The sequence below is a fragment of the Photinus pyralis genome, unplaced genomic scaffold (assembly GCF_008802855.1).
Source record: "Photinus pyralis isolate 1611_PpyrPB1 unplaced genomic scaffold, Ppyr1.3 Ppyr1.4_LG6, whole genome shotgun sequence".
Taxonomy (NCBI): domain Eukaryota; kingdom Metazoa; phylum Arthropoda; class Insecta; order Coleoptera; family Lampyridae; genus Photinus; species Photinus pyralis.
In genome coordinates, this window is record NW_022170663.1 from 36539278 (window position 1) to 36683456 (window position 144179).

The 144179-nt window shown below is 37.0% G+C and overlaps 3 protein-coding genes across 7 annotated transcripts in view; 2 read left to right on the plus strand and 1 right to left on the minus strand.

Annotated features, from left to right (window-relative positions):
* Window positions 1-30798, plus strand: part of LOC116174621 (beta-2-syntrophin-like) — a 52089-nt gene extending 21291 nt beyond the window's left edge. The window contains exons 2-5 of the mRNA XM_031492560.1: window positions 26222-26424; window positions 26472-26808; window positions 26858-27036; window positions 29967-30798. Of these exons, the coding sequence (XP_031348420.1) occupies window positions 26222-26424; window positions 26472-26808; window positions 26858-27036; window positions 29967-30059 (812 nt within the window). The 3' untranslated portion in view covers window positions 30060-30798. The remainder of the gene's footprint in view (window positions 1-26221; window positions 26425-26471; window positions 26809-26857; window positions 27037-29966) is intronic.
* A 13316-nt stretch (window positions 30799-44114) lies between these two features.
* Window positions 44115-117282, plus strand: LOC116173152 (zinc transporter ZIP11). Of its 4 annotated transcripts, none has more exons than XM_031490448.1 (8): window positions 44115-44288; window positions 44343-44463; window positions 44512-44746; window positions 44797-44928; window positions 45093-45297; window positions 105697-105795; window positions 114309-114467; window positions 116903-117282. In XM_031490448.1, exons 2-8 carry the CDS (start codon window positions 44356-44358, stop codon window positions 116979-116981), a joined length of 1017 nt encoding a protein of 338 aa, XP_031346308.1. In that variant the 5' UTR covers window positions 44115-44288; window positions 44343-44355; the 3' UTR covers window positions 116982-117282. The 4 variants fall into 4 exon arrangements, with proteins under 4 accessions (XP_031346308.1, XP_031346307.1, XP_031346306.1 ...); XM_031490447.1 differs by having other exon boundaries at window positions 44115-44284; XM_031490446.1 differs by having other exon boundaries at window positions 44115-44463.
* LOC116173151 (excitatory amino acid transporter 3-like) lies at window positions 77783-85409 on the minus strand. 2 transcript variants are annotated; one of them, XM_031490444.1, is made up of 6 exons: window positions 84060-85409; window positions 83966-84008; window positions 78860-78896; window positions 78391-78814; window positions 78013-78342; window positions 77783-77956 (listed from the first exon to the last, which is right to left on the minus strand). In XM_031490444.1, exons 1-6 carry the CDS (start codon window positions 84563-84565, stop codon window positions 77851-77853), a joined length of 1446 nt encoding a protein of 481 aa, XP_031346304.1. In that variant the 5' UTR covers window positions 84566-85409; the 3' UTR covers window positions 77783-77850. The 2 variants fall into 2 exon arrangements, with proteins under 2 accessions (XP_031346304.1, XP_031346305.1); XM_031490445.1 differs by having other exon boundaries at window positions 78391-78808; window positions 84060-85336.
* Window positions 117283-144179: the final 26897 nt, after the last annotated feature.

Sequence of the window (144179 nt, forward strand, 5' to 3'; positions counted from 1 at the left end):
GGGTATAAATAAGGGAAATAAATGTCCACACGCGCCTTGGCCACGATACGACAGCCGGGCCGGGTAGCTGGTTCCCGATACTGTCCTTGGTTGCTATCAGTCACAGTTTCATAAGAGACGAACGTCCCTACGCTTATTCGCTTAGGCCGTTCCCCTGCCCACCACCTAGGGACGCCCTCAGGTCATCTAAATCGACCATCCGCGAAATTTTTTATTAAAGGTTTAATTTATAGTGAAGAGATATAAAAAATTAGTTAGGCCTTTGTACAGGGTGGTTTTGGGGCCGCTAAAGAGTTTTCGTGAAATAGTGTCGAAGTTTATCGATGACAGGCAGCATAAATCGAATGATTGACCTGAATTAACTCGTGCATTCTAAATTTGGAAGTGTGAACGGTGTGTAATCAGTAAAACGTGTATAATTTTTACATGCGTCGACCAATTTGTCTCAGATTTTGCAAACACATGCCTATAGTTTCACACCGGTGTCAAGTTAGCCCCCCCCCCCCACTTTTGGAATTTTCAGAATATTTTTATTGCAATCGTTTGTTGGTCATGTGTTGGTGTTTGTTAGATACAGTTTCACGTTTTTGGTTGATCGTTATTGAATTATTCAAATTTCAAAATTTGAGCGTATAGTTAGCCCCTCACTTTTTGAATTTTCACAATATTTTTATTGCAGTCGTTTCTTGATCGTTGTTGTTAGTGTTTGTTAGTTACAGTTTCACGTTTGTTGGTTGATAATTATTTTATTATTCAAAATTCAAAAATTTTGACGTCTAGTTCCCCCTCCCCCACTTTTGAAATTTTCAGAATATTGTTATTGCAATCGTTTGTTTGTTGGTGTTTATTAGTTACATTTTTACCTTTGTTAGTTGATCGTTATTAAATTATTTAAAATTCAAAAATTTGAGCGTATAGTTAGCCCTCCACTTTTTAAATTCTCAAAGTATGTTTATTGCCATCGTTTGTTGGTCGCTTGTTGATGTTTGTTAGTTACATTTTCACGTTTGTTGATTGATCGTTATTTAATTATTCAAAATTCAACAAATTTGGAGGTGTAGTTATTCCCTCACTTTTTGAAATTTCAAAATATTTTATTACCGTCGTTTCTTGGTCGTTGTTGTTGGTGTTTGTTCGTTACATTTTCACGTTTGTTGGTTGATAATTATTTTATTATTCAAAATTCAAAAATTTTGACGTATAGTTACCCCCCCCCCCCCACTTTTGGAATTTTCAGAATATTGTTATTGCAATCGTTTGTTTGTTGGTGTTTATTAGTTACATTTTTACCTTTGTTAGTTGATCGTTATTAAATTATTTAAAATTCAAAAATTTGGGCGTATAGTTAGCCCTCCACTTTTTGAATTGTCAAAGTATGTTTATTGCCATCGTTTGTTGGTCGCTTGTTGGTGTTTGTTAGTTACATTTTCACGTTTTCTGATTGATCTTTATTTAATTATTCAAAATTGAAAAGTGTGGGGGTATAGTTGTTAGTTACATTTTGACGTTCGTTGGTTGATCCTTATTGAATTATTCAAAATTCGAAAATTTGGGCGTGTAGTTAGCCCCCCACTTTTGGAATTTTCAGAATATTTTTATTGCAATTGTTTGTTGGTCGTTTGTTGGTGTTTATTAGCTACATTTTGACGTTCGTTGGTTGATCCTTATTGAATTATTCAAAATTCTACAATTTGAGCATTTAGTTAGCCCCCCCCCCCAAGTTATAATATTTCATTTTTGTTAGTTGTAATCCTTTGTTGGTCGTTTATTTGTGTTTGTTTAGTACCGTTTGTTGGTTGATAGCATCCTCATAATAAATTTTGTAAGATTTGGTCGTGAAGTTAGCCCCCGACTTTGCTGTGTAGACCGCCTGATCGGCAAGAACCTCTTGTTTTCGTTTGTTTCGTTTTAGTAGGCGGTTAAGCTCATAGAATTAGTGAAACGTGTATTTCGTGTGAAATTCCAAAACTCGTTTACTATTTGTGCCCGTCGTTTCATCGCCAAATGTGCGTTAGATTGTTACTCTCAAGTGCAATGATTAAGATACCAATCTAATCCTCCTACCTTCCCACCAATTAAATAAAACCTAGCGTCGTTACTGGCCGAGATTAAATATTAATTGTTCGGGAAAGCATGTGTACTTGTGTCGAGAATAGAGGAACACAATCAATGATTAAAGTGAATGCAACGAAATGGCATAATAATTAGTGCATAAATAGTTATTTCGTCAAAAGATACGGTTCCGCAAATGACGTGATGTAAGTACCGTCGTGTGCGAATTGTTGGACATATACGACGTAATGAGGGAAACAATTCCATTGCAGCATGGAAATCAAATATGAATGCAGCGCTGCAAAGATGGTGCAGTGGCTGTAAATATGAAATGAAGCGACTTTAAGATGGCGTTCCCATGTTACTGCTCATTCGTGTCGGAGATAAAAGTAACAAACATTGCACGTTCGGTGCTTCGGATTCCTCAATAGCAAACACGTTTTTTACCTTCCTCTTCTGCGTGACAACAATTAGAACAAAACCGTTTTCACCTCATTGTCAAAGGAAAAAAAATGAACCTCGTTTAACGTTTCCCTCATTATTCTTTGGAATAATTGCGGAATCTGAAACGAAAATAATTAAACTTTTTCAAATGAAAGGTTACGTGTAGGATTTCCCCCTTTCTTTTTTGCCGCCATTATTTTGCAGCAGGAAGCTGTACGTTATTTGAAATTCTGTTGTAAGCTTTAGGTAGGGCTAGCTTGTGTTTGGAAAACCCCACTGAGAATTGAAATTAAATGTTCGCCATTTTCAGCTGAAAACATGACATAAACGTTTTGTTAAAAAAACCGCAACTTCCACCAAAAATACTACGCGCTTTAACTATCCTAGCATTTTTGAATTCATTATCATTGGACAATCGGACACGAACGTTCAAAAGAGACTCGTGGCGGAAATCGTAAACAAGACGAAGTAGAATTGGATTGATCGGTAAATTCAATTTTCAAACTTTACGCTCCAAAAAATAGATTAATTTCGTTCAGGCGTTCAAGTTATGTACCATGAAAGCGTGAAAAATTAATTTAAAAACTAAGACGTAAGAATCTAATAGCTGCTCCGAGTTCACGAAAGCGTCCAAGATCTTCGATTATAACTCATTTGCTACCTACTGCGTAAATAAACGACGTAACTGCATTAATAAACCATCCGATAACAAGCAAAGTTTAGGGAGCAGCTTTAATTTTTATTTGGTATGTTGATCCCTCGTCTGTTTAATTCCAATTAAAAATTGTTTATTTGAATAAGCTAAGAACTGATCTCAATTTAAGCTCATCATAGCTGATACTGACGATATAAAATGTGTCATCTGCTAGTAGTTGAAATAGAAATGATATAGTGTAGAACCAAGAAGAATGCGTATTAGCGAGTTGTAACGGGAGCCCGTTTAAATGGTTCAATTGGGGCCAATGTCGTGGAACAACTACCATCAACCGTCATTACAGTCAAAAGATATGCACATGGGAGCAGTCATATTAGGAGAGGGCGCAGGGTAGAATTTAGACCGAAAGAAGAGTTCATTTTACGTGGCGTTTTTCTTTTACCGCATCCAGAACACATTTTTTTAAATGATGGACACCTTGGTGAAAAATAATTACCTTCTCTTGAAAACAAAAACCGATACTCCCCTTCGAAACCCGCTTAAACAAGTTAGCTTGTTTTTGCGTATTGCGATTTTAAACGTTCGAGATCTAGGATAGTTTACAATTACGGAAATACCGCATCCAGAGAATGTGAGGACGCATTGGCAAGGAACAAACCTGTCTAGTGATGGGCCTACGTTATAGTGTGAAACGATGTGCTCGAGGATGTGTATGTCGGTCGGAGGAACCGACATAATTAGCACACAAGAAATGGGGGAAACGTGAAAAACATTTATAATTCGAAATACAAACAATAATTGTCCTCTCATTACCGCGAGAATAGCTCTAGGGACTTCATTGATAAAAGGAAGGAAAACCTTCCAGGAAATGTAATCGCTTACTTTCTTATTATCTGGTACACTCTGTATTTTAATTTGTACATTGAGATTTATTGATACGCATCGACGATCATAAATCTCATCCGGTAGGTATATGTGAAAGGCTGATACATATTTCACGAGTCAGGAGCCGATGTATTTTTGCATCAAAATTGAATTATTTCGGATACGAAATTAATTTCCTATCCAAAACATTTGGCACACGTATCGTAATATATCATCGATAATTACTATTCGATAAGCTGGATTTGAAATATTAAATTTGTAAGACTAATTGCCGTACGATTGTTGGTCAATTCGGGTGAAAAATTGTATAAAAGTTAAACGTGCAAATGCGAGATAATTTCAGTTAACGTTCTTTTACAGGATTTTTTCTGCTTTATTTTCTCGGGCTACTTGAATTGATAAAATTGAAATCGTATAGTTCAACTGGTGTCCGAATGTCGAACTCGATTTCAACTGTAACTAAAATTCCCGCATTGTGCTAGATTTGAAATTTTTGTCCATGAAATGTTTTACTTCTTTTCTACCTATCATAGAATACTTCAACTTACTCTTTAAATATTTCCATTTCTTAACCTACCCTTCCCTTCTCTTGCAAGAATTTTCTGCTGTAAAAATATGATTTGGTACGTAAACTGCAGTAAACCGAAGCAAAAGAGCTATGGTGGAGAACGATTTGCATTTATCATTTCCTCTAGAAACGCTTCGTCGGATGGTTTCGTCTATTTGTTAGAGTACAATTCCCATCACAGGGTTGAAACCTTCAAACGTGTTCTTTCACAACTAAATTGATACGAGTTTTCCGTTACCTACCTAATTAATTATAGAACAATTTGGAGTACTTTTCCGACAACTTGACGGTTAATAAGGAAGGAGATCATTATTACCCAATGTGAAATCTAACTCGATTTTGATTTCTGTTGGCGTTATCCCTTTAAAAATGTTTTATAGCCGATCCAACACAATTTCGTTATGGTACTTGAATTCGAGATCAATGTTATTGTGTATCACAATTATTAGATGCTTAGTTTTGTTTAAATAATCGCCTTGTATTTTGATGTTTACTGTTCAGTGAAATTACGTGTAAAAAATTAGGAAATAATTGCGTTGTGTTATTGTAAAGATTTATCTCAGGTCTTGCGATAAGGAATTCGTTATCGCTGTGTAAAAGCTAATTAACTTCTAGATGTCGAAAGGAAGGACAGATTTGAGTTTATCGAAGACGCGAAATAATTGATACAAATGAGGACGCCGGTGATTTTTTTTTTCGAAGTTTTGATTGGTGGATGTTGACAAAATGATAAAGGTGGATTGAAAAAGTCGAAGAAAGGGAAAGTCGTTAAATAAACGAATTAGACGAAAAACAGAGCTGTTTTGGTGTTTGGCATTCAGCGTTAATGATTTTTTTAAAGACAGTCAGTCTTGGTGTTCGTAAAGTTTTTTATAATAGAAAGTTTTAGATAGTGCTTTAAGAGGTTTTATTATGTCGTTATTAGAGGGAATGTTATAATTCGAGTTAAGTCTGGAGTGAACGAACGGGAGAATGCAATTACCTAGGCACTACTGCTTGCTCATGTTGATAAAACTCCTTTTTACGTTTGATGAGTAACCCGTCGAGTATACTCTCGTTAATACTCTCCTCCATAAGGCGTATGAAAGATACGGCATCCGTTCACCCAGATTCACTGGAATTTGGGTAGCTCATGCACCAAACTTTCCGGGGATACTTAGCTTTGCGATTTAAAGGGCGGTCGATGCTAAATCAATAGTTAATAAAGAAGAGGGGGTACTACCAGTAATTCGAAAAATGTCAAGGAGTCGCCAGTTTTAGGCATTCTATTTACTCGTCGACTTTGTTACTCTTTGAATTTGCTAACAAAATATGGAAGCAACATTGCCCTACATTTTAACTCCCCTCGTTACGTAGCTACTGATGTTCAAAATAACACATTTCACGCGCGAAAAAATGCAGTGGTTATTAAAAATGAATTCGATTTACGATGTAACGTTTTAAACAACGGGGTTGTCGTTGCGTAAGGGAAGCTAAAATTAACATTTGGGGATGCTCGTTATCGACAAGGTATACAGCTGTTACACCGTTCGTGCTTACGTGCGGGGGTTGCTTATTTGATAAGTTGGAGACTTGTTTAACTTAGCTAAACTTGCATATAATTAAATGTATAATCTGAAAACAGTATGTCTTAATCGCACACTATTCGGCATTTGGAACTTTCCTTTGTTTCTACCTTCACTGTATTTAGAATTGGCACCTCCACTTAGAAGTGAACGATACGAATTATAATTCTGAAAGCGCATACTTCTATTACGGTTTCAGAGAAGTAAGAAAAATTGCGCTACCACTGAAAAATTAACAAAGGCTAGTCTTACCTCTAGAATTAATACAAAGGACTTGATTTTGATCGACCGAAAAATGAATATTTCTGAGAGATTATTATAAGTCATAATAATGTATTTATGCTACTACAATTTGACTTTGCGCATGAACATGAATTTATGGGTATTAAAAGTGTTGTTTAAGTGTTTTCTTGTTTTTAAAGTTTTTAGCGCATGTTTGGTTCTCAAAAACGAACTTTTACTAATTGTCGACAATTCGGTCGATTCGATCGATATCTGGTAGAACGTTCGGGTTTTCGTTATTATATTCGTACTATCGTGTTATTCCCGCATCGCTTCATCTGAAAGCTGAGAGCCATTCCTGAAGTTGACTTTGAATTTATGAATCGATCGAAATCTGGGTAATGGAATGTCGTAGAACCTTTGGCGTTGCGGCATTAGATATGTACAATCGAGTTATTTTTGCGTCCCTTAACCTGAAAACTACTGATCTGTCACATCAAAAATACGCTTAAGTCTAGTGACGGTAGGTCAGAGACTTTTTTAACTTGTTTAATACTACAGAGCAATAATTTACACCGCTCTTATGAAACATCACATTTGCCGCAACACAAATGATACTGTAGCTATACTAAACATAACCTTAAAATGTATATTAAAAGCAATCATGTAAATAACATGTATTAGTTTCCAAATTGTTTGAAATTACATAGCAAACATTATTTTGTAACTGAAACGTGATTTACTTTCTTCTACAGATTGAATATTGAGCGAATTACAATACATGTTCGAAGTGGCCACCCCCGTTAAAGAGACACAAATCCATTCTCTTCTTCTAGTTTTTGAAAAATGGATGAAGTTGCTGTTGTGTTATGTTCTGAACAGTCGCTTCCACCTTCCATAGCTGCACGTAATTCTTGCAATTCGCCGTCGTGAAGTTGACCAATAAACCCTTATAACATTGCCCGGTAACCGGTAACGTTCGGGATTAACAGTATTGTCACAGAATATCGGCCCGACATCGCTAACCGCACGCCTACTTTCACAGGATGCAGCAGGGCTTCCTGATAAACATACGGGATTTCAGTACTCTAAGTTCAGTAGTTTTGGAAATGAGAGACCAAGCCTCATCCGAGAAATAACTTGTATCTAACTAGCTGTCGTTTCGCAGAGTTTCATTAGACCAATTGCAATAATTGACACGTTTTTCAAAGTCGGGACGACGACGTTCTTGTAGCACGGTTACTTTGTTCGGGTAGAAATGCTACTTTTTAATCGTTATTTACTGACAGGTTCCGTATGACAATGGGCGACCAGGGGATTGTCCACAAGCAACACTTCCTGTATCGTTAAATCGCTTAACTACACGTTCAGGATATGCTTCTCGAAATTACTACATGCACAGGCGAGTCGACTACGTCCAAACTCCGTCCCCGTCTTTACTTCCATTACGGAAATAGGACCGCAAAATCAGCTTATTTTCTTCCAAAGTAAAAGGCATGTCGCAGTTGCAGAATATTACAATCTAAAACGATAAAACATAAATTTCTGATTTAAAATGTAATTTAGCCACCTTGTTTTACCAAATTGGTAGCCTTGACAAAGAATGTCTTGTAAAACGGAAAGATAATGTGAACAAATGGTTGTGGAAATAAATGGATCAAACAGGAGGTGACAGGAGGATTAGATTTAGAGGTTATGTATTGGTTTAGCATCAGATGCGTTGCGACAAATGGTTACTAAAATCATGTTTCATAAGAGCGGTACAGGCAATGATTAATGATCGCATTGCAATTCTGTTACACACACTTTATTAGCGTTATTTTCCTCAAAGTGAAAAATCTCTATTGACTGCACTTTGACGTCCGTTCGTCCGTCCGTCTGTCCGTCACACGTACTTCTAAACCACTGAACCGATTTTGGCGATATAGGACGCATTTGAAAGGGCTTCGTCCAAGGGTTCCGTACATACCACATTTTTTGGTTTTGCGCATGCGCAGTGTCAACAATTTGGTTTAACGCATATGTAATGCTAACTTTTTTATTTATGAAAGCATTTAATTGAAATTTTCGGCATTTGGCATAAAGACAAATCTAACACCCGTTGCAAAATTTGGTTTTGCGCATGCGCAATGCCAACTTCCTTATCTACTGAAGCATTTGAATGAAATTTAATACATAGGCACTTGGAATACGAGCAAATCTAACACCAATTTTAAAATTTGGTTTTGCGCACGCGCAATGGCAACTTTCTTATTTATGAAAGCAGTTAAACTAAATATCATATGTAGGCACCTTGAATGAAACTAAAACTACCGCTTTCAAAATTACTGTTAACGCATGCTGTATGTTTTATTTATGAAGGTATTCAGTTAAATTTCTAATGTAGACAATGCGCAATGCTATTTACGAAAGCATTTATAAAAAGTTCCATATGTAGACATTTCGAATAAAAGGAAAAGTAATGCCCATTTCAAAATTTGTATGTATTTGTAAACCTACGCTCCACTATTTTTCTTTAAACTGTATAGACTTCGACGATAGACGGCTCATTTGAACGAGAATGGGGTAAGGATCTCGTGTCTATCGATATTTTTTCCTGGTCCTAGCATCAATATTATTAGGACGAAAATACGCTTATTATGTTTGCAGCTACTTGCTCTGTCCGCCTGTCCGTCTATCCTACAGTTTTCAAGATATATAGTTCGTTTTTTTGCATTCGATAGCGTATAGCTCTAGCACTTGAGCCAAGGAAAACCTGCGCGATGTCAACTTTCTTATTTATTAATATATTTTGTGGAAGATGCTTCTAGTAAAAGCAAACATATCGCATATAGTAAAAATTAGATGTGCGCATGCGCAGACTGCGCAATCCCAACTTTCTTATTTATGGAGGTATTTCTTTGAAATTTTAACCAAAGATGCTTAGTAAAAGCAAACGTATCGCATATTGTAAACATCAGATTAATGCGTGTAGGATGCGCAATATCAACTGTCTTATTTATCGAGATATCCTTTTGAAATTTTAATCACAGATTCTTCTGTTAAAGGAAAACATATCTGATATTGCAAACATTAGATGTGCGCATGCGCAGTCAGTGCCAACTTCCTTATTTATGAAGATATTTCTTTGAAATTTTAACCGCATATGCCTCTAGTGAATAAAAACGTACATACATACCTATGGCTATAGCCTTTTGCGAAGTACTGATCAATACATGGAAAATGTACTGAAGTTACTCGCCTTAGGGCAAAAACCTTTTTACTTTTAATTACCGGCACTAACCATTCACAAGTCGAAATAAACTTGTCAAAGTCCATTAAATACTTGTTAGCATAACATACTAAATGGCAAACACTGATTATTGTGGTATAAATATTATAAATAAATTAGGCACAACACACAATATTTATAAAACAATAGGTAATGCCGAGGGAAAATTTTATTTATTAAATTAGACGAGCGCCCTGAGAGCTTAATAATACAGTTCAAAGTGCTTTTGAACTACTTCACGAGAGTTTCGTATTTGGAAGAAATAATTTAAGAAGCCAGAGAAAAGGGACAAGTATATAGCGTGCGCCCGATATGTAACCTGAAAACTTTGGAAACACTTGCAACCTTTTGCTCTCCCAGACGTATAGTAAATTTACTCGGTTGTTTAAACAAGATTCTGATTCTTTCCCTTTTCGTGGCCATTTTAGTTATCTCAAATTGGGATTTAAGTGGATTACGTATTGTACTGTTCGACGAAGTGCCCTTATAGGTGCTGGCCCGTCGGCCTTTCATTTGCGCGGAATCGAACGTTGCATGTTTCGACGTGTTACGAACGTTAAAGAAAATAGCACGTTTCCCCATTTTTTCAATAGCACGATTGTTAATAGCTGTCATAATGAGGAGACGGATAGCATGCCAAACTGTAATTTAATCATTATTACCGAGATTATTACAAAATGAGACTGTTACCCCCGTTTCCGTTTCTCGCTCACGACCTACATGTGAACGTCCATGTTTTATCACCCCCCAGTATGTAAAATATATTTCGTGCTCGCGTCGTCAATTTTTGATTTCGCATTTGCATTACACTTCAAAGGGATAAACCGCTTTGTATCGACGTCTCGACGCAATCGATCCGCAAGTGCATTACCATGTAAAGTACAAGACCAGACCCTGTTGAAACAGCACACATCTTCTCAACTCAACCGATAAAGGATTTTGCGAATAGGTTAACGACCGAACGTATATATCAAAGTAAACCCCCCTCCCCCTTTCCCGATCGATTTAGTGAAAATGAAAGGTTAATTTGTTAGTATCGGCATTATTTCGTCGGACACAGACCAATTTAACGCACGAACAAGTGCGCTTTAATTTTGATGTTTTGCTGAACCTAATTTTCGAACTGTTAGACGACTTTGCATTTCCAACTTTTGTAATTAACTACTGATTATAACTTTTTTAATCATTCATTAACGCCACCCCCAAACGCCAAACAAGAACAGGAATATCGCACGTAATAAACTCGATTCGCTTAATTAAATGATTCCCGAGACAGGGCCACGGGCCTAACAGATTTGGTCGAGCAACAGGGTAGTTTTTGTTAAAGAAAAACGTGATTGAGCAACGTTATCATTCTCATACAGCGAAAGGTAATCGATTGCATGTCGTGTTTCTCTTGAGAGGTCTGAACCGAGTATAAGCCGAATTTTCCCATTCATCTATGCGTAATGGCAGAAATCAAAAGGAAAGGATTAACAAAGCAATTTGACTACAAGGAGGGGCACCCCTTTCATTAGTTGAGCGTCAAAGGTGTGCTTTACGGGAAACGACTTCACAAAGTCACTTTTGTTTGTATTGTATGCGATTATTCAGACACTTTTAAAGTCGAAAAAGTTCTGGAACATATAACGACGCCATTATGGCCAATACGGGCGGAAGCGTAAATTATTCCCTGTATAATACGACGCCAATGGTGTTTACGCATCATACGTCGCAAAAGGCATCGAAAGTGGATAAAAGCTGAAAAAAAAATTTTATGAGCAGTTTAACCGCATCATACAATTGAACTCATGATTTTTCGTTGGAACCTCATCATTAAGTGGGACCGTTGCGCCTTCAAAATGTTTTTCATAATGGCGACGTCACAATAAATTGTTAATGAAGTTGAGACGACTGCGCCCCACAATTTGAAATTATTTAAAGTCGGTTGTTGGTTAGCACAATTTCCTCGCAGAACACCCTGTATATGCCCGCGATAAGACCAATCATCCGCGTGCGCTTGGATTTTGTCGTCATTTTACAAAAGTAAATATTGAAATATAATTTAAATATCTTAAATGGTGGTAATGATACTTATTAAGCCGCGTTATAATAGAAATAATAACTAAACACGAAATGAAATAATTAACTCTTACATAGTTTGTAAATCATTAAATTCTCTTTAAACTGTGTTTTCTTTTGTTAATATCTTTTCGCCGAACGCATTTTTGCAATTTTTACTTTTCTTTGCAGTTTTATTGTCTACATTTCGTACACAATAAATACCAATTATTTCAAATTAGCTGGCTATATTTAATGAGGGTTCATCTACTGGTTGTCACCACTTTTGTTATTAATAAAGTCATGGTTGACAGTCTGTTCTATAGTACGACCCGACCTCAAATGGGTGAAAGACAAAATTTTAATTCCTTTTCTAGATAAATTCAAAAGAGTGTAGTGTACTTAACCGCCAGGTTCTACGCAAACTTCACACTACAAGAACACGGAGAAATTCAAACCGGCAACGTTTAAAAATGGCCACACGAATGACTATTCCCTCCAAAACTAAACAAGATCCCGCTTAAATTTGAAAAATGGCACGTGATCAAACATCGAAGGCAGGGCCCCCTTACGTTAGTTATAGACAACGCTTTGACCTGAAGTTAAATAAAACACTGAAATTTTGAAAAGTTTGTATAATAGTGATCGTAATTATTATGATTGTAAAAGCTCGGAAATTTAAGTCCCAAATAAATTACATTGCAAAAAATGAACTTTGAAAATGGCAGTTCGCCGAATTATAAATAGAAATAGGGTGGGAAAAAAGAACTTACCAATAAAAAAACCAGCCGTCACATTAATACTAATTGTTCTGTAATGATGTGAATGCGTAACATAAAATTATAACACCACACCACAAAAAACTCACTTCAAGAGGATAACATATAGGTTAAAAACAAGTTTTGGGAATAATGGGTCAGGTAAGCAGGTACCAAGATTCTAAGAAAGGGTGAAATACACAGGATGTGACTCATCTTTGGTGCAATAAAATCCTTTTGTTAAAAGCAAGATGGAAAATTATATGGCCTTGTAGGCAAATTTAACTAAAACAAGATATGTGGAAATTATTTAATCGCCACTCATTTATCGCACATAGATTCTAAACTAAAGAACTTTGATTAGCGTAATCCCGCTCCTGCAAGATGGGTAGCTCGCCCCTGGTTACGGGGTTTCGAGCCTACAGTTGGATGTCGAAGACAATCACGGAATTAGGTGTCGTACTTCAATTTTGACTACAGTTTTTTTAACACCCCCGTGACTGCTTCATTCACGGAGAAAATTGTTCGTAACAAACAACAAGTCAGTACATACCTCAAACGAATCGGTTAATTTCCACATATTAAAATAAAATGATCAAAACTTACACCAAAAACGTAAACAATTACAAACAATAGCATAACGGTATCATACATGTGATTCTGCATTACGGTTAAACCAAGTAAATTTCCAAAACGAAGATTGAAACACACAAAAAATATAAAATGCGGCATACAAAACACAAATACGATATAAAGAAATGCAAAAATTACTACCTGCATTAAATAACACAAAATAACAACAAACATTTATAGAGCGACGCGTTCACGACCCCCATTCAAGACAAGATGCCAAACGTAACCCCCGTTCGTGCTTTCTAGGTGGCGCAGGCAGCTTTTCCCCACCTAGAAATGGCATGGTTGCCAACTCTCGAAAATGTATGTATCGTCGTAAGTTGTATATACAGGGTGGAACCTCTCAAGAGTATCCTTACTGACCACATAATTAATTTTATCCTAGCACAGGGCCGTAGCCAGAGGGGGGCAAGAGCGGGCTTCTTGGGACCCGTTTTGCCCGCTCTTGACAATATAGCATGCTCATAAATAATGAAATATTTCCTAAAAAATGTAACAAGAGAAGAGATAGAAAACTTCAACAGTTTTATGTGGCGATTCGCCATATTAATTAAGAAAGTGTTTCAGGTTGAAATAGGGATTTAATAGTATATTTTCCATCATTAAATGAGTTAGGTTTATTGTGTTTCCATGGTTGTGTTCCCAGGTTGTGGGCGCATAAATAATATACATAATATTATATTATTATCATTTTAAGTATCTTTTTACCACATGCAATACGTAGTATGTACATGTATAAGAGAGGTCTTCAAATGACTTGGGCATCAAACAATCGAGTTTGGTCTTTTTTCTAAGAAAATTGGTGAATATACAGGGTGTCCCTAAAAGGTCTGTACAATGCGTTACCAGGGGTTCTTGGTATCAAAATAGGACGATTTAACCCAACTTACCTCTATCCAAAAGTGCCTCGGTAAGGCGCTATCTACCGCCAAAGATTAAAAAAAAAAATCGTTATTTTTATTTTATCGGAAAATGGTTTTGCCGATTAAAATGAAATTCGGGATGTGAATGTCTAATGTAAAAAGGGTCTTTGTGATATCACGTTTTGATTGTAGTTGCTATGTAGGTGGTAAAATACTGACCATCCACATCTGAAGAGGTCTAAAACTTTTTAACTACTATTTTGACGGTTCTGAATTTTTAGACACTGATAGACAGTTTACTTGCAAGCATTTTTTGTCTCTTGATGAATATCGCTATCTGTGATGGTTTACGAAAAAAAAAAAATTTAGGCATGATGAATGGCATGCACCATACATGCGATTGTTCCTAAAAAAAATCAGAAGATGGCTGTGAAACCTTAGAGTGGCGTAACGTTTGTTTGTTGTTTCTTAAACTTGAACAATTTACGTTTTGCTTGAAGACTTAAAATTTCATTGTTAAAATTGTAATATGGCCTTTCAATACAGTAACGCAGAGTTAACTGATATGCTATTAGTGTTTGGATACTGTCGTGGAAATGGTCGCCAATGCGTTAGGGAGTATACTCACAGGTTTCCAAATCGTCATAGCCTACTTCTTGCTTGCACTTATGGTTTTTGAGGAACAATCGCATGTATGGTGCATGCCATTCATCATGCCTAAATTTTTTTATTTTTCGTAAACCATCACAGATAGCGATATTCATCAAGAGACAAAAAATGCTTGCAAGTAAACTGTCTATCAGTGTCTAAAAATTCAGAACTGTCAAAATAGTAGTTAAAAAGTTTTAGACCTCTTCAGATGTGGATGGTCAGTATTTTACCACCTACATAGCAACTACAATCAAAACGGTGATATCACAAAGACCCTTTTTACATTAGACATTCACATCCCGAATTTCATTTTAATCGGCAAAACCATTTTCCGATAAAATAAAAATAACGATTTTTTTTTAAATCTTTGGCGGTAGATAGCGCCTTACCGAGCACTTTTGGATAGAGGTAAGTTGGGTTAAATCGTCCTATTTTGATACCAAGAACCCATGGTAGCGCGTTGTACAGACCTTTTAGGGACACCCTGTATAATATTTAGAATAATATATTGCTTTTAGGCCATAAAGTATAGATACCAAAATTAATTTTTTATAGTATGCACATCTGGAACTCATAAGCTTTCATACATCGAAAATCTGAAACCGATACGATGTCTTCTTCCCGAGAAAATCCGTACATAAATAACGATTTTGATATTTTTTGCTCAAAAAAATGTCACCAAAAATACACAGGGACCAATTCTTGAGCATTGAACAATCGAGTTCTCCAAGAAAATTGATGCATAAGTAACGATTTTGACATCCTTTGGGTAATAATATTTAGGTCACCAAAAAAACACATGTAGCAGTTGAGTTTAAGTCTAACATGCGATTTTTATACTGCGAGCGCACTGCTCGCAATTAAATTCCTACGGCTGGAACTCACGTGTTACAAACCTTATACTTATACAGGCCATCTTATTACCTTCAACACGTTGCGTCTTTTACTTAATACAATCTCAAGATAAGAAATAACTAAATTAAAAAATGGTATTTTATATGTACAAATTTCCTACAATGTAAGGAGTAAAAAATAATCAATTAATTAACCTCCGTTATACACTTATTTATTTATTGTCCCTCTTGTTCTAGGCCCTCAACAGGCTTACGCCCAATTACAGAGTGACCCGCATAATGCTTTTTAGAGGTGCCCCTGCAGAAGGTCTTAAGTTGTTCTATACTATTCCGGTATTTACCTTACGAATTAAGAAAACTGCAGGAAAATCTAATTCGGAGTAGCCGGCAGAATGCTCGAAACTGATCTAAGGAAAATCCCATCTCTGCCACAGATGAAAAAATTCACCTCAAACCAGGTTTCGAACACCCGACCTCTGGATTTATACCCCAACGCTCTACCACTGAGCTATAATGCCGGTATTACATTGTAACGGCTTGATTACATTACAAGTCTTCATTTGCACAAAATAAAATTGAACCTCTACGGCACTGACAAAAATGTTAATGACATTAATTTTAATTTACCCACGGCTAAAAACAAATAAAACAAGATTGAAAAGTTATTTGGGTTGCATTAAAAGGAAAACCCGCCAGCTTCCAAAGTTTAGAAAAAGCTTATTATACTTGGAAACAGCACTAGATATAAATCCAAATCCCATTTGAACGTGTAATCTGTGCAGAACAAGGAAACAACTTTATTAAAAGTGTCTTAATAAAATGGAAAGCAAATTTAGTCCGCGCGGCATAATCAAACTCCTCCGTTGGGATAAAACTAAATAATTTATTTACAAATGAGATTTTGGATTTTGCGAGAACATACCAAAACAGTTAATGAAATGAGTTGAAAGTTACAAATGCTGTTTACTTATTCAAAATTGTTTCCTTTTCGGAATCACGCGGCGGATTTGCAACTACGAGGACGTGGATGGATAGAAAAACATTTTAAATGGACCAACAATTTTCGATGCGACGAGAGATAGTACTAATTCGCGTTAAATGGGCAAATATGTACACACATTCAAATATTTTAGGCAAATAGATCCTTCTTGAAATTTGCGCCTCTTAATTATATGGATGAGGATTTATTGATATTTGCATTTAGATGAGTCGTGGCTTCTCATTGGAAATTTAATCCAATGTAAATAGAGCTATGTTTGTTTGTATAAATATGGAATGTCGGATTGGAACGCTAATTTCTGATATCGATCGACCATGAAAATTAATGTGCACGTATTTCCCTTTTAAACAAAATTCGCGCGTTTATTTACCTCTGTGACATCTCGTTGTAACAATAGTTTAAGCTATATCAAATTAATTAGGGCATCCATTGCAAAAATATACGTATACACGTATGAATATGAATTTTCGTGCTAAATAATTTTTCCCCATTTATTGCTGAGCTTAAAAAACGTTGTGCTCTATACAAAGAAAAGAAATTGTCAAAATCAGATGGATATGCTACTGTACTCAAGGAGCAAAAACTAGATGAACACGCGGCTGTACACATGGAACTGTTTTTATTTTTGGTGCATCCGTATATATTTGTTATTTATGTACTTTAATTAATTATTAATTAATATTACTTTAATCATTAACAACGTTCTTTGGACGAGAAGAGATCATTGGTGGAATACAAGGCAATAAGCGGTACGAATATGGTAACTAAATGAAACGATCTCTAAATTTTCAATAACTATGGTACCCCAGTAGAATGGGAAAGACGTTCTGAATGGAAGCCAATGAAAGTTAAGCTGACAACGACCTAGTGCAAGGAGATCAATTGGTAAGATCCACTTGTAAATGCGAACTACAGGACTAGAAGGTCTATTCCGAAAACAGGATGTGTGATGGCGAGCATTACAAGTGGCAAATGGGAAGTTTTCCGGTTTTTTGTTATAAATTAATTAATGAAAATTTAGGTTAAAATGAACCGAAATGCGAAAATATTCATTAAAATACCTCCCACAAATGAAAAAGTACAGAACTTTAAAGTTGCGCTTGGAAAAAATAATTTCGCCCCGCCGGTGTGACGTCACTTGACCTATTCGTACGGTTGGTTACTGGTGCGCCGCATCGGTACCATCGTAACGGCGACATTCGCTTAGGTCAAATGACGTCACAGGCAGTACATACTTCTACTGTATTGCGCACTGAATACGTAAACTTAAGTAATATATTTCTCAGCCATTTACTAACTGATTTTAAAATTTGTTTACTAGTTTGTTGGTCTTGATCTATATTTTAANAGCAATCATCAACCTTAAATTAATCTTTCCCCACAGACACTACCTTACACAAACATTAAAAGCAAATCTTTGTAATTCCTTAGTGCTGAGTCACTTCAACTACTGTTCCCAAGTTTATGGCCCCGTTATCACACAAAATATTTCGGCCAAAATACAACGTATTCAGAACTGTTGCATTAGATTAATATTTGGAATAAAGAAGTTCCAGCACGTGTCACATAAATTAAAAGACTTATCTTGGCTCAATATGGCAAACAGAAGACTCTTAAATGCGGCATGCTTGTATCACAAAATAATGCTAGACAAATCCCCGCCATACTTGTATAATAAAATAACGTTCAGATCTGACGTTCATAATCTTAATATTCGATTTAGAGGGAGAATAACGCCACCGATACATCGTACAAGTTTGTTTAGACGATCCTTTACGTAGGTATGACTTTTATAAAATTTATTCCTCTATTTCGGAACCACTGAAATCACTACCACTGTGTACCTTCAAGAAAAGAATGCGCCAGAATCTGCTAGACAGTCAGTTTAAATAATTAAAACGTACAAACATTACCACGTCTGGGTTCACCCAGAATATGTAGGTACACTTTCCACTATAACCACCTGTTATATAACTAATTAATCTTTACATCGCTGCACCGACATCCTTCATCCAATTATCATCTGACACCATAATTTAAGTTAATTGGCAAAATGTTTACAAGTTCAGTTTTGCACGATGAACAATCTTTCACTTATTATTTCCAGGGAATTGGTGGTAGATCAGAACTTGCATTTATTTGCAACGACTGAACCAATATCCCCTGTGATTTTCACCATACAGCTTAGGTATATGCATTTGTCTCCTTATTACACTCTCAGTCTTTGTTTCTAAGTTGTTATGACGTGAAAATAAATGCATTATTATTATTATTATTATTAATTGCTTGCTATGCTTTTGTTATTAGAGGGATGTTGAAAGATCATCCACACTAACGATTAATTATTTATTTTTTATTTCCAAAACACGTGCATTGGAAATCTATGTGATATGATTTTTAATGTCTCGTATCTGTCTTTCTTTCATCATTCATCTAAATTACATTTCGAATAAAACTTTCAATGCGATTTGATTTCTTAGTTTTCAATATTTGACAATCAAAAGTTAACTGATGGACACTATCTTTCATGAACACCCGAAACTTCTTGTAGCGTGAGTTGAAAAGAAAAGCTTCCAAGCTGGTAAACTAAAATAATCCTTGTCTTATCCTTTCAACTGCAAGGTACGATGGAGAAATCAATGAAAAATTCCGAACGAAAGCTTTTAATTCCTTGTCAGATAAATGAAAGCAATAGGCGGAATTACAGATAAAGCAAAAGGATGTGTTGTTAACAGAGATATCGTCAGTTGTTGCATTTTCTTGCGCTTCCGTGACGTTATAGGAATTAATCCATGACTTCGACGTGATGAAGGGTCGCGTGCTCCCCAGACGAAAGGCAATTCATTACAATTTCCACACACTGGACTAAGAAAAAATCTCGCAATATTTTGATTATCCCTCCTGCAGATTAATCTGATGGGATTAACGCGTGTAAAAAGTAATTAAAAACGTGTCTATATCGAAATGAAAATCTTTTGTTATAATTTCGTCTTGATTTGAAGCTGTGATACGTAAAGGGTAGCATGCCGCTAAGAATAAAGGAGGGCGGTTATGGTTTGGTGTCAGCATCAAAGGCATAATCTTTATTAGATTCTCGCTTCTTTAAAGACGGAAGCGGATGAACGGCGAATGGATGTTTTGTTTCGTTTTTTATTTCTCGTTAAAATGTTGTGCACATTTACTATTCGAACAACGCTAATACAAAGATAACACACATACAAAGCAAGAAAGTTGCGTTTTGGGGGGTTATTTATTTACGCGTTGCTTTGAGATCCACATATCCTAGGGAGTATGGAGCACATCCATTATTTTTGTTGTATTCGATTCCTTTGGTCTCCATTATGTTACTTTGCTTTCTGTTTCTAAAATTTTAAACCCTAGTATTGATCTGATCCTGCCTTTTAACCTACTTTGAAATATGTTCTTTCATCTATAATAACTGTCCTGCGGATAGGTATTCGGATTTTGGATTTAAGCTGTGGGGGAGAAAGGGGGAGGGGAGGGGCTTCACGAACCTAGGTCTCATATTTGGTGGCCCATTGTTTTATGATTGAAGTGTCGAGATCTCCTACACTCAAGTGAAACTTGCCGATGTGGAGCTGCCCTAATAATTGCCATGTCTGAATTGTGCGACAGACGGGCACTCACCCTCTCCACTAACCAGCGGGCTGTACTGTGATTAATTGATACCACGAAGAGCCCCCATACTTAAAATTAAAATTTTTAACATATATTACAAATCAAATTTTTCCAAGCAGCTTTTGTAATATTAGCAAAATAATTGTTAATTCTACATCAAAATCAAGTACTAAGGTTGTGCAAAAGTAATTTAAGTGGCCACCTTTTTATACTGAACTTAAACGCTTCCTTCACCAAATAATACGAAGGGTTAGTATTCCCTGTCTAGCAATTCACAATGTTAAAAATAAGTGAATCCAGCTGGAGGATTCTCATTATCTAACAATAAATTCAATGGAAAACTTTACTATTTAAATTTCTCAAAGCGATTAATATAAATAAACGAACCTTTATCTTTACTAACTTAACTGATGAAAAGATATTTAAAATTCAACACCCATAAAGGAAACAGTTTATTACTATTTTAAACATAAACGACCTTATTTACACAGCAAACTATTAGTAGTGCCCGCAATTTTTTCCGCAACTGATACACACTCTTGGTTATTGTAGTTATTGTATAAATATTGTTGTGTAAACTTCCTAAGCCTGAAAGATACCCACACAACTTACCCTTACTAGCTCAATCCCACACAAACTCTTAAAAACACAAATCTCAGGGCCCGTAAAATGAGTCCGACCACCCCTTTTCTTCGTCCGGACAAGGGGTAGCAACCTCGCCCGGTCGGTGGCTAAAACCTCCCTTAAATTCCAATATGAAACTTTACCCCCAGATTTAATAAACTTGAAACAAAGTAAGAGACGCCGACAATAACCTCTCTTTGACTCTAATAAACAAAACCTGGATTGCAATGACTGGTTTAATTTCAGACAAAAAATTGCGTAAATTTCTGTTTTACAAATTGTTACAATTTTAAACAGATAAATGACACACACAAAAAAAAAACAAATTACTCAAACATTACAAAAAAAAACAAGACAAAACAAACCACTAACTACTACTTACTTTTAAAATTAGTCCGAATAACGTACTCCGATAAAAAGTGGTATCCGTACACAATCACGCAAACCAAACACTCAAACACCGACGTCTTCTCTCTTCGGGTACCCACAATTATTTTCAAAACTTCCGTGTTTCCGCAAAATAAAAAAAAAAAAAACAGGACAGCGACAAACTTCTTAAACTTTTCAAAAATTCTTCTTAAACGGCAGACAAAAATTCTAACTAAACCTGGATCCACTACGCAAGAAACTTCCACAAAATTCAAAAAATCACGTAACCGAAGAAGCGCCGGTTGGCTTTGTAACGACTAAAAAGCCCCGCTCTCTTCAAAAATTTTCTATTTAAGCCAAAAGCCCTTCTCCTTTCTTCAACATCCCGTCCGCCAATCACGCGAAGCGTCGATTTTTCAACTTCTTGCTAAACGGCACGTACGTCCGGCAATTCTGCGAAGACAACCTTATCTCTACTTCGCGCTATACCTCGTTAACGGCAAATAAAATTTAAAAAGAAATTTACATCGAAAAAAATTCTAGGATTAAAATAAAAACAGAACACTTCTAAGAAATTGAACCAAAACTATAACATGAAATTTACGCAATCCTGTGTCTCAAATTATTAATAACCCCCCCGGTTAATTACTTGAACTAAACAAAATTGTCACATCCAGACGCTCTATAATTTCTTTCAAGTTACAACTAAAACAAAATAACACAAAATATATAAAGCACCCTGTGATAAATCGCAGGTGGTCAACCTAACTGCGCTGGTAGCTTGAAGCGAATTCGAATAACCGATAATAGATCCACCATGTGATAAACTACAGGTGGTTGACTTCACTTCGCTCCTGACGGAAAACGGATTTCGCACAAAATGAAAATCAACCCACGGTTATTCACGGGTGATATTTCGCCTAGCTGACTGCTTCGCGCTAATCTTAATCCCTCTCGAAAATTAAAGCACTCTACGTAAATTTACAGGTGCTTAATCCAACTTCGCCAACGGTTCAAAGCGCATTGCTGACTTCTTAGAACAACCAACTTCTCACCACTTTTCTTTTTTGAGTGACACCCATTCCGGGATAAAAACTTTTTCCTCCAGTAAAAGTAATTTTTCTTTCCAATTAAAACACTAATTCAATTTTATTTAAAGGTCACACGATTTTAATTCTTTGTGGGTTAAAACATCCCCAGTTCGTATTTAACAAAATAGTTTCTAAGCCGTAAATTATCCTTTGTAAATGAAGGTCACTAAACACGTTAATTCGCGCTTTAAAAATTTCGAGTTTGTCTTTTAAATGTACTTAAGGCCGCTTGACATGGAGCAATACTACGCGCAAGAACTTGCAGAAAGAAATTGCAAGGTCAAATCCTTGCATGCAATAAGCATTGCATGGTATTTGACATGGTGCAATTCTATTTCAATTGCCACATGTCTGCCAACAGAAGAAACATATGGATTTGTCAACAAAAGTTGTTAACCTCAAATGAAAATTAAATTTTGATTGCTTGAAGAAACATGAAAATTACAAGAATAAATAAGATTAGTAAAAACAAGTAATGAGTGCGTCTCTCAGCATCACAGTTGCCGCCGCTGTATTTTACTAGGTTGGTGCCACAAACACAACTAGATTTACCCCTAGAATTGCACGATTCATGCAAGAAAAATAGCACCGGTCCTATAAAAATTGCATGCAAGTCTCTTGCAGCAATTGATCAGCTGGCTTTGAACTGCGCATGCCTTTCGCAATTTTTCTTGCAACTTGCATGCAATTGCAATTTTTATTGCTCCATGTCAAGCGGGCTTTAGATTTCGCTACTGTAGGTGGGCGCAAGTTTTTTCGCAATTAATACACAGTTTGATTATTGTAGTTCTCCCACTAATATATACAGCGTGCTGCGATAAATTACAGGTGATTGACTTCTCTTCGCTCGTGGAGAAACGCGGATATCGAACAAAATAAAAACCATTCCACGGTGATTCAAGAGTGATCAACTTAACCTCGATGACTCGCGCTAATCTTTCTAGTAGTTCGACGCGAATTCTTTCGCTACTCGACGCGAATTTTCTCGCTACTCAACGCGAATTTTTAATTCTTTGTGGGTTAAAAATTCCCCAGTTTCTATTTAACATAATAGTTTCTATCCTTTGCAAATGAAATTTTATGCGTTTCTTTTTTACATGCACTTAGAATTTCTTACTGTAGGTGTCCGCAATTTTTTCCGCACCTAATACACACTCTTGATTAGTGTAGTTTTCCCGCCAATATATAAAGCACCCTGCGATAAGTTACGGTGATTGACTTTACTTTGCTCGTGGCGCAACGCAAAAATAAAAACACCCCGCGGTAATTTACAGGTGCGTGGCCCAAGTTCGCTCACAGTTCAACGCACATTGCTGTTCACTTGAAACAATGGAGTTCTGTAAATGCCAGTCTGATTCGGCCGTTCGAAATATGTATTTTTTTATTTCAAATGATGACCTATTCGCCAACAAAACATCACAAGGTATCAGGGGTAGATCGGTGGGCTACGTAGTCGGAGGTCGGGTGTTCGAACCTGGGCTGAGGTAAAAATTTTTCACCTGTGACAGAGATGGGAATTTCGTTAGATCAGTTTCGAGCATTCTACCGCCTACTTCGAATTAGGTCTTCCTGCAGTTTTTCTAATTCGCAAAGGTAATTACCGGAGTAGTATAGAACAACTTAAGGCCTTCTGCAGGGGCACCTCTAAAAGCATTATGCCCAGAACAAGAGAGACACTTTCCTAACTAGTGGTAGGCCGAGACGGTAAAACTAAATTGACCAAAACACGTCTTAACGAATCCGCTACAAAATCCGATCCGAAACCAACGGAACACAGTCACTTTTTATTGATGGTGGAGTCAAAACTGGCTAATAGAATACTGATCTGCCACACAAAAATGCCCTTGGATCTTACTCGAGCACTTTGATAGTTTTTGAAAACTTATAGCACTAGTAACAACATTCTACAAATTTACAAAAATAAAACTTTTCTGTGCATTATTTTACCTTCTTCACACTTTATTATTTTTTAGCGCATTTTTCAAGAATTAAACAAAATGTGGTGGGAGGGGGGGGGCTTAAAAATTAATTTTATCTCTCATTGTATTCTAATTAAAGGTCTCAACAAAAGGAACCGTTTTCTACCAACTACTGCCCTCTTATCAAATTAAGGAGTGGAGGGAGAAGGGGGTGGAACTACTTTTATCCTTCATGGTACTCTAATGAAAGGTCTCAACGAAAGGAATCAATTTTTACCACCCATAGCCCTGCTCCTCGACCTCTTATCGTGATCGGGTATATTTCCTTATACCTCAAGAACGGATTGTCGAAAGAGGGTACTTACAAAGGGAGATTGTGACGTCTGCAAGAAATGTATCCATTGGTGATGTCAAAACAAAGGCTATTTCTGTTAAAAAAATTCGCTTTATCTGCACAAGAGATGTGCACGATTTATACTTCTTTATTTTAGATACGCACCACGAAACTCAGCGTACATGATTCTAATTGGTCCAGTGATATTCGATTATTTTGAGCGGTTACCATTTCAGGTGGTAAACTACGAAAAATAAGCGTTTCAATTTATTGATCGTATAAATGCTCCCGTGAAGGGTACGTTATAAAACGGAGTAAGTAATTTAAATTTTAAAAGCAGAGTTAGTGAATTCCTAAAACGATCAAGTGCATATCTTTCGTTGTGAATGCAGAAGAGAGAAGCGCCATCCTTTACATTTCAGTTTCCAGTCGAGAAACTTGCGTGTATACGTCGTGTACTTCGTATTGTGCCGCCTCCTTCTACATTTTATTTGCAGATGTCTGAAATGGCATAGCTTAAAATTGAGTTAACAGTTTGAAATTGAAGTATCGCACTTAGCTCATGCTCCTCTTCAGCATTTTAGGGTAATGAAATTGCTGTTTGTACTTGTCATCATTATGGCGCGTTTCTGTTTTGTCACTTTTTAATTATCCTGCAAATTGCTTTTCTATCAAACAATCCAGCTCAACACTGCTGTTTTTCGCGCCGCTTTATTGACGCAAACGAAAACTAATTAAAAAAAATTAATACTCATTGCAAATTTAAATGAGCTTGGAATGGGGTGTTGATTACTTTGTATGTTTAAAAAGGTAATTGAGTTTGCTCAGAATATTTGATTTTTGGAGCTTGAAATTAACGTTTTCTCAAAAGGATAATAATTCAGAATGTCTATTAAGTAAAGAAAATAAAAACCAAGTAAGGTAAAGACTGTGCAAAAAATGGGGAAATGGAAATTGTAATTGTAAGGAAACATCTGAAATAATCAAAATCAGAGATCGACACATACAGGACACCATCACACGGATAACAGTGATAACACTTCCACATGAATACATAAATAAGTACTTAATAAAACAATATAAATTGCATAACCACTAACAGTATAACAAAAAAAAAACATAATTCGGTAACGGTAAGCATAAAACAAAGCTTGGAGCACGCCATGCTTCAACAAACACCTGCGCAGGACTGCTGAAGTCGTCGGGATTGTTGTATAGGGCGTTGCGTATTTTTCCCACAGCGCCATTGTCTCTTATATAAGTATCATCTTTCTTCTGTCTTCTCTATCTTCCTCCCATTTGTTTCTTATTACTGTCTCTTTTCCTCTGCCCTTTTTCTTCGACCTGCTGTTTTCTGAATTTTACTTTCCGTTTGTTTTCCGCTTTTCTTTTCACTTCCGCGTTTGTTTCGACATTATTTTGTCGAAGTTTAGATGCCCTTGATTAATTAAGCTCATATAATCTACGATACCGGAAGTTTCAAAGAAAACCCAATATTGATCCAAAGCCGACCTGTACCATAATAAAAACCGTTTCATTTATCAGAATTAATTCTTAATTCGCTTAGATTTCCAACGTGGGATTACACCTTTTATGCTGTCATTAAAATATAATAAAAAGGGATGCTTTCTGCGCGATAGAAAGAAAGTTGTCGGCTATATAACAACACTTAATCCATTTTTCATTAGACATTTAATCAGACATTTTAAACGTAGTTACGATGCCTGTATTTAATTCACGAAATTTCCTTCAATTAAAAGTTTCTATTGTTTTTTTGTTTTCAGAGGGACGGACGCTGGAGCTTCATTCGCCGGACGCAGTGCACAGTTGTGTATTGAGAGCCACAGATCCCGCAGAAGCCGCCGCATGGTTCAATACTTTACATTCGGCTTTAGCCGCACTGACCACAGCGGCCCTGCACGAAGCCGCCCGTGCTATTCCAGATTTGAGGCACATAGGATGGTTGCTGAGGCGTCCAAAATTTGAGGTGAGTTATCTGTTCAAATCCACAACCGCTCAATATTTTCATTTTAGAACAACTTGTCGAGCTCCGACAGTTCGGAAGAGTTGGACAGGTGGAATTCCGTCTTCGCCGCTGTCACCGATAGCGAATTTAGGCTGTACGAGAGCGCTCCCTGGTCCGGTGAGGCGTGGCGGACGCCCGCCGAAGCTTATGCGCTTATCGCGACGAGGCTGGTCGGTTCCGGGAGGAGAGCCGAGCTCCCCGAGTTTAGCATAAGATGCGCGACGGCGGAAGGCGTCATCACGCATCGACTAAGGGCAGAAACACATCGAGATCTTGCGGCGTGGGCGAAATCTTTAGTTAATGGTGGTCATGCAAGTGCGGTCACGCAAAGGGAGCTAGTGTGTCGTAAGTACCGGCATCTTTTTGTTGATAACCTCTTTAAGGAAACTCGTAGGATGCGCTTGGAAAGGTAGACCTGCTCAACTCGTTATACATTATGAAAATGGGTTTACATTATTAGAGGCTGGAACAGGATGTAGGACACTTTGGCGGTATGGTTTCGATAGACTAAAGAATTCATCGGACGACGGTCATCGTGCGTTATATTTAGATTTCGGGGATGAAAATAATATAGTAAGTATGATAATAGTTCGTTAATTTGGAGGGGTAGGTATGAGGAATGAAAGTTCAGTCTCCAAAGATCCCGATCGGGACGGGCTTGAAAAGTTTTCTACTATGCGATCAAAAATGAGTTGCTATGAGTTGCTAGTCACCTTTGGAATTTTTGTTCACACAAAAGCGACTCGACAGCAACTCATTTTTGATCGCCCGTTATTACCTACCCTAAAATGCTATTCAAAACTTAAAGGTAGCGCATATGTCGCTGGTAAACGTATAGTAAGATGTGGCCTACTATAGATATGGTCATTCGCGACCGATGAAAGTGCATTTTCCCCGCACAAAGTCAGTAATAACTCGGAAAGGTATCCACACATTCTTTTGTCGTTGTGGTCTCGGGGCTCTGGTACACCGTATAAGAAAGAAACCGCAACGAAAAAGCTTAAACTGGCGGGCTAGTAATGGTACACACGGGCATACAGGCGGACACAGTGCAGGCAATAGCGTTCGCTAAAAAGACTAGAATGCTCTGGAAAGCGCATATAAAACTGTGGAAAGTACCTACAATGCTTCATAAAAGAAAGAAAGCTCGGAAACAAAATGTAATATTCCCTTGAAAAACCCTGGTAGAACAAGTGATTATCCGTTATGAAGCACCAAAAAGTGCAAGCGCACACTAGGTACTACTTGAGGTTGCTATTGAAGGAAGCTTACGCCCTGCGATACGTGAGCACAGAAAGCTCTAGAACCGAAAAGTAAAACCTCTGAAGGGAGTGTGCAAATCCCAGGGAAAGAGAGCTCTAGCAACTCTGCTACAAAAGGCCAGAATTCTCCAGAAGTAAAAAAAAAACGCTTTGGGAGGGAGCTTTGTGAAGACTGAAAGACTTCCGAGAGAGGAATATATGAATATAAATAACATTTATTTATTAAGAAAACGGTTTCCGTATCTTCTGTTACCTTTGTCGACCAGAAATGCTTTCTACAGGTGGTCGTTTACTAAAGATACCAAATCTTTCCTTTGAAAAGTGGCCGCTAAGTGTTTTTCGGTTAAAATATAACTCTTGCGCAAACTGCCAAAGGTTCGAAACCTGCGGAACTGTTTTATAAGTTCGTAGCAATAGGAGAACTACGAAAGCAATCTATACTCTTTGTACAGAGCAAAGTGAGAACATAATGGTCTGGATTCGGATAGAGTGTAGAAATCTTTTCAACTGCGCCTTCAATGTTCTTGAAAAGGGGTTTGCTAACCATACACGATAAAAAATGCTTACAAACCTAAAGTGCAATGGAAAGCTTTCGTTACTCTAAAAAGCACGTGATTCCGAAGAAAAGCTACCAGGGCCTAGAGAGCACTGAAAATGGTCATCAAGTTTTGGAGAAGGTGATATACTTCCGCCTGTGAAAGTTTCGTAGATTTAGTTTCCGCTTGTTTTACGTTTGTTTTTTTATTCTTTTCCCGTTTGCATTTTGTTTTCTGGTTTTTTTGGTTTATTTTTATAAGTCTCCTTACAAGCACACAACCCGAAAGGTGAATGTTAATTATTTATAGTCTTTCTACAACCTCATGATGATATCTGGAAACGACCTAGAATGCGGTGAGGAGGTACACCAGCTCTAAGAGAGCAGTATAATGTCCTGAAAGTCACCGTAAAGCTTCTAGAGGAGGCTAGTGAAACTATGTAAAAGTCCTAAAATGCTCTGAGAAAGATCGGGACAACTCTGGAATCGGCTTAAAATAGTTTGGAAATGATCTAAAGAGACCTAGGCATGTTCCAGAGCATTTGGTTTTAGGCGGGGTCTAGGCTCTAGGGGGCTGTAGGTGGGTCAAGATCACCTTTGAAAATGGCGTGTCTATGCCTTCTCGGTTTCCATGAACGTCATAGACACACATTTTCAAAGATTTCTAGCAGTTGGGCGTCGGGCTTTAGAAGGCTCTTGGAAGCCTGCGAAACCACTCAAAAGCACCGGAACGCATTTTGTTGGGTTTTTTACTACTATAGGTGATCCTACAATGCAAGTGGCATAGAATTCTAAAAATTGACTAAGTAACTCTAGGAGGAGAATAGAGTCCTTTCTGAAACGAGTGCCTCAAAGAGTTTGTGGACACTTAGAACGTCCTGGAGAATTTTCGATTGTTAAAGAAAACCCTATAATAGTGCTCTCCAAAACTCGGAATACCCTTTCAACAGTTCTATGATCCTTTTCACCGCTGGTCCCGGTATTTCCAGAACACCGTGGTTCTTTTCAAAGTGTAGCAGTTCATTCCAGATTGTTAGGCTTTTTCTAGGGTCTTCTGGCGGGTTTTAGGGCGTCGATGGTTTGTTCTAAAATTGGATACATCCTCGTAACGCTGAAAGGCTAGAAAGCTATCGAGAGTACCTGGAAACTGCATAAAGGCCATACGCAGCTTTAAAAAGACACTAGATGACGTGTAGTAGGTTTAGAACGTTCGGTAGCGCAATCTTTCGGGTCGTGTACTTGTGGAGATATTTTAAAAACAGAAAGCAAATACAAGAAAACAAACGTAAAGCAAAACAAAGGAAAAATAAAACAAAGGAAGAAAGGCGAAAACAAAAGAAGAAAAGAGAGAAGAGAAAACTGAAAATCAATATACAGTAACCCACGAACCTGCAACAGCCTGAAGTATATCGCCTTTTCCAAAGCCTTTTGGTCCTTTTTTGAGGTTTCTAGCGCTGGAAAGGGTACCTATAACGCCGTAAAAACGCCATGCACAGCTTTAAAAAGACCAGGATAATGTGTAGACGGTTCGGAACGCTCTGGAGCGCAACCTTTTGAGTTGTGTAGGCAGATTTAGAAAACAGACAGCAGCTCCTCGTTACAATAGAACACCTTGGAAACGGTGCCAGCTTCGACTCAAAAAATGATTTACTTTGCGCGGCAATTACACGGTGGTTAGCATATGAACAGCACTTTTTTTGTTGCAGGAACTGGACCTCGAAGGTAACCCAAAACCAATTGTCTTCATATTACACAATTTTTTATCGGCGAAAATTCATCGATTGGGATTATACGCATAGTAAACGAAACCGCGCATTCGACAGTTTACCTACATACGTACATATTTAGTTTCTTTACCAAACGAAACTATTCTGTCAATTAACTTTTCTTATATCATTTTTTATATTTATAATACTAATAATATGTGAATAATTTCGTAATTTTCTACTATGTAGCTTTTTACTTCAGAAATATTGTCTATATTTTAAATAGTAGTACGAACAAGACGGTCTACACGAAAATTTGTGCCTTTTAATGGAAATCTTCCATTGTGTATATGAAAAAGAAAACTAAACATTCCATACGCTCTCGTAATTTATCTACTGTTTGGCAAATCGAGTCAGTCGAATCGACTGCGTTATATTTTATGTATTATTATTTGGGATCTGATTATATTTTTCTAGAAGAACATGTTGGCGTTGGCTTGTATGTCTCGAATCATTTTTCAGTTCACCATTTCTTATTTTTGCGAGAAACTGGTCAGACTACCGATCTCTTTTAAACGTAATGAAGAAGTTGGAACATGCAAGAACAAACAAGAAAAATTGATCAGATTCTCAAAATTGCCTATATTTTACTTTGACAGTATTGTGTCTAACGTACGTAATCAAAATTAATCTACAGGTAGTCCATTCTTTATTACATTTTAGCTGTCCAATAAATAAAGATGTATATAATAGGTTATCTAGCTGTAGCTTTTCATTGTTGTAGTACAAAAATTGTAATGTATATTATCAAAGGTTAGTGATATTAAAGGAACTGTACAAATGAACAACACCCTACCTATATAGCACAACCAGTCAACCACATACTATGGGCATACTTAAAACCCTCGGCCATGGACAATTGAACGTCCTGTGAACGTCCAGCTAAAATACAGTAAATGTTCTATGGAGGTTTGTGTTTGAATCTGCCTGGGCGAATAATCCTGGAAAAGATCTTCCGGAATCGAATATGGCCGGGTATGTGGTGGGTTTGCGTTAAAGCAAAGCTAGTCACTTCACTGTCACAGTTTACCTGTCCAGTGGTACAAAGTGCAACAATCCTAAACCGTAGGCAATTTGACAAAGCCGGTTAGGCATACTTGCCGGGTATGCCTAGTGAAGAAGGTCCTCACTGCTAGCCGGTACGTCCACTGGTGGAATAAGATCAGATTAAAAAAGGTAGTGCGCATTGTGGGTTGTCACTACCAGCGCTCATCAGCTTATAGCATAAAGTCCACATTAAAGCGCTATAAACTAGCCGTGATGAAAGCACAGTTTAGCGCATGGCAACAAATTCCATGATGTCGTCGTACAGGCTGAAATAGACTATAATGTGATTGTAAAATTTAAAAAAAAAAGGGAAAAAGCAAGTGAATACATTTCCTCGAAGGCTTTCTTCCTCGTGATCAATGAAGACCCTAGAGCTACTCTCGTATAATGAGAGGGAAACTGTTGTTTGTATTTCGAATTTGAAATGTTTTAACGTTTCAATTAAATTTCACTCTCTCCATCCATTGGATTTGTCGTTGAAAATTGCTAAAATTTACCTAAAAGTCAAAGAAACACCTTAAAATGGTGAACAATTTAAGACCACGATTACTAAAATCGGTGCCATAAATGGCGCGCAATTGCAATTTTAATGTTTTCCCGTCACTTAATTTTCTTAATTGCTCTTATAACCTCCAGTTAATTTGCGAATTGTATTCTAAATACGGTACTTCTAATTTACTTAAAGCAAAAAATCTGTACGCAGCATTTACGTCAAGAAGATTAAAGCAGCTAAAATCGCTACAAATAGAACTTTTATTAACAATGCAAATCAACTAATTAATGCAATATTGTTAATAATAAATTCGAATAGAAATTTGAAGGTCTAGTCACATTGTACCACCTGCCAACCAGTTTCATATTTTACCAATATTCCTTTCTGCAAATGACTTAGGCAGTTGCAGGCCTATCTCAAAACTGCCAGTAAAATTATTGAAGAAATTGGTTTTATCGTGCATAGTACTTTTATTTTTATTTTATTTTTATTTATTTATTTAACCAGAAACCATACAGAATAAAAATTCCAATTACATGGCACTGGGGCTCTGAACTAATATTAGGACTTAAGATCTAATTTTATTTATTATTGAATTTAGGGGATCGTGAAAAAAGTCGATATCATTAACTGAGGATAACTTATTTAAAGCGATCAAGATCTTAATAAGTGGGGAAGTTGTGTTGTTAACTACAAAAATAGTATTATTTTGCCTTAGCTTAACAAATGGTACCTTAAGCTTAATTTTTTGAAGTAATTCGGAAGAGTATAACAAGTTGTGTAAAATTTTGAAGACAAAAATTGTGGAGGCAATGTACCGTCGGGTTTCTAACCTCGTTATATCTAAGCCGAAAGTACTATTTAAGTAATTAAGCTGGGTACCGTAAGAGATCAAATGTGGATAATTTTGGGTTGACCTAAAAAACATTACTCGGACGAACTTTTTCTGCACTTTTTCGATCATGTCTGAGTATTTGAGAGTTTGAGGAGACCAGATACATGCAGCATACTCAAGCTTGGATCTAATAAATGCATTATATAAGGTTAGCATTGTCTGTATATTCGTGAAATTGAGTGTATTTCTGATAACGAAACCAAGAAGTTTGTAACACTCATTTGTTAGGTATTCAATGTGTAAGTTGAAGTTAAGGTTGGTATTAAAAAACACGCCCAGGTCCTTAACGGAGGTGACTCGTAGTAAGACCTTTCCATTCATCTTATAGTCAAAAAGTAAGGGATTTTTCGATCTAGTAAAAGTAAGGACTTTACACTTATTGATATTTAGTTTTAGTTTATTTTTGATACACCACTTAATTACTGAGTTAATGTTCTCTTGAATATTTAAACAGTCACTTGGGGGTTTTTTTTTTTGAGTTGGATCCATCGTTCCTCGAAATGGGGGTTGAAATATATTGTATTATCAAAACTCTCTAAACCTTCCCCATATAGTTTTATTCGTTGAAGTTTTTTAAAAGTAAAAGCGACTATAGTTTCGGCGTACTGCCATCATCAGGCGACTAGAAGTGTATCACAATATAGCAAATTTGAAAACATTAAGAGCTAGTACTTACTGTGAAAGTTAACAGGAAAACGGTAAATTACAAACGTTGAAGACGAATAAGACGAACATGTTTTTTAATTATTAACTGGCCGAAGCCAAGTGAAAAAACCTGAAGGGTGGTTAAAACGGAAAGGTTGTCCTAAGTTTCAAAACGAATTATTATCAAGCCTTGTTAAGACAACCAACCGGAGGGTTGAATTATTACATTAAAAGTTGAAAGTTGGATTTAACCTAAAAATGGACAAAGTTTTAGATTTAAAAAATAAATTATCTAAAGGGTACTTACACATTTCAAAAGAACGGGGGGGAGGGGGAAATAAACTTATAAAAGTATTGAAACTATTGAGATGACTACATATTTAAATTATTTAAGTTAAGTTTAAATTCGACATCATGCAGACGGCAACTTAACTTAAATAATTTAAATATGTAGTCATCTCAATAGTTTCAATACTTTTATAAGTTTATTTCCCCCTCCCCCCCGTTCTTTTGAAATGTGTAAGTACCCTTTAGATAATTTATTTTTTAAATCTAAAACTTTGTCCATTTTTAGGTTAAATCCAACTTTCAACTTTTAATGTAATAATTCAACCCTCCGGTTGGTTGTCTTAACAAGGCTTGATAATAATTCGTTTTGAAACTTAGGACAACCTTTCCGTTTTAACCACCCTTCAGGTTTTTTCACTTGGCTTCGGCCAGTTAATAATTAAAAAACAACATGTTCGTCTTATTCGTCTTCAACGTTTGTAATTTACCGTTTTCCTGTTAACTTTCACAGTAAGTACTAGCTCTTAATGTTTTCAAATTTGCTATATTGTGATACACTTCTAGTCGCCTGATGATGGCAGTACGCCGAAACTATAGTCGCTTTTACTTTTAAAAAACTTCAACGAATAAAACTATATGGGGAAGGTTTAGAGAGTTTTGATAATACAATATAGTCACTTGGGGATTGGACTTTATTAAAAAGTTTTAGGTCGTCCGCAAATAGTAGTGCTTTCGAGTTTTTTATCACTCGCGGTAAATCATTTATGTATAAGAGAAACAGAAAAGGACCAAGAAGTGTTCCCTGGGGAACGCCTGATGAGGGATAAAATTCGGCTGAATTCACACCATTGAATTTCACTCTTGTTTTACGGAGAGATAAATATGATTTCAAGAATTTGACGGTCGGATTACTTACGCAATTTAAAACAAGTTTACGGAGCAAGACTTGATGGGATACTGTGTCAAATGCCTTCGCAAAATCTGTATAAACACAGTCCACCTGGGCTCTCTCATCCAAGGCTCCTGCTGAGAAATGCGTAAACTGCATTAAATTGGTAATCGTTGATTTGTTCCGCGTGAAACCGTGCTGTTGATCTGCAATTATACTGCTGAGATGGGAATAAAGTTTAGTATAGATCACTCTTTCGAAAATTTTCGCTATTGCTGGTATAATTGCAATTGGGCGATAATTCTCAACTAATTTTCGGCTTCCACTTTTGTGAATTGGTGTTATTCTGGTGCATTTCCAAGCTTCAGGGAATGTACATGTTTGCAAAGCTAAATTAAATAGATGTTGTAAGGGGGTTACCAATAAAGATGCACATCCTTTCACGATGTAGGGTGGGATTCCATCTTCGCCTATAGCCGACCTCGGTTTCAATTTTTTAATTGCTTCCAGTATCTCGGATTCATGTAACTGAGTCAAGTGCAATTTGGATAGCACCAGGTCCGATTCCACGTCATCTTCCGGGTCATCGTTCCTCTCCATAGTGTAGACTGACTCGAAGAAGGATGCAAAGGCGTCCGCAATGCTTCTGGCGTCCGTTAACGAGGTGTCTTTGTACTCAAAAACTCCAGGTAGTTGACTACTCTTCCTCAACGACTTGATGTAGTTCCAGAATTTATTGGAATTCTTCCGCAGATCCATTTCAATTTGATTAATGTACCTCTTATGAGCAATGTGGATCATCCTTTTGAGTTCTTTTCTGGCTTCAATGAAGTCTTCCGATTGGCCCTGTAACCGAAACTTATTTTTCTGTTTGATTTTCTTAATAATGTCTATATTAAACCAGCTAGGATACTTATTGGCACTCCTAATTGTAACATTGGGGACACATTCATCGAAAATGTTCATTACCGTTTGATTAAAGCTAGTTACTGCATCATCTATCGATTTGAAATTCTTCAGGATAAGAGACTCCTTCCAATTAATATCGCGAAAAAGGACGTACATTTTAAGAAAATCTGCTTTTTTGAAATTGAAGTTGGTTAATTTGGTAATTCGCTTAGCTGGTCTATGGACTTTGTAGACTATTTCTAGTGCTGGATGAAGTGGATTAATTTTATCCAGTGAGTCGACAGCAGATTTAATTTCCGCGTTTAAGTTCAAGGGTTCTATTATTGCAGTTTTTAACCGTATTAATGAGTTTTAAGTTGTACATCGAAGCTATATTTTTAATTACTTTGCATTTAGCACTCGCGTTCTCGAAATTATACGTGGCGTCAACAATTTGTGGTAGGTTAAAATCGCCTGCTATTAAAACTTCCGATGAATGCAACATGTTTTCAATTGTTTCTAAACTTTTGGTAAAACTCACGTACTTATCAATACCAGATTTCGGTTGAAAGTAGACAACACCAAGAATGTATGAAGTATTATTAATTTTAAGTTTGACCCATATTTCATTTAGATCACTTTGAAATTCCAATTTTTCAGCATTCAAATCGGTCTTGACTGCGATTAAAACTCCGCCTCCAACTTTATTAAAAGTCTCAACGAAATAAACTGTTTAATACCAACTACTGCCATTTTCTCTTTCCCTTATCAAAATTGAGGAGGGGGGAAAACACTGGCTTTAGTACTTTAATGAAAGGTCTCAACGCCTGAGGGGTGGCATCCTACCAAGCGCGTCCCCAGGTGGCGGATAAGGAAACCGCCTCGGAGCACCGGGCGCCAATCCGCGTCTGGACATTTATTTCTCCTATACTCGTGGAACTCATATGGACTAAGACAAAATCAAAAAAACACAACAAAATGTTCCCGGAGCACCTGGTACGGGAGAGCCTAAAAGACTAAAAAACGCAAAAGTGATACCGGTCTTAGCAGCACCCTCAAGAGAATTAGCTCGAAAAAGGCAAAAACTGGGACCGTAAAGGATACCAGAACCTTCAGCGAAGCAGCTATAGCCTTCAGAATGACTTCTGTCCATGAAGACCTGGAGGGAACGCTGTCGAACGTGAACAGCGCGAATCAAAACCTGGATCCTTGACAGAGTCGACGCTTTATCCATTGGGGCGGTTTCGCCCAAATTCCCGGAGTGTCGCCACCGAGGGGGAGCACTGTTGATCACGTGCGCAGACCAGGTATCGGTGGACTGGTTGAGGTCGGAGGTCCGTAGGGCTAAACTTCGACCAAAATCCAAGATGCTAGAGTTACAACCAGCAATTGGCGTGTAATAGGCAAGAAGGAGGACTCCGAGGGACACACTTTGATTGTCACTTCCTGGGACAAGATGGGGGCCACTTGCAACCATCGGTCCTAGATAAGCACGGTTTTATTATTTCCCGAATGGTAAACTAGTACAAATTAATCTACATCACAGTAAGGCGGCATCTGCCACCCTGGTACAAGAACCTTGAAACCACAAAGAGATAATACAAGGGTGAAAGGAGCGCGGCTCATTACTGAATCAACCGAAATCAGGCCCAGGTCGTGCATCTTAGCTAGGAATGGCGTTAAGTTACTACCACTATGGAAATTCTGTTGCAGAGACCAAATTTCAGAAGGTTCAAAGATCCTGTAAGGAAGTGGTTCTAGGGGCGTTTTTGTAGAGGGGGCGTTTGGTACAGTACCAGTCTAGAATAGATTAAAACTGCTACGGAAAGCAAGGGAGTACATTCTACCATGTGCAGCTGGATACATGCTCGCGCCTTGCAAGATGTGGTTAATTTCTCCCCTAGGAAAATAAACAAAATTCCATCACGCAGGAGTTGTGCGCGTATACAAGATCTTTCCGACGACACTAATTTGAAATCAATGGGACCGAATCTGGTTACTATAACAACTCATCGTCTTTCCATAAGCGTTCTTCTACCGGCTTGCATTTGCTGCCAGCCTACCAGCCGACCGGCCGGCAAAAGTGAGATTAAAAGATTCTTAAGATTGAAAGATTTTTACAAATAAATTTTACAAATGCGCTAAAAATCGATAGTAGAACTATTGGGCAATTTTGTCTAATTTAGAGTATTTTTTTTGTCTAAAGAGCTTTCTTGAAGCAATTTCCAATGTCACCATAAAAGTATGTTTACTCCATGTGATGTGAATGACAGCATATTTTAGACCGTAGTTTATCGAAAAGTAATGAAAACCTTCATTAATAAAAGGGGGGTACTAGTTTGTACATTTTTAATTTGTTGTTAATCGGTCGGTATGTCTATATCATAACTTGCTCATTGCTTTTCTGTTGGCTTAAAAATGCAAATTACATACTGGAAACAATTAATTGCTAGAATTTCCAAATTTCTAATTGCATATGAAATAATTTATAAACTCATTAATCTTAACATTACGTAAGTGTCAAAGCAAGGCCTTTATTCACATTAACATTTTGCATTTTGTCTTTGTTCTTAAAATTTTACGATAAATTTTCCGAACCTGGTTAAAATGTCATCGAGTAAATTATGCATAATTGTACAATCCACTGACTGTCTACTTTCATTTGCACCTATTGTCATTTCATGGTAATACCAATCTCCCGCAATGACCTCAAAAGCTTACCGCGAATCTGTATAAATGAAGATGTTTTCCATTTGTACTACCCATAACGGGAGGTTTTTATAGCGTATCTTTCTTAATTCGTTCTCTATTACTCGGTTAACAATCAATTTATTCATCAGTATACCATATTAATTTGTATAAGTACAAAAACACCATACGAACCACAAAATACTAAGGAGCTGTAGAAACTAAAAACGAAACAAAAGCTACAGGGACAGCGAGTGCATTCGTTACATAAAATGCAAAGGCCACAAAAGCAGCAGGCGCTGTAGAAGTCATAATATAGAAACCATTTTCGTACTCAACGAAAAAAAATTTGCTGTGCCCAACACAGATACCATCGGCATGCTACGCATGCGCGATTAAGTGCAAAAGCTTGTCAGCTCTTCCTTTATGTCCAAAATGTGCACCAAATTTGGTCCCAATCGATCAGCCGTTTAGTCGGAAATAAGAGTACCGACAGACCGATCGACAGATCATGAAGAATTTTGATTCGGATTCCTGGTGCTTCAAAACGTGTATTTCCGTCACAAAAAGTGGGGGGTTGTTTAATGCAATATGTGTGGGTGGTAAAAAGAAGAATGCAGTATCACTGAAGAAATGAAATGCTACGTGACCTCAGGGGTTGGGGGCGGTTATTATTTTTTGCATTCATTAGCATATATGCACCGCGGGCCTGATTATGAATATGTTTGAATAAGTAAATTAGTAACTGGAAAAGCTTTGCATTATCTCATGATCATTAACGGTCCTAATCTGTAAATATTTATAATTGTCAATTAAGTAAAAGTAATACTGGCACAAAAACTATAAATTGGAGGTAGTCGATGTTAGTACAACACATGTGCTCATAGATCTTCTGCAGGTAAGGTAAACTATTTCTTACTTTCTATTTCTATCTCTTATTAATAGTAGGTATAATGATTAATGACTATATTAAAAATGTCATAATTATTAGAAATATGTCTTTGTTAACCATTCGGTGTTGCTCGGATCAATCGGGATGAAGTACCTACCATATTTTGTATTACTTATTGCGATTTTGACATTAACATTCAATAGTTGCCTACTAAAGGGTGTCCCATTAAGAGCGCCGTACTTAATCTCACATAAATGTGGCTGTATTTATTTCACCGTACAACTCGTACTAATAAAATGGCGGTAAATTTAAATCCGGTGCTCTTGTTCGGACACCCGTTACTGAAAAGCATTTTTACAGACTTTCCAGAGTATCCCAAGTGGTCAGTTGGAAATTGCAATTTAAAAAGAGGACGGGGGCACCGCGAGTTCTGGTCATTGAAATTGTTGTGCCCCGAAGTGATACTCGTGATATTGTTTTGCGTTTTTGATCTATTACCATTACTTTTGAAATGAACGCGCTACCGGGTCACGGGTGATCTAAAATCGTTGATGATAAAAACCACGATCGCCAATATCCAAAGCAAAAACAAACAAAAACATTAAGCGCGTAATTCAAACTGTCCTCAGCTATTCTGGATCACATGGTATAGTTTTATTGATGTATCCGTTAGATAACATCCCAAATTAGAAGCCAGGACGTTTTGAAGACCCCATTGACTCCTAAGCGACAAAACCCTATGACCAAATTTATCTACGATTCCCCAACTCAACTAAGCGCGGAGATTCATCTAAAAAACCTATTTTCGTATATTTAACCACCTCAACTGCGCAGATTGATTAGGTAAACATTGAAAAACGCTAATTAGTACAGATGTCTATTGTTAGAGAACAATGAACTTCATGGACAAGGTGTTTTTTCTTGTATTATCGGGAGACGCGCAAATAATAATGATCATAAAATTAAAATAATGACGGTAAAATTTAATATACAACGAATGCTCATCTAAACCTTACATGCCGACCTTTACGTTTGTAAAGGATGTCTGGAATTAATGACACTTTATTATATAATTAACTAGCACACCCGGCGAACTTCGTACGATGTTTGGAAAATTACGCTTCCTTAGATGGTACATACGCTTGGTGTTTATGGCTGCGCCGCCTCACCTCGCACCCGGTGAACTGCATATCGCCTATCGTACACTCGCCGAAACATTCGCAACATGCGTCCAACCATTTCCCACAGTTTCATCGCAATTGGATAAACGGTTTAAACACGCATGTAAGCGAACCAATCTCCAAATATGTGATATTTTTTATGGGACCTCGTAGTTTTGTATTTGGTGTCATTTAGTTTAGGTATGCGTGGTGTGTTTGTGATCAGTTTAGATAGTGGGTTAGAAAAGGGAGCGTCAGGAGCCGCCGCCCGGTCAAGTCAGTTTCCTTACCCAATTGTGGTGAAAGAAAAGCCGTTTCTCATCACCAATACAGAAAATTAGTCGATGCCACGTGCGGCTTTAGCGGCACATTGTCGAGGGTGGTTTGTTTTTCATAGTTGCTACGTGTACGCGCATGATTCATTGCGGAAAATCACACGTTGCCACCTGTACAGGCAAACAATTGTCGAACTTTGGAAGAAACGTGCACTGCCTAATTACATGTTTGTCTATGATTCTTTGAAGTGGTAATTGGATCTCAGTCATTGTCATTAGTATTTAGAAATTTATGTAAATGTTATTATTATTGTATAAATCCTACCTTAATATAATGAGCCCTTTTGAGATAGATTAGAATATACAAAGTTAATTAAGGCTCTGTAACACATCTGTGTGACAGAGCCTTAACAGTTACAAAGACACTCATATCTATCTTTATGAGGAATGCCTTCTGTTTAATTTTAGTAGCTAGGACCATAACATGTTTAGATTAATGTCATAAGTTATTTGCGGGTATAGGTCATGCTCATGAAGCAATTGTCACAATTTGCAACGCACGTTATAAGCAAATTCTTTTTGCGAAACTATATACACAAGTGTATGTAATATTCTGACTAAGCAAGTTACATTTATGACCATAAACAATGGGGGCATCCCGGCTTCATTTTTTATTTCTGATCTACAAAGTACATTAAAAATAAAAAGACCCGTGTGTCCTCAATTTGCGAGTAAAGTAAACCCAAAATAAATTATTGGAAAGCTGTGTTTTTAGTCTGAATTTGAAAGCCTTCAGTCTAAATACGTCACAAGCCTACAACCAATCACGTAGAAGTGAGCCGGCAACCTTGTACGAGGGTGTGACGTTTGTCGGATTTGACGTTTCAAGAGGCATGTTTAACCACAGCCGTCTATAATTATAATAATATTTATAATATAATATATATTTATATATATAAAATAAAAAAATATAGATGGTTGTGATTTAACTGCATACCTACCTATAACGCGAAAGTGAACAAGTGACAAGTGCCTGTTAGACAGATTACGCAAGTTAGAAATGACATACTCCTGCAATATTGCCAATTCGTTATGTCATCTGAATGATTCTAGGAGCTGATTGGTGGGGCTTCTACGTCACATGTTCATTATTTCATTACATAGGTACAGACATGCAGACCTTTACACAAAAACATTGTGGTGCATATACAACCCCTCTGCAGAGTTGTACTACTAATTCACGTAGGTTGTTAAGTCGTAGATGGGACGTGTAAAATGTAAAGGATGTCTCGAATTAATGACACTTTATAGCGATTGCTCAGATTGTCAGAACTCATATGCAGATAAAGCGCATTTTTTAAACCGAAATAGCTTAGTAAATAATTGGGTTATAAAGGTAGTAGCATACTGTATTTATTGATTTTTACCTTCTTGGTAGAAGATTAATGGGTAGGGAGCTGTTTACACATAAACATTTAAAGGTTGCCTGATACTGATACACATTTTAAAGCTACCTTTACCTTTTTCCGACATTTTGTTTTCAGACATTCGCTTTGATTTCACTAATACATTGTATCGTCCAGACGATTCATTTTTCATTTGTGAGTATACAGGTATGAACGCTTTACTTTTAGAAACAGCATCTCGGGGAATAATTCACGCCACCCTCACTCAGCATACTGCACACAATTCCAGGGCTCTAGGGCAGTTTCCCTAAAATAGTTGAAAACCGCAAAAGTGGGTTCGAACTGGCGGACAGACGGACGGACAAAACGCAACCAATAGCATATTTTTTATTTCTTAAAAAATGCGCTAAACAATTTTGGACTAGACCATACCGATACTAATCGTTACTTCATATTAATTTGTGCGGTTATAGTTAACCAAGCTAGATCTGACTTCTTAAAAAAACGAGTTAAGTCAGTTAAGTAAGAAAAACAATTATTTTAATGTATCATAGAACAAACCGTAGCAGCGTTTAGAAAAAGTGAGTAGGTAGGTATTACAAATTGGTGTTACTAATAAAATTGTGACATTAAATTAATCAATATTAAATGTGATGACTGATGAGTATGATGAATAGCATAGAAAGTTCCATTATTTTAATGCGTAATATTCACTCAGTGTGTAAATTTCATGTACACTCCCTGCATGAGTCCCTTCAGTTCATATATCGTAGATGTAGATATCATACTGTTTGTTTTGATAGTGTTAAAGTTAAAAGCATGAGTGTTATCTCAAAACTCCACAATATCTGTGGTTCGTCTGATTTCATAAATTGCTCTGGCAAATTTGGGACCGAGGTCACTTATGTGGGTCGACCACAAAAATAGTGTCATCTAAGAAAATTCCTAGAAACCTTGTAGTGGTTACAACTTTAATAACAAAATTGTTATTAAATTAAATCAAAATCAGAAGCTTTTTTTATAAAAATTTAGAACCAGTTTATGCTGTAGGTACCTACGTTGAACACATCAACTGAATACATAGGTAGGTACATTTAGTTGCGTTAGAAATCAAATTGTTTTTAGATATCATCTGCAAATAGTGTGAACTGTATAGCAGGAAACGTTGATATATGAATGAGGAAAAGCACTGTGATACAGTTCGTGTCCCATTTTCCCGCAGCAATATTCCAGTCTATCACAGACATAGGACTAGAACCAGGAATAGTTGCTTTGCTACTCCCCTAATATCATAAGCGATTAATTTGTCTAACATCATACCTACCATGATCTACACGGTCGACTGCCTTGGTAAGGTAACAGAAAATGCCCATAGCAATTTTTGGTAGCCATATTGCATCCATCATATTCTCAAGAGAGTAAATTGTTGCGAAGGAGAAAACCCACTAAACGTATTTCCATAGCCGTGACTTTGAAAATGACCATACATTTCCCTTCCACGGTGCTTGGGGTAATTGGGCGCAATCATTACTTAAAAAAGGAAAATTTGTCATTTGGCCCCCTCTGTACCAATTCTTAATTTGTTTGGCGAATAGTATTACGAATGGATGAGGTTCGCTATTATGTGCACACACAAAAGTCTCACACTGATTGAGAGTAGGTAGACTCCTAAACCTTATGTTGTTCGCCATTACCATTTCAATCTTTTTAGGTTTCGATGTTTCCGACTTAATCTTACCAGGCTATATACCTACCTACTGTTTTGTTTTATCCTCGGTTTTATCACTTAATTTCGGTGTTAGTGGGTTTGCATGTATTGTTTGAACTGAGATTATCAAAAAGATAACAATTAACAAGAATGAATTAATATTATCACAGATGTAGTTATCATCGGAATTTCGAAATCGAACTTGAAGGTAAAAGAAGATTGAGAATAATACCTATTACACAAGCGTGCCATAACAAAGATAAAAATTGCACCAAAGTTCCCTACTTAAAGCGACAGCTGATAAAGTAAATATATAAAAAATCATCACAATATAAGCACTTTTTCTATAAAACTAATCCATTAGTGTCTGTGGAACACGAGTTACAGATTTAAGCAGTCACTAAACCATCCATAATTAATTAACTACTTATACAATACTACTATTTTTTAACATAAATTACGCGCATATATTTTTTGTTGTAAATTCGAAGAACACCATTGCGGTTCACCATAAGTCCTTTGGAGTTTCCTTGACAACAAACTTGTTACAATTTCTTCAAAGAGTCTACAAGAAAAAGCATTTTTAAACCGTCAATTTAAATGCAAACGTGAATGGTCATGATCTCCACTTCGATGCATAAACTATGTCATTTTTTCCCACACAAGGTTTAGTAACCAGTAAATAAATAATTATGTAAACATTTAAAGGTCATTGTTAAAACTGTTTTCCTTGTCCATATTTGCACACGTTAATTAAGTAGGTAACACTTGAATGGCATTATCTACTGATAATGAAATGGCTTTCTTAAAGGGAATCTAATCCGCGAATTTGCGTCTTTCACGTGTGCCCTGCCTTTTTCAGTTTTCGCCTTTGCCTTGCAGCAAACTTCTTTCACTTCCTGATTTTTTCGAGCAACATTGAAGAGCGTTCGGCAACACTGGTAGGGCTGCATTCGCCCACCAATCAGATTTGAGAATTTCGTGGTGGGTACGTGTTCGTATATCTCGAAATGTAAATTAAAAATTTATTTATTTTAACAAGACTCCGATCGACAATGCTACCAGAATATGGACCGGTAATGCAAGCCCTTTTGGGCACGCTGTTTACGTGGGTTTTGACGGCGTTGGGGGCAGCTTTAGTCATATTTATCAGAGGCTCGCATGTAAGTAAATATAACCTAAAAATTTGTTTGAATCGTTTGCAATTTCAGAGGAAATGTTTGGATATAAGTCTGGGATTCGCTGCCGGGGTCATGACCGCAGCTTCTTTCTGGTCGCTTTTGGCACCGGCCATCGAAATGGCCGAGCAGTCGCAAACGTACGGCGATAAAGGGCAGTTTGCATTTGTGCCAGTAGGCTGTGGATTCCTTTTGGGTGCATTGTTCGTATATGGAGCGGATGTTTTAATAACACTGTTAGGTGTACATTCGCCTAACATGATGCTTGGTAATGCAGCGACCCCTTTTAATTTCCAGGGAATGATTATTTCTTTCCAGCTTTACATTCGAAAGCAACGCGTAAAGAAAAACAAGAAAATAATTCAGGTAAATCGCCTGTATATGCAATTGAAACAACTGCAATAGACGGTTTTCACGAGCATGGAAATAACTTGCAATTTCGTGGACGAGGTACATAACTAATAAAACTAAAAAGTCTTCAGTATATACCTCACAGCTTTTTTCATGTGGTCTTTGGTGTTGCTTTGCTAACTTGTTTATATTACGATGCACTTATTAACCTGCTTCTGTAAACTGTATAGGGGCCATTGAGTAGTGTTGCTTTTTTTTTATAGTACGAGGACGTACCAGCGATGAAATTGTTCACTCTCATACCTTCGAGGACGTGTCGAATATTGAAGAGATCCAGCACGGCCAGTGGAGACGGATGATGCTGCTTGTTATCGCCATCACTGCGCATAATGTCCCCGAAGGGCTGGCAGTAGGTGTAGGATTCGGTGCTATCGGTAGTACAGCTTCTGCCACGTTTGAAAGTGCAAGGTAAGTGATAGCAGTTAGGGAGAATTTCATGATACATTTAGTAAAAAGTTATATTTATTGATTTTACAATCATCGATTTAAAATGTACTTATTTAAATCTGGAATTAGCTGCAAGCAACTACAGCTTCATCTGTAAACTATGAAATTGTAATAGTTAACAGAATGCTGTTATTGGCGTTCATATTTAGCGAAGGTATAAACCTTTTCTGTTACAATATTTGTGGAAATATTCTCGACATTTTCAATAGAGTGCAGAGTATAGTAATTATAAGGGCGGGAACTTTTATACATTCTAAATTTAAATGATAAATCACATAGACCACATTTTATTTGTACAATATTCTTGAATGAAAACCTGTTTACTAACTTTATTGTGTTGTATAATACGAACTCATAATATTTTCACAATAAAAACAAGGAAACATCGATTTCGTAGGTGAAAATGGGTTGAGCTAGAAATTGCATGGTCTTTCAAGTTAATTACGATTTCCCATGTAAACAAAAATTCCAAAGGTGACTCGGCAGCAACTCATTTTTGATCGCGTACTATATTTCTTGAATAACGAAAACATTTGCGTGCGTCTGCATCGACGCATCCGTTGCCACCGAGAATGTTGCAACGCTGCATCCCGTATTTTTTGTGCACTTTAAAAAATGCGTTGATTACTAATGAAAAAAATACAAATTTATAGATAGATACGCATACACAGTTCAAAGGTTATTTTTCTGAACCACTCCTGTAGGAGACCTCGAGGCGTCGTTTGTACCATTACTATTTCTTACCGTATACAGGGTGTCTCACCCCGAATGCTGTGATACCACGCATTTGCGTAATTTCTTTGTTTCGTGAGCATGATTGGTTATTCTGCTGATGTCTTTCTTTAATCTGTTGACGATTATTAAATATGCGAAAAATGAAGAATTTTTAATCGATCATTGGTGTTTTCCTTTGTGTACAATTTCTCTATCTTACTAGTTTACTTGTTAGAAATTTTTGTCTAAAATGGACAGGTTAACGGGTTTGGATTTGACAATATTTGATAAAACAGTTTGTTTACGTGGGGTTTCCGGTAACGAGTTGTGTATACTAGAAGAGGACGATGGGGGACGTTTTGATCTTCCGTTTTTTGTTTACAGCAATAGGTATACCACCGCTTACGGTGTTGGGGTCATTGAAATTATTTAGTCTAATCACCTTTATTAGATGTTTTGAATACAGACTTGGAGATTATGTTGTCGTCGTTGGTGAAGTTAAGAAAGAAGCCAACATCTAAATTGAAGTAAGTGAAAATGTTTTTCTATTTTCGCCTGTTTGTAACTGGTAGTTACAAACCCATGAATGAAAAGCCCGCTCGTACTAATAATTCTGATTTTATTTTCAAGTAATATTTGAAAAATTGTTACTTTCTTGTAAATTTGTCACGCCAATATAAAAGAAATGTTTTAAACAAATTTCTTCATTGGAATTTACCTTTATTTCTATGCTTGAAATTAGAATCGTCCCGCCCCTGATTCAGCCTGATTCTTTGGCATAGTTTATGACTAAAAGTCCATATAAACAAGTCCTTCTAGACGCTTCGATACGGATCTACAGGGTGTTATAATTCATAATTTGTAGTTCTTCTTTTATTTATACCTATGTTACACAGGGTGGTGCTGGTGTCTAGCGCGACGCAGCATAGGGATTTCAATGGTAATTTCTTTATAGTCAATTACTAGCTCCCCGAATTATTTTAGAGCAAAAGTCGAAATACGTTTTTTTAGAGAAATAACTACTTCATCTGTTCATACTATTACTAAAAATATTTTTTTATTTTAATTTAAAACGCATTTCACAAATAATTTCAATAACAATATTCAAAGTAAATAAAAAATCTCTTCTAGCTTGAAAGAATTGTTGAAAGTGAATTGCAATACTAATTTTCTGTTTTAGGAATAGTGTTGAACGACTGTCGTAGGTTTTAAGTTTAATTAACGCTCCTATAGCTTCAATAAATGATAATTTAATTTTCATGCGTGTGCGATGTATTCAACGGAAGAAAAAGTTTTAATGTTTTAAGAAGTTATTTTGGTTGCATAAAGATAGGCGCCCTTTAGGAGATATTTTGTCTTTTAAAAGTAGACATAGGGAAAAGCAATACATGTAAATCCCTATGTCTGCTTCTTAATAAATATCACTGTATATGTGTAGTTTATATGAACTTTGTCATAAAATAATCCAAAGAATTAACCCCTTCCGTATGAATTTTGGTTGAGACTGCAGTGTATATATCTCAGCTGTTTCTAAACATAGAGACTTGCGGTTTTCGTGACCGTGAGCCACCGTTTCTGCGATTTGACCCAAAGTTGGTATTTTTTAAATGCAACTGCCTGTACATCTTAATGTCAATTGTTTTGCATTCTTTTTCCTGATTACATTGACGTATTACAACATTCACAACCTATATTTCTTTTATACCTTGTATACTTATAAGTATGTAAAAAAAATGTGTGGTAGACGGGATCAAAACAAGCACTTTTTCCAAATAACCGTGTTTCTCAAAAAACTCAAAAAAGTGGTGAAATTATGATTATATTATATCATATTTTTCAAAATTTTGAAATGACATGTTTCTGCCGTCAGCTATTTTTTTATTGATTGGTATTACCTGCGTTAATTACCGTGGATACAATAAACAAAACCAATTTTCCATGAATCCTTGACCTACTATGTAAAAACAATAAAAAATAAGGGTTTCATGGCTAAAATAAAAAAATATAAGTTGTAATACATCATAATATAATCAAGAATGCAACACAATTGGCGTTAAGATATACAGGGTGTTTTTTTTACTACGCCCCTGGATTAATCCTAAAACTAAGTTTTTTTAAATGGAAACTGGGTCTTATTAATTACATACATAATTTGGGTAGATAATTTTGTAAAAGAGTTTTTTACTGTAAAAATGCTATCAAATACCTTATGCATACTTATGTGCTACACCGTGTACACATTTTTTCCGACTGCATTCTTTGACGCTATAAGTAAATCTAAGAAGACCATTTGCCAGAGATAAGGACACCGCGAAAATTTCGTTGGTACTCCGCCTGTTCAGTCCGATTCTAATTTACGAAACATCTTATTAACCTTTAACGTATAAATAATGAATTTAGAAGCTATATGTCATTTTTACTAAATTAAGTAGGTATGCTGAAAATAGCCAAATTTCAAGGATTTTTAACATTTTTGTTAGGATGCTTTAGAAAGTAGTGTTGAGTACCTACTGTCCTTAAATTACGCGGTGAGAAGTGAATTAATGCGGCCAGATTTACCACGGAAGTCGAAAAGGGTTCAGGTTAGATGAAAGTTTCCATGTTCCTATTTTCGACACGTTTATAGGGTATCTCCGTAATTGTAGGTGCTATCAAAAAAGCCAAATTGGAAAATATTCCTTCGGTTAAGAGCTATGGGGGAAAATCAAAAAATTGTCAATTTCAGAATGGCACTGTACTTTAGTTATAAAAGAGGTACAGAAAAATGTTCTTTATCAGTGTTATATAATCTGCCGTTTTCAAAATAAGTATACGTGGTGTCAGATTATCGAACATCTTTTTATGAAACACTCTGTATATTTTAATATAAACAGATATTACAATTTCTTTTCAAAAATATAACAATCATTGTTGATTTAAAAAGATTTTAAAAAAATTAAAACACAATCTAGAAATGTTTGTATTTTTTTAACCATTTGAACCTTTTTTTAATTTTTTTGAATCACTTGAATTTAATATCCTATATTTTTAAATTAAAATATATAGGGTGTTCCATTTTAAAAAATGAGGTTAGGTCCGATATCATTTTTACCTGCCCCGTATACTTATTATGAAAACGGCGGATCATTCAACAATCTTTATAAAGAAACTTTTCTAATAAACATTTTTCTGTATCTCTTTTGCCTAAGAAAATAAGGGTCACACAATTTTTTATTTTCCCCCGTAGGTATCTCTTAAGCGAGCGAAAACTTTCAAATTTTGGTGTTTCATTTTAAATTTGACCCAAAATGAGCACATAACATTACTAATACACTATCACAATTACTGAGATTGACAGCTCAAAAACGAATTTCATTGCATGGGTTTTTTTGTATTGGTAGAAAAGATTGCCGTCATAGGGATAGGTGTTGGCTAGGAGCAGGGCCGCCGATAAGGGGGGTCAGCCGGGGCATTTGCCCCGGGGCCCGGTCATATTCTGGGGGCTCGGGCAAAAGAGATTTTGAAACCTGATTTTTAATTGTATTTTTTAACAGAAATCTGCATATGCATATCTCTATATAAGAGAGTAGAATTTAAAAAAAATGCACAGCAGAAGATTTAAAAAACCATACCATTGAGCAAAATTTCCTAATTACGGCGCAGTGACAGAAGGCTCGCTAGGTAAAAAACCGTTTGAGATCGACTATGGGTCAAGATCGTTAGATCAATCTCGGTAGCGGTACATTAGCTCTTGAAGCTCAACTTGCTAGAGAAATTCATTTTGAGCGAGTGATATTCACTTTTGCTAATAAGAAAGTCCGCAGAGTTAAATTGTAATTTGGTTATTCAAATTCTAATAATTCATAATAAATTATGAAAATTACTGTCTGTATCAAATTATTCAAATGTTCTCGTTTCAAATCTAAGTAGTCAAGATTGAAAATGTCTAGTTTAAGATAAGGGTGCTGGACAACAAAAATTTCAAATATAGAGGTCCGGTCAAAAAATATTCCCGGGGCCCGTCGAGGCTAACGGCGACCCTGGCTAGGAGTCTATATAATAATTATTATAGCACCAAAATTCATTCGAAGTGAGACTCGTGCGAGTACATGGATCAGTAAAATTGACAACACCGGGTTAAATGAACTACCCCTACCCCATATTTTATTGCGGATTTGGAAAGTACTCGAAATGTTGTTTACTTTTCTATGTAACAAGCGATTTCGCTGATTATAACCTTCTTCCTCGATATTTGACCGTTTTTTAACGTTTATTCGACAAATTGGCATTTCGACTTCTTTTTTCTCTGAAATTTTCTTTTAGGATATGTGTTTTTTTGTATCGAGTAAAAGTTTGTCGGTTTTTTTAGTAACTTTTAATCGGTTTCGAATTTTTTAAACGGAAGTTTAATGTGCATTGAAAGATTTATTACTAAATAAATGTCAGTTTTAATCATTCGAAAACAATTTTATATATCTATATTGGCAAAGTTTCCTAAAACGGCTGCAGAGGTACACGGAAAACGATTGGTTGGTACATTCAATGCTGTAAAAGGTAAATTATTAATCCATCAGAGATTTGTTTGAAATCTTTCCGGTGCTCTCGTGAAGTTGGCCATGATTTTAGTGAACCGGATTTTCCGAAAAACGGCAGGGGTACCGGGTAGGTACATTAAAAACGAATTTTGGTATAATGAGATACGTTGAGTTCAGAATGAGGCATTTTTTTCCGGCCAATTTCACAGGGATGAGGAGATGAGTATTTATACTACACCTTCGGTGGACGGTGGTCGGTGGTAGTTCTATAGTCTTTCCTCAACCATAGTTGTTACCATTGAATTTATATAAATTCAATGGTTGTTACCGTTGTTAGGTTCCAAAAAATATATCGTCCATTCACTCGAACTTTTCTTGTTAGTGACTTGATAAATAACCATTTGACAAGCTTTTTCTATATTCTCACAGGAATTTGCATGTTTTGTGGTTAATTATTATTTGTGAAAAAGGAAATTTTTATTTTTTTTACATTAAAATTCGGGTGGTCTCCGTCCACACTTCACAGGTACTTGGTCGACGCGACGTTTCGCAAATGTTATAAAAGTTAGCGACATTCATTTTGCTTAAAGTGGAACCACAAAATTTTCCTTTTTCACCAAGTAACAAATTCCCATTCATTATTTATGCATGCAGTATGGAGAATAAATCACATTCTTTTCTATTCAATGATTATGAGTGCACACGTATAAAGTAGAGATCTGTCTAAAAATAATTAGGTTCGAAAACTAACTGTTCAGCGCTCGAGATTTCGTACCCTTTATTGAATTTACAAAGCAAAACTGTATCAAAGATAGTTCGTGTGAAATACGCAAGATGTCGCGCCAGTAGACATTATGAATTACGAGCGTGTAGGTATCTTGGTAGGAGGTCTCATGTTGTGAATGAATGAACCGACCCGACGGGGGCTCGACAAGGGGGCCAGGAATCCGAGTCTACGCCCGAGGCGCCGACATTCCTCGCCGCAAGACGTCTGACCTCACACCGCCCTCCTGGCCTCGCAGTGTGCGTTATAGAGCTATACATGACGGACCAACTTTTACCTCCATGGATATATTTCACATTTCAAACTCTTCTTCGCCAGCTGGAGTTTATTGTTTCTTACTACTTCACGTCCTCATTAGTTTTTGTTCCATTTCCGGTTTTGATTTTTTTGTGTGTCGAACTTATACTGTTACACAACTGCGAATTTTCTTTCTCACACGATTATCGTTACCATTAATAAAATTATATAATATATTTAAAACATCGCGCAGGACAGATTGTTTTTTTTTGTTTTATTTTTTTGGATTGTATACAAATTAGGACCTTTTCTCACGGTTCAATAAACCCATTTTTGAATTAGGTTAACACGTATTTGCATATAGGTGAATTCTCGCGACCGAAACGTCGATTGCATTTATTACGTAAAGCTACTTCCGTAGTTTCCGGACTTAGGAAATGCATGGCACTGCAGCTTCCCATTGCGTAAAAGTGAAAATTTGTTGGTTCCTGTAATATGTAGAGATTCCATATGTAATTATTTTTAAAATGCTGAAGTCTCGCTGTAAATTGGCGGAAATTTTGCGAGAACTGCAGGGAATTCGAACCATCAAATGAGGAATTTGGAAGAAGTGCTCTTTGAGTCTAAAATTACAGCAGTTTCTAACTCACTTGCCAAATGAAACAAACTTTTCAGCATTTGATCAACGCAAGCATGTTTTTCAGGAGCTGCATTACGAAGTTCTAGGGGAATTTTTCGAAAGGACAAAAATTCCCCTTTTGTCTGTCCGTCTGCTCCTGGTCTAACTCAAGAACGAAAAGAGACAGCGATGTCAAACCTTTCCCAAACGATTTCAAGTATCACTGCTATTGAAGATGAGCCGGATTAAATGTCGTGTTTCTGAATGCGAGCTGTCATTTCCTCGAATTCCAATTTTTCGCGCATTTTTGTTAGAAAAAAGAGCTTGTAATTTCACTGCTGGTCGTTCGAGTTCCTTTCATAAATCGAGATCTCTGCAAAGCAATACCGAAGCACCTTCGGATTTTCAGTATTAGCTACGTATTATAAACAGGGACCCGGACCGGACCGAAAAAGAACTGAAAACCGGACCGAAACCGGTATTTTTTTCTGGACCGAAAACCGAACCGAAACCTTTATTCCTTCAGAAATGGAAACGTATTGAGAACCGGAACCGATATTACTTTTTTCTGTTCTTTTCCGTTTTTTACGGTTCTTAACAGGTTATTGGAAGTTGAAGGACGCGCCGGCAACCACGTCCTGAAAATTAGTAAAATATTACTCTATGATTGCCATCGGTGGATTATAAATTTTTAATAAGGTGTCGTAATTGCGGTGGCGCAAATTTAGCCACTACTTACAAAAAATAAAAAAGGAGGGGCGAGGTTTTAAAAAAAAAAATTTTCTGTTTTTTAGTAATAAAGCAAGTTAGTGTAAATACATATTTCCCTCTTCCTCCTTTATTCCCCTTGTTATATATTAGCTACACTGACGATACGTCACGTTTTGGTATTCATGACTTTTTCTTCACACCTATTAATTAACAAATCACGTTGTTATAATGAATTTTTTGAATGTCATACTTTCTGAAAAACTAGAACCGAAAACAACCTTTATGGACCGAAAAAAATGCGCAGAACCGAACCGTGTGTCGAAAATGGAACACTGTGCATCAAAAATGCTTAGCATTTTTCTTCATTTTAATTCAAAAGTTAAATGTAAAGTAGGTGTTCTGATTTGAAAAAAAAGTTAATGGTTGTAACTTATTGTTGGGCTACTGCTGTATACATAATTTATCATTGAAAAAAAACCGAATTTAAAAAAATCAATCGGTCCGAACATTTTTCGCTTATTATTGAATGCGTATATGTAATTGAATCAAAGATATTTGCACTGAAATTTTTTTTAATTCACCAATAGATGTGTCTCGTCCAGACGTTCCACTTGCCCTTTATGAGTGCACTTCGTTTTCAAGATATTCATTTCGACTTCACCAATAGATATGTCTCGTCCAGATGATTCATTTTGACTGTGTGAGTACCCAATGGATATATTTCTTCCAGACGTCCTAATTTTGCTTATGAGTACTCTCCTCCGACAATCCGCTCTTGAGATATAAGGAATTATAACCGATCACTATAAGGGGTCGAGGAGAAGGAGTATGATTGGTGGAAATTAATTCCTTTCGTTGAGACCTTTCATTAGAGTACCATAAAACCTCATCGCATAGTTGGTCTTTAACTAGAATACCAAGAAAGATAAAAGCTGTTTTTTTTAAACCCCCCCCCCCCATCCCCCGTCGGCCAGTGCTCTCGAAAGAGTCACGCAGGAAAGTATAATACCATGAGGAGTATAGTTACCCTCCGCCTCTCCTCTCGATTTATTTTCGAATGTAAAAGTTTAGCATGCTCTATTTCAAAAACAGTATCTCAGGAATGGGGGAGGGGGGCGTCTGAGACACATTGAAGGTATATACTATCAGTAATTCCCCTCACTTTGAAATTTCAACATATTGCTAGCACGAAGCTACTCATGTTTGAGAAAAACCTGGAAAACTTCCACAACAGAACAGCACCATATTTCCCCCACTTGGAAGAGTGAGCATCAACCTATGTGAAAAGATAAGAATGGCAAGGTTCCTTTTGGCACATTATGAAGTAAAAAAAATATATTCGTCGCGCTCTTGGATGGGTTATATTTTACTTTGTAATATGAGGTATTCGTTATAATATAATATCAATAACTCATTCTAACAACATTTTTGAAAGCTTCAAACTATTTTATGTGCGCATAATGTTATTAAACGTCACAGGTATTCAATAAACCGACAGTAGTAAACGCCGCAAACGCAATAAATTGCATAACTCGTATACAACATATCTAAAAATACCGTGTCTTTGTATTCATAAATAGCAAATGGAATTCCTTAGATATGATTACTTACTACAGTAATTCTGGGTTAGGTTATTTAAAACATTGCCGCAAATTGAATTACAAATTAGTTTGCAGCTTAATTTCGAGTTACGGTTGATGAATATTTTAATTAAATATTCAAAACTGCACCTTACAAGATTTTACCACTAAATGCTTCTACAGTTTTGAGAATCTGTACGGGAGGCAACAACCGTTTAATTGGATCTCTTTTTTTTTCGATATTCGATCTTTTTTCTATCACGTATCGCGCACTGTATAATTAATCAAAAATTTTGACAGACCCCCCTTTTTCTTATTTCCCACGGAATTACACTTGTGCCCTTTCCGGTGACGGTTATTAGTCCTCGTTAAGCATTCATTTTTTTCGGAATGTTATTAACACAATTTATGTAACGAAATCTTTAATTATTATAATGGGCGAATCCGATTCTAGGGAAAGGTACGGGAGTAACGGTCACTAGAAACATTGATTTTTTGACGTACTGTTACAGAAACTTTTCTTGAAAAAATCTTTTGTCGAACTACAGGGAAGTGTGGGTATATTTAATACTACCTGGTAGTTCTTGAAGGTCAGACCAACGAATGATTTATTCAACCATGTTCATGTTTTTGGAACCGAGTGACATGCGGCGGCGCAGCCGTTGAAATAACAACATTCCTAAAACAATCTTCTCTTCGTTTTTATTAAAATGGACCACCCCGTAAATTCAAATGAAATCATTACTTCAACTTTGAATAAAATCCGGAATAACATTCGGATAAAAAAGAAATTAGAAAAATCTGACATAGAAAAATAAAACTATGTACCTGGATTTCAAATTGACACAAAAAAAGATTTTATTCTAACACACACTGACGCGAGGACGATTACGTATTATTTTTATTTTTAAAATGGCATAGCCAGCGGGACTGCCGGAATTAAAATTAGCGTCACAGCCAACTACGCTCTCTTTCAAAGTAACTCCAGATACCCCGGTTTACTTTCATTCTTCACCTCCTCTCATAAAATTTAACATCGATATTCCCGACGACACTCGAAAATTCCTCCACGCCACCGCCGGAACGCCTGCATCGCTTATATCGCACGTGACAGTGTTTGTCGAAAAACCAGGTACCTAATTCCTGTCCGTTCGTTGTAATTACAGATGTAATACTGACCCTTTGGCGATGTTAAAAAATACTTCCTTTAACTGATAATTTAGTACCTTAAAACAAGGCTTCTCCTCTTCAAATTAATTAGCTTAGGCAACGATACGCATACCGTTCCACATGCTCCTTATCTTACTAATACAAAATAACAAATCAAAATCGATTTCAAAATGATCGAACTTGTGTTTCTTTGGATGGGGCTGTTCTTGAATTTTGGATATTTAAAATTGTTTCTCTTTTTCCCGTTGACCAAAGCAGAAAACAAGTATTTGAGGGTAAATTAACGGGAGAAACTCAAAAAGAACTCAAGATTCCTTCCCCCGACGAGAACCACACCAGCACGATCGTCGCATCGGAAAGAAAAATCGCACTCATCCGTATTGTCACCATTCAGTTGTACATTACTTCATTGGAATGCTCGAAACCGGTTTACGTAACGTGGCAACCCACTTGATATTGCTCTAATGTTTCCCAAAAATTCAAAAAATTCTTGCAATTGTATATTATACACGACTGGTGTTACATATGACTATGTAAAAAATAGGAGTCGTAAAAGGGATCAAACCAAGTAGTCAGGGCTACTTTTGAAAAAATCCAAATGCTTGAACCAATTCGTGTAACAATTGAATTACAAAGTGCTTTTCACCTATTTCGAACCCGCAACAATTTGGAGCTGGAAAGAAACTTTTACTTTGGATGTGAAGGTTTGGGTCTAATTGCACTGTACTAAGTCTGAAAATGTACCGGAAGGGAGATATTTAAGATGGCGTCCAATATGGAGGTTTTTGAATCACCCTGGCGTATTCTCCGTCTATTTAAAATAACAGATTTTTACAGTACAAAGGTCTGGACCCCGTTTTTCGAGTCAAGGAACTGGATGTAAGTGGCCGGAAGTGAAAAACCTTTTAGGCGGAGAATACAGCATGGTGGTCCGAATTCGCCATATTGGACGCCATCTTGAATGTCACCCTTCCGGTTCATTTTCAGACTTGACAGCAGGCAAATTCAGATTCAGCGAGGTCGAAATAGGGGGAAACCACTTGTAATTCAATTGTGTGTTTCTAAAATTCCTACCACGAAAGCGCACACCCCTAGCGAAAAAGTTCTGATTTCGATTAAATTGGTATCTGGGGGTTTTTGAACATGAAAATCACGAATCTGAAATTAGTTTTTGAAATTTCAAAAAAAAAATTCCACTGCAATTCTTGGCCGGACAACAAAAATGCAGAGATTCCACGAAATTTGATGTGCACATACTTGACGAGTTAAAAGAGCAAAATTGTCGAACACTTTTTTAAATCACTTTTCATACCCCAAAACGTATTCAAAGACGTGCGACCAGTCTTCCTAACTCATGGTTGATGAGAAAAAAATTAAAGAAGAAATGCAAATTTGACCACTTTTTTGAGGGGGACTCCCAACCGAAGCTCTTTAGCAGATATAACAAAAATGTACTTATTTAAAAAAGTTGTTTAGAATTAAAAGTTATGGAAGACTTTCAATTTTCATACAAATCAGGTTACTTTGATTTTTTTCATCGGCGTCCAATAGCAATACTTTCGAACTGATGTTTGTAACAAACATCAAAGCAGACTGATTTGTATGAAAATTGAAAGTCTACCATAACTTTTAATTCTAAACAACTTTTTTACATACATTTTTGTTATATTTGCTAAAATATAGTTTACTCTTGATTAGTTTTTAGAATTCGGCCAATAACACCCTGTATATTAATTAAATTGGCTCATTTTTTCAATATCTTAATTTGAGACTAAGCATGAGCCATCCTCAGAACATGAAGATCCAACTCGAAAAAAATTTGTTATACAGTGCCACCATGCTCAGAAAAGCCCCGGAAAATATGCGAACTAATTTTGAAATAATTCAAGCTGGCCAATAGAAAGTCTGCAAAACCACGCGATACATTCCGCGGCATAATGATTAATTATTCCGTTTTGACAGTTGACGCTTCATGTTATTTTAGTTTACACTTTTCCTGTTGTATTTGCTTTATTTTACGTTTTCCGTCTCCAGTTTTATACAAACTCGTCTTTTTTCAAAACGCATATAGCTTGGATCTACGATCTGATAAGGTATGTAATTCCCTTAAAGTGTTTTTAAATTTTGTATCAGAATGTACGGTCTAAATTTCTAGCGCCCTCGGACACGCCTTGTCATGGACTTTCTGAGCGTGGTGCCACTGTATACACTTTATTCAATATGTGGACACACTGTATATGTAACACCGTGTGTTAGTACACAAAAATCAAATTAAAAAATTTCAAATATCAAACTTCGAAATTTTAGGAAATTTCATGAAAAACAAATAATCGCCAAAATTCGATGAAATGAGTTGAAAAGTAGGAAACATTCAGGAAAATTCGTCGAAGTAATTTTTCATGGCAATTACATCACCAAATATACAGTGTGAAAATTTTGTCAGGAACACTGAATATATATTAAAAAACGATTTTTTTTTTAAAGAAGCCAAAATTATAAAATGTTGCTACTAATCTCCGCATTTGAAATTTGTCGTCAGTGGTCAGTCTGCTTGGTCAAGGGGGCAATTGCGCCAAATTTTTAGTTACAGTTCTGTTTAAGGCCAAACAAGAAAATACAAAAAATGTGTTTTGTGTTTTTTTTTCATTAATTTTCTAGCAAACTGTAGATTCCGCATAAAAAAGGAAGAAATTAACACTATCCCACAACTTTTCAGGAGTTTAGCTATAGCTTTTTGCAAACACAACACAATACGGAAGAGTCGAACTTTTCGTTAGATCGACAGCGATTAGGAACAGTGATTCACAGGCACGAATTTCACGTGCCGAGGTTTTCTTTAAAAAAACTGGCTATTGCGTAGGTATCTTTCAAAAATGTAGGGTAGACGTGTTGGTGTCTATGATCACACCGCTTAGCTATTTCTGATGTATTAGTAATAGTAACAGTAGTAATGTATAGTAAATTAGTTGACTTCATTAAATTTGTCCTTTTAAGTCTAGAGGTAGTCCTTGAAGAATAATAAAAATAATTCATTAACGTCTTCAAGAAAGTCGTTCAATTTAAGAATGGACATACGGATATCGTCGCGTTATTGGAACATTTGTCTTTGACCGTTGTAAAACTTATCGTCCTTAAATTTATTAACATTGGCGTATATTTTTTGGTATATCTTTGTCTTCTTCGGTTACAAACACGTTTTAAGAGTATGTCTCTGTCAGGAGCCCCGCAGTCTATCAGGAACTTGGCGACCTTATTCGACCTGAATACCGACCTTGTTTGCGATGCCACGAGAACACGTGCTTATCGAACGACTTTCTAAATATTATTCTGCTATAGGAACCAATTTGCGGCTTCCTTTTTGTCAGATCTAAAAGAACCGATTGGAATTTGTCATTTTCTTTTGACCGTTTTGTTTAAAAGGTGATGCCCTCTTTCCATACGCTTACTTTAAATACATCCGTCTCATTAAATTTATGGGTTACGCTACGATCGCTTTGCTTTATAAGATCGTTATTATGGTAGTTTTGGAGCTTTCTTTCTAATTCGCCCCCTCAATCAAAATGGCAAACGTCTATGAAAGTAATACACGGAGTACCTCAAGGTCGTACATGGGGCTCTCCTGCAAAGTAACGTGTTCCGCCCGTCGCGGTTGTAAAGAAACTTAATATGAACTCATTTTTATTAATTAGTTGATTTTTGTTTAAATTGGGGAGATGCGTTTTAAGATTAGCGGTTACGGCTCCATCTGTCGCGTTTCACTTTCTGAGCAGTCGGTATTTCTAATTAGAACTTCTGCCTTCTCGCTGTGATCACGATTCGATTTATTAATGATTAGTCTGAAACGCCTTGCTATAAAATGTTGTAAACGTGCCATTAAACGCTAGTGTTGTTTAAAACATACCTACAGAAAAATTGTGTACAATAAATTACTTGTCGTAATTTACGAGGGTGTTTCATGCATAAATTTTTCTTTTATAAATTTCTACCATTCACTTTATTCACGCTGTCTTCTATGATTGTTTTACATTGGAATGTTGATGGGCTTCTCGTAGATGCAGGAAGTAAGAGGTTGTACTTGAAACGTTAAGCTGCGGACTCTCGGTTATTGTTCTGTACATTGATTCTGTTTTTATTAAACGATCCTTATTAATTACTATATTTTTCATCTTTTACTACGGTACAACACTCGAGTATTATCGCGGTTCAGTTCCGTCAACGGAAATAACGTTCGAAAAAATTTTCTGAGATTGTTCTCGATTCCTTCAGACATGGTTCCTATTCCGATTAAACAATTTCGTGAATACATCGTTTGTTTCTCCACGGCACATAAACAAATGACCGCAAAAACATCAGATTTATCAACCAAGATTCAAAGACATACTGTCGCCAAATTTCCAATATGATCAACAATATACAGGGTCGCTGATAAGTCTGGAAACGGTCGGGAAAATATGAATAATAATAATAATAATAATAATGTTTATTCCCACAAAAACAACTAATAGGAAAACAAAAATAAAATAAATAAAGAAAATAAGAATAATGTGGGAAAGGACTGCATTCAGTGTAGCAATACCCTGATCTTCCATGCAGCCCTGTCAAGCATAATATAATAGCAACACATATATATCAGTAACACCAATGAACGAACACTCACCACGCATTAAGAAAGAAAAAAAAATAAATAAAAATAAGAAGAAATGCTACAAAATCTATAACCGCAATGTATTTTTACCACGTTATACGAAATCGATTTTTCAAAATAACGAAAAAAGTTTTGAGAGTTCTTCAATGTCTACCACCTAGGCAGTAATAATTATTTTTAATTATATAGGATTGGTCATAAAGGCGTGGCACACCAAAATTGCATTTTTTTAGTGGAACATCCTGTATATTATTCGATATTTCAATTTCAATAATATACAGGGCGTACCTTAATATTTGTGTGCCACGACTTTATGACCAACCCTGTATAATTAAAATGTTTACCGCCTAGTAGTCATTGAAGAACACATTTTTTGATAACTTGTATATTTTCCCTAATAATCAACCGTTTCCAGACTTATCAGCTACCAATTACCACCGAAGCGCATTTTTGAGTTCAACAGTCTCTATTTAATGAGAAAAATACAAATGTAACAATGTTTTTCGTCCTTCGCTATCAACATTTTCAAACTCTTCAGTGCTTCTGAAACCTCCAAGGTTTTCAGAGGCTTCGAAACCTTCAGCAACCTACAAACTGCCTTTTCCTTGGACTGATTTTACGAGCGGTCAACTTCTTCGGTGTATTCAGCGTCTTCAACTTATCTGGACATGTTTCATTTGAATTATGAAGAACAATAGAAAAGACGAAAAGTATGAAAGAGAATGGATGGTGAACACACAACTTGTGCATTTAGGTTTAAATCTTGACGATTAATGTGCGCATGCGCAGACTGCGCAACGTCAATTTTCTTGTTTATGGAGATATTTTTTTAAATTTTAACCAAAAATTCTTCTAGTAAAGACAAGCCTATCGCATATTGTAAAAATCAGATGTCGCATACACACACTGCGTAATCTCATTTTTCTTATTTATGGAGATATTGCTTTGCAATTTTAACCAAAAATGCTTCCAGTAAAGACAAGCATATCGCATATTGTAAAAATCAGATGTGCGCATACGCAAACTGCGCCAATGCGATCTTTCTTATTTATGGAGATATTTTTTGAAACTTTAACCAAAAAATATATGCAATATATTGTAAAACTCAGTTGTGCGCATGCGAAATGTCAACTTTCTTGTTTATGGATATATTTTTTTGAAATTTTAACTAAAGCTTTTTCTAGTAAAGGCAAACATATTGCATATTTTAAACAGCAGGTGCACGCATGCGCGGACTGCACAATGGTAAGTTTTTTATATACGCATATTTATGCCATAAGTATTTTCCTTTATACACATACATAGTTCTTTACATGACCTTTCGGGAAGTACTGATCAATTCATGGGAATTGCGCTAAAGTTACTCTCTATAAGGCGAAAACATTTTTAGCGCATTTTTTAAGAATTAAAAAAAATGTGCTATTGTTTGCGTTTTGTCCGTCCGTCCGGACCCACTTCTGCCGTTTCGAACTACTTCTAGGGGAATGGTCCTTTGCAGTAGGTAGTCTATACTTTGAAGGTGTGCCAGACGGCCATCAAATTTCGCTGTCTAAAAGGCCCCCCCCCCCTCGAATTATTTCCGGACATGCTGTATTTGAATGTAAAACGTGCATAATTTTCACATACGACAACCAATTGGTCTCAGATTTTGCATACGCATGCCTTTAGTGGTGCCAAGTTAAATGGAGGGGGGGGAGCACATGTTCTGCCCTTCAAGGTACCTATTCTAATGAAAGGTCTCATCAAAATAAAAAGGTTTGTACAAACTATAACTTTCCCGTGCGACTCTTTTTCGAGTGAGCGACGGGGCCTGAGGGGGGGAGGGGGGTTAACTGTCATTGTAGTCTAATTAAAGGTGTAAACGAAAGGCACCTTTTTCTACTAACTACTGCCCTTCTTTATGTTCTATTATCAAAGTACGGAGTGGAGGGGTATGGGGGAAGTGGCACTAATTTTATCATTCATGGTACTCTAATGAAAGGTCTCAACGAAAGGAATTAATTTCTACCAACCTTGGCCCTCCTCCTCGGCCTCTTATCGTAATGGGGTATATTCCCTTCTACCTCAAGAACGGATTGTCGAAAGAGGGTACTCACAAAGGGCGATTGAGACGTCTGCAAGAAATATATCCATTGGTGATGTCAAAACAAAAGCTATTTCGGTTAAAAAAAATGCGCTTTATCTGCAAAAGAGTTGTGCACAATTTATACTTGTTTCATTTTTTCTTCGATTTGGACCGATTCTTCAACGTCTTCAGATTTCCTATCTCTCAAACTATTGAAAGTTTTTTATTTCCTTGAATTCTCCCCATTTTGCTGTTTCAAATTCCTGAGATTATTCGATTTCTCCACAGGTTCATCGGATTTCACATAGGTACTTCGGACGTTTACGGCTCTTTAACAGTTCCGGTTTTCTAGATTCAAGACACAACTACTGGTGATGAACCACACCAAAAGCATCACATCGCAAATGCCAAAAATCGTACTGCGCATTTGAAGAACACACACAATTTGTTTTGAGATTTCTTTAATAAAAGGAAACAAACTGATCATAACGAAAATGCGCATGTGCATCAGAAGGCTATTTCTTCATTTGTGGAACGATACCTTTGAAGCCCTAATCAAAAGCAAGAAATATGCATATCCGCTCCCATTGATAAATGCGGTTAGTGATTGGAATTAGCACGAGGCAAGGCCAAGCTGTGTAATGTGCATAGGGTGAGGCGTGGCCGATTCAAATACTAACATTATCTTGGTGGGAATCCATGGTGGTGAAGCTCAAAACGGGGTCAGAAAGTCAGTAGTAGTGTGTTAAATTCCTATTCAACTGTCTACTACCATTATGTAGTGTACTTACCCCCAGGTTCTACGCTAACTTCACACTACAAAAACACAGATGGCTATTCCCTCCAAAAGCTAACCGGTTCCCGCTTAAATTTCAAATCGAAAAGTGGCACGTGATCGAACAACTAAGTCAGGGTTACGTTATGACACAAGGAACGCAAAATAACAGTGAAATTACCAAAAGTTTATTTATTTATTATTGTTATTATGAAGATTCTGAAAGCCCGGAAGTTTAGTCGGTGTACGTTAATGTTGCAAAGTAAAGCCTGTAACGTACTCTCGAAAAAAGCGAAAACCCCTGACATTTGATTAATAAATCCATAAAAGTTAGTTAACAAATTAATTGGCAAAACTATCAAGTTTATGTAATAATTAAAAGAAACAGTAAATACATATTATAATAATTTATTTGTTTATAAATACACATTATAACACAGAGGTTAAGCCCCAGACTCATTAATAATAGAAGAGGACCGCATTTGCATAGCCAACGGAAGGTAAAGTTTAGAGAACAATGGGTTAGATAAGCGGGTAAAAAATTCTGGGGAAGAATGAAGTGCACATGAGGCGACTCATCCTTGGTGCAATAAAATCCTGTATGGAAAGTTTCAAGGCCTTGGTGGTCCTTTCCAACTCGACAACATAATATTTTGAAACTAGTGAATCGCTTCTCATATCGCACAGAGATTATAAGCCAAAGAGTTTTTGTTAACAGGTGACTTTTAACTTGCCCCCTCGTGCTGAGTAACCAAACTTATAGTTGATATATGAGATGAAACTGATTACAAGTTGCATCTGCGAAAGCCAAAAACAGGAAGCCCGCTTTTACAAAAAGAACTTGTTTTTATTTCGGCTAAGACTGTAATTTCTAGCCCTTTTTGTTTTCGTATACGCCGATCACATCTAACTGTAACAGATGGCCGCTTTGCCGTTTCAAAAATTTGGTTTTGAATTTATATCTTGTTCAATGTGGAAAAATTTACACATATACCGCTTCATAGCGAACCTGAACGAGAGTATGTCTGGAAATAAAAAGCGATAACAACATGTACATTTTCGAGATACAACGTTAGTGAAACGGGATTGTAAGGGGGTTTTCGGCATACGAGGTTAGACTCTCAAAGAGTTAGCACGTAGTATTTGTGTTTGAGAATTTTTGCGATTATTTCGCAGCTAATTTTGCTAGCGGTTTATATACCATCTTTAGATGTGCTAAAACTTTCATTTCTGAAAGTTTAGTAAGTAGAGGTTAAAGTGTTGTCAGTTTTGTTTTGAGTCTCTAAACAAGAACGTTGTCCGTATTTTTCTATCGAGTCCTTAAGAAGCGACAATTGAAATCAGATTGGTGACAAAGTGTGAGTTACATGCAAGTTTAATTTTCTGTTAAAACAGAAGTTAGCCTAATTCGTAGCACGACCGTTTATTTTCGAGCGATAAACCTATTCAAACAATTCTGAGCAGTAGGAGAACTTTTGAAAGCAAACCGCGAGAAAATAAAGTGACATTAAAACACAGTGTGATAAACAATAGTTATTTATTATACAAGACGATAAAGGGGTATTTTAACCATTCAGTGAGATGATTAGTTTCCCTTAATCGTCGTGTATAATACAAAACTTTACCGCGAGAAAATAAAGTGACATTAAAACACAGTGTGATAAACAATAGTTATTTATTATACAAGACGATAAAGGGGTATTTTAACCATTCAGTGAGATGATTAGTTTCCCTTAATCGTCGTGTATAATACAAAACTTTATTAAAGCTTCTGACAGTTCTGAATTTAATTTGGAGACATCAAAAATAGCAAACTTAGGTTCTGCCCCGCGATCGTTTCCATAGAAACAGAATTTTTATATGTTCTGAACGTCATTTTATATCGTGCATTTGAAATAAGAATGACAGTTGTCATTAGAATGCACAATCATCTGTTTCACTTTATCTATCCTTACAGTTAAAGAAGGGCTTAGCCTACTCATTCAAACCTGTATAAATGTCAATTTAACATGTCCTATAAAATAAAGGAGTTTTTTCGGATCGCTAACAGTATCAGCTGATTAAAATCAAGTTCCTCAAAGTTGACTGACATCACGCCTTGTGCAATAAGTAAAATTTTGTACACAACAGCATACGGTAGAGAATTTAAAGACCATTAATTGATGCATTTGCCCGCAACAAGACCTAGTTGATAAATTGAGCAAAATTATTATCAACACAGCGGAACACTGACATTTTGTTTCTGTGCGTAATCACGATCTCGAGTATTAGTTTCGAGGTTTGCTTGGATTCGCGATATATACGAACTTCCGACAAATTTTGCATTCATCACGAAGATAACGTTACCGAGGCGGTGCAGAAAATGAAGCGATCTATTTCCATATTTCTAAAGGTAAACGGCATTTTCCAAGGAGAGATAAGATTAATTTGTTACTATTACCCACGCAAATAAGGTATATTTTGTTCGATGTAACTTGAATATTCCTAAAGGAATCGACTCCTGTAAATTATTTGCATGAAACGGCGTTTGCATTGTATTTATTGATGAAAATCGAATCCAAACAAAGGATTTTGATTATTTAGCTTCCTCGATTGGGAATTTTGCATTTAATTTCAGTGATACGATTCCTTTGGTTGGATTAAAATTTTGTTTAGTATTCAGAGGCGTGTATATTTTAAACAGGAGAATGTACCAGGAATTTATTAAGTATAAAAAAATTACAGTTTTGACAAGGGGTATTTTTAGTATTGCTACGTGATCACGAGACAGGCATCATCTTCTCGTATACTCCTTTGAGCTTCTTGTTGTTCTTTCGCAGCTTCTCCATCATATTTTCGAGTTGTCGGAATTCCCCTACGATTCCGGTATTATTGTCTTCTTCACCCTCGCTAGCTTTTTTACCCACTCTGGGTTCATAACTCTCAAAAAATGTCTTCTTGTGAATTATTGCTTTCTTTTTCCACTGGTCTCATCTTAATTCCATGTACAATATGCAAAGATCTACCTTTGGTATCCTCCTAGATTTGAAGAACAAATTTTTAAAATTTATGTTTCAAAAACCCCTTTTGTAAAAAAATCATACGCTGCCACTGGCTTATTTACAATCTATTCCAAACTCTCAAAAAATAAAAGTCGAAATACCTTTCATAAAACATTTTTTTCTCTGCCCCTGGTATTAATAAATTTCAATTCTTACTTCTCGATACTCAAAACTGGCGAAATCCCTGCGTAAGGAAATCGTACGCTGCCACTGTTTGTTTAAATCAATACTAATTTCCCAAACAAAGTTTTCGAAACCGCCCTGATATCACTTACGGCACTGCAACACTGACATGATGGACTTCGTACTAGCCAAGGCCCAAGACTTTTGCGTTTTTTAAAATCCTATACAATGCAATTTATTAGCAGATAGTCGATCTTAAATTGGGACTACCAAAGCATACATTGAGTCAAAAAAATTTCGTTGTGGTGCCCTACACAATTCCATTTCTTACGTACATATTTGTTAAACCTTGTCTACTTTCTTGGGACCCTTCTTACCCTCTATAAATCCTTGCTTGATTATGCTTGAGCTGCCGACCCTTCCGTTATAGCATGTGGTGACTAGTGCGCTAGACCCAACCCTGTCCCCAAGATGCTCCATTATTCATATTTCGAAGTATAATTACTCATCTATCTTCAGCTTTTTATTCGCACTATAATTTTCAGCTTCATTAATGGGTTTACCTTGAATTTGTTAATCCAACCACAGGTATTCGCATTACCTAATAACATTTTGAGGGGGAACTTCTGTATTGGAAGCTGATGATTTTCTCGTTCTTATTATCGTTATAAATAGAGCCTTGTTCATTATTTACGTATGCAAGTGACATTTCTATTGAAACGACCTTGTCAAGTATTATTCGAGATGAAAAATCTGTTCGATATCGTCATCTCACGCCTACAAGTTACCCCGCTGCTAAATTAGTCGACTCGTTGGCAATCACACCGAATTCGAAGTTAGGGACCGCACGGTAGTTCTCTCCTCCATTCATACAAGACGATCCATTGAGTAACAACCGGAAGTTGCACCGTGAACCTGAACTCTACCCCAACCAGATAAGAATAAGACGCCGCCGTTCGTTGATAGCCCGATATTGGCGCGACTGAAACTGGAATGACATTCGTTTCCGCTTCTTGTTATCTACCAGTTTTTTTTCCATCGAAGTAGGTCAACTTGCGTTTTTATTATGCCGCACAAACATCGACCATTGAAATGACATATCCCTTTCATAACCGAATCGAACGCGAGCTACCACCACTGGAATTAGTAGTTGCAAAATACAATGGGCCGCCTTTATATTATTAAACCGGTGTTTTGAGTAATTTGGTTTTGATAATGGCTCGAATTCTGTCTGTGTTCCTCCTTAGAAGCATTGCGGATGTGCAAGTGGGACAAGGAAAGTTATGTAAGACATGTATACCTGCGGCAATGTGCATACCTGAGCCAACATTTTAGAGTTCTCGGAACTGAGTCAGGTCGGAGACGGTCATCAGACTCGCTCTTAGAATATTGCACATTTCTATGTTGCAGCCAAAGAATTTGTAAATTTACATTTTATATTAAGGAGAAGGGGAGGGGGGCGGTGTTGTCCATCATTATGAATATTTTTTTTAACATATTTTACCTTTCACAAATTTTCAACTTTATTATACGTAATTAATTATATTGATAGAATGGAATGTCGAAAGCTTGTGTTTGTGTTTCTATATATACGTGCATAGATGGAGCCGCATTCCTTTTAACGAGGTAGCATTTTTATTTGGACCTAGAAATGCAATGATGCTGGTGTGGTACGCGGCTGCTTTGACGCCTTACTTCCAAGAATTATCCTGCCTGAATCTACATTCAATGCAAGCCTCGTCAGAAGTGACCAAACAACCACCGCATTCCTTCGTAGTTAACTTTTAATAGTTTTTTCATATCGGTTACGGTTTATTTCGTGTTTTATATTTAATCGATTTTTTCACTCTTTATGTAATAAATTTAATTTGAAATAACGTGTAATTGGAGTTAATGCGAAAATTTCCGCGTAGGGGCACATTTTTGCATTCCATTCAGCTTTTGTATACTGAAGAAGGGGTGACGACCACTAAAATCATTTTATACGTATAAGTAGATGAATGGATAGAAGCGACCGTAACATTATTAATTGAGCAGTGACGTAACTACCACCGGGGCCCCGTATATTTGTGCCTCTTGAACCTGATCTAAGTAACTATACTCTTTAGTCCTTTCTTAGAATGTAAAATTACAGCTGTGAAATTCTGCTCCATGGCGCCACTTTCGACAGCCCCCTAGCTCAGCCATTTGGGGGGGGGGGGTAATGGCTAGACAATTTTTTTTTACTTTGCTAAGCTCCATGGATGTTACATCTCAAACGATTATTAATCACGGTCAATTGTTTATTGGTACATAATTGGAAATTGGCTTCTATTATTTTGTGCATCTTTTTCTTAACACAGGACTCAACGCATTTTCCCTCTGCGATCTTTGACGCACTTTACATCAAGCATGCGAAAATTGTCTCACGATCTTTTCGGATCTTTTAAAAAGTTTGAATCCTTTTCGTGTGCACTTTGTTTAAGAAAAGATTCTGCAATTGTTTCCTTTAGAACAGCAATTTTATCGACAACGGCCATACCGGTTCTCATCCCATTACCAAAGTTAAGCAACGTCAGGCGCGGTCAGTACTTAAATGGGCGACAGCTTGGGAACTAGGGTTGGTCGCAAAAACTCATTTTTTTATATTTCGGAGTTGTAATAGCAAGGAAAATATGCCAACTATATAGACAAAACAAGACAAAATGTTAAAATCGGTAAGCATCTAATCTAATGTTTGTTAAAATATGAAAAAATTCAATTTTTGCGATAATTTTTTTAATTTTTGAATTTGAGGTGTTCATGTAATACAAAACAAAACAAAAAATGTGACATTTTCAATATTTTGTAAATCTTAGGCCCTACGCGCGACCGGAAGATATCAACTGATCTAAACCAAATTAAAACAACATGTTATGAAAAATATTGCAAAAATTAATTTTTTTTTCATATTTTGTCAAACTTTAGGGTTTATGTATACAACTTGGAAATTTCAAAAAAATAGTTTTTTCAGCCCATGCTATTGGGAACACCGCGTGCTATTGTCTATGTTTTTTTTTAATTTTTGCTCATGTTTTTCTATTGATTGATTATAGATTTTATTTTAATGTCACATACAGGGTGGTGACTTGCGTAGCGCATCATAGGGATTTCAATGTAAAATTCATAACATGCGATTATTGGCTCCCCAAATTATTTTAGAGCAAAAATGTATTAAGGTTTTTTGTAGAAAATTTTTTTTACGCCAATCAACCGTATTAGTTTTCAATTTTGTTCGTATAAAGACGGAAAATTGGAAAAATAAAACCCACATCTTTTCCAATAATCTGTGATGCCATGGAATTTTCTAAAACAAAAAGATATCAATTAGCAGCAGTTGAAATGGATTTTATGATCGACTTGGTTACTGTCTTGCAGTTAATGGTGACTTATTCGAACATTTATTGTAAATTGTTATATTAGGAAACCGTTTTTAGTAATTTGGTCTTTCTTTATATGTTGAATTCGCTGTTCTAAATAATATAATACTTTTTGATAGAATTTGATTTGTTTTATTGCTGACATTCCATGGCATGACGGATATTGGCGTAGTTTTTGTATTATAAAATTCCATGGCATCACAGCTGGGAGTTTTATTTTTCCAATTTTCCGTCTTTAGTATGCAAAAAATTGAAAACTAATACGGTTGATTGACGTAAAAATTTTTTTTCTACAAAAAACCTTAATACATTTTTGCTAATTTGCTAAATTTGGGGAGCCAATAATCGCATCTTATGAATTTTACATTGAAATCCCTATGATGCGTTACGCAAGTCACCACCCTGGTGTAATTAATAATTGTAATTCCTACTAATTACTCGTAAAATGAATTTAGTTTTGCCGAAAAAAATATTTTAATTTTTTTACCTTTTCTCAGTTTTTGTAATAAAACCTGGCACAATTTTTGTAGGTTGTTTACAGAAAAATAAGGTCTTTCGCATACCTTAATAAAAATTTTGATTGGTTTTTGAAAAAAAATTCGATGCTGTTGCAGCGTTACACATTTATTTTTTGCTCAAAAATCCGGCCCGTTGTAATTAGTTTCCGTAACTAATGAAAATGAAAATTGCCAACGTACGCACGTACATTCAGACAGAAATATAAATTCTTACAATTGTCGGAATTTTTACCTAAATTCAGTATGAAAATTCCTTTGTTCTGGAATTCTGGAATGAACTTTTAAGGTATTTCTTTGTTATACAAAGATCTGGGATTTTGCACAGATAATAAACCTGAAAAGAGGTACCGCCCTGGAGTTCTTATGGATTTGTTCATTTGGATGTTTTAGTATTACAATTCCAGACAGTCACTCCCCCCCCTCTCGCTCTCTTGGCCGTAAAGATTTCTTATATTAAAATTCTATGGTTTTGAAGGATCTATGAGAAACCTAAACATAATTACACAATCTTTTTAAAAATTCATCTAATACAGGGTGTTGCAGACCACCCGTGCCAGCCGTTTTTCTCAGATATTATAATACACGGAGGAAAAATATTAAAAACTAAAAGCTATATGGAGGAACCAACTTTGATATTTTCGATTTCCTGGAAGTTACCGAGGGTCTGGTCAACTTTGTAATTTTAAATGGAAAGGGGTGGTCAAGTGGGGTCTCGTTAGAAAGGTCTTTTTACAAGACAGAACTTTTGCTTGAAAATGTATTATATGAACAATTTGCAAGTTTTACGCGTCTGAGCGGCAGCGTGTTCACCGGTAGAATGAACAAAAGAAATTGCGGTTGGTCAATGCAACAAGTTGACTCCGAAAATTGCTATTTCCGGTAACGTCGGGAAATCAAAAATATCAAAATTGGTTTCTCTGTATAGCTTTTAGTTATTAATATTTTCCTTTCAACTTCCTTCCGTGTACTATATCGGCATGGGTGGTCTGAAACACACTGTATATCAAAAACTTTTGAAGGACCTATGTGAATCTAGGAAGAATTTTTGTAGTATGTGTGGGGAATCTTGTGCACTTCTAAAATCTATGTGAACAATCTGTAGAGTTTCTAAAGGTCTGTGAGGAATCTCTAAACCTAAAGAATAGTTGCAAAAAAAATATTTGAAGAATCTCTAAAAAATGTCTAAAAATCTTCCAAACCATACCTAAACATTTTCGGAATAATTTTGAAGAATCGCCGAAATATCTCTAAACATGTTTATATGCTCTTTAAGGAACACTTCGAGAATATTTTAAAAATATCTAAAATAAAAAGAATATATAGGAAGATTTTACAGTATAAGTTAATTGTTTTATACAAGTCGGTGCTCCTGATTTAGTTGCACCAAATCTGTTAAAAGTTCCTGCAGAGATCCGTTCAGTGAGCCCCCCCCCTCCCCTCTCATTAACCCAAAATGAACCATTTTTTAGTATCTACTATGCCACAATAAATTGTGCTTTTATGCTCACAGTCTGTGCCTTTTTGGTTTCTTAGATATCTGGAAAAATCATAAACTTTGTTATACTCAAACTTACACAATTTTGTGTACAAATTAGCGAAGACCATTTTATTTACCGAACACAAGTGGATTGTTTAAAAAGTTAAAATTTTCCGACATAAAATTGCAGAAAATACGTGTATTTGGGTTAGAAAAGAGGCACTTCAGCCGATCGAAATACTATTATGTAACATGCTCGTTTAGTATGAAGAAGTTTTTTTTGGGGAGATTTTTTAGAGTATTTCCAAAACCAAAGAGGCACAAACGGTGAGCATAAAAGCACAATTATTAAAGTACTATGCAATATCCAACAAAAAAGTTTAAATGGGGAAGGGGGCTATTTGGTTTTTCGAAATATTTCCAATAAGGCACAAACCGTGAGCATAAATGCACGATCGAGGCAGAGTAAATTAGTTCATTTTTGTATTAATGTGGGAGGGGGGGGGGCTAAATGAACGGACCCTTCCTGCAGATATTTCTATCTGCTATCTGAAGTAAGTTACCTAATGTATATTTTATTAAATTTATCGGGTAACATATAAAAGCTTCCGTCAACATCATATTTGTCAATGCGTACACGATAAAGATAATTTTTAATCAACAAGATGTCAAATAAAAGATGTTGATGAGGGAACTTATGTAAAAGGTCAAATTTAGATAAAGCCGAAGGAAACGTTTGAATGGTTTGTAGACAATCCGTATACGAGAAACATTCATTTTAATGCGAGAATAAGTTACGACGTCAAGTAAAAAGAGCTTAGTAATAACTGGCCATTAACAAAGAAGCTGAGTATAAGGGGTGGCGCAGAGCATCGATCAGCGCGAGCCTTTGATAAAATACCTTCAATCTAGTTTATGGCCTCTCACGTTCAAATTATTCACTCCACACTTTCGGAGTCTTTTGTGTCTCGGTTGTTAAAGCGTTGGCGCCTCTAACTGCTTTTCTGTTTCGTTTCTTTAACAGGTAATCGAAGCTAAAGCGACAGCGTTTTGAATAAATTTACGGCTAAAATATGCGCTTATTTAGAACCAACGGCGTTCCATCAACTTTTTGGGAAAAACTTCGTTCCCTATTCTGTTTTCCGCCTAACAAAATTCTTCTAAACGAGGCTGCGCCGTTAACGCCCAACGCTCAAATTTGCGATTTCTCCATTCCGAAAATTCCTCAACCTTCTACCCTCTGCTGAGATCCCGTTATTAAAGAAACCGAATTCCTTCAAACTACTCTTTTTGCAAAACGTACTTCGTAAAAACCGTATAGTTAAAGCTCACTACAACTCGTTTATTTACGCGAAAAATTTCTTTCTAGCAAGTACGTTTTTCATTTAAGTTTCACCCTAAGGAAAAATTACGCGAAGCCCCACCTGAGAATCTTACCTTACCGAACTACGAGGAGAACAGGATCGCGAGCGATCAATACTACGACCGGAACTATCCTTTCGTATGATGCCCTCCTGGTATCTCACTTCCTGTTTCTTGTAGGTAAACGTGTCACTCAAACGGTAACGTGACCGAATATCGAGATTTGATGGGGCGGTTTATAATTTAATTGTCATTTGTAAAAATGTGTAAACCGCGATCCCCGAATTCATTTAATGACTTCCATAAATGGGAGGAAAAGCGCCGTTTTCGGAAAATACGTAGCAGGATCGTAGAAGTTCGACGGGATGTTGAATTTTCCTAACAACAGGTGATGAAGGTTAAAGATTTTCCGCAAAGTGCATGCGCCACATTTTACGAAAAGCGTTTTTCATTCTCAAAACCAAATGAAAGCTGCGTATTTAGTGTGTGATCTCACGTGGACATTTCAGTGGACCACTAAATTTTCATTTAATCTCTGTAAGTTCTGTAAGACAGCATTTTTTGCGAACTTTTACTGAAAAACACCTAATAACATCATACTGTTTCATGTTGGAATTGATTTGGTCAATTTATAGGGATGTTAAATGCAGTTGGTGGGTCATTGCACTTATATGTAAATAAAGTGAAAATGCACCTCAGAAATAACAAAGTTTTTCATCTGATTTGGCTGTTAAATTCCGTATACCGTAAAATTAGATATATTTGAAAATTTACATTCCGAAAAATAATTGAAAACTTCGGGAAAGTCCATTGAGTCTATCTTAAGATTGGGACACCACTGGAGAATTCCATGCAGTTTTTAACTATACGTGATTCGACAAATTTCCATTTGTCTGGGCTGTTTGATTTGTTTTAGGTTTTCTCTTCTCCCGACCTTCTCTCCCTTTCTTCCTCTTGTTCTCCTTTTTCATAATACTGCTGGCCAAAATGCAACAAACGCAAACGAGAAGCTCTTGCTGATCTGGCAGTCTGTACAACATTTTATTCACCCGATTTTGACAATCAATAATCCTGAAGTAATGTCATTGAAGGCTCCACAAAGGCAATTGAAATATCTTGACGGGAACGGTTTCAAAGATCCGCTCCTAAAGTACCATCCCTACTTAACTGCTAATTCATTCACAATTATTGCCTAATTTAGACAAAGCCCCTACCAATTCAAAATTATGATAACAAAGCATCTATTAAGTCAACAGCAAAGAAACTAACGCACTTACACCATTGCTACCTTAGTAGTAGTTGTGTCGAAAAAAAGTTTTCTCCGCAGTCAGCTCGTTCTTTCTTGAAGGGAACACGGAGCCATCTGTCTCTTTCACGCGCAACATTTCCAGTGCCGTTTTTCTCTTTTAATGAAATGCCTAAAAGCGGGAACGATAAAATTCAAAAACTGTCAGATATGTTACATCACAACATAGAGTGGAGTTTAGATCTTGTCAAGACAAGACTTGAACTAAAATTGATAATCGGTATGTTAGCCGGTATAGGCCAGTCAAATTAGGAAAAATAGCGGAAATAATTGAAAGAAAGCTGAAAATTGGTATAGAGGTACATTAGGGCTTGTATTCGAACATACTAAAAGTCGGGACCAAAACTCCAATGTCTCGAGCCGCCATCTTGGAAAAAAGGTGCTCCAAATCGCACTTTTTCGCTGATATCTCGGTAACCGCGCATTCTAGCAAGTAAAGTTTCATATAAAAAAGTCACTATCAGAATCTCAAGTGACAGCAGGGCTGCCTTGCAGTCACTTGGTCACTGTAAAATTACCTCTAGGATGGTTTCCGAATGTCACCACGTACTAGAGCAAGTAGCAAGCAGCAACACCCTTGAGCTCGTATGGGTCAAAGGGCATGCTGGAACGGAAGGTAATGAGAAAGCCGATAAATTAGCCCGACTGGCCTCAAAACAGGCGTTTTATGGTCCAGAGCCGGCTCTTCCACTTACAGTTAAAACTGTAAACAACCTAATAACTCAAGACACCCAAACCCAGCACAGGGCTAGGTGGAACTTGATGTTAGATTGTCGCCATGCGAGAGAAGCCTTCAGAGGACCATCTCGTAGCTTGGCGCGTTTTTGTACAGGGCTATCAAGGAAGAACCTGAGGTTACTCGTGGGCATACTTTCTGGGCACTGTAAACTAAACAAGCACATGCACTGCATGGGTTTGGTGGAATCACCATCTTGTAGAGGATGTTACACAGACGACGAGACGGCATACCACATACTCTGTGAATGTCCCGCTCTAGTCCAACTGAGACGATCCATGTTGGGGGAATCCTGGCCGGACATGGCTACGATTAGAGCCGCCTCCCCTTCCAGCGTCCTAAGGTTCATCTCACGTGTGGGATGGCTTGAGTGATGCTGAGGGGTCGGGCGACCCTAGTCAGGGAGGTAGTACAAAGGGCCCGAATTTGAGGCCTAAGTACGCGTGGACACTGTTCACCCTCCTATCGTAATCCAGAATCCATATAAAAAAGAAAGATAATAAAATTTTGTATAAAAAAGATGGTATTTTCGTTATTTACGTCGATATTCCACATTGAATATAGAGCATAATCTTTTTTTCAGATGTAGGTGCATTACTTTCCGCGCTCGCGTGCTTTAAACATATGTTTAAAAAATTGACTGACATTGTTAAGGCCTGTTGACCACCTAAGAGAAGGAAATAGTATTAATAATATATTTATTTTTCTACTATATAGCTGAATACAAAAGATACCTACATAAGGAAACTAAGAAAAATAAATATTGCCAAAATCCGAAGTCGTTTGAACTACTTGTAATGAATATGGGGCATTTACAAAAAAAATATAAATCAAACTTGACTTCATTTCATTAAAAAAATACTAAAAATAATAAACTAAACTAAACAATTCCATTAAAAATTCGCGAAATAGTACATAGCGCTGTTCCAGTATCCACACCTGAACTTTTTTCGTGAAAGCGGGATAGGTAGATATCTTCTCCATTTCGCGCGGTAGAATGGAATAAAGCCTTGGAGCAATGTACTGAGCACATCGTTTACCGATTGTTTTCTCAGACCTTGGAAAAAGTATATTATGGTCTTCCTGGCGTGTAGGTATAATGAGAGTGCATGTTGGGCAGTAATTTTGGATGTTTTTATGAACTGGAGGATTTTGTTACAGTAAAGTTGGCGTAAATTCATTACATTTGATTCCTTATACAGGGTGGTGCCTAGCGCGACGCAGCATAGGGATTTCAATGGTAATTTCTTTATTGGCAATATAGCTCCCCTATAATTATTTTAGAGCAAAAGTCTAAAGAAGTTTTTTTAGAGAAAAAAATACTGCATCTGTTCATACGATTACTTATATAATAATTTTCCGTTTTTCAAATCGTAGAAATTAACAAAATAAAAAGGTACATTTTTCAATAAATCAGATATGCCTTGGAATTACCTAAAAAAACAGCGATCACGTTTCATTATTTGCCTTTGACGTTTATTAAATATTTTATACTAGTTTATAAATTAGTTAATCATAAAATTGTTTATCATGTATTTAACTGACGAGAAAATCGAAATGTTGAAGTTGTTTTATGCTGGAAATAATGCCCGCCAAGTAACGTGTGTATGTAGTGTTAAGTAACCCAATTGGCCGATTCCAAGCAGTAGGTACAAGATTACAGAATTAAATATAAAAATCGTTGGACGTCAAACAACGATAACTTAGATGCGATGCGCTTGTAGTTTGTTAAAAGATTCCCAAGCATCACTGATTTATAAATATCTAATTTTTTATTATGCCGATTTCTACCATTTTGAAAAACGGAAAATTATAAGTAATCGTATGAACAGATGCAGTATTTTTTTCTCTAAAAAAAACTTATTTAGACTTTTGCTCTAAAATAATTAGGAGAGCTAGTAATTGACTATAAAGAAATTACCATTGAAATCCCTGTGCTGCGTCGTGCTAGGCACCACCCTGTATAAGGCTTTGTAAGGATTCACTAGCATAAAATACCCCCAGCCAACAATTCCATACATTAACAGTGATTGTATTAACGAGAAATACAAAACACGCATCTGTTGAGTGCGTACGATATGTCGTAAGTGTTTAATTTTAGATAAAACTGTCCTTCTTTTCGCTGGTCAACAGGCCCTAAAATGTCAACTATAGATCAATTTTTTAAACATATTCATGTTTAAAGCACGCGAGCGCTGAAAGTAATGCACCTACATCTGAAAAAAGATTATGCTCTATATTCAATGTGGAATATAGACGTAAATAACGAAAATACAAAAAAGTGCATACCATCTTTTTTATACAACATTTTATTATCTTTCTTTTTTTATATGAAACTTTACTTGCTAGAATGCACGGTTACCGAGATATCAGCGAAAAAGTGATTTGGAGCACCTTTTTTCCAAGATGGCGGCTCGAGCCATTGGAGTTTTGGTCCCGAATTTTAGTATGTTCGAATACAAGCCCTAATGTACCGCTATACCAATTTTCAGCTTTCTTTCAATTACTTCCGCTATTCGTGGAAATTTGATCTAATTTGACTGTACTAGTATTTAGAGGTCATGATACATCTTTACAGCTCACCAATTTGTTTGAGGGAAACGGTCAAATTTATAATCGCAGTGAGTACTTTTTCATGTGGCTCACGATGATAGTAGCGGATTAAAAAATCTTTATTTAATGCTCTTTATATTAAATTGCACAAATTGTGTTAAGACTAATTGGATCACAGAAGTAAGTTTAAATATGATTGGAAGTAGATATTAGCTCCCCTTTGCTTAGATGATACACAATTCCTGCTCCAAAAGCATCTCCCATAACATTCAGCACGGTCCTAAACCGGTCCCTAAAATGCAGTGCATGAAGTACATCCAACTTGCATAATATTTTTCTTTATCTCACAATAACCAATCAATGGCGAGAATGAGAGTTACGTCCTCGGCCGGCAATCCTACCGTATCCAGAACCATAACCATCGTCACCAAACCCGCCTGTGGTATACCCGCAGCGCCGATACTGGCGGCGGTAGCAGTAATGCTGATGGCCACCAAATGCCCAATGCTTAAGTCGATGGAGCGAATTTGCGCAATGAAAATAGCGGCAACCGCTTCGTACAAAGCGGTGCCATCCATGTTGATTGTCGCGCCGATTGGCAATGCAAATCTCGCAATCCTACTATCAACGCCATTCTTTTCTACTACACATTGTAGGGTGAGCGGCAAAGTTGCAGAGCTAAAACGTGTGATTATTTCGACACAAATTCGCTAATCACCGATATACCTAGACGAAGTGCCAAAGGCGGTTGCAAGTGCTTGTCCCAAATTTATTAGGTAAGTGAAAGGGTTCTTTCTTACAATTATCACATAAGTAAGTGGTATTATTACAATCCCCTGTATAAGTAGACCCACGATTACCGTAAGAAAGTACATGCCTAATCTACCGATCAGCTCCTCCGGGTTTTCGATTTCCAGCACTTTAGATGCTACGAGAAACAATACTCCTAATGGCGACAAGTAAATAACCCATTTCGTAATGATTAACATTGCCTCGGATAGTGCCTCAAAACACTTTGCGAGAGGCTCGCCTTTCTCCCCCAGTTTGGCCAGTGTGATCCCCATAACGGTCGAGAATACCACCAAACCTAATATGTTTGTTCCATCGGTGTACTCATGTTCGATTTTCCACGAATTTATGTCCTCTGCAACTTATTACGTTATTTTAATTGTTGTTGTCTTCTGTTTCCACTTACGTTTTGGGTCAGTCGGAGGAACAAGAACTGTTCGTGTCTGAAACAGAAGCGGGTTAATTAGATTTAGTTTTGTACTTTAGTTCGACTACATCTTAAAAAATTTGCTGTGGCGAGCACATCGACGATCACCAGTACCACCGCTGTGCAGTTCACTGCCACCCTCACCACCGAAGAGGCTATGGCAAAAGGTAAAATGATTGTTGACACGTTAAAACCTTAACCTATGTCCATGTCAAATACCTCGACAAATACTAACAATCAATTATAAAAAGATACCTAATAGTAGGACGTAGGAAATTTTTGGGATTTTCTCGAGCGCGTCAGACTAAAGTAAGGTGGGTTGACTACGTGTTCAAAAGTGTGCATTTCAATACTCGACGATTTCCACGTGACGTGAGTCTAGCGGTAAACCTAGAAAGTTGAAAATAATTTCCAGCGATTTTTCTTGGCCTCTCTTGTTAACAAAATCTTTTTCCCCAAGCTGTGCAATTAACGATTCCATGGATATGGCCTGTGACCGTTATTAACAGGATACCCTGTACTTGATTAAAAAGCCGTGTAAATAAAATTAAAAAAAGTGCAGATAATTGGCTCTTCCACGTACAATGAGTAAAAACGAATTGAATGTTCGAAATAGTATATTTCTTTCACTTCCGGTTTGACAGGAAGTTGCTCTAAATTTCGAAATTTAAATAACACACCCATTGTATTTATACGTTTTTGCATTTGACCATTTTTACTGTTGATAAATGGTTTTGGGTGTTTATAAGAGGTTGATCGAAAAATTAATTACACCTTATTTTTTAATCTAGTTTGTCATTAATTACTACAAACATCGATTTGTCGAATTTATTCAATAATAACAACGTTTTTAAAACAATTTTGAAATTATCAAGCTTATACCGTTAAATCAATTTTTTTTATATGGGGCTACAGTGGCTCACTCAGGTATTCTGAAGCGCCCTATATACAGGGTGTTCCTAAATATGATGAGAATACAGAAGGGATTAATTCTTTGCCTTATTTTTGACTCAAAGTTCACATAAACATAGGTGCACAAACGCTTCGTTAGCGATCTACAGTGTGTTATACTTCCACGGTACCCAATTACAATTTAACACAATTTTCAATGCCAACTGTCAAAATTAATTTTTATTACAATATATTATCCAACCCATTTTAAAAATCATACTTTTACCTATCTAATTACGGAAAATTGATTTTTATTTTTTTTCTCGATAACTATTACAGATACGAAAACATTTCAAGAGACCAAAATGTCTTTAAACAAATCAGAAATTTAATTTCTTGTTTCACGATCTACCAGTGGCGCATCGAAAAAGTGCAGGGGTAGAAAATGGAACATGAATTTTCTGTTTTGTACAATGTACTGTACAGGGTGGTCCAATTTGGACACTGTCTTATGGAAACACCCTTTATTAAGAGATAGAAAAAAATGAACCTAGGTGTCTGAAGCTCAACTTTAAAGGAAACTGGCGCAAACAGAATTCAGCTATGTCTAATTCTTTTTCGAATTTAGTCGATTTCTTTAATGCCCCATAACTTTCTTATTATTAAAGTTAATTAATTTTCTCTTTCTTAGGGCACTGCATCCATTGCGATACAAAGTTTGTAAGTTTTGATGTATCACTTGCTATATTTATATTAAATATTATTTGCAATATTGATTAAAATATGTTTATTGCAGAGATCTAGGTTTCCATAGTCAATACAAATAGCAGCATTATTTCAACGACAATTTCTTATTTACTTCAATTATTTATTTATATATTATATTACTTATTTTTTTTATTCACATGTTTGTTTGTTTTTTGTGTGTTATTTGAAATTTAAAATATTTGGAACTAATAAACATTTCCAGATAACCGAGAAATTGTCGTTTTAAACTGTCCTGCCATCTTTTGTTCGCTATGGAAACCCAGATGCCTGCAATAAAAATATTTTAATGTATAAAATGCAATAATTTTTTCTCTTAAAGTAAAGGGTGTTTCCATAAGAAAGTGTGCAATTTGGACCACCTATTTTGGTTGAGACTGCAGTGTATCTCAGCTGTTTTTAAAGATAAACGGTTTTCGCGACCCTGTAGCACTTTGTCAAATTTTTAATACCACAAACAGAATCAATAGTTACGTTTGTTTCAGAGATGCATTGATAGTGAAAACGAAAAGTGTGACTTTTGGGATGTTATCGTATCTTACTACCCATGTAAGATAGACAAAAGGTAAAAATTGCGTATTTTTTTTAATTTTAGCCATGAAAACCTTTTTTTACTAATAAGTAAATAAGAATTGATAGAAAAAAAGAGAGAGAGAAAAAATAAAAATGGCTGATGGTAGAAACATGCCATTTGACAATTTTGAAAAATATGATATAATATATAATAATATAAAAAGAAATACCTCAATGTAATCACGAAAAGTAATGCAAAAAAATTGACGCTAAAGTATACAGGGTGTTGCATTTAAAAAATACCAACTTTGGATCAAATCTGAGAAACTGGTGCAAATTTTTTTACTGTGGCACGGCGAAATTCCTCAATGTAATCACGAAAAACAATGCAAAAAAATTGACGCTAAAGTATACAGGGTGTTGCATTAAAAAAATACCAACTTTGGATCAAATCTGGGAAACTGGTCCAAATTTTTTTACTACGGAACTGAGTTATACGTAAAAATCTAAAAAAGTGGTAAAGGGTCGCGAAAACCGCAAGTCTCTATCTTTAAAATCCGCTGAAATACACTACTGAAGTCTCAACCAAAATAAGATAACCTGTATATTTTTGGTCACCTTATATACAAGGAGATATGTTGTTGAAAATCTACCTATATTGCTAAAAACACAAAGTCGGGTTTCGCCGAGTCGGCTGCTGAATCTTCTTAAATATTGTCTTGTATCTTTAAAATGGATGATATTGAATTGTTGATAAATATGCAGTCGGGTAAATCCATTTTTGATATCAGTCACAACAAGCCGAACGGTTTACCGCTTCGTGTGTGTTATAAAGGCGAGACTCTTATCAAATTGGGCTAGGCCGACGACACAACTTTTGCCGAAGAAAAATTAACAGAAACATCTTTTCGAGGCTGCTAGCATCGGCCGCCGGAATAATTTTGCTAGCGGGCAAATGTCGGAAAATATCAAAGGGGTTTCAGGCGGGCAGGGTTTGTCTGAACTACAGTGACTCAATTTAGAACAGTGGCGACAACCGGATATGTCGTGTTTGATTGGTCGTTGGTTCCGGTCGCCATATTGGGGCTAAATTGCTATACTTTGGTATGGGGTTTACACTTTTTGTTGTGTGTTCCGGTGTGTTCTTGCGAAATCCTGTGAATAAAGATGCTGCTTAAGGTAAAATGTTTGTTGTGGACATTCGGTTCTATATATACATAGCTAGGAGTGATTAAAGTCAATCGAAATGAATTTCGAAGAGATGATTATTGATTATGCTGCTCAATGATACTTTTTATCCCAGAAAGAGAAAAACGCGACCAGGGGCAAAAAGTGACAGAACACCCTGAAATAGTGAAATCACAAACATAATTTAATGATTAATAATTGCCTTTATACGTACATTTTGAATATTGCACCATATTTTATACTTATTAGTTATTATACTGTTTTGCATATATCTTTTGAATTTGGGGGCAGTAGTTTCCTCATAGCTTGTTCTGCGAAGTTTTAAGTGATCATTTCTGCGGCGTTAGTTTTGAACAAGAATCTTTAAATCAAACTGACATTTATTATTATACGGTCACAATTTGACATGATAAGGTCTATTGATTCTACGATCAAATAATTTTTTTGCCCCAATATGGCGGATTATGATAAGTTGTCGCCACTGTCCCTATACAGTCACTGTACTCTGCACCAGTGCGGCATGTGTTTTTAGTTATTTTAGAATATTTGTATCGAACGGTACATTGATTACGTGGTATCTTTGTATTTTGTTTGCTTTTATCCGCTATCACTTAATAGTTTACTTTCAGTTTTTTTTAAAGATTTTTGTTTAAACTATGCCGTATCCAAAACCTGCGGTTCCTCATACTTTTTCGTGGTAATAGTTTTTAGGGCCATATACCCCAACGAAAAATTTCCTCGTCGTCAAACAATCTCGGGTGAAGAACAAGAACAAGAAAACCGAGTAGACGTAGCGTAGTCACGCCAATCACGCAGGTAGCCGCCCACTGCAAAACTAGTCGCCTGTGAGGTGTACACAAATTATGCTATTATATTTTCATCTCTATCTAGCCCATGCGAAGAAAAAGGGCAAAGCGAGTGGCTACCTGAGTGATTGATTTGGCTGTTTTTATACTAGACGACGCGACGTCTTGTGTGTTTTTAGCCTATATGAATGAAAAGGAATTTAAGGCAAAATAACTTGTCGAACTTGTTGAGCGCCTTGTAATTGTCATGTGGAGTATGGACTTATCGATAAAATCCTGAGGTATTTTCTCTCGAAAGGCTCGAACCAGATTTTGGGTCATCTTGTATGGTATTTCGACTCCAATTGTTTCGACCAGAATTTTACTTAATAATGTAATGGATCATTCTCGCCATAGACATTCATTCATTAATAATTTTTGGGTATGTATCCTCTTTAGTTAAAAATGTTATAATGCTTCTATGTTCAAATCTTACCTCACTCATTTTTTAACGTTCAAACCACTACCAAAATTGCCAGTATATTGCGTTTCGTTATTGTTTTCCTGGATAAGGAAATTAAATAAACATATCCTCTCATATTAAAACAATAGTACATTTTTTTTAATTCTTAAAAAATGCGCTAAAAAACATGTTTGTTTGATAGCTTTTTGTAAAGATCCTATTAAATCTATTTTTAAAGTTTTTCAAAACAAATGGAACTCTTAGGGACATCCCCCAGATTGTTTGTTTAGTATTTCCCACGTTACGTTACGTAAAAAGTTTGGATTTTTAGTCATTAGTAGTCTATAATACGACCACATTGAGAATTTTTTGAATAACAAGTGTAGGGAGTTTCCTGAACCTAATTATCCAGACGCAGGTTTATTATCTGCTATTGTTTTGCAATAAACACGTGGTCCTAGTCAGGTGTGATTTTCTTACCTGTTCAGTGCAAGCTTGTATTAGATTTGGCGGAAATAAATTTCTGAAATCAAGAGCATTATAGATTCGCATTTCCTTTTGTTGTATACTGCACCTTATTAAATCCAAAAGTGTATCGACCGTAGTTACATTTCTCACATTAGACGCCCCAGTTTGCCCCTCCTGGCTAGATTTGTCTCCCATCTCACCCGGTTTGATGCTGACTACCAATATAATTCCAATGATAACGGCACAAAACGTGGTCGTTATATAATACCCGATGGCTCTCGCCGCAATTTTTCCAGAAAGCGTGATATCTAACCGCGCAATTGCCGATATTAATGAAGACACTATCAGCGGCAAAATCAAAGATTTCAGCATTCTCAGGAAGAGATCTCCAAAAAAGTTTATGTACATAATCTCCCTTTCCGTCCATTTTTCGTCCGAAAACTGTCTCAGTAAAAATCCTAAAAGCCCACCCAAAATCACCCCACAAACTGTTAATATTGTTAATAAATTGGTTTTGATGCAACTTTTTATTTTCGACGACGTCTTGGGGGTGTCCATGGCCGGGACGGGCGCGATTTGTCGCAGTTCTATGCCGGTTTTATCGTCTTCCATCACTAAATAATTGCTTATCTTGAATTACACAGACACAATTCTTTAATTTGTTTAAAGGGTCCCTTATGAAATGCAGTGAACACAACTCGGTGGATTGTATTGAAGTAAATTGATTTCTCTTCTCGGTTGCAATGTAAGCCTCGCAGGGTTTTTACTAGATATGTGTTGTCTTATTATATTGCGAAAATAATTGGGAAATTCTATTCAAGGTAGTCATTTCAGCAGTACCGAATGGCAGGAGAGCGTAAACGTTACTAAAAGTTGTTACTTGCTAATTTTACGTAGCCTAATGCGTTATTAATCAAGTCGTAAATGATCATTTTTTTAATCTTGAAATTATATTGTTGTGTAACATCGGTAAACATAAAGCGGTTTTTACTTTCATAATAATAATTCACAATATATGTATTCTGTGACGCGTATCAGAACAAGTAGAAAATCGCAACGTGGAAAAACCTTTATGTAACCTTCAGGTACAGATGAATACATTACATTCCGATACGTATTAAGTTGTAGATTAGCTTGACTTTTATATGCCCCGATCAAGTGAATTACTTATTTGTGTGTAACTGAAAACGTTCGCCCCTTTACCTGACTGAAATGTTGGAAACTGCCTTTTTCTTAAACGCGCACTAAGCATCTGTTAACTAGGTAAACTGTCAGGATGTCACGGACGTCTCACGTCGTAGGGGAAGCCCTCGAAAGTCTCTAAACGTTAATTCTTTAACAAATAATCATTGTGGTTGTTGTGTACACGTTTCGAAGCTAAATTCCCTTGATAAGGCAGCAATAAAGGCGGAATTATTGCAAAATTTTAGTTATGCTCGTGTTTTAATTAGTCTTGTCGATAAGGTTTATGTTGTGTATCTAATTTACGTAAAAAATGTGTGGTTGGTAAGGTAATTTACTTTAGTTCTTAGGTGTGTCTAAATAGAACTAAGTTGTGATGAGTTCGGCATAAAATATGAATGACTGTGAATATTATCCAACAAGTGCCATATATGGAGTAAATGGGATCAAAGCAACCATTTTTAAAAAGCGAGGGTCGGAAGCGTTTCATTTGCAACCCTTAAAAGTTTGTATCGTTTTATTCATGAACTAGTAAGGGCTTTTAGCATGACATGTCGCTTTGGGGCACCTACGAGATTTCTGAACGAATGAAGTGAAAGGCAAATTTGATAAGGCAAAAACTGAATGGAATTTGGAAGGTGGTTTAATTACGTAACGGAAAATGCAAGTATGCAATAGGAATTGGGATCGTGCGCATAACCTCTAAAGTTGAACGGGTCAAGTTGATTGGAGAATGTGGCGGCGGTGACCACCGCTACCCGATCGTTGATTAGATTGTTTTCTCGAACATCGCCAAGGAATTTCTATGGTTGATTTCAGTACGTACACCTACATGATATTCATGAATCTTTAATAAACTCGAGTAGTTCCTTACTATGTCAAGTATTTGGAGATTGTCCAGTTTTGATAAATTTTTATTTATGTCGCCCACCTTCGTAGAAGTTTCACACGACGAATACACGCGGGAACTAATGGTATTCTTACGCATCATGCGTAATAGTTTGCGATCTTTTTATTGTCAATTACGATAGAAAATGAATTTAGAAAATATTTGTAACCAGTTTGAAGTCCTTGTCAGTCAAATTCCTATCGCACACAGCTACTCATTTATGCAATGGCAAAATCAAATTCAACCATCTTCAGGAATAGTTAGAGATCCTTAAAATTAACATTTTCTCATTTTGGAAATCTTTTATCTTTTGCTTCTTCGCATTTGGATATCATCAATACTTCATACCGATTTTTACAGTTCAAGACTCACTTTTTTTGGAATGATCAAAAATGAGACCAGAAGTGAAAGACGCGATTTATCATATTTGGGATAACATATGGGGCTAAACATTCTGAGATTCTAATATTCGGACATATCAACATTAATTGAAGAAAATGATTTTGAAGATGAACCGCCGACAATGACGCCACTTCCTTCTCCGGTTATCCCTCAACTATTTGATATTGAAAATCAACAAAGTCATGATCTGCAGCCTGGTCCATCAAAAAGACCAAGGAAGTAATAATGTCATGCCATTTAAAACATTAGGAACTTACGTAAAATCATTAATTTTTATGTATAGTTTAATACTGGAGCGCTATAAAATCTTAATGAATGAATAAAATTGAAAAAGTTTGTAATGAAAATTATTCCTTGAAAACCGCTCTATTAAAATGCTCCGATGCCGTTTTTTTTTGTAAAATGACCAGAAAAAAAGTTATAACGACCAATTGAAAATTGTTTACAAAATGTTCATCAATTATTGTCGTTTATAAGTTTGTTACTTTTGGTTCTACGACTAAAAGTTACTGGACCAAAGTTGTAGAGAATTTTATTTTTATTCAAAAATGTCTGAATAAATTTTTTGTGAGACCAATATTTTGTCAGATAAACCATAAAAACCATTTGCACCCCTTTTTTCAAGATGGTGGCCGCGGGACAAGGGGTGCAACCCCACAAACTTGGCTTTAACTTTAGACTAACCTCTCCTTGATATCTAAAAAATAAAATCGCGTCCTCTGACAAACGCACGCTAAACCCAAAAAAATGTAACATTTCAATGGACTACATAATATGTGTACAAAATTTGGTTCCATCCAGTTAGTCGTTTAACCGGAAATGAGAGTACAGACAGACAGACCAATCGACATCACCGAGATTTTGTGTGATTCGGATTCCTGGTGCTTCAAAACGTGTATTTCCGGCAAAAAAGTGAGGGGTCATTTTTTACGCCAATGCTAACTCTCTCACTAACCCGCGGGTGGTAAAAATGGGTTCGGGTATGCTAGAAACGTGATTTCTCATATTTCGGCTGAAATGGCGCCAGATATATTTGAATTGTTCTAACTTTTTCGAGAATGCACTTACATTCAAGTTTCTAAATATGTTGGCGTAGGTTTTTGGTGTCCAGGAACACAGTGGAACGGTAAAAAATGTAACGGGAACTGAAAAACCGCGATTTTTCATATATAGGGTCGCTGATAAGTGATAAGTCACACGGTCGATTATCGCGAAAAATATACAATGTATCAAAACAAGTTGTAAATCAGCATATGCATGATTAAAGCGCATTTTTGGTAATGCAGGTCAGTATTAAAGTTTAAAATTATCGATCTCACGAGTAATTTTGGCTGCGTTAAATAATTAATTTTATTTAATTTCAATTGACGGTACGTCTTCATTTTGTAAAACAAATCACAAAGTAAATAATAAGTTTTTATACTGGTAGCGCTATCTAACGGTAAAATTATAGCACCTCCGAAACCCATATCGAAATTATTTTCTTCAATTATCGATCTCACAAGTAATCTAACTCAAAATAGACTAGTGCCTGCACATCTACACTATAGCAGAAAGCTTTTAGTGAAAATTTGAAGTCTCTAGCTATTGTAGTTGTGGAGATCTAACGCGGACAGCCGGCCTGCCAGCAATGACGAATATAATAGCGTATTTTTTTCAAAAATGCGCTAAAAATGTATATATAAGTTTTGTGGTTCTTCAATGTCTTACTAGGCAGCAGGGACCCAGACCCAAATGAAATATCGGTTCCGGTTCTGTTTATATTTAAGCGAAAATCGACGCGAAAATATTTATAATGGTTCCGGTCCGGTTTCGGTTCTAAAAAGAAATAACGGTTCGATTCTGCGCATTTTTTTGACATTCAAAAAATTCCTTATAACAACGTGATTTTTTAATTAATAGGTGTGAAGAAAATGTCATGAATACCAAAACATGACGTATCGTCAGTGTAGTTAATTTATAACGACAAGGGGAATAAAGGAGGAGAGGGAAATCTGTATTTACACTTAATTTATTACTAAAAAACAGAAAACTTTATTTTTTAAAACCTCGCCTCTCTTTTTTTATTTTTTTTAAGTAGTGGCTAAATTAGCGCCACCGCCACCCGTAATGCCTTCAATTTCGACACCTTATTAAAAATGTATAATCCACCGATGGCAATCATAGAGTAGGTAATATTTTATCAATTTTCAGGACGTGGTTGCCTTCAACTTCCAATAACCTGTTAAGAACCGTAAAAAACCGAAAGGAACCGAAAAAAGTAATATATGGGTTCCGGTTCTCAATATGTTTCCATTTCTGAGGGAATAGCGGTTTCGGTTCGGTTTTCAGTCCAGAAAAAATACCGGTTTCGGTCCGGTTTTCGATTCTTTTAGGTCCGGTCCGGGTCCCTGCTAGGCAGTAATAAGTTTAACCATACAGGGTTTGTCATAAAGGCGTGGCACACCAAAATTGAATTTTTTTAATGGAACACCTTAATAATCATAGGATATTTCAATTCTTCTTTCAATTTCAGGAAAAATTTGTAAAAAAAACATAATGCACCTCAATTCAATCGTTTCCAGTTTATTGAGTTTTGAAAATAAACGCACATTAAAAAAATGCAATTTTGGTGTGCCACGCCTTTATAACCAACCCTGTATAATTAAAATTATTAGTGCCTGGTAGACATTGAAAAACCCTAAAACTAATGTATAAACCTTTTTTCGATACATCGTATATTTTCCCTGATAATTGAGACAATTGAATCTCCAAACTTATCGGCGTTTATTTTGAAAACTCGATAACCCGGAAACAATTGAATTTAGGTACACTACGCTTCTTAGAAATTTTGCTTAACATTAAGCGAAGAATTGAAATATCGAATAATATACAGGGTGTTCCAAAAAAATGCAATTTTGGGGTGCCACACCTTTATGACCAACCCTGTATATTTAACTTTACTGCCTAGTAGACATTGAAGAACCCCAAAACTTGTGCATACAACTTTTCTTCATATCTCTCAAAGAGCGAAGAAATTTTGTTGGAAGAGGAACATCGGCGTTTTTTATAACCGCCATCTTGAATAAGGCAGGATCGGATTCAGCGGGGAAAAGCACTTGTAACTCAATTATTACACGAAATGCTTCTTGTCTGAGCAAGGAGAGGTTTTACTGGAAAGTGGCCCTCCCTGACTAAATGACACCTTTCGTCGTCATCGGTAGCCTTTGGTAACCGTGGTAACCACTACCCAATGCTGGTATTGCTACAACTACATTATGAAGATGAAATGTTTCAACGTGTTGGAGTCGAATTTCAAATTCCGTCGTATTTAGGTTTACTTACGTAGCTCGAGGGAAATTTTTTAAAGTGCATTCGAGAATTCCCAGATTCCTAGTCCTAATCTTTTTTAAAGAATTGCAGTTGAAAGCTTCCCGGATAAAAAATTGAGGGTAGTTTTGGGGGACGCCACGTTAGAGAAGGAAATGTGAAAGGTTTTTCAAAATCAGAAAGCGCATATCCCAAAATCTAAATATATCCGTTATTTTCAAAGCTCTTATGTGATAATTTAACAAGGGAAACGTTTTACACCCTCGATTTAATTGTTACACCCAGTAGGTACTATAAATCCGCCTCACCTTGACTTTACAGTACAGGCTCTTAGGGTCAACAGCGATGCCAAATGTCATCGGAATATGATTTGAAGCAAATGGGGGTATTTTTAATCTATAAAATCGGCATCGCCGCGCCAAAAACTAATATTTAGGGATTGCATTGGCCTATGTAAAGTGCGACGGATCACGGACTATAGTATACAGGGTTTCCCAAAAGTCCCGGTATAGTGCTATAAGTTTAAAACAAGTGAAGAAAATAATCTGAACTATTGCTGGAGTTGTGCGCGTTTACCAGATCTTTCCGACGACATCAATTTGAAAACAATCGGACCAAAACTGTAGAAGAAGATAGGAAAAAACTCAAAAATCACCACGATAGTATAACACGCTCGGGGATGGCACCCAGATGTAGGCGACCCCACGTAATGTAGCCCCGTCCCTTAAGTGATTAATAACACGGCCTCGGTAGGTACATGTACACTCACTCTAAAAGCGTTTTTCTACGGGGGCCCGCATTTGTTGTCAACCAGCCAGTCAGCCAATCGGCCAAAGTGAGATTAAAAGCTACCTTTTTAGCGCATTTTTGCAAAAAATTTTTTTTGTAAAAAGTAGCTTTTAATCTCACTTTGGCTGGCTGGCTGGCTGGCTGGCTGGCAGCAAATGTGGGCGCGTAGAAGAACTCTTGTAGAAAGGCAACGGGTGTACGTGTATCTACAGGGCCGTGAAATTTGTCAACCTTAGGGACATGGCTACATGATGTGGGGTTGGCGACATCTGGGCGTCATCCTCGAGCGTAGTATACTAACGTGAAGGTTTTTCAGTTTTTTCCTATCTTCTACTACAGTTTTGGTCCGATTCTTTTGAAATTGGTGTCGTCGGAAAGATGTTGTAAACGCGCACAACTCCTGCGTGGCGGAATTTTGTTTTTTGTCATAGGGGCGAAATTAACGACCTTTTGCGAGGCGCGCGCGCGTCTTCGAGAAGTAGTCAGGCGCCTTTTACCTTCCGTTGCGAACTCACGCGGTTTAACGTTTCGTGAATCTCGAATCGCTGTCTCTCTTTCTCGTGTCGCCAATAGAAGTGAATTGCGAGTGAACGGGACGTCGGAAGTGGGTACCGTAAAAGAGAATGTGGTAGCCCGCGACACGATCTCACTGATGGTGGAGTCAAATCTTCAAACGCGAATTGCGAGTGAACGGGACGTCGGAAGGGGGTACCGTCAACGGGAATGTGGTAGCCCCCGACACGGAATGTGGTAGCCCCCGACACGATCTTCCTGATGGTGGAGTCAAATCTTCAAACGCGAATTGCGGGTGAACGGGACGTCGGAAGTGGGTACCGTAAAAGGGAATGTGGTAGCCCGCGACACGATCTCACTGATGGTGGAGTCAAATCTTCAATCGCGAATTGCGGGTGAACGGGACGTCGGAAGGGGGTACCGTCAAAGGAAATGTGGTAGCCCCCGACACGATCTTCCTGATGGTGGAGTCAAATCTTCAAACGCGAATTGCGGTGAACGGGACGTCGGAAGGGGGTACCGTCAAAGGAAATGTGGTAGCCCCCGACACGATTTTCCTGATGGTGGAGTCAAATCTTCAAACGCGAATTGCTGGTGAACGGGACGTCGGAAGGAGGTACCGTCAAAGGGAATGTGGTAGCCCCCGACACGATCTTCCTGATGGTGGAGTCAAATCTTCAAACGCGAATTGCGGGTGAACGGGACGTCGGAAGTGGGTACCGTAAAAGGGAATGTGGTAGCCCGCGACACGATCTCACTGATGGTGGAGTCAAATCTTCAAACGCGAATTGCGGGTGAACGGGACGTCGGAAGGGGGTACCGTCAAAGGGAATGTGGTAGCCCCCGACACGATCTTCCTGATGGTGGAGTCAAATCTTCAAACGCGAATTGCGGGTGAACGGGACGTCGGAAGTGGGTACCGTAAAAGGGAATGTGGTAGCCCGCGACACGATCTCACTGATGGTGGAGTCAAATCTTCAATCGCGAATTGCGGGTGAACGGGACGTCGGAAGGGGGTACCGTCAAAGGAAATGTGGTAGCCCCCGACACGATCTTCCTGATGGTGGAGTCAAATCTTCAAACGCGAATTGCGGGTGAACCGAACGTCGGAAGTGGGTACCGTCAAAGGGAATGTGGTAGCCCCCGACACGATCTTCCTGATGGTGGAGTCAAATCTTTAAAAGCGAATTGCGGGTGCACGAGGAAAGTGGGAAGCGGTTAGTGAATGTAGTAGCCTTCGACAAGATCTGTTATTGATGGTTGAATCGAAAGTGGCTAATAGAATACTGATCTGCCACACAAAAATGCGCTGAAGTCCCTTCGATCTCAAACGAGGACTTTGATAATTTTTTTACGAATAAATTTGCAAAAATGCATTAAAAAGTGGGGCGTGCGCATACCCGGTTCATTTTATGCGCTTTCGATATTCTAATACAAGAAGAACCTACTGTTTCAAAAAATCTCCCCACAAATAAAAAAGTTACGCATTTTTGACAATATAAGAAGCACATATTAACAACAATAATCACTACAACGGATTTTTTTTGTGTGACGTTGCAATACATATCGGTGCGGAAAAATAGCATGTCGAATCTTTAATTTTGGTACAATTTGAATAAATCAATTTTACACATTTCAAGTTTTGATTATATAGCATTATTTGTATTAAAAGCTGAAAATGGATTTCACTAGTACACAACATAGACAATAATACAGTCTTATTTACTACCATTTAAAAAAAATCCAAAGAAAGAAATCAAGTGGAGTCAATTCGGCATTCTGTGGGCCCCCTCTGTCTAACACCCATAGTATAATGTGACGAATCCCCATCTTGTTGTAAGTGCAAATTTTCTTCGTCTAGCAGCTTTTTTAGCGTAACCTCACTTTTCCGTCGTTCCGCGCTATATGGGAACGGGTTCCCGATGTGCAATTATCAAAAATTACCTTTGGCATCATATCACATTATCGCTCAAAATCGGTGTAAATCATTATTTGAGCCAACCAAACTCGATGCTCGATGGCCAAAAAATGATACATGGGTATTTTTGACGACTAAAATATTTTTTTCTATTTCGATGTGGAAACAATACCGAAACCGTACTTCATTGGCCCAGTTTGCGTGCGTTTCTAGACAAAAATGATGCTGAAAGAAATAGAAACGTATTATTTTTTTTATTTTGTTGGATTGGTACCCCTCGCTTTTTTGCCGTCAACGGTATCCGTCAAATCAAAACTAAACATAACCTGTAAAGTGTAAATAACGTACGAGGAACTTGACCGATTGTATTAATTCCGATTAATTTCGAATATAACTCCAAAGGGTAGAACTTTTTTTATTTTTACTTAGTGTAGTGCCAGCAATACATTCTTGCTTACTTTTTGAACTCCCTTCTCGGCCAGCCAGTTTTCAAAAATTTTGTACTCCTCGTACTTCACTTTCGATTTTACAGGCAGTAAATTTAACGTCGCTTCATTGGCAATCTCTTGGATCTCTGGTGGGGTACAAGAGACGTGTTTGTCATCCGTATTCATCATAACTGCCGCAAAATGGAATTATGACTAAATAATTAAAAGTTTGAAGTTTGAAAATACAGGAATCAGGTTAGCCAACGTGAAAATAAATGAACTGTGTCTATTACCAACATACACTGAATGATAGTTTAAAATTACCTAACAACGCCTAAAGGCAATATTTATAATTTGTATAATTTATTATTTAAAATAAAGTCGAAATAGAAAAAATAGTATAAAGCACACGTGTCATTTGTCTACTTGTCGCGCTCGGCTTTTGCCGCATTCGCCGCTACACGGCTTATGCGGCAAACTACCTCGTGCGACAATCTTCGTCAAATGACACTTGTACTTTAATATACTATTACTCAAAATCGTTATTTACGCATCCGTTTTCTTGGGAAATGGACAACTCCATCGCTCGATGCCCAAGAAGTGAACGACGAAAATATTTTTTCTCAAGATGTCAAAATCGTTATTTATGCACCAATTTTGTTGATAAAAACACCAAACTCGAGCCAATCAATCGGGGTTACATGACTGTTATTAAAGTGGTGGCGGGTGACTGATGAAACTAAGGTCAACCTACCATTAACTTCACCCTAAATGGACGTGTTTTTGCAATTGTTTATCAAAATTACAGCGGAGGTTCGTTTTCAAAGGAATGCCCTGTACGTAATACGCCCATATGTGTGCTATTACGTCTAGAACAAGCAAAATGAGATGATATCTCCGATCCGATTTTCATTACTGCAAGCATTAATTTGCAAATTAGTATACGAGGTGATCTTGTAGCAAAGATCACAATAAAATAAAGCGTAATAAATTTCGTTCGGTTTAGAAATGAAACTAAGCATGTTCATAAACTCTATCCGACCGAGTAGTTGGCTATATGTGTGTGTGAACTGCCGCTATTATAGAGATATTAATGAACATGGCTTGTTTCGCATTCCAGAGAGTCGATCGGCGTGCAGCTTGATCAATAGTTTACCTCACACAGTCAGCTGGTCGGTCGATAACCTTCATTGATAAAAGTGCATTACCTAAGATATTTCTTCCCGTTTCAAAAATCTGGTATTATTATTTTATTATCCTTTGTTTGGTTAGTACAAAGACCTGACGCCTGATTTGGAATAGTAGAGAATATTTGAAAAAGCTGCTCTCTAATTATACGTGAAATCTGGTCTAATGTTTAGGTGCTCAAAGCTATTATGCGAGTGTTTGAGGTAGTAATAATCACGTGTGTCATGGTCATCGACGAGAGTTGTCCGCAACCTGTAATTATCACCCTAGACAGCAGCCGCCCGATCTTTAAACTTTTAAATCACCTTATAGCGCGTGCTCATTTTTTTCGCCCCAAATCGTTTTAATAATGATGTAATTTTCAATATCCGAACGAACTTTTATAAATATCGCTGTGCTCGATGCATCATTAATAATTTCGACAAAACAAATTGAATTGAGTAAATCAAAACAGTTACCCGTTAGGACAAGCAATTATAAGGAATAATAAATAATTTTACCGACAAAGTAGATAAAACAGATACGTGTATGCGAGCCTTTAGAAGGATATGTTAAAAACACGATTCAATAATAACGTATGTTACGGTTCCCATTCTTCATGGTGAACGGTTCCCTACTGTTTCATTTCCAATTCACCCGTGTCTGACACGGTGCAATATGATGTCTTGCCGCTATTTGTCAGATAGGTAATAATTTCTTAGATGCGGGTGATTAATTACATCAAATAGCAGTATCCAATTATAATGGAAATTCTAATTTGCGTTTGAACAGTTCAATCCGATGCAGTAGTAGTAGTGCACAATTGTCAGCTTCTGGTCACAAACAAAGATTATTATAAGTCAACACATGAATTCAGCAATCACTCCCGAACATTTTCTTTTTCTTTCCGGCGCTCGTAATTTAATTGATCTGGATCCATGTAGCCTTTATATTCTAATAATGAGATAATTGAAGAATTAGGTGGAGACTAAAAATCACGAAGCCTTCCTCATCAACGTATATTCTGTTTGGCTGAAATTAAATTGCATCTTCATGTGCATGCTGAATTAAGACAGGCGAACGGACAGACGAACAATACCGCCTTTTTTTCAAATAAAAAGTGGTTTGAAAAGTAACATGGAGATAGCGGTAGTTTCGCGCAGGTCAAATGACACAAAAATTCCAAATCAGTGATTGCATTACTTGCAATGTTGAGGTTAATTAGGTCACCTCGACAGAAAACAGTTTATTTATAAAAATTCCAAGAAAATGGCAGACTGACTGACTGATCCATTTCTCTCCTCCCCCCTCCAATCCCATACTTATCTCCTACTTTTCAATGTTCTTTTCACCTTTTTTCATTCTATTGTCAGGTTCTTTCTCTCAGCATAATCTTCCTTCCTTCCGCTTCTCTTCACTTCGTCCTTCTTCTGTCCTCGTTTCCGCATCTATTATTTTAATATTTTTCTTTCCCTCCGTTACATACTTCGGTATCCCTCAGTTATCAGCTCCCTGTAACCTTCGTTTCCTGTGGAATTCTCCGCAACTGAACATCTTTGTCCTTTTTTCCTTCTATCGTGTCCCCTATTTCTCTCGACCTCGGCCCCCTCCGTATCCGCTTCTTTCGTAATAGTTTTTCCTTGGTTCCCACCATTTCCATGATTTCTTCTTCATATTCTTTCTGCTTATTATTTTTTGAAGTGAAACTTCTTTAGCCCGGCAGTAGGCCAAGTAGGGTAAGTCGAAGGCTACGAGCGCCAGCGTACACGGTCACGAAAATAGTGAAACCGCTCGGAGGGGAATAATGAGTTGAGGGAACACAGGTTCCCACACTACTCATACATGCACGGTGGAAGTCGGAGCACGGCTGGGGCAACACATGAAACCATGGGAGAGGAACCTTTCTCACAGACAATGCGACGTCTTGTGAGTAAATGTAAATGTGGAGTTACGTCAGATTCGTTTACATTTCAAACTAGGGAAGTTTGACTTCTGATTTGTGTAGTTCCTACGCACAGTTTTTTTCTTTACATATATATTATTCTTTTGTACCTTTTTCCGTTCTCTCCTTTTCCTCTATCCCTCCTTTTCTTACTCTTTCCATATTGTTCCACTCCTCCTCTGTGCTCTCTCCTATTTCATATACTTGCTGCTCTAGTCTTCTATAATCCTCTCTTACTCATAAGTGTGTCTTTAAATATTTCTATTTTGTCCTCCTTTTAATTTTCCTGTTAGTTTTGTTTCCATCGGATGATGCTTTCCTTGTTCCTTCCTTAAAATCTTCTATTGCTTCCAAATTTTTTCCGTTTACTAGTATAAATATTGACATTAATTATGACCCTTTTCCCGCTATCCCACTATCGATATGGCTTTAGATTCCCTTTATTAGATATCTACTAAATTATATCCAAATGCGTCTATATATTTTATAAACTTAAATTTTGTTCTTTTTTTTTATATTATTTCATATTGTGTCCTGTAACTGGTGTAAACTGTTGGACATTAAATCATTAAATCTAAATCTAAATGTAATCAATTACCGACCTCTCTCTCCCTCCCATGTAAGTGTATTTCCGTTTAATACTCTAACCTCTCGTTTCTGTTAATTCCAGTATTTGTTGCATTCTTTATCTCTTGACTTTCTATCTTGTGTTCCTCTTCCCATCTCTACCCAATTTCCTTTATTTCCCTTTATCCCTCCACTATTAGCCCCTCCTGCTCCCTTTCATCTATCATATATTCTACATTATTTTTTTACCTCTCATTCCTTCTCTGATATATATCATCCTTTTCCCCTCCACTTCCACTTGTGTTTCTTGTATGCTTTCTTCCTCTGTTACGTTATGTATCTTTGCGAATTGGTTCTTCCTACTGTATTAAGTAAGTAGGTAACCTATACTTTATTTTCTCATAGTTTTTTTCTTCTATCCTTAATTTCACCAATTTCACCACATCATATCCTCTTACAAACTCCCAGAATTGGTGTCCTATTAATATCAAACTGCGGTTTTCACTGATATTTTCACTTTTTCATCTTATTTAATATCATATAATAATTACATCGTTCTATTTAAAATTTTTAAGAAAACCGGGAAAGTTTATGTTAATGTCAAACCGCGCCCTCTACCACACGGCACGTTTACTAAAAAGACTCTATTTATGTAAAATCTCGAAGAGAACTCTTTCCAATAAGACCAATTATTGAAAATCGGTTAACCTTAGCCAAAGTTACATTCAACTACTTAAAGCGATGTTCTCCTTCCCCCACCCCTACCACAATATGTGCTGCATCAAAATGATGCAAGATTCATAGAAGATTGCGATGTATGTATTTTTATGCTTGTTTGTTGGGTATATTTTAGGAAAAAAATCATTTTTCTACTTGACCATAAATCCCACGCCCTCTAGTGGCAAACCTAGAAACTGGAAAATAATTTCCAGCCTCTTTTGTTAACAAAATATTTTTCTCCAAGCCGCGCAATTAACGGTGACCTTTATTAATAGGACACCCTGTACGTCTTTACTTGCTATCGCCGCCACAGTCCAGAACAACACCTTCATGTTACTCATCGCCCTTTTCATTCCACTTTTCTCCTTTCTTCTGCTGTTCGTATCTGTCTCCTTCCCTTCTTTTCCCCCTCTCCCTGTCTTTTATTTAAAGCGGTTGAGTGACTGCATTGATCAATGATGAATGAAGTAATGGTAGCTTACCTTACGTCATATCTCACTGTAATAATACCAATAATAAGGAAACCTTGTTCCATTTTTTGCGGCGATAGCTAATGCACCATAAGCGTCATTTTACAGTATTAAACGGTACATGTTTATACTGTTGCTCAAAAGAGGGCGCTTTTAAGTATACCTAAATGTGCTACTCATGAACGCATCAGATTAGCAATCTGTTGTTTGTGTACATCTATGGTCTTACATACCATATACAGGGTGACCCATTAATGCGATATCGGACTTTGATGAATGATGATACAAAAAAGTTGAAATACAAAATTATTTACTGGCTTAATGTGCAACTCAAAAATATTTTTTATGTACAGGATGCTCCATAAAAATTTGATAGTTTAAATGGAATATTATATTTAATACAATAATTGATTGTAGCAAAAATTTTCCACGCTCATGTATCCAAAAACTTGACCGTTTTAAAAAAATTTTTATATATTATTATAATACCGTTCTTAAAGTTAAAAGGAAATCATGTTTTAGGATTAACATTGTTTTACGGTCCAAATGGGTTAATTAAGCACCAGTATCAAAGACTATCCGAGGATAGTCTGCCAGTATATCCGAAGCGAAAAAAGCTCAAATGGATCTAAGGCAGAATTTATACACATTGCGCGAACGCGGTAAACGATCTATTTATTTAATTGCTTGCTCTAATTACTCAGATTTTTTGACTAAACATGGACTAGACTTCTTATCCCAAGACCAATTGTTTCAAGTAAAATGGATTTCTTCAAATCACTGTTAAACGTTATATCGGAGAAACCGTAAAAATATCGCTCTAAAACGACGTAGGTTTTTGCTTTTGCCTTTTTGTCGAATGAAACCCGAGAAATCTGTCGTTAAATTGGGTAGAGTGTATATTTCACATTTGGATTTAATGAGCCGCCGTGCTTCGATGACGTAAGTGTTCCTGTCCTCTATATCAAACTTTCGTATTCGAGTGAGATAGGAAGTGTTTGTAGTAGCGTTCCATTTCATTCATAAATATGCGATGAATGATTTTAAAATTACGTTTTTAATAAAACGAAACCGAAAGTAAACAGAAAGAGATTTAAAGGAAATGCGTCTTGGGAGTGATCGTAGGATGTACAAGTGCAACAAGCAACAATTCGTGGGAAGCTGCAGCAGGAGCGACTGCAAAAAAAAATTTCGCTTCCGCCGCAATTGAAGGAATGAATGGGATTGGAGCCACCGCTTTTAATGAAATGCGGCATTTACTTCTGTTTACATATAAATTATGTTTTTAAAACGCCCGAACATACGTCCCACGTGAATTCTTTTGTGAACGTAAGTAGGTTATCGGGATCGCTCGTCCTCCTGCGACATTTCCCATGAAGAAGGCAACCAGAATCCAAGTTCTGCTGCTGCTGCATACTGGGTCGTCGACCGCTTTCATGTCATTCTAACTGTCCGCGAATCCGCAACGCTGTGTTGCTTCTGGGAACCAAACCCCACACCTCGCATGGCACATTCCATACATTCATTTCCTACCTAGTGAATTGGATTTTATTGACATTTTTCTAAATAGGCGACTCATTGTTATAACTTCATATATTAGATTACCATTACGGCGACGAGCTTTTATAACGGTGCAGCGAGAGAGCGACCGAGGTCTAAATTGTTATAAAAATGTATTTGTTATGAATGAAAACGGAATGAATTTGTAGTCAGGGTCGTCGTCAATGAGGAAGGACGACGTTTCCTGTGGAAGTCGTTCTTAACCACTACATCCTAGTGATATTGAACGACATATTTTTTTAGGTTGCCAAAAATATTTTAATTGCTGTTTTCCAATTTGCTTATCGCGCCTCGCGTCAATATTATTATTACATCACGAGCGAAGCGTTTTCATTTCCGGCTTTCTTTACGTACCTTATACTCGTGACTAGTGGCACGAGATGTTCTAATTAAAATTTAAAATAATGGAATACGTCCACATAAACTTCCAGGCTCCCCAAACATTCTTTTTAAATTAACTTAGGCTTAAAAAGAAATTTTTTTAACTAACGGGATTGGTATTCCACTTAGTTGGCGTTGTTGACGGTAAGCTTAAAAATACCAAGCCGAAAGTTTAATAGAAGTTCAAAAATTCAGTTATAATTCCAAACTGAAGCATTCCGACACAGAACCAGAACTTCCTGCAAAATGTAAAGTTTGTTCTAGCATTCACTTAATAATGGTTCTGTATTACCCCAGCCAGTGTCTCTACGACCTTCCTGAAATGCTCCTTATTTTCCTAGATGTAACATACAGAGTGGTCCAAATTCGCCAGTGGGATCTCCATAACGATGAGAGATACAGTGTAGGTTAAATGGGCCTTTTTGTGACTAAAAAAATGCATTTGAATTTTTTTTAATTTTTGAAAATAACAGATGTCATCACCGAAAAACTGAAAATGTCAAATTTCGTTTTCATTTTCCCTAGTTCATTCGGTCGCAAATGGACTATTCCCGTAAATCCAGTTAACGCCTTCTATGGGCACTTTTTTCCGAGAACCCGCATCAGTTATCAGAATTTCCATAACAGGCGAGTTGTAGAAGCTACACTCTACAAACTACTACTTTCGCATTTCTTATAGACGCCATATTGGATTTTTACGGAATGAGATAGAGAACAAAAAAAGAAAAATAATTGTGTTTGACATTTCAGTGTCCGGTGTCGCGTTCGAAACAAAAGTGACACTTTAGTCCCTTAAATAGAAGACAAAATACATTGATTTAGTCCACGGAGTACAAAAACGCAATATTCGTTGTGCTTCAGCGATATGTTAAAATTTACTCAATTCCTGCGTATTTATGGTCACAATTGTGAATTGAGCAGCATAATCATCTTTTCGTAATTTCTATTTACTTTAAACACACCAAACTATTTATATAAAACCGAGTGTCCAGGTTCACAATATATATTTTACCTTAAGCAGCACACAGAATTGCGCAAGAATACAAAGAAAAGTGTATACTCCTATACCAAAGTATAGCATTTTAGCCCCAATATGGCGACCGGAGCCAACTGCCAATTAAAAACGAGATAGTGACTTTATAGAAACAGTGGCGACAATAGAGTGTCTAATTTTCGAGTGCTTGTTGAGATCGGCGATTTGTATCGAGTACCTATGTTTTAATTCTGTATTGTAGTGTACGCAATACATCAAACACATGTTATACGCGTACTGTGTGTTGTCTACTTCTAGTTTGAATTTTCGATTCAACATGACGGCTGGGTTCCTATTGTCGCCGCTGTCTCTATAAAGTGACGGTATACCTACCTAAGTGCATAAGGTTAGCAATCTGTTGTTTGCGCTTCACAACGTTATATTTCGACTAGAAAATAAGGTCAAAACCGTCCATCACAAACCGACAGAGTCGTTTGTATCTATTCCAAACACCATTTTTGAAAGCGGGAGTGAGGGGGCGTGTTATACGTCAAACGATTTGAGCGTGGAATTTGAGTACAGGAGATTGCCTAATGGTCACTACAAAAAAATGTTAGGAAGTAGACAATTCTAATCGGTATTTAAAAAAATGAATCAGTGCTGTATAAATGTTTTTTTGTGAACAAGTATGTACAGGGTAATCCTAATGTACAAGCATACATAATACGTACGTATTCCTCGATTATTCTCAGAGGAAGTCTACAAACGCCGATCTGTGTGGCGCAGTGGCGCAAAAGCTCGAATGCGGGCTGGGACATGGATATGTGTAAATGGGTTTTTAGAGCAGCTTTGGGTGAAACCTCGCCCACTTAAAAATAAAGACAAAAAAATAAAATAAATAAACAATATATAAGGAGGTTTCGTGTCCTGCTTGATGGGTTCCTTCTGCCTCAACTTGGTTATCACGGAGTCTGCGTTGTTTAGGATGGTCAAGCTTCTTCATCTATGGTGGGATCCATGTCAGTGCCCTCAATCTCCTCCAGATCCTCATATCCCTCGTCAAGTTCAAATGGTACGATGTCGTTGCAGCTGATTCCACTAAAGTTTATGCAAATATTGTTACACGTCTACCCTTCCCTGGTGCATGTGCAGGCTCTATTGCAGAATTTTTTACTAACTACAAGAGATGAGATGAAGTATGGATGGTGGTGCCGAGTCTCCATAGCAACGGGAATGAGGCTTGTGGGATCTTGTTTCGAAGCCCATTCGAGGGGATCCAACCACCATTTTGTGATACACTCGTAGTGACTGAAGACCAACAGAGTCCATTGCGGAAATAAAGTAGTAGCGCAGATCATTGATCGACATTTCTACTGTTCTTATTGGCCGAATTTCAAAATTGAGGTACTTAGAAATGAATTCTCTACAATTTGTTCATTTGGATGAGACTACGATGTACGGACGTTTGAAAATCTTTACTTCAACCTTTTCGACAAAGTTGGAAAAATTTGTCGATTATCGATGGTCTGTTTTGATTTCATTTTCTATTTGTGGTGTGATGTCCGTGTCCGGATCTTATAATTAGAGAAAAAAATTAAAAAAGAAGCACTGTCCTAGTCAGCAGTACCTATCATTAGTCTGTAAAAAATCAACTTCCTTCATCCAACCGTAACCTAGTTATATCTGTAGAAAGTTCGTGAAATAGCGACGAAGAATTGCTTTTTACAGAGATATCAAATGTTCGAGATTTTTTTAAATATTTTTTTAAAAGCTATTGTCGACCATTTAGAACTGGTACCGCAGAGCCTTAAGTAACATGACGTAACGCGGCAAACGGTCGATTTAAGCATACTCGCATAGGCCAAAGTGGAACTCCATCGGTTAAAATTTGGATCACTCTCGTTCGGTGGATATCCAGCTACCTCCTCTAGTATGATGTTAAAAATATGCGATATGTTTGCCTTTACTAGAAAATCAGCCATGTGATGTATCACAATTCACAAACGTTAAACTTAACGTGCAGGTTATCTGTCAAAAACGTCATTTTTCCTATATTAAATAAGGTTAAGTTTGACATTTCTGATACATCACAGGGCTGAATATCTCTATAAATCTACATTGCCCAGTTTTCGTAAGCGCACATTCTATTTTTACAATATGCGATATGTTAGAGTCTTGGGGTTAAAATTAAAAAAAAGATATCTCTATAAATAAGAAGTTGAAATTGCGCAGTCTGCGCATGCGCACACCAATCGTCAAGAGTTGAGGTGCCAGAGCTGTAAGCTACCGAATGTAAAAAGAACGAACTAAATATCTTGAAAACTGTAGGAGTAGTTACGGGGTCGAACTGACGGATGGACTGAGAAAGTGGCCATAATAGTACCGTCCAACATGTGCAAATACATCGATGAAACATATTTGATTGTCTGATCTTTGACCTTTTTGATGGGCCTGATAGCTTCAAGACGTCCTATTCTGAGATATCAGAATCGGGGTTTCGGGAATATCCAAAACGGACACCCACCATATTCTTCGTTTACTTAATCTTCGTCTGGCATGCCAATTGTGACCGACTAAAGGTCTGAACCGCCCCATGTCAGAACTGTGACCGTACCGCCGTCTGCCGGTAAAGTATGAACATTGAACGCAGAGATATTCAATGCGGCGGTTCACACATCACATTGCGCCGGCCGTGTTCTGGGGCGGGATCTGTCATGTTTACTTTTTCACGGTAACAGTCCGGTGCGCCCGTATTCGTCTGTTTGAGGTTAGGTGTATTTTTTTCGATTTCTTCAGGAGATGTGCAAAAATTTGTTCCAATGTATTCTCAATCGTTGTGTGTACTTTCGAGACCAGCATTCTGCACAGAAATCTCGTTCACACATTTCAACAAACGGTCGATTTGTCAGGGAAATACTCTGCGCCAGAAGGGTTTGTATCCCTTACGCCTTTACTATCACCACTTTACTCTTATTTAAATTATGAAGGAAAACGGTAATACAAATTTGATGGAATGAGAGGAAAGATGCGCAATTAAAGGTCTAAGAAGATACCCTTGAATAAACCCTGAAAAATTGTTTATTATCCTTCATGGTACTTTCATGAAAGGAATTAATTTCTACTAACCATAGTCCTGATGGTTGGATAGGGTCAAAGGCAGTAACCAATCGCGTTTCTTTACATCGGGTTCAGGAATAAATTCTTATCAATAATAGGTTCGTGCAACGGGCATTTAGTTCATTTGACAAAAAGTTGTTATTTTGGTTTGGTCTTCTCTGATAAGTTTATACTTACACACTATCGCATCAAAGAACAATAAAATCACTAGAAACACTGAAACTGCTGTGGTTCTAGAGGATACAAAACGTAAAACAAAAACACCAATAAACCATAATAATACATTAACAGATAGAAGAACACGAGGAAGAACAACAATAAAGTCACTTGGTTACTACAAACCCCAAAAGAAGGAAAAATATGTACTGCATTTTCTCTCCAACTGACATGTCTTCATTGCAGCAATAATTATGTACCTATTGTTATCATTTCACAACGATTATGATTAAGATTGTTTATTTCCAAATCTTCATCGCGATCTGTCGATTTGCATTACGATTAAAATCGCTCCCATCGATTAATCAATTATTGGTTGTCAAGAGGTGATTAAAGCCAACAATAATTTACATCTTATTGTACGTTTAATTGAGAAAAGGTCGATTTTGATAAAGTTTTACTTTTATCCCTGAGAATAGGAGACGTATCCGTTTCTCATGCATTTCAGTTGAAAATGGACTATCAAAGGTTGCCACATTTTCCTCATTGGCAATCGATAGATGATGAATCCGGTCGTTGTTTGTATATTATTTTGTCTTCACAGTGCTTTCGTTCAGTGGGCGATTTGACTTATTCTCGTGAGAACCGCCTTGAACCGATATCTAAAGCTCGAATCGTACTTACTCAAGGGCTCATTTGGATTATCGTACGGCCAGCCGCGCCGTAAATCTAAAAGTCGGATGAGATTCACATTGTGCTAACCTCTACAAGTCGCCCACACCGCAAAGTAAACATACAAATTAGCAATATCCGGTAATGCAATATCAGATACAATCTCAGTCTCACATACCTACCTAAAGCAATAATTTATATACAAAGCGATAAGGGATAAAACGGATTGTTGAAGGAATACCTCACGTTCATGGGAATAACTGCGATAAGCTATCACTTATCACGGAGTAATGTCCCTTTTAGTTCAGAAAGTACGTCTTATCGTACTGGGAAAATTTTATATTGTGTAACGATTCCCCCGGCGGGGCGGCATTAGAATTCGCGTGAGTGAGTGATCTGAAATAGAAATGATTAGACCGCATAAATCAATTAATGCAGTTATTCCCCCATGTTACTGTCGTGAAGACGTCGGTATAAATCATAATGTAGCAAATGAGATTTAACATGCAATAAGCGACGTTGATGTCATCGCTTTAGAATCCTTATTTATGCCCAAAATCCTCGCTTAAATTTTCTTTTTTTTTCCAGAAACTTGGCGATTGGCATCGGAATTCAGAATTTTCCCGAAGGTTTAGCTGTTAGTCTACCGTTACACGCAGCTGGGTTTTCATTATGGAAGAGCTTGTGGTAAGTAATTTACTGTTATGTTTACATTTCGCCTTATCAAACAAAACATGTAGACCAAACTATACATCATCGGTTTGTGGAAATTGCTACCGAACCCCATCTGTAGAACAAAAACACACGTTCCACTTGCAACTCAAACTACATGAGCACGAAGTTAGCCCCATCACAAAATTTTGCAATAATTGTACTTTTATGGTATCAAAAATTATAAAAAGTTTGATACCAATCTACGTACTTTAAATTTGTAGTCAGTGGCGTACTTGTGAATGTTGAAGGCGGGGGTAATATTTTTTTAATAGCAGCTAGTAATTTTCGTTACATATTCTTAAAGAGTACACTTTTTTGGATATAGCAACATAAAAAACTATTACATATATTACACAATAAAATTGAAGAGAAAAAACTCAAACAAAGGAAAATAGTTGTATTAATCAATTTTATAATTTTACTAGTTTGCGCTAAAAACATCGTTAGTCTTTTGTTTAGTTTTGTCATATTGATTGTATCAAAAATTATAAAAAATTTGCAACAAATCTATAAACTCTGAGCAGCGGCGTGCGTTATACAATCTCTGCGACACTGGCAAACATTTTAATAAAACAATCAATTTTTATGATTCCCACGTCTATCTCTCTAATAAAATTGTTTTTTTTATTCCACTTGCCTTGCGGAAGTTTGGCCTCTTATCTTCTTCTAAGATATGAAATTCCAAATTGAATGCTCTAGTTTAATTGAACTCCAATAAATACGCATATGACTTTAGTTGACTCAATATACAAATATATAAATATAAATATACAAGTAAAGCAAAAGCGATCAAATTCAATTTTTTCCAAATATTGGTTCAGTTCGATTTATAAAGAGAAATACAAGAAAAATACAATGCCTATTTTGTGATCACAGGTCTCGGGTAAATTTGATCCTTATCTAAATATTGTATCTACCACATGATATATTTCTGGTATATTCTCCTGTTCGAAATACACACACCCACACACCTTGAATGCAAATCAAAATTTTTATGCAACCAAAGGAATGGTATTATTGAAATTAAGTGCGAATTTCAATCAATAAATGAAATACAAATCTGTTCGTGCAAATAAATTCCCATGGGTCGATTCCTTCATGAAAAATTAAAATTAGTTCAAACAAAATCAACATGCAAATTCCTAATAACCGACCAAAAAGAATTAAAATAACTTACAGTTATTGACGTTTGACGTTTCTGCTACGAATTGATCTTATACGTCCTTGGAAAAGGTAGCTTTTCTGAGAAAGATAGAAATAAATCGCTCCTGTACGGTACAGCTAAACCTGCTGCTCCGCCCCTGTACGTCTGTCTTCGTGATGAATGCCAATTTTGACAGAAGGAAAATTCGTATTAATGACGAATCCAAACACACCAGTTTCAAAATTCGAGTAATTCGTGGTTATTTATACACAGATATTAAAAAATATACATATTGTTTGTTGCGAGCAAAATGCACAAATTAATTGTCTTTAAAATGTTCACCGTACGCCGCTTAGCACAAAGGTTTATTTCTAGTTACCTAGGTGTAAAACTGTAAAACCGTCACCTCCCAATTGGTAAAAAATAAAAACGATTTTGCAAAATTTCGTTTTTCTGGATACTCCGAAAGTAGTCGGAATTTTTCCAGTTTCAAAACTGCATTTTGTTAATCAAAATACGCAACTTTGCCAAGTTTAAACTACCTACCTACCTATATCTTACAGTTCTCGAGATCCCTCGAATTTGAATCACTATGTATAGAGCGATTTCTATGAAATTGTGCAGACGAACTTGTTGGCGATTATGCTTCAAATGCGAATATCTCACGAACGGAGTGTCGGACGTTGGTATTGACAAAGGGCTTGAGATGCATCCAACCGGTGCAAAACAAGTCATCGTGACCGACCGTTTCACCGATGAGTCATCTCATCACCAATTGAAAGCAGACTATACAGAGGTGGGATGAAGGGAAGGCAGAAGCGGCCATCTGCCTCAGTCGCAGTCTACGGGGAGACGTCAAAATTCGAAACGACCGAATTAAATTTTACAAGAATCGTCGAAGACTACCATAAATACGGCCCATACCTCAACTGTTAACTTGTTTTACGAACATTTCGCAATGTTTCATAAGGACTTGCAAATTCAAATTTATAAAAGCAAACATCCTGATAAATCAGCAGGCAAGTAATACGAAACAATCACAATACATTCTATGTAAATTGCAATAATTACAAAGGAAAAAGTAAAGGACAAAGACATACCACCAAAAGCTATCTACATTCTGCGCCTTGAGCTAAAAACGTCTCTCTCTCTCTCTCTCTCTCTCTCTCTCTCTCTCTCTCTCTCTCTCTCTCTGCACTCCCCGCGAAAATATTTTCAGTGGCGTAACATGCGTTTGTCTCTTTTGATAGAATTTTAACGCATTTTCCCGGGAAATATGACGTATTTGTTAGAAAACATTGTAGAATATTCGGGAGCGTTCACGAATTATGTTTTGTTTTAATACTTCAATTTAATCATACGTCAATTTAACATCAATGCGGTTAGAAACAAGGATAGTATTATCGAAGAATGACGCAAACTAGTAAGAGAGGCAAATAGTCCATAAGACCCCATACTGCATCTGGAGGTGCGAACGCGCTATAGTTAATTGTAAACAAAGAAGTCACGGAAGTAACTAAATTTACGTTACGGTTACAATAAGGTAGATTTTCCTTCTTGTGATGTGCAGGTTATCATTCGAGGATCATTTGACTAATTTGAATATGACACATAATTATTCCCTCTCTCTTCTTATATTTTTATTTCATCTCGAAATATTTGCAATAGACATTTGGAGCTCGGTTTTCAAACGAAAAGTGACCTGTGATTGTAATAATTTTTCTGAATTGTTAAAGGGTCAATTAATTGTAACATTTTCTACATATTTCGAAAATTCCTGAAACATTTCTAAAAGTTCTTATACAGTTCCAATAAGAAAAGAAATTGCAATCAGGATATTGCTCCCAATCGGTACAAAAAAACGCAACTAAAAATCACATTTTAGTTTTAGTTTTTTGTGCGAATTACGAACAGAACGTGGATTGTAATTATTTTGATCATAGTTTAAATTTGTGTTTTTTTTCCATATTGATTTACATTTTCACACTCAATATTTAAAGTTTTGTAGCTCGGCTATCAATTAGTAGCTTACTTATGTCGAGAGTTATATGTTTTTTAGTGCATTTTTTAAGAATTAAAAAAAATTTGCTATTGTTTGCGTTTTGTCCGTCCATCCGTCCGGACCCATTTCTACCGTTTCGAACTACTTCTAGGGGAATGGTCCTAGAGTTTGTTGCAGTAGGAAGCCTATACCTTGAAGGTGTGCCAGACGGCCATCAAATTTCGTTGTTCACTTCCAGATTAAATTGTACTGAGAAAATGTTGCAAAATATGCATGCCATTATTTCCGAAATTTGAAAATTGACGTTCATTGTTTAATTTAAAAAAAATGCGAAAAATTGCAGATTCAGTAGCGTGGAGGATGCCAACTAAATAAATTTTTGAATTATTTGCGTTAAAATTTTTTGTACGTGCTTTTCGCATCGTCCCCGTATATAATTCTATAGCACTTCACATCGTGCCGGTTTTCTAATTCAATAGAATGAATGAATAGGAGCCGATCATTCAGTAATTAATATTGATTACTGGATACATTTTGTATAGGAAGTCGTACAAATTAAAGAAATTATTAAAGGGAAAGCAATAATAATAAATCAAGCTGTCATTTGGTATGCTTTGAACGATTATTCTCTACCTTCCGATAATTATAACAAAATGGTTAACAATTGTCAATGGAATGCAGGTACGAAAATGTATTCTTTTCATGTAGTAAGGTACGGAATTGATTCTCCAGCCACATTCCTATGTGCGATGAACGGTGAAGCTAGTTAATTATGCTCCAAGGCGAATTGCGAAGGAGCCGTAGGAGCATTAATGAGCTGGGAACGACCTTGCAGGGTCGCGAATGCCACGTGTTGTTTCTTAGCTGACGGGATACCATACCAAACTGCCGATCATCTTGCAGGTTATCGCATTTTTAGTGGTTATCGATGGTGATGGTATTTTAACGGTGTTTTTGGATCGGTTTTCAATAGGCACATTCTTTAAATGTTCTTACCTTCGATGTAGGTTTCCCTTTCCTACATTACACATCCGGTGTATGCTTACACACATTAATTATTTACATTTTTACCCATTCTTAAAATAATATCTTGTTACACGTTCGAATCTATTTATAATGTTTTAATCATATTCTGCGATGGTCTGCAACATTCTTAAAATATTTAAATTAAATTAGATAACGTGAACAACCCCTATACATAGTTACTATATACGTTCAAAAAAGAAATAGGTGTAAACCCCCAACGGTTCATTTAAGAACATTCTTTCTCTTTTGCTATTATGATTTCTAAAATAGTTTCAAAATCATTGATTGTTTAATTCTAATTTGTGAACTCCGTTCGCCTGTCTGTCGGAGGGTTTGAGATCTCAGCTTGTAACATGTCGCAATTGGTTGTTGTTTCAATTGCAAATCAATTATTAATTAACTAATATCACGCACCCCAAATTGTCAGGATCATCTAGGCCTGTACCTGGTCTCCATGGATGCCCTCGGCGTGGACCACCGTAAGAAACGCAAGATACACAAGGAACCTCTGTTTTGCATTCAGCTCGTAACTACTCTAATGATGTTACTCAGCAACACTCAATCATGCTAGACTTTGTAGCTGGGCTAACGAGAACAGAGAATCTTCTAACTTCCATGTCGCCATGTGTCACCCGGCTACGTATGCCCCTGTGCACTCCCTACCCTGATGCGTGGAATTATACGACGATCTGTAAGAGTCTCATCACGTCAGCTGGCTAATAATATCCGGGCCCATTTTGCCCCGGAAGCACTTACGCAGAAAACGTAACTCCCGTGAAGGAGACCTTATGACGCCCGGGTCCGCCGGGATCTGGAATACGTAACCCTCATGAGCAATAATGTGCCATGACTTTCGGCTATTCAGACACACTGTATATATAGGTGAAAGATCACGTATCCTCCCATGCATTGAAACCCACCCTCACAGTGAACGAGGGCAAACAGGAACCTTTCGACGTGGTGGTCTCAGACAGCCCAGGCACGGAGGGCTTAAACTGATCGGTCGACTCGCACAAATCCTGGGGTACGGCTACGAAGTGTCCAACGTGGTGGTCAGGACTTCCACCGATGTGCTGGGTCGAACGAATCCTGAGATATCGATCAGAAGACCCTCACCCTCACGCACCCTTAAATTTGCCCACAGCACTTACTTCTCCATACGTTAAGGAGCCTTTTTAACGTCACGTCGGCCGGGCCCCACGTAGCTTCCGCGAGTGAAGGAAGGTTTTAAAGTTTAATTCAATGGCGGACCACGACCTCCAGCTACAGACATGGAACTGCCCTTGTGCGCGACGTACTCCCAGCAAGTTGGGAGATCTTCCGACGTGTTCGGGCCCACTGGTCTATTCCAATTAATGACAAGCAGTAATTAAATGCACATTCAGCGGGCATAGCATTCAACACCCCTAAGTCTAATATAATAATCAACATACCCTAACACTTAAGACAAGAAGGTACCTTCAATAATTAATACTAATAATTCTCGTAATTTCAAACGTAATTCATGTGCATAACATTTCAAAGAAAGGGTACGTCTTTACCCCTTTATGAATAAGAGATGAACCTAATTGCATCCATACAATAAAATTGAAGCAGAGACACTCACCTTAATAATTTAGATTAATCCAAAATAAACGCGTGCACTTAACAAAATACAAAACAATACTGGCCCAAATCTGCCTTTTGGAAATCGTAGTCGACGTACGACTTTTTTTTTTTAAGTTATTTGGAGAGAGTCCAATTTTTTTTTGTGTGTCGTATAACGATATATTCATAATAAAAAATGCTACTCAATACAATATGTACTTTTTTTACGGACCATAGACAAAACAAAGATGATGATTTCTCCGAAACGAAACGTTGTATTGAAATTTTCTCAACGGTGTCTTATAGAGCTCAAAAGTGGCAATGAGAAAGTGTTTTTTATTTTGTTGTATTTGCTTAAATAACATCAGGAAAAAATAAAAACGAATTCGACAAATTTCGGTTTTTCTGGCATATCTTTAAAGTATGATAATAACTTTTATTGCGCATGTTTTCGCTAATTGATCATCGTTGTATCTTCTATGATAATTCTTTAACACGAAAAGAAAATTTGACATGAAAAACTATCCGGGTCGCACAATGGATTCGAATAAACACACTATATATTGATTGACAATGAGAATAATTTATTCCGAAACAAAAAAATTAATCAAAATCCCTGAAAGAAAGAAAACCGAACCGACTTTGTGGTTGAATGGTAGAGCGTTGGACTACAAAACCGGAGGTCGGGTGTTCAAACCTGGGCTGAGGTAGGAACTTTTCCTCTGTGGCTGAGATGAGAATTTCGTTAGATCAGTTTCGAGCATTCTTCCGGCTACTCCGAATTAGGTTTTCCCCATCCGTGAGGTAAATACCGGAGTAGTATAGAACAATTTAAGACCTTCTGCGGGGGCACCTCTAAAAAGCATTATTACTATGCTACTATGTATTATCCACTCTGTAATTGGGCGCAAGCCTGTTGAGGGCCCAGAACAAGAGAGGGATAATAAGTAAAAGCCTTCAAACCTTGTTTTAGTTTGGACATACTACCCGGCACACAGGCCGTCGACAAATAAAATATGAAATCTTAACATTCCCGTTTTATTGTAATCCAAATCTGGTCGAACAAGGTTTGCTTTATAACACAGTGCAATATGACAAATAAAACTGGTTTGAATAATAAGATGAACGGATGCTGTAGAAACTTTTAATAAGGAGAGAGAACCTTAATAAAACTGTACTAGCACTGCTTGATTTTTACTTTACAAAACTTTGGTTAACTTGCAATTCCTCCAACAAAAAAAAACGCGTTTTAGAATTTTCAAATAAATTTCCAATCACAACGGAGAGCGCCAAACGTCCCCACTCTCCAACAAGAAACACACAATTCTACGAAACATCTGCATCTCTTTCTCAGCACCAGAACACGCGCCTCAATTAAATTTGGTCTGATAATAAAATATCGCAAACGACCAAATGTGTCTTACCTCGTAACACCTTATCGAAATTGAATAAATTACAAAAGTAACAAAATTTAAACAAGGATTACGCACGAACAAAATTTCTAAAAGGAAAAATTACACCGAAAAACAAATTCAAATGAAACGAACTAACTCTGTGGTTAAGAGGATTGGAGACCACGTGACTTTTTCATGCATAAATAAACACTCCCCTTACGTCTCGATCGGAAGTGTTTCCACAATTCTCGTTGCAGTGTAATCTTCCATCTACCAGCGTATATTCATCTCTGTCACACAAATAGTGTTCCAGAACTCGTTGCATAATAAGCGCGTCTTAGTAGCATGCGCTTTTTACACTATGGCAACACTTCTGCTTTGAGGGGGAGGGGTCAAAACAAAATACAAATACAATTACTACCGGAGCAGCTAGTACTGGAGAGCCTAAAAAACTCTTCGGGGTAGCGCGGCGAAAACAAAAAAAGATGAGGCAGGAACCAGGGGGATCTACGCAACCTAACCTCCACAAAAGCTTTCTATAATTCCTCGCTTTCCCAAAATTTGATCCTTAGGTGTCCTCTGCTTTCTTGGCTTCTTCTAATTTTCCTGTTTCTTCTACACTTCTCTTATGTTTTTCCATCTACAGTGTTTCGACTTTCTCAGTTTCATGCACTTTCGATTTTGAATTCTTTAGTTTTCCTAACATTTTCGGCTTTTTCCGGTTCCTCAAGCTCATCATTTTCCCAAATGACAAACCTCAAAGTATCTTTTTCTGAATGGTACAAGTTACCTTACAGCATCCCTGGTCTTTGGGTACTTTTTATTGAAATTTATCCAAAACATACCCCTCCGCCCGCTTCTTTATTGTTTCATGTTTCTAACTTCCGTTTGTATAAAAAGTACTATTGAAAGAAAGTGTTGGTAATAGAATAGATGTAATATTTCTCGTGTTTGTTACTTAAGGACCTAGGCGAATCCTTCAATCATTTAATATTACAGAATTATTACAAAGGTAGTTTCTTAAAAGCGACATTACTGATAGCGATTCCAGAACAGAAATGAAACTTTCCGCATAACTTCCCTCAACAATAAGGTTCCGGACTCCCCACAACGCATTACCGCAGAAAATGCAATTAAATTAAAAGCCCATTACATTTTAGTTGTGCATACTTTGTTAAGTATAGTTGCAGTTATCCGTTTAACAATTTCCGGTTTAGAGCAAACAGGTCATCGGCTTTAGTTCAAGCTGTCCCCATGCTAATTATTATCCAAGAAAATTATCTAGTAATAGTCGTCTACTTCTTATTCAAACCGATACCATTTTATTTTGCAGGTACGGCCAATTGAGCGGCATGGTGGAACCGATCTTCGGCGTGATGGGCGCCGTTGCCGTGTCCGTCGCTCGACCCGTGTTACCGTACGCTTTATCTTTCGCGGCGGGTGCCATGATCTACGTGGTCATAGACGATATTATACCGGAAGCTAACACGAGGTAAGTACTACGCTTTTTTGGCTTGCGCTTTTAGCTTAACTGCGTTTTGTAAAAACTACTTTTGCAATGCAATTACCGCTTCCGCGTCATTATAACATTTTTCCTGCTTGGTTATTGGTCTGGGTCATGAGACGTTTCACTTTGGTGACTCGTAGCTGGTAGTAGGTATATATAGTTTGAATGCTTAACGCTTGAGTACATATGATAATTTAATATCAATATTTATACTCTTTGTCCACGCGAAAACTTTAAATGGACTTTTATTTGGTGTTTTCAAAAAATATCGACGTGAAATTTTGAAATCTCATCAAGGAAGTAGGGGAAAATTAATAGCATACAAGATACCACCCCAACGTGATATTCATGACCCCTAGCCACCCCCGGTTCAAACATTCAAATGACACTCTGTCTTTTTTTCACGTATTCTGAAAGAGTGTAGTTGTTTTAGTACCACTATATCAAAAAATGACTTACTTACATAATGAACGTTGTACGATATTTACAGCTAAAGATAACCTCCTATGTGAATACATTTTTCTGCCATGTGGTCAAGAAAATAAATCTATAAATAGGTTGCAAAAGGGCCTAATTAGATACCAAGCACGGGTTTTATGTACTTTGCATATTCTTTTGGATCTGGGTTATTTTTACAATTTTGAATGTTTTTCGTAAAATCAAACTTTTTTGTCTTATAGATAAATAATAACAAAAATATAGAAACAACTTTTCAATTTCTTTTTAACTTTAGCGTTAAAGTAAGTATTCCGAGGTATGGAACAAAAACGATTTTGAGTACAAAAAATCCAAGATGGCATCGCACAAGCTATAGCAAAATGAAGAATTGATATGGCGATTTTCTCACTTTTTTAAATTGAACTACCTGCACAGACACCCTTAGAAGAAATTTATTATTTATATGAATATTTCACGTTTTACAATATTAAATAAATATAAAAAAGTACATGATAGAAAAACAATTGATCCACAAACTACACCTCAACGACCCACTCACTATTTGTGGAAAGTCTTTTGCTCTTCAAATGTTTTTTGAGATTTGGAAAACATACTAGTGCTAGATCCGGAAAATAAGGCGGGTATTCAATCAATTCAAAACTAATTTTAACCTGTAAGGGTTAGTTTTTCGGTTGTAAAGAATACAGAAACAGTGATCATTTCCAACAATTCCAGACGTCTTTTCCAAAAATTAGGATGCGTACTATAATAAAGGCTACGTTTTTGGAAATGCCGCCTTTCTAATTTTAATTGAATCGGTCTCCAAAAAACGGATTGCACACCTTATAAGAATTTTCGAAACGAGTTAGTCTAATCTAAAAGCTTCCACCGCCGCCGGTTAACTGTGTGAATATAATACACCAAATTGTCAGGTATTCTTTTACATTTAATTTACTTCCGTTAATAGTTTAGAAACGTTGCAATGCGGGCATAGAAAAACAATTGAAATTGTAGGTCACGCCATTATGCTTTCTATGTCAAAAATGTGATATAATGATCTGTTGCGAATTTCTATTTACGATTTAAACTATAAAAATATTTTCACGTGTGAAATGGTATTTTTAATAAAGCTCTCAACATGGATAGCTTGATACGAGGCAATGCATTAATTATATCATTATGGAAATGGGCTCCGAATTTCACATAAAAACTACATTTTTTCGCTCCGCATTGTTCGGGTTCGCCCCTTTTCTCCCTTTTTGCTTGCACAATATAACCCATTACTGTTATTAGCCGACCGGGGAGAATCCTCCTACGTCCAATTATTGTTGCTGTCATTTGTTCGTAATCGGCTTTGAGGTCGTTTTATTTATAAATTATCTACTTACAAATCAATTAAACTATTGAGACCTTTATGGTCGTTGTATTTATAGAATTATTTTTACAACTTTTTACAAATGAATTCTACAGTTAAATTTATGGCCTTTCATTGAATGTTTCGGTTAGAGTTCAAAAGTAGCTTAGTGAACCATGTTGTCTACAAATTCATTCAAAACCATTGCGTTTTATTGGAATTGATTCTATTTAACAAAAACATTTTCTTATCGCACCATGAATAGAGTAATTATTTCGCAATCTCTGTTGTTGCCGGAAAAATCAAACGATTACTACTATAACGATTACAGCAGATTTTGTGAATGAATTTTATTAATCAAACGCACTCGAATTATCGCAAACAGGAAACGGGGTAGTTTTTTCCTGGAATTACGATGGGAAAACAAAGAAAGAATTATAATAAAATAAGTATACACATAAATTTTGTGGTTAACAATTTTTGATATGATTACATTTCCACATCCGACTCATTTTATGAATAATTCTCACAAAAAGTAGAGTTTCTGCTTTCGCATGCTGGGTGTCGCTTGTTCTGCTTGTTGCTTTTTTGTTAATCAATCACTCACTATACTCTGTATCTTTTTCAGTGGCAACGGAAAATTGGCTACATGGGGAGCAATCTGCGGATTTTTAATTATGATGACCCTAGACGTTGGTCTTGGATAGTAGTGGCAGGGGTGGTGCACGGCGAATAGGTTAATTGGGACATACTTAAAATTTTTATCAGATTTACATTTCTATCGTGACCGTACTGCCAACTACTTAACTTTTTATTTATATTTAACTTTTTTTTTAAATAGTGAGAGAGTTCCTGTACATAATTTTTTACGTACCTTTACCAAGATATAATATATTTATGAAGAAATACTATCAGCTGTGATAGTAGATTAGAGCAGACAATATCCGAGATAATTGTAGCGCTATTTCAATTGTATCGCAATTACGAACAAAAACAGTACTGAACCAATTTGTTGTTTTTGTTTCTCTAAACCCTAAGAGTCAGTGTGTGGAAGGAGAACTATTACCTCCTACAGTTACGACCACGAAAGTTTCGGGAATGGATGAACTTGTGCCAGCTACACACGGTCCGGCAGGTCTGTCAGTTCGAACTGAAACTGAAAGCATCAGAGATATTGCTTCGAGAGTTCCGAGGGACTTCTTGGTCTTCCACAAACTTCAATAAATCATAATACAAAAGCTTGGGAGGGTAGAGTTCATCGGCACCCGATCCCGTCCTCATTGAATCTTTCACTTTTTTGCTTCCTTCCGAATACTAGTCAATTTTCTTGAAAACAGTAGATCACTTGCCGCAGACACGGCTCACTATGATAAATCAGGTCGGCCGGCCGGATGAACGGACATACAATACTTTTGATTATTCTCCGACCGCCTCAACAGTTTTAACTGACAGATCGACGGGAGTATACAGGCTGATTCAAATTCTAGGGTCACCATAGGGATCTCGGGAATTGTAAAAGATAGGTAGATAGTTTAAATTGCGCAAAGTTGTGTATTTTGATGCTCAACAAAATGCAATTTTGAAACTGAAAAAATTCCGACTACTTTCGGAGATATCCGGAAAAAAGCGAAATTTTGCAAAATCGTTTTTATTTTTTACTAAGTTATTTAAAAAGATATTTCGAAATAAATGACACATTGTTATGGTCAAATTTAAATTATCTACCTATCTCTTATAGTTCCCGAGATCCCCATGGTGCCCTAGAATTTGAATCAGCCTGTCATGTTCAGGCGACCGGCTTTCAGGTGGACTGTTCAGGTCGAAGTGACAGGCCTGCCGGATCGTGTGTAATAGTGGGTTGAGTAGTAAGAGCACCCTTATTCAAAAATTAACTGACGTAAACCACGTATTTTTGGAAAAAGAGCGAAGTATCGCAGGTAAGTCCTATTTATGTTGCTGAACAGGTTACACATGCAAATTAAACTCAGTATTGTCATTTGCAAGTAATTTTTTTAAAATGCCCCGTTTTGCACAAGAGTTATTGAAGAAATTTTTTGAAATTGTTCTTTTCCTGCGACAATTCACCGATGGAAACCATTTTTGCAACGTATGAACAATAAATTTCGTCCCATCAGTTGCATTTATCGTAACGTTTTCAATTTAAAGAAACTTTGAAGCCAATTTATTGATTTAAGCTAAAGTCAACAAGATGATTTATTTATACAGGGCAGTACCATTAGAGTTACAATATCGGTTAAATAAAAAAAAAATGACGATTTCGAGGCCGAATTCAATTCCTAGCCTACAAATCAATGAATTCGTCAAAAGCTGATTCATGTACTTAGAAATCAGTGGTGTAGAAATAATTTAATCTTTGAGATATATAGCAGAAAAAATTCGCTCTTTTCACTCATATAAGTTATTACGTTTCTGTTTCAAGTTGCTGCGTCCCGCGTGGTGTTAGATAACGTTCATTGGTACCAATATCACACAATTCAACTGCTGCTTGGAGTTGGTGTAGGTATCTGCTCTTGTCGCTCGTACTAGTCGCGATAGTGTTTCTCCAACTAAAGATCACCCGTTTCTATTGGGCACAGTTTTGGTCAAGCCATTTTGGGCCCTTTTAATTTTGCATATTCTCAAGGATCGTTGTTTTCGTCGCTCCCTTCGTCTTCATCATCGTTAGAACAAGTTGTAAAACAGTTTTGGAAGTTCCTTTCAAAATCTTAGCTCCTGAATTTGCTATTTCGTGAAACCTCAGCTCACTTTAGTAGCGCCCCCATTCAAGGCTTCAGATCCTGATTTCGAGGGTTCCTTTTTATCGCCGATCGTTGTCTACATTCATTAGAAATTCGTCTCGCCCCTAGTCGCTGTACGTGGATTTCATGAGAGACTCGGCCAAGACTTCCAATCGGAAATCACTTAGTGATACCCTTCTCGTTGGACCAAAACAATATTGTGCTGCTGCAATTCAGATTGCATTCGGTGGTTTTTCCTGTGACGTTCGCCAAATTCTTATTCGCCCTGAGGATCGTAAATATCAACTCATTCGGTGACGATTCACACCTACGGATCCCATAACTACATACCAGTTGAATACTGGTGTATGGAAGTCAAAGGTTGAGCCAGTGAAACAATTATCAATCCCCCGGGGTCTCGAACTCGGTACGCGTCAACTCACCAAGGGCGACTCACCACCGGACCACTCGCCACCGACTGACTCGCCAACGAGACAACTCGCCAACGCGACAACTCGCCAAAGGGACAACTCGCCAACGGTCGACTTGCCAACGAAATATTGTTCCCTGTGTCGTTCAAATAACGATGTGATTGTCAAATTTTCTGTTCAAATAAATCGAAAGAGTGAGTAACAATTTCTTGTTGCAATATTCATTCCCCATTGTCGACATTGACATATGAGAGTAAGAATGTCTATGATTGTCGATAGCGATACCCTCATTTTTTACCTCAATGCAAGTACCTCCCTTTACTAACGTGCGCGTGTTAGCAATAGATTCCCCGATTTCCAAAATAAAAACAAAACGCCAACGTAAAGATAGGAAACTCAAATTGCACTTAAAACTCCTAATGCGACATTTCATTACTTGAAAGGGAAAACAAAAGAAACTGCCTGTCATTAAAAATGTATTGGAAAATGTTAGCAGGGTGATTTTGTCTTCTAATTACCTTATAACCAGGTAATTTGCAGAAGATGTCGTTATATCAAAATGCAGTAATAGAAACAGGTACCTATTGGCGGTTGGGTCTTCATTCAAATATTGACTACAATTTTTCGATAAACTTTGTTTACAAAATTAGGGAAATTGACTATTGCATTTGTGGGATGCATTTGTATGACACATTAAACAGGGAAAAACATTTCGTTGGCGAGTTGTCGCAGTGGCGAGTCGTCCGTTGGCGAGTTGTCGCATTGGCGAGTTGTCGCGGTGGAGAGTTGTCCGGTTGGCGAGTTGTCCCGTTGGCCAGTTGTCGCGTTGACGAGTTGTTCCGTAGGCTAGTCGGTCGGTGGCGAGTTGACCGTGTCCCTCTCGAACTTTATGCAGTTGCTCTTTTGGAAAAATTGGTAAAATTCGTATTGGCAACAATGGCAACTTTTCGCCTCGATGCTGGCACTCTATATCCTGCATCTCGTGGGCTGCTCCCTAGTCAGCTTTTGTCTCATACCCTGTGGTGGTCAGGTCCCACATTTCTGTCTAACTCCCTTAGTTCCTGGCCTTAACAGCCAATTCATAATTCGCCTCGTTTAAAAGGATTGAAACAAAAGCACTCGAGTATCGTCTCTTGTTTCGCTCACAATTACATTGGATCTTCAGATCATTTTGTTCGTGGTCTTTTAACTCGAGTTTCGTCGTTGAACAAGATACAAGTCATTGTAGCTTACATTTTAAAATATTGCCATAACCTTGGAGATTCATGAGATAATTATATAGGCCCCTTGTTCTCCAAGGAGTGTCATAGTGCGTTATTGTTCATAACTAGAGTGGCCCAGGAAGAGGTTTTTTTTTTATTCGTATCATTCTCTGCCAAAATGGTTCGCAAAATTATCCCCTATGGCAGAGTTGGACTGGGTCAAGCATAGAGTGACCCAGTTAGTTTACTGACCCGGTGACCCAGTTAGTTTACTGACCCGGTGACCCAGTGATCCAGCTTGACCCGGTGACCCAACTTGACCCGATGACCCAGTGACCCAGTTTGGCCCTGTAGCCCAGCTTGACCGGGACCCAGTAACCCAGCTTTATCTGGTGACCCATCTTGACCCGGTCACCCAGTTTAAACCGTTGACCCCTAGGTTGATCCAGTTGAATCCGGTGACCCAGTAATTAAATTATTGTTGGGTATCCGGAATATCTTAAGGTTAATTTTTATTCAAATTTATAGCATTAGGTTTGTATTGGTGTTTAAATTTTGTCATCCAAAACAATTTCAAGTAACTTTTAATTTAAAAAAAAAACCCAATTTCATTCAAGAGAACTAATACCTAAAAAATCAAATGCATTTGTTTATAGTTTGTAGTCAAGTAGTAAATGAAAGTATTCAGAGAACAGATTTATTTGGATTAAGCTAACTATTAAGCTAACTAGTAGAAGAAAATTAAATATGAATGAACACCAGTAATCAATTGGTAAGCCCTGAAGCAAAGAAATGAAGGAGGGAACTGTTCAGAAATAACATTACTATAATACAATTCGGGACATGGAAGGTTTTTTTACGGCAGTATTAAAGCAAACATCACAGAAATGGCAGTTGTCAAGCAATCAAGTATTATTTTCAACAAACCAGCATTAAGTTTCATTTATTTCATAATCTGTACACTTGAACCGAAGTCACTGACTTAACTGCGTTATTCGATCACACTAGGTTACTGGGTCAAATTGGGTCCCCGGGTGAAATTGGGTCGCTGAGTCAAACTGGGTCACTGGGTCTAACTGAAGATGGTATGACGTGACCCAGCGACCCAGCTTAATTCAGTGACCCAGTCCAACTCTACCCTATGGTGGGCGGAGAGAACTTAATTCGTGTAGGTAGTATAGGTTGGATCCATGGGTTGGATAATATAAGATCCGCGAAACAAAGGTTCTGAAAGCCTTGTGGTCGGTGTGTTCAAATCTTTAGTGATTGTGGCACAAATTTTATCGCTGCCAATCGAGAATTTAATCGGATAATGAAGACCTCAGTTGAATCTCATAAAATTACATGGTCGTTCTGCTTCACATTTCGTCTCATCTCTGATCATTTTTGGACACTGCAACTCCTCCCCTCCCCTCACCTCCTGACCCTGACCATTTGCATCGGTCGACCTTGCGCCTGTCCCGTTGGCAACTTGTTCAGCAATCGCCGGAGTAGCTTCGGTTCTTACGATTCGCGGCGTCATTAAGCGTCCGCTAGTTAAATTGTGCGCTTTGCCGTCACAATAATTTAGATTTTCCTGTTGTATATATTTTACCATTTACCACTGCACCTCGTTACCTTCCGTTTTCCCTTCCCCACTTAGTGGGCTTCGAACAACAATGCGCGAAGAAAAAAAGGGAATCGAGAAAGGTAAATTGCCTGCTAGAAATCCACCATAACCACCAACTTATTTGTTCGCTCGTCGCCAAACAAGAAAGTCGCCAACAATCCAACGTCCATCCGCAATTAGTCGCAACCTTTTAGTGTCCGTCAATTCCTCGCGGCGGACAATTCAAACCCACCGCCCATCTTCGAAGTAGCAACCGGGATGGCGTATAGTGGTTCCATTTGAATTCTTCTGTTTTCGCTCCAGGTTGATTCTCCTGTTGTACCCGTTCCCATACTCTCCATACTCCCCGGATGGCTATGACTGTTTCCAGTAGTGTTGTTGTATTTGAGAGGCTTATTAGTATGGACTCTGATGAGATCGTTAAAACTGCCCCGGCCCTGGCTTACGTGTAATGTCTCTGATTGGTTGCCTTGGTGTAGGGTGTAGGTCTCCATATTATGATGTTATACTGGTGGTTTTTCTTGTTCCATTTGAGCTGGCCCTACATTGGCCATGTTAATGTAGCGATGCTTCCTCCATCTTATTATAAGGTCCTAAAGATCGTGTTGCACTCTTGGCCCCATACTCCCGGGTATATCATCTTATTTAGTCTCTTTTGATCAACGTTACCTTAAGGGCCGGTCATTTGCGATTGTAAACATTTACGCGAGGGGGCATTTTCGAATTGGAGACGCGTTCTTCACGTAGAAACAAAATTAAATGTACTGAATATCAAAAAATGGTTGGGATAAACAGAGATTATTTCTCCCTTCGCATCGCTAACGGTAACGGCTAGTTTAAAAGCTGTTTAATCAAAGTCGTCTGAAACATTTGCGGAGCGCTTCGTGCGATACATAATATTTTGTAAACAACGTCATTCGGTAACAAACTCAGGGATGATTAATTGGCGCATTTATTCACACCATAAAGCTTCATTAACTGCGTTTTAGTCCAGTGCACAATAACCATATCGCGTATTATTTTCGCGAAATTGGAGCGGGTTTGTTGGATCTTGCAATACGTATGGACATGTTCGCTACGAAGTTAACATTACCAGGATGGTACAAAAAGTCCACTGTACCATTGAAGAGATCTATTTCCATATTTCTTTTAGAGAGCGGCATTTTTCCTAGGAGAGAGAGAGAGGATCAATTGTAATCTGAAAGAAATTGTTTTGAATATTTTGCATTGTATAAATTACTGGTCGGTTATTTTTAGGAATTTGCATATTGATTCTTGCCGTAAACTAACTTTGATATTCCTGAAGAAATCGACCTATGAGAGCAATTTGTATAAAGGGATTGTTAAATAATAATAAAAATAATAAAACACTTAACCGTAAATTAGGTATATCTTGTGGACTGTAAACATAAAATACACTAAACACTCACAAACACAAAGAGGGGATTGCAAGCCCCAAAACTTATTTAATAATTTAAAATTCTTGGGGGATTCTGTATTGTATTTCATTTATTGATAAGAATTAAAATTAGATCCAAGCAAGGTTGTTTTATTTCAATGATTGATTGAATTTTTTTGCATTTAATTTCAGTGTTACCGTATCGTTTTATGAATCAAACGATTCCTTTGGTTGGATTCAAATTTTGTTTAGCATTGAGGAGTTTTACATTCCCACAGGACACTGTACCAATAATAATTTATGTGGTAAAGGTAAATTCTCTAGATAGGAAATAGCCTAGGAATCAAATTTAGCTTACGAAATAGGCTTTGCAATTTTTGTATTTCGTTTTATAAATCAAACCAATGTACAGAAACGTGTAAAGAAAAATGAAATTTCATTGTCTGTGTGTTCATTAATATATTTAATCAACTACAGTCATACCCGTGCTTATTAGGGATCGATACTGGCGCTGTGCCCGACGTACCCCTTGTGAAATTAATAATCAACATACTGTAACACTTAAGAAAGAAAAGAAAGTACCTTCAGTAATAAGTACAAATAACGCTCGTGATCACATAGTAATTCATATTATTAATTTCTAAGGGTAGGTTCGCCTGTACCATTTTATGAATGATGAGATGAGCCTAATTACATACACACAATAAATATGCAAGCAGAGGAACTCACCTTAGTAATGTAGATTAATTCCATAACGCGTGCACTTAAACGAAACGAAACACATGTAATCAAAATTTCCCCTTTAGGAATTGTAGTCGAAATATTTAATATTGGCCCGCTGTCATCGATACAGATGCAGTTGTATCTTGCCAAAGCAAAGACTGGTTGTTGGCGGGCCCGGGAATCGAACCCGGCACCTTCGTGTTTGTAAGTTAGTGTCTATCTATACTAGACCACTAACCTACCGCCTCCCAGAAATCTCTCAGGCTACCTATTGTAAAAACTTCCAAGTACAATTCCACTACAAGTAGTAGAAGTGAGTCAAAACGCAAGCAATGGCCCATTTTTTTATTCTTAAAAAAGCGATCTGTAGAGTTTTGTATGCCCCATGCTGGATGATGGATATCTACTACAATGGAAGACAAATTTGTGCAGGGCTTGAACTGACACACTCACTAACTGAGAACTAATAATCTTCGATGAGGTAGTTTTGGAATAAATCACATAAATTTGTTTCCCCGATTTATTCGATAACGTAAGTTATCCCATTTCCTAGCCGACCTTCGCCTGCAATTACTATCAGATACATAATCATGTTTGGTGTTCCGTTTCCGGTATGACGTGTTTCCGAGCTATTTCCGTGTCCCAATGTCACTACTAATTCATTCATACACATATTTCCGTCGATTCTTTGAGAACCGAAGTTCGTCGGATTCGCGACAGAAAAGTGTTATTAATAGAATTTTATAAGGGCAAGAATTTACTACTTGTCTAAATATGGCTTTTAAAACTTACCGCATGTTATGGTCATTGTATTTCAGTAACGAGAAAGGTGAACGTGAAGGAATCCACCGAGACGAACCTTTTTATAAGCAACTTTATTAGTATTCCAAATGAATATTGAACTTTCCTGAAATTTTGCGAGAAAAATTTGTCATCGCAATCGTCTAAAAATAGTAGACTCCGTTTTCCTGTATTCAAAATAATAGGATCTTATTTTAAACTTTGCACATGCACATTTCGAGCGTTGCACGTAATATATATACTTCCTAGTGCAAACGCCAAGTATCCAACTTAATCCTATAATTGAGGAAGATAGCGCGGGGGATAATGTATAGTGGGACCACACACTGATAAATTTCCTATTGCCTAATATGCGTTCTTCCCTGTTTTCGTAACATTCCAGACTAATCTCCTAACGTCAGTGTACATCCCAAATTTACATTTCTATTATTGTTCTTCACTTTCCAGACACTTTCTCTTAAGTTTATCTAATACTCCTGTACCGTAAATAATAAAAAAAAAGTGCCATAGCGTTTTACTGAGTAATTGACATGATTTACAAAAGGACCTATAAAAGAAACAAATTCTCAAACTGAGGCCATAAAAACGGTTGTTTGTTTTTGTGCACAGAAAATATTTTCCGGTACTTAGGTAACCTAGCAATTAATTAAACTACCTTTACTTTAATTAGTACGTAGGATACAAGAATCTTAAACAAAAAATGGCAACAACTAGCACGATGAACGAAAACGCTCTCAAAAAAAAGATAAGAAAAGAAATCTTCCATGAAAGGATAATCTGGGTTGGGTTTTCCAATAGTATATTAAGATACAAGTGTATAATCAAGTCTTTAAAGCACGCGCAACGAGTTTAAGGGCACGACGCAACGCGGAGTGCCTTTAACGTTGCAAGTGCTTTAAAGACCAATTATACACGTGTATCTTATAGTATTTTTTATTATACCTGCAGTATAATTTAAAAATAGGAAATACAATGAAATCATATTGACGTTATACTCGAATACATGTTTAATTAAGTGGGCTGGGTGTTCGAAATTTCACGATTGCCATGGAAATCTCACTTGACGTTTGCTTATAAAAATCGTCTTTGTAAATAAAACGATTTCCGTTGAAAAAGATAATACACCGTCCATTAAATCGCTTCTTGTAAAATCTAAACAAACGTTGCAGGTAGGTGTAAAATCCAAATCCAGTAAAGCTTATTATAAAGAATATGAAAGTTGTTTCTATGGATGAAAAGGAAGTTACTTACGAATAAAGTCTTAAATGTGTCGATAATGCTGGGATATATGAAGGAAATCTCAAAGGTATTTAAATCTCCTATCTTTTGGTGCATTCACTCAAAACTTCAAACAATGCTGAGATTAAAAGTGGAACAGATTTGAAAGCATACCCTAAATTACGCGCGTTTGTGAAACGTTCAACCAAAGGATAGGTGCAAGCCAAAGAAATGTTCTGCATTTACAGAAAGCGACCTAAGAGGATCTTTTATTTCAGCCCCAGATGACAGTTTCAAAAGTCATACTTGAAGTATCGTTACTTAGCAACTTTAAAGCACGTGTGTTTTAAAGGCCTTTTTTCGCACGCATTTGAGTGTTTAAAACGGAGATTGTGATTCAAGTATAATAAAATAGTACATTATATATCAAGGTAGAGAAGTCCACTATTATTGCCTGAGCACCAAGATTACATCTCGAGGCGCTTGCGCCGAGGGGTGTAAGGTGCGAAGGCAATAATAGACTTCTCTACCGTGGTATATATACTATTTTTTTCACTACTAGCACTTGAAATCCTCTAAATTAACATATTATATTATTGATAAGAGAGTTAACGGTTGGACAGAATTGTTTGTTTCTTAATTTAACATGTCAATCAAGTACGTGGAAGTACAAGTCAAACAGGCCGTATTTTGTTCTGTCATTGAGATTTTTCAAAGTAATTTCGTTCGAATTTTTTCAAAATGTGATAATTTTAGGTATGTAATTTCTCTGGAAATTGCGAATGGTGGCAATTATTCGTTTTAGAGAACTTGTCTAAACGTTCATTGAGCGAAATTTCGGGTTGTGTTTTCTAAAAGTGACAGCGTGACAGTTCTCATTATTGACTACTAGTTAATAATAAAAAATTATTAACCACTTTGAACAAATGCCGAGAAAGCCTACTTTACAAGTGGAAAAAAGGTTAATAATCATGTCATCAGACGCTAGTAGTGAAAGAAATTTTTTTCTATTTCGGTGTCACAATGATGATTTTGTACAACTGTTTTCGGCCGAAAACAGTTGTACAAAGACAGTGATTATAGTCGTTTTTTTTGGTAACTCATCTCTTAAGTTGGCAGTTACTAGTTAGTACAAGTAGGTACTTCGTTGGGTACTTCCATGTTTGAACTTCAAAATGTCAGTCTTACTACGCTGCCAACCTAAAACTTAACGGCATGAAAAGTGTTCCCAACATAAAACATGTTAGTTCCAATGTTCCCTATAGTTTCTGATAATGATTTTTTTAATTAAATTAAAGCACCGAAATAGAAAAAATAGTAAGTATGAAAAACGCGTGTTACAATGCTTTATTGTAATACTCCTATCTTGCGGACACTCGTGGCTACGCTTCGCGTCGCCACTCGTGCCACAAGATAGTCGTATTACAATAGGTCGCATTGTAACACTTGTCTTTCAATATACTATTAAACCATTTTTTGAGTAAGGTAAGTTCTGGGATCAATGTTTGCAAAACACCTCACATATATTAGGTACTTTTGCTTGGAAAATTACAGTAACACCTTTAAGGGTTGATTGTGAATACAGCGAATATCTTTGGTGAAAGCCAGTGTTAGTTTTAGCGATTTTTTTTTAAGATTTAAGATTTAAAATTCGGGTGACTGCATATTCTCCGTTAGAATCTATTTTCGGTTTTGATAGGTACCTGGGTCTAATGGCTGTATTCCTCTTACAAAAGAATCATTTCGTTAATTTTTCTTTTATTTAGTGGAAATTGCGAGTGTAACGAGTGTGAAGCGGTAAGTTGCGGTATTATTTTGGGTCGGGATTTATGGACTCGAAAAACTGTCCCCCTAAAAATGCTCCACCTTTTGGGAGAAGTTAATTGTGAATTTTATGGGACGTTTAACGCACACGTTTGGAGGAAATTCATATACGAGAATATTTTGTGCAATTAATTCAATTTTGGAGATTTGATATTTAGAATAAACCAGTATTTCTTTTAGTAAATTGATTTTACTGTTATAACTACTCTCTTAATTTCATGCGGGGAGAGTTAAGATAGAAATTGAGCGTCGTCCAACCTTATCGGTAAGTTGTGACGAAGCGAAAAAGATTGAAAGCCCAGAACGAACTACCGCTGTGGAAGATCTCAAGCTTTTAATTTCTTTTATAACCCTAAGCTAGTTGGTCGTTTATGAAACTGGCTTCTTCTACAGTTTTTCTCTGATTGTTTTCAAATTGGTGTCGTCGGGAAGATCTTGTCAACGCGCACAATTCCTGCGTAGCGGAATTTTGTTTTTTTCCTAGGGGCGAAATAAACCACCTTTTGCGCGGCGCGCTTCGAGGGGTAGTCGACTTTGGGCGCCCAAAAGTTTCTTACAGCGCGAATCGCGGTCTCTCTTTCTCGTGTCACTAATAGAAGGTCGAGCTATGTGAAGTACCCAAAAGTTGAATACGATTTTATGCCGGGATTTTAGCGAAATCTACCAAAATGTGAATTACGAATGAACGGGACGTCGGAACTGTGTATCGACAAAGGGAAATGTGGTAACCCCCGACGAGATCTTACTGATGGTGGAGTCGAAACTTCAAATCCGAATTGTTGCGGGTGATCAGAAGTGGGTGTCGACAAAGGGAATATGGTAACCCCCAAAGGATTTTAATGATGGTGGAGTCAAAACTTCAAACGCGAATTGCGAGTGCACGGTAAGTGAGAAAATGGTACCGACAAAGTGAGCGTGGTAGCTTTCGGCAAGATCTTATTGATGGTGGAGTCAATATTGGCTAATAAAACACTGATCTGCTACACAAAAATGCGCTGAAGTCCCTTCGATCTCACACGAGGACTTTGATCATTTTTTTAAAGTTCGAATCGAAAGCCGTATAACCGCATCTTAAAAGAGAATCATTAGTCGCGCATGCGGACGATTTGTGCCACCAATATCAACGAAATTGTCGGGGTGCTTTTTAAATTATTAGTGAAGTAGTGGAGTCTACCGGCCGGCTAATGTAATTTCCAACAATTTCGTTTCGTGGCAATATCGGATTAGCATTTAAATAAATTGTTACTACGAAAATGTTAAGGTCCAAGGTGCAAAAATCTTCATTGCGCTATATAAAGTGGCTAGTTACGTTAAGAAACCAGTTTATCAATCAAAACTGTGCACCTTTTTTTGTATATACGGGGTGTTATTAGATCTACATTAAACGGCAATCGGTAAAAAGGTTAAAGACAATTAATTCGTACTTTTGTTGGCTGTCATAACCTTTCATATTGCAGAATACTGGTAACTATTCTACCAAATCAGTGTTCCAGAAACTGGGGGGGGGGGGGGAGGCGTTGTTAAGGGGGCGCGAGAGGCAAATTAATTTTACCTTTAAAATACTTATATTAGGTACAAATAAGAAGGTATCTACGAGTACAATTCGGTAAATTCGTCTTTTTATGCTGATGAAAGCACCGATGTTGCACCATGTTGCCAGATGATAGTATTTGAATGATATATAACGGTGCTATAAAAGAAGAGATCTCGAATGAACTAAAAACGACCTCAAAAGCCCTTGATGTTATATTGTTGTAGAATATAGATGCAAAATCCGACTCGATTGAATAACATGGGCCATAACAACTTTTTTCTATTTCGGTGTCACAATGATGATTTTGTACAACAGTTGTACAAAGACAATGATTATAGTCGTTTTTTTTTGGTAAGTAACTCATCTCTTAAGTTGGCAGTTACTAGTTAGTACAAGTAGGTACTTCGTTGGGTACTTGCATGTTTGAACTTCAAAATGTCAGTTTTACTACGCTGCCAACCTAAAACTTAACGGCATAAAAAGTGTTCCCAACATAAAACATGTTAGTTCTAATGTTCCCTATAGTTTCTGATAATGATTTTTTTTAATTAAATTAAAGCACCGAAATAGAAAAAATAGTATGAAAAACGCGTGTTACAATGCTTTATTGTAATACTCCTATCTTGCGGACACTCGTGGCTGTAGCCACTCGTGCCACAAGATAGTCGTATTACAATAGGTCGCATTGTAACACTTGTCTTTCAATATACTATTTTAGCAACGTCAGAAGGTTGAGAAAAATTCACCAACGTCTTGTTGAAATTATTTTTTGATATCTTTGAAAATAGATGGACGCCAACGTATTCTCGAAAATGACCTTTTTCGGTTTTAGCCATAGCTTCGCCATTTGTAAACCTATTGGACTCTTTGAAAGGGAAAATTAATCACCATAAAATTCTGCATAACTTTGCCCATCCAAACGGCTTTGTATGTCTTACGGTTTCCGAGTTTCCATAATGAAAATGAAAAAAAACTAACCCTGTAATTTGTTTAATAAATACGTTTGTAGTAACAACCGTTTTTATTTTTTAATTAAGATGGGTGGGGGGGCGTAAACAATTTTACTTTTGGGGGCGCCATGTAAATAAGTTTGGGAACCACTGCCCTAAATAAAAAAAATTTCAACTAATAGATTGAGATAAACCTCAACCACGGTTTGTTTTGCATTCACTTTCAACGAGTAACCAACTTTTTTTTATACGTACGTCAAATGTGACATTTCGCTGTTCATATTCAAACAGCGAAGTACAAGTATTGTTTCATTGCTAGGGGCAGAGAAGCGGAAAACAGGCAGAGAAATTTTACTCCTCTGCCTCCTCTCATTTCCATGCCTGTGTTGACTAGCCGTTTATATAGAGAATTTCCAGCATACTAGTAAAAAAAATTTAGTGTTTACCACGGACGAGTGAGATCCGCTGATAAGTCGGAAGTTTTACGTACGAGGCGCCTTTAGGTGAGGATAGGTGGAGGGAAGAAGAAGAGAACCAGCAGGGGTACGGCAATCGTAATCAAGAAGCACCGGGGCATTGAGGTGGAGAAATTTAAAGAAAAAAGCGAGAGTATATCCATTGCCCAAATCAAGACTGGCATAGGAAGACTAACGGTTGTAGGATGCTACATAACCTCGGACAAAAGAGGGCAGCGGGAACTCATAAATCTAAGTTAAACAATAGAACAAAAGTGCGGAAAGAACCCGAGTATCATACTAGGCGACTTCAATGCGCAACTAGGCAGACTGGGTGGAAGTGAAGAGGAGGAACACAGTATAAGCAAAGCTATCAAGCACGAGCATGACAACGGGAACGGCAGCGAACTTAGGAACATGGTACACCTACATGGACTGAGGGTAGAAAACACATTCAGCAAGTTCAAAACGGTGGAGGAAGGGAAACTCTGAATCGCAGATTGACCACATAATAAGGACAAAATCAAAGGAAATACGCATCACGAACACGGTGCAAAAACAGTAGGATCGGACCACAAAATGGTAAGGGGGAAAGTAAAGATGGGGGGAGGGGAGGAAGAGAGGAGGAAGGAGAGGACAAGGAACAAAGCGGGAGAACCGAATGGTGGGATGTGAAACTTCTGTCAAGGGAGAAGAAAAGGGAGGAATACAGAAAGGAGCAGGAAGAGATCACAAGCAAAAAGGGGGAAGGAAGGCCATCTTGGAATAGGATCGCCGAAACGCTCAAAGAAGCAGCAGGGAAAAGACTCGCGAAACAGAAACCGCCCATGTCACCGAACAGGAAGCGAGCCATGGATAATCACAGCAGAGCAATTAAGAGGTTTGGGCAACACAAACCTGAAAGACAGAAAGAGCTAAGGGAAGCCAAGGAGTAGAAAAACAGAGCCTTTGAGCAACACAAAATCAAGGAATTCGCGGAGTTCACGGTGAAGATCGCCAAGCAGAGGAATGCACAAATGTATAAGCACATAAAAAACAGAAGGAAACAAGGGGGAAACAAAAAAGGAGGGCGGAGCGGAAGGTACTCAGGACACATGGAAAACAGCAACCTCACAAGAAAGCAGATACGGGAAGTACTAGAGGGAAATACGATCACCAGGCGACTGAAGATGAGGCAGAGGAGATACTAGGGACATATAAACATGAGGTTGAGGAACAAAGACCATGTCCTACGGGCTGCCAAGGTAGATAAGTAGGACGACCCTGCTTCACATGGAACACCACCATAGACCAATCGGTAGAGGCCCCGGGGATTACCATGCGCAGATGGGAAGAGTGGAGCAGAAACAAATATCGAATGAAGAAAGAAAGCAGAAGAATACAGGAGGCGGAGGAAGAACCAGACATAAGCACACGTAGCCAAGAGGAGGAGGAAGAGGGGACATACAGTAACGCAGGGAGAGGATAACAATAAAAAAGGGGAGGAACACGGGGGAAAACAGGGAAGGGAACGAGAGCAAAGGATAGGAACATCGGAAACAAATGAACGCCCGGAGAACAAGCTATCACTAGAAAGCAAGTTCCCTCTAAGGCAGATAAACCAGCGGCCGTACCAGTTCGGGTCGGATAACACCCAATTAGTCGCCCCCCCCCCCCACAAACCCCCTAATCCACAAAATCCACCACATTTGACATATGTCGCGGCCCAGCGCGATGGCAACAAAGTAGTGGAGAAACATCCCTGATAGTGCCTACCAGGGACGCATCCCCACGACAGTTGACTAAATCCTGGGAGAGGCGACGAGGCCAGGCATATGTCAAAGTATCAAGTATAATTACATCATAATAATATACGTTATTACTTGGCTAGGATTTTAATGACGTTAAAAATCAACGAAAATGAAAAATAAAAAATGTTATGACTTAAAAATCTCGCAAAAATGACAAAAAAATAAAATAAAAACAAAAAGATGACATTTAAATTTTATTGATGAAACTGAATAAGACAGCAAAATTATTTTAAGAAGCAATTAGGGAACGTAAGGCAGGAATTTTAATGTTGGTTCATTTCCACCCTATGCAGACCAGTCGTAGAATGTAGGTGTGTAAGTTACTGACTCACTGACCACATCCCCAAGAAATTAACTTAATGGGGATGACTTACGCACGTTCCAAGAAAAAATTAACTGTGCATTTAGCTTATAATAGAAGTCTTAGGTTTTATTTCTAAACAGGTAAAAATACTCGGAATTACCAAGAAAAGAAAAATATTGCATTGTGTTCTAGAAATATAGACTGCATGAGAATAAAACTTTAACAAACGTTTATAAAATATCAAAAAAACTAGTACTATTCCTCAAAAATGCAAAAAATTTAAAGTAAAACACAAAAAAACAAGAAAAATTTGAAAAGACCATAAAAATTAGCAAAAAATGGCAAAAATGCAAAAAATACACCAACAACTTGCTGTCATTTGATTCAATTTATCCTGAAACACGTTTATACAGGGTGGTGACTTGCGTAACGCATCATAGGGATTTCAATGTAAAATTCATAACATGCGATTATTGGCTCCCCAAATTATTTTAGAGCAAAAATGTATTAAGGTTTTTTGTAGGAAAAAATTTTTTACGTCAATCAACCGTATTAGTTTTCAATTTTTTGCATAATAAAGACGGAAAATTGGAAAAATAAAACCCGCGTCTTTTTCAATAATCTGCGATGCCATGGAATTTTCTAAAACAAAAAGAAATCCAGTTATCAATTAGCAGCAGTTCGAAATGGATTTTATGATCGACTTGGTTACTGTCTAGCAGCACTTTTCTATGGCAGCAAAAATTAGAATTTGTATCGTTAGTTCTCGTGTTGTATCGTGGAAGTGTGCAGCATCATCAAATGATTTACTGGTAGCAATTTTGCTGTATCGCGTCGATGCTTCATTGATTTACATGGCAATTTTAGGCGTTGACCTACCTAAATATAAGGATGAAAGGGAAAATTAGTGCCTTTTCCCCAGACAACCTTTAGGCCCAAACTTTACTGTGTGATTTCAGCTTCAAAGAGGAAAAAATTCTTTTTGGCCACGCTGTAAGTAGCATAAATTTGGAGCTTTTATCTGATTTTTTTAATGTGAGTCCCTCTAAGCTAAGCTAAGAGATTCCTTATTTCCACAGATTTAAGGGTAGGTAAATTATTGCATAAATTACGAAATCTTTCGCGTTATAGGTACCAACTAAAATTTAAAGTAAGACAAATTTCGGAGAAACTCCAAAGTAGTTTTCCTCGGGCGAAACACGGCCCATTCATTTTTACATTTCTAAATCCCATCGTTAGCCGAAACCAGTTTCACGTTAAAAAAATAGAAAATTGCGTTTTCGCCCCACCCTCTAGGTCTGTACACGTCGCCTCGTCGCGGAAAATTTCAAAATCTTTTGTTACAATTTTAAAGGTCTAATCTATTCCCCTTGCCAAATACTATGTTTAGGATTCGTTAATGTGGGGCGTCGCGACGACGTTACTTATGTAGATTCGGTCAGATTACGGGCGTCGACCTGTTCCCTTTTACGCGAGGACAATAGCCGCTCTGGCATTTATTAAATGTCTAAAATTTTGTAGTTTTTTTTACCGCGATTCATGGCAAATTAAGGTGAATGTTTGAAATAGTTGTATTTTATAGCCTCCCTACCCTCCACCTCTATGCTTAGTAATAACTAGAGCTAGAAGTTCGAGTCGTATTCTTGAATGAGATTGGAACTTCGTTCAGCATCGACAGTCGTGCGGTGACGTTGGTTTGTTGTGTTTCTTGTCTTTTTCTCATATTGCTTTTGCATTTAACATGGACCAATTTGCAATTTTTTTTTCGGTTTTTGTGTGCGACTTCAATTGGAGTTATCGTGAGGACTTTGAGTTGTGATTACGAGGGGTATGTGGATTCGCTTTAATTTTCCGATCGATTATTAGTACAAATTAAATGGTTTATGCATCCCATTACTAAATAGCAGAGCCATTACGTAATGGCGCTTTAAAAACAAAGGCAGCTGAGTGAATCACTTTCCAGCCTAAAGACAATTAATTGTAGGAAAAAATGTACCGATTAATAAATAGTTACTTTAGTAATGATTCACGAGCAGGCCAGCACAAATTTAAAATCTTTAAACTTAAAAATAGACTAGGAAGTGAAGCTCTCCACTCAGACACAACAAAGCTATATAATTTCTATTTTTAGTTACCTACTTTGGAAAACTATTCAAATCTTATATACCCATTTTAAATCTATATTCCTACGTGATGCCAGGACTTCCGCATGCTTATGATTTTTTTTATTAATAGCCGTTTAAAACTCACCTAAATTTTGAATGAAGTGGGTATGTGAAAAAAGCGACGATCCCGTGGGAATTGAAATTTTCCCAGGAATTTAAATATTTAAAGTCAAATATTAATAAGTCCCTTTAATTCTGCTTAAAACATCTCTTTGTCTGCGAAAGTTTTCACACAATAATTACGCACCTACCTACCTGAATTTTGATTAAGGAGTCGAAAACGTGTTGATGCTTACTTACTTTTGTATTAATTAATCTTACATTCTGTTCGCGATAATTTTCGGCAGAAACGGGGAACGCGGTTAAAAGCTTTAACAAATTGTGCCTTCACTTCCTTGAGATTATAAATGTTTAGTTATGTATACACTGCGATGAGTGGTTCCTTCCTGTTTACTAAAGTTCACCTTCGTTTAATTCGTCGTCGAGCTTCTATTATGCTTACCGCTAATCTCTGCACAATTTGTCGACCCCAAATAGAGACACTTTGGACTGATAAATATAGGATTTTCGGATCAAATATTGCAAAATCGAATGAGGATATTGAACGATTTTTATGATGTATGAAACACGTTTCAAAAGGGCTTTTTTATTGTAATTTTTCGCCATCGAGGAGTTAATCGCATCCTTCTATACTTTTGATAAGATTTTGAGCTTGAAGCTTAATTATGTTTCATTACACCCCCCTCCCCCTTGTTCTACCTTCACCTCAGATAAACTTAGTTAATATAAACGCCCCCCTTTATCCTCCGTTGTACTAAAAGTATACAGTAAAGTTCTTCATCAGTCATTGAAACATATACACAAAAGTTCTTGGTCTCAAAAACAGTTCCTCAAGTTTACCGTCAAAAATCGGGATAACAAAATGTGCACTCCCACTAGTTCAGTAGTCAATTTTAGAGTTGTTTGTCATTAATTTTTCATTTAAAGTTTCATTTCTCAATTTTAACCGATAATTGTACATTTCTAGACGAGGTGGAATACATCATCGTTTAAAAACGTTATTGTTGAAAAAGTTCGACAAAATCATGTCCATAGAAGATGGTCCAAAAATTCCACTTTTCGATTGAAATTCTACGTAACTTTTAAAGCACGAGGTATCACCTGTGAACTATGCACCCTCCTCATGCATCTTTTCGTACTGTATCCAAATTCCAAATACTTTTATAAACTGGATTCTAGTTCCCGTTTACTTACTTACGTCACAATTTGGTTCTAAATATTGTAAAAACCGCTAGTTTTACAGTTCTAGATACGTTTTCAAAAGCATTCTGCAACATTACATAGAAATTAGGAATTCAAATTTTATGGGACTATACGTGTAACTCCTTTACTTACGAGGGTCGCTTGATAAGTCTCTTGTTTCGTATTGTTCAAACCTCGGTTCAAACTATCGGTGATGGTGCTGTTAAATGGCCACAAGTTAAAACTAAAGAAGATACTGTGTCATACCCAGGTCATCCCCGAGAGACTGCGCGACTCAAGATTTAAATTCAAAACTTTCCCTCCCAAACTAACTGAACCCCATGGCACGTGATCGTCTAGCTAGACAAAGCTACCTGACCTGAATAGCAAAATACTAGGACCACTTACTACGTTGTGTTTTTAAAAGTCGCTACAAGAAATGTGTTGCTTGTGAGAGTGAGGATCAAGTAAGGAATACAAATAAAACGAGTACATGCTTTAAAAACGGAGATTTAAGAATTCGCATTGCAAGATTAAATTTGGAAAATGGTAGTTCACTGAGTACAAATATAATATATATAGGCTGGGAAAAAAAAGAACTGACCAAGAAAAGAAACCAGCCAACAAATTAATATTAAACTTTATAGCAAAATTAGTTGCCTGTAATGACATGAATGCATTATGATGGTTGTCGAATAAGTCAATATAATGTCGAATCATAGGCTCCACTGGGATTTCTAAATAATTAATATTTGACACACTTAACATAAAAAAAACAATCATTAAGACATTACAATAAATTCACATAATAAGTTTGGATATTGGATGGCCAGTCCAAATCCCACACCTAGTAGTCTTTAGTTGCTCTGGTCATGACATGTCAGCATTGTACGAAAACGCTAGGATTCACTCATTCACACATTGTAGGGGCAGTCCGACCCACTAGTTATAAAGTGCCGGGTTATAAAAGACCAAACACCATGCTCTCCACCATGATTACTGACAGAAACCCGATCAAAAGGCAAATAATGAGCAACCATCGGCAAACTCGCACGCATCCATAATCATAAACAAAATATATAGCATTTATGTAGGCTTCGACAGTTGACATATTTGCCTTGGCATAACAAAGATTGACACAAATCCAATATTCGGTCACTACCTGTCAAGGGTCTACTAAACGAATTGATTAGGAATGTCGGCAACATGGCTCTTTTCTAAGACACAAAAAGCCAGTACATAAAAGATACATCTCTGCGTATGTCAGTTGTGAACTTTTGCCATCTTCTGATACGTCAAATCGAGAGTAAATATCGGTATCAAATATAGCACAATACATATTCGAAACAAGTCACCATGCCAATTATTAATAATCATAATCACCCGGTTCAAATAAATAGTAGGAGCATAACGTTAAGTATCACATTACAACAAAACAAAGGAACATGTCTTGGCAAACACCAACAATGGACACTTATCTACAGCGATACGTAAATTAAAAAACAACATATTGACGTAGACAAAAAACCAATGAAATCTTGCCGTATCTCTGTGACTTTAATTAAGAGTAGGAATGCATAATTGTTAAAGAGCAATCGGTATTTCATTACTAATTAGTTGTAAATGACAATACCCATGCTGCACTCGTATTTACCTAATGCATGTGTAGCATGCCGTTAATTTGGCAAATAATCTAACACAATTACTGTATGGATGCAATAAGTGAAAGATTAAAGATAAAAGAATACGTCACCTGAGTAATGGCAGTCGAAAGAGTCACAGTAACTATTCGAAAAACCAAATTACGACTGCATTTCTGCACCAAAGCACACATACGTCTCCCCTAAAATTCCCCTTTTAGTCAAAATCGAAGTCGAGACATTGAATATCGACGCACTTCGAGTCGTAGGGTCGATATGGAGCATTAACTTCCCTCGTATATAGCGTTATGTTTGGCACTTTTATTGTAAATGATGGCCCATTTGAATGTAGGGCAGAGAAGAAAAAAACACGTGTTCCACAGAAACGAAACAAAGCGCCATCTTGAATTCTTTCATGACGGCCAGGGGCGGCTTCGGAAATATTCAAATCGAATTTTAGCGAACAAATTCCGGTCCACTACAATACGACGAATCGCATACGATTTTCAGTAGGGGAATTTTTTGCCACTCAGCTGTTAGTCGGAAACCAGACCTTTGATCCGGCCGAGGATCCGGCTCATATTCAATAACACTGATTCTTCAACTTGTAGAAATCGATTGGCGGAGATTTGACATCGGTGTCTCTTTTCGTTCTCGAGTTAGACGGGGAACAGCCAGACGGACAAAACCATCACATAAGGGGAGTTTTTTTTCTTTCGAAAAATTCCCCTAAATTGTGTCCACGGCGGTGTCACTGTTCCGATTTTTTTCACTGTTTGGTTCCTTATCGTGTCGAGGGTTGCACCAAGAAATGAATTTTCTCTGTGCCACTTACGAAACAAGTATAAATTGTGCATTTTTACATAAACACATAATACATGTGTACATAATACATAATAAATAATTGGGTTACAAGCTTGCTATATTTATCGATTTTTATCTTCTTGGTAGGTGATTAATGGGGAGGGAGCACATAAACATTTTAAGGGCGCCTGGTACACATGCGAAATCTACGCTATATAATGCAAGAAGAATCAAGCCGACACTCCATTTTCAACATATTCACATTCAAGTTTTTACATCGGCAGTAGATTCCAACCGCCTTTTGAGAGTACCTCCTCCGATACTCTGTTCTGCAGATATTTGCACTGAGTTGTGGCATCACCTGCATATGTGTCTCTTCCTCACGTTCCACTTGCCCTCTACGGCTACCCTCTTCCGGCATTTCTAGAAATCTGTTTTGACCTCGCCAACAGATATGTCTAGTCCAGACGATTCATTTTACGTTTGAGTACGACACACCGTTTTCGAGATATTCGTGCTTAATGTTTTTTAACACCACCATTCGATATGTTCCTTCTAGACGTTTCAATCCCCCCTGTGAGTACTCTTCTCCGACACTCCGATCTAGAAATAAGAGGAATTATAACCGATCACGAGTCGAGGAGGATGAGGACTGTGGTTGGTAGAAATTAATTCCTTTCGTTGAGACCTTTCATTAGAGTACCATGACAGATAAAACCAATTTCTAACACCACCCCACCCCCCACCCTCAGTAACCTATTGATCTCGAAAAGGAATCGCGGAGGAAAGTTGTAGTTTCTGGAAATTAGTTCCTTTCCATTTTCAGAAAGTCATGAGAGTACTTAGTGATATAGGAACAGTAATTATCGAGCCCTCTCTCGCGGGGTGGCTCTAGACCTTGCCCCTTTTAATATATTTTTCCAGATATTGTCACATTATCCTCCTTTTTTGCTGGGCAAGACCCACAGTGCTATGTTCTCTGCAATACTTCTTAGTAGAAGACGATTTGAGGCTTCTTTCCTAAAAGTTAACCATTTGTAGAAAGTGACCATGAGAGTACCGAGTGATGTTGGGAAAATAATTATCGAGTCCTCTTATGCTGGGTGACCATTGTTTGCAGTCACTTACGAGTTTGCTGATGCGCATAGCCTTCGTTTCAAAGGTCATTAAAAAATGACGGATTTGCTCTTAAATACATAAAGAACACATATCTCAAGGCCATCCAACGTCAATAACGCATTTTTTGCGATGTCAAATAACATTTTCAAGCTCATTGTTATGTGGTAGCTCAGTACATTCTCAGGATCATCCAAGGGTAATGAAAACGTAATTTAACACCGCAAAATGGGTTCATTGTCCTTGAGATTGTAATGAGACACATACAAATGAGGTCGTTGATCTTCTATGTCCTTGATACTGTAATTATAAATGCATATAAATGAGGCCAACGACTTCTATGGCCTAGTAAATGTAATTTGAATTTCCAAGGGCACCTTGATCTACTTTCCAAGGTCGCCACCAGGTGGCAAGCGACCTTGACTGGTCCATGCTCAGTTCCATGCTTATGTCTATCCAAAAGCATGGGACATTTTCATTCTGAAAAATAATCCAATGAATATTATTATGAACAATATTTCAACTTTTTCTACTATTGGACTGTGTCCACAATACGCCGACGAATTGTTGACTATTGTTACAAATTCGGGTGGTTTGGAATGCGTCTACCGTAGCACTGGAACTACCCTATAATTGGTGCGCAGTAAACGAGTTGTGTCTAAATCGTAGTAAAAAAAGGGAAATGGTTATGTATGTCCTTAAGGCCTCACAACTACGATATGAATCTAGTTGAGGCTAAGTTCCTTGGAGTTTGGATTGATTGAGTTCGCCCTTCTTTCTGATCCTTATCTAAAAAGGGGGTTGGGGCCTGGGGGAATGGAAGGTCTCAACGAAATGAATTAATTTCTACCGACGATAGTCTTTCTCCTCGACATCCCCTATCGTAAAAGGTAAAATGATTCGTCTTGACGAGTCTTACCTACCTATTCCTAAAGTCGAAGCGAATATCTTGGAAACATAGTGTCGGAAGGGGGTACTCTTGAAGGGCAAGTGGAACGTCAGGACCTCGGTCAGGACAAGACATAACTGTTGGTCAAAACGTTCAGTGCAAATAAATAACGTAGATTTTGAAAATAGCTATGCCTTATGTGTAAAGAACCGTTTCAACCAATTCAATATAACTCTTCCCTGTCGTATAGGTCAAAAGTTTTAGAGCAAAATGTATCCAAAATTATTCTTTATACATGAATTTGGAGTTGTAAAAGTTTTCAAACGCATTATCTTGACTCTGAAAGAGTACATCACGTGCACATTTGATAACCGCATTTGTGTGATTCAGAGATGTTAAGTAAATTATTTTTCTGAGTTCACATGGATTTTGATCAAAATATGTCAAAATCGTTATTTATGCACCAAGATCGTTGGAAAAAAGACTAGGGGCATTATCTCAACGCCCAAGACACGAATTTGATGCATTTTTGATGACCACGTAGGTTTTGATCAAACACCTCAAAATCGTTATTTATGCACCAGGATGATTGGGAAAGAACTAAGAGCCTAATTTCAATGCTCAAGACATAAATTTGATGCATCTCTGGCGACCACATGAATTTTGTTCAAAACATGTCAAAATCGTTATTCTTGCACTGAGATCGTTGGGAACAAAATTAATAGCATTACCTCAATGCCCAAGGCATGAATTTGATCTATTTTCATTAACTATAAAATGTATTTTGTAAGATTAAAATAAACTGTCGTTAAAAGTGATTGTAATACTGAGGATCCTTCGATAGTTCGTTGTATCGGTTTATTTTTGTTGTAGGGGTAGATCTCGCCCCCTTAAATGTTCGTGCAAGTCTTTTGTGTGTCCACGTAATAATTCTATTGCCCTAGGTTTGAGTATAAACGGGCTTTTGATTGTGACGTTTGATGGTCTTCCGCCTTCATAAAACGCGTGTGTCCACGTAATAATTCTATTGCCCTAGGTTTGAGTATAAACGGGCTTTTGATTGTGACGTTTGATGGTCTTCCGCCTTCATAAAACGCGACCTGGTATTAATGATTACTTTAGTGCATCTTCAACAGACGGTTTTCATCCATGTAGCAGGTGCTTTAAATTTGAATTAATACGAAAACGTACATTTTTCTCCAAAATTTACGCAATTTATGTTTTTTACTAAACCCGAGGATTAAGCGAGAGCACAATTTTGACGCGGGTCTAAAGACCCTATGTCTTGAATAATCAGTCTATGTGTGCTACTCACTATCTCTTATGAAACAGCGGTATAAACATTTGGAATAGGTAGCTTTGTTAATAAGACAAATAAATAAAAATGTCAAAAAACTTTAATGGAGCATTTTTCTTCCAAATAAACTTATTGTTCAAATGTTTTGGGGCATGTTGTTTAGGAGCTACATTTCCAAAAGTCTCAAAAATTGTTTCTTCTTTAATTTTTTCTTCTGGTAAGTACTTAATTTTTGATTATGCTTCGATATTGTAAAAGTATATCCAAGGTGGTGCATCCCTAAAATGGTTTTGATGTCGACAATATATGTCGCATGTCCGAAAATAGTGGATCCAAAATTATTTTTTGAAAAATGGTTTGTTCACTCAAATGATCAGAATTGTATGAAATTTTGTGGGTACACACACAGAAACTGTGGAAAAGTTTTTTCATATCACTTCTCAAAAAAAGTTATGTGCGTTTTGTCGTCGAAACCACCTGAGTTTCGTTCTTATGCTTTCATCGCGAAAAAGTGTTCCCGAATATTCAAATCTAAAGCGACGAAATGAAATTTTTCGTCCAGATTGAAATTTTCTTTGGGGCATCTTAGGGTATACCATTTCATTATAATTGTATCTATAAAATGAATTGTGACGCTGGCATTAGATTTGCAATCTTGAGGATCAGGTGCTGTCCAAAAAGTTGTAGAATTCATAATACGATGCAATTCTTATGCAAAGACTATTTACATCACTGAAAATCTATTTTCACAAGTAATTTTAATTAATCGTCGAAGCTTTTCATTGTATTATGTATCAAAACCTTTGGAGCTTTTAGGGTGTGCACAATTTCAAGACAATCTCGGAAATTTTACATAGCAATTGACATGGCATCTCACAAGAAATGACAGCGACTTAATAATTACCTTAGCTGGCGCTACATTTCTGGGCTGGTAATTACAAAAAGCTCCTTTTTAACATCTCATTATGTCCCATTTACCTTAATTAGAAAAGTCAGACGTCGGGACTACTGTAAACCGAGAAAAATTAAGGCAAATTTTTAAATTAGACATTTAATTGTTCGTGCAGCTCTTAAGAGAACCGTTATTTATCCGGGTGTAGTTAAAGACACCCGGACTACGAAGTCGTTAGTGCGTTTAACAACGCGCTTGGTCAGCCATCCATACCCCATGTCTGGAGATTCCATATTAACCACCGTTCTCGACGAGCGGCTTGGCCTTGTTTGTCAACTTCTTTGTATATTACTTTCCTAACCATTTTTTTTCTGCCAGGAAGTAATTTTTTTCAGAGTTTTCCGGATATGCAGCGTCGGCATATGCCGCCGCTATTCAATTTGTATAATTAATGATGCCGCCGCAATTTTCACACTTGCCATCTTCTTCCGTCCATTAATTTAATAACTTTATAAATCCCCGAGGCAGATGAAACCAGTGTTGTCCAATTCGCCTCGATACCGGACTGTAGTAGCAGCGGTAGTAAATTAAGTCTTACGCTCTGTTAAGCTCAAATATAAAAAATATGGAGCTTAGAGTGGATCCCCTATATTTAATTTAATCTATTTTTTGACTAAATCAACGCAATTCAGACCTCTTCCTTTAAGTTTGTCATTACGTAAGTTGCCCTATTATTACGGCATGTAATAAAGCGTTCCTAAAAATGGTTCTTGAAATTACAGGTCTGGAGAATAACGAGCGAAATAATCGATATTTAATTCTTATTTTTTTTTTGGATTTCGGTCGGAAAACTTAAATTCCTGAATGAAAACGCGTTGGAGT

Coding starts and splice junctions, on each gene's coding strand:
- LOC116173151 (XM_031490444.1), bottom strand. CDS start 84,565: ATGGAAGACGATAAAACCGGCATAGAACTGCGACAAATCGCGCCCGTC. Junction 84,009..84,059: donor ACACTTTTGGATTTAATAAG/GTGCAGTATACA, acceptor TCTTGATTTCAG/AAATTTATTTCCGCCAAATC. Junction 78,815..78,859: donor TCCTCCGACTGACCCAAAAC/GTAAGTGGAAAC, acceptor TAACGTAATAAG/TTGCAGAGGACATAAATTCG.
- LOC116173152 (XM_031490446.1), top strand. CDS start 44,356: ATGCTACCAGAATATGGACCGGTAATGCAAGCCCTTTTGGGCACGCTG. Junction 44,747..44,796: donor TTCGCCTAACATGATGCTTG/GTAATGCAGCGA, acceptor ATTTCTTTCCAG/CTTTACATTCGAAAGCAACG. Junction 44,929..45,092: donor CTTGCAATTTCGTGGACGAG/GTACATAACTAA, acceptor TTTTTTTTATAG/TACGAGGACGTACCAGCGAT.